The sequence below is a fragment of the Rhynchophorus ferrugineus genome, unplaced genomic scaffold (genome assembly GCF_030347505.1).
Source record: "Rhynchophorus ferrugineus isolate W39M unplaced genomic scaffold, kcgeb_rfMv2 rfM7, whole genome shotgun sequence".
NCBI lineage: Eukaryota > Metazoa > Arthropoda > Insecta > Coleoptera > Curculionidae > Rhynchophorus > Rhynchophorus ferrugineus.
This window is the reverse complement of record NW_027472586.1, coordinates 13203014-13305493: the sequence shown is the minus strand read 5'-3', so window position 1 is coordinate 13305493 and position 102480 is coordinate 13203014. Positions and strand designations below refer to the sequence as shown.

At 32.1% G+C, this 102480-nt stretch overlaps 1 protein-coding gene across 4 annotated transcripts; it reads right to left on the bottom strand.

Annotated features, from left to right (window-relative positions):
* Positions 1 to 23750: 23750 nt before the first annotated feature.
* LOC143199932 (sodium- and chloride-dependent GABA transporter 1) lies at positions 23751 to 94969 on the bottom strand. Of its 4 annotated transcripts, XM_076410091.1 has the most exons (12): positions 81260 to 81510; positions 67143 to 67194; positions 48434 to 48703; positions 45773 to 46036; positions 45619 to 45715; positions 42497 to 42632; positions 42205 to 42443; positions 34321 to 34537; positions 34103 to 34255; positions 33839 to 34042; positions 28324 to 28491; positions 23751 to 24333 (listed from the first exon to the last, which is right to left on the bottom strand). In XM_076410091.1, the coding sequence occupies exons 1-12, from the start codon at positions 81320 to 81322 to the stop codon at positions 24187 to 24189; spliced, it is 2010 nt and encodes a 669-aa protein (XP_076266206.1). In that variant the 5' UTR covers positions 81323 to 81510; the 3' UTR covers positions 23751 to 24186. The 4 variants fall into 4 exon arrangements, with proteins under 4 accessions (XP_076266206.1, XP_076266205.1, XP_076266204.1 ...); XM_076410090.1 differs by lacking the exons at positions 67143 to 67194; positions 81260 to 81510 and adding an exon at positions 94833 to 94969; XM_076410089.1 differs by lacking the exon at positions 67143 to 67194 and having other exon boundaries at positions 81260 to 81425.
* Positions 94970 to 102480: the final 7511 nt, after the last annotated feature.

The window sequence follows — 102480 nt, the reverse complement described above, 5'->3', positions numbered from 1 at the left end:
TCTTTTTCCATGAAATACATTAAACTTGCCTTTATTTCGAAATTTTCTATTACAACTTTTATTGTATTGTAACTAATTAGTAATTATTGTGAGAAATATAAAGGACCGTATCTACAAGAAAGTTGTTATAAAATTTTATTTATATATAATAAATTTTTGTATTGTATATTCAAATATGTGGTAATTTAGTAAATAGTTTATAGCATAGTTAAGGTTCATTGTTTAATACCCTCTAATTTACAATTTATAATTAATATTAAGTTTTAAAATATATAAATGAATATAATATAAAAATTTAATATTATGCTGTATTTTTCTTTTTACCTCCTCTAAAATGTTTCGTTCTTACTGTTTTTTTTTAAGTCATTTTCACTATATATACATATGTGTGGTATATATATAGCTTAATATAAAACTTATGAATATTACCCTTTATTTTAATAACTAATAGAGAGTAAAATTTAGGCCTCGAAGACACACTATGTCGATATCAGAAGTTTGGTTATAGACAGGACACAGTCCTACTCATGACGTCTCAAGCAATACTGAAAATATTCAAATATTTCTAACACTGGGGACGCGCGCGCCAGCGCACTATAGTCAGTCTACCACGATGATTTTTATACCGGTTATAATAAGAGCTATTAGAAGTCTATTAGAATCGATCCAAGATAATCATTATGTTTACTCTTAGCCATTTTGCACTTAAATAGATCCATAATCTATCATATTATTAAGAGGTATTTAATCCACATCCACATCCACCCTTACGAAATCTAGCAAGGAATAATACCCGAACAAGAACTAAAAGAAAAGCAAAAAATTTTATTACATTTTATTTCCACAAGATTGGTCTGGATTGAGATAAGAACTCGTAAATGACATCACCACCATTCAAAAATAATAGTTTTTCGTAAATTACATTACAAACATTTAATTTTCACTCTTTGATTTTATTCTAAATTTATTATGATTTCTTTTGGTATATTTTAAAGTGAATTTTATATTTACATCTCAATATAATTTGTATTTAATCATTTTTTGAGACACTTTGTAGTAAAATGGTACGACACACGAAATTCTTATTTACCCATTATTTTTAAAAGCTGTTTCATAAAATTTAAATACATATGCTAATTAGTACCATCCAGGAGCTAAAGGGGTGTATGAATATCGATATTATCCTAATGTTAGAATCAAAATTAGAATAATTCAGTAAAATGTTAGCAAAAGAGCACCATATAAGATAGAAAATGCACAATCGTTACTGTAACTACCTTTTTCAAAATACTTTTTTTTAAATTATAGGTTACATTTCCTCAAACTGTCGAAATCAACAATCATATTAATTACTTAGTCAACGAAGGTTTTCCCTCCATTTCCCAGTCTTAATGCTCGGTCTGAATTAAATTAATTGAGCAAGATGTGCAGAAATACGCGGTAATTAAAAGTAAATAACGTTTATGGGTAACTTTGGACGCAATATTTTAACGGTTTGGACTAAAATTACCGCAACGGAACGTGTATAAGGGAACATCTGCTCTGTAATTTTAATATTAATATAAATGCCTGAGATAATAATAATTAGATTTATTATAAACGGAACTATTTTAGCAAAAATAAAGGTAATTTATATTAAATTTAAAGGAAACTTGACTAACAACCTAATATAATTGTAGATATAAGTTTTATTCGAAGTAACTGGTACAAAATACCTTATTAAGAACATTGTCCATAATTAACTTTTATATTTATAAAATTATCTACGTTTCCTCATTTTTCCCGAACAAAAATAAATATCCAAGGTGCTTCAAGAATAGGCCCAATTTTTATATTCTTTGTGGGAAGGAAGAGACCTTGAGTCATCGACTTAAACAAGTGGTAGTAAGAAGTAGTGTATTACATTTTTTTAGTATATTTAGGCAATCAACCTTCAATAACCCGATCAATATATTTATTCTGTGATTAGATTAGTAAACAGAAGTAGCTAATATAGTAGATCACTTCTAGCTTATTCCTTTTAATACACAGCTTCTTATCATGAATATTCGGCTAGGCCCTTAAAGTTGATACATAACCAGGTTTACCTCTGGATTGTTGTAGTTTTCCGTCATAGTTTGGTACAACCAAACCTGCACGTGAAGAAAGAGCATTCGATGTATCTTTACTTGCCCCACACCTGTGGCATTAAGATGGTTTGAAACCGCTTACTAGGTCTCAGCCAAAATTTCAGCACACTACTCTTCAGTTTATCTCTCTCTCTATCTCTCCGTATATTCATTATCTCTCTTATTCACTCATCTTGAGCTATCCAGCAACACCTGCAAGTCAGTTTCTTAAAATTTCACTGGCCTTTCTCTCAGTTCATTGTCATTGTTGTAAAAATAGATATCTTAACATAATAAATACCTGAATGAAACATGTTAATAGCAAAAAGGTATCGTATATTGATGTAGCTTAAGGTAAAATTCTAAAGGTGAGCTATTATTACTACTCATATCGAAAATAAATCTATAGTCTATTCAAAATAACAATGAACTGACGTCATCAATATGTTTAATGTATTGCCTGTCGCAAATTGTAAATTCAATCATCCTGCAAAAGTCGTCCGGTTGTCAAACATCCGTAAAATTATTCAAAATATTAATTATAACTACAGGTTATAAACCGGCAAACGTTGTTTCAACGCTTTGCTTGTTTTGATAAATTTTAAATCACTGATTATTATTAGTATGATTAGATATGCCGAAGCCAGCAGCAATCAGTTACTTAGAAGAGGAACAAGATAATGGAGGCCCACCTTTGCTAGTAAAATTTATTAGAGAAGTAAACACTTTTTACAGTTACATATTAAGTTGCTGCGGTTTTTATTAAAAATATTTTTAGCGTGTTGCAGCTGCACTGAATATTAGTATGGATACAGCCACTCAAACATCTCAAAAAATTAAAAATATGAAGGGGAATTAACTTTAATGAATCAAGATCAGCTTGATGTTAGCTCTATCAGAGACCAAGTATATGAAATGTATAAAAACAGTGAGTAGTGTTTTCAATATGAACATAATTTAATAGAATTATTTCAGAGGAAACTGTTAATCTGAAAGGTATCCATAGAAAGTTTAGAGATATGAGGGATGTAGAGACTGTTCGATAATATAGGATTTAAATGGTGTAAGGATAAACACGACGAGGTTTAATAGAATTTCCATACATTGTTTTTAAAAGAATACACATTTTAATAGCATCAAATCAAGGAAGAAATATTAATAAAATATAGGTATTTAGATGAGATATGAATATTTCAGAATTGGACCAATATACTAAATGGTTAATCATGACAAGGTGATAATAAAAATAGTGTTAAGACAACAAAAGTTAATGGAAAAGGGTAAACGTTGGAACAACAATTAACTGAGTTTAATTAGTCATAACATTTATTGATGGTTCATTGCAGATATATTATTCTTTATGCTGGGAACAGTAATTATTAATAATCCCTTCGGTTTGGATGAACTCGATTAGGCATATTGAAGAATAAATTGACAAATGGATGGTCGAATGGCGAATAAATGTTAGATAGATTGTAAATTAACAGCTTAGTTATTCACTTGAATGGAACTTTCTGAATATGTAATTACGATTTAATACTGAAAATTTTGAGGACAGAGTGTTGGGAGTGGAAAAACTAAAGGTAAGTATATAATTAACATACGATCACTGTAGGAGTTATTACTATAGAATGTGAAAGATTTATGTGCACAAGTATGTGTTTAATTGTTCAGAATATAAGTGACTATTTAGTTAAAATGTGTGAGGAGAGAAAGTATTTACTATATATGGCACTATTTTCCATATATGGCAAAGGCATTAGGGAGAATGCAGTGATTAAATCTAGTTTTATCAATGTATACAGGTGGTGATAGAATAATCTTAATAGAAATACAGTCATATATGAATTACTTTACAAGGAAACTCTGTACCGAAGGAAATACGAACTAAGCGTTGAAGCATATATGGTCTCTAATTACAGTAAAATATATTACTTGGATGTATAATTGTTAATTAGGTGGATTAGATTTCCAGGGGACACCACTACATAAAAAATGCTTCTGGAAATCTAACTCATAGGTCGTATGGAAAAAAAATGTAAACATAATAAAACACAACCCAAACCTACAAACTATTTTAACTGTATAATTAATTGTAGTATTAAGTTATTAAGTCCTTCGATAATATGTACACTAGATACTGTAATATAACCACATTGCGACATTTTGACGTTACCAATTCAGATGACGCGTGTTCACTGTTTTATATATAATATTTATCCATGAGAACTATTTATAACATATTACACAAATGTACAATGTCATTAATAAATTAGAGAATTTGTTGGCGTAACATGCAATCTAATAAGCACTAATTAGCGTCACGCCGTCCCAATCTAAAAAGTTTATAACGGCATTTCTAATAGCCTTATAATAATTATGAAACAATATTAGTCAAACTGTAATTATATATATATATATATATATATATATATATATATATATATATATATATATATATATATTCGAACGTCGTGCAAATATTTAATATGACTACATTACATTATCAGGATTCACGTTCAAACTAAAAGCTTTCTTTTGTTTCCCAATACATCAAGGTATGCCAGTATCACGTTAAATATTAGCCGTGTCCATTACCAACCAAAGAAAAAAACTAACGATTTCGCCATTAAGCCCTAATTTCGGCTCTTTTAAAATATTTACCCCCGTCGAAAAAAGACGAAACCGAATTCCGCAGAATGAAAACGACGGCGGGAGAAAGGTAAGTCAGGCAAGCATAAAGTTCGAACGGAAAGAGGCCTAACCCACTTACGAAGGTAGGCAAAAAAACATCGGGGCCCCCTCTCTCATAGAGTACCCCTAAATTTCTAGGCGAAGACATCAAATAGGACGATAAGGGTAAAGGAAATAGAAGCTGGGGGACAATACAAAGCGATGGAAAATGTTCTTTCTTTTTCGGCGGTGGTAACGTTTCCGCAACATTGACAATAATATAACGCATAATCATAATAAAATTTGATAAAAGAAATCGTTTCCAAATATTGTATTAGTAAGTCATATTGCTTTGTAAAAGAATAAGAAAGGACAGTGTATTCAAAACAGCAGTGAACTCACGTCACCAATATGTGCCTGTCGAAAGTTGCAAATTCGTTTTACATTTTAATTAAAAAGAGATAGAATACTGTTTGATTAGTTCGAAAATGTAACCGAATGAGCCTGTAAAAGTTGTCCGTTTGTAAAACGTCAAACGCAAAAAATCGATGATTACTGGTTATGAACTAGTAAACGTTGTTTTAAGGCTTTGTTTTAATAAATTTCAAATTTCCGCGATTTTTATTCAAAATATATTTAGCGTGTTGCAACTGCACGGAATATTAGTACGGGCAAGGCCAAAAGGAAACCGTCTTTATGCGAAACGGGTGATGAAACAAGATCAGCTTGATGTTAGCTGTTCAAAGATCAAATATACGAAATGTATAAAAACAGTAAATAGTTTTTTCAATATAGTCATAATTTAATATAATTATTTCATGGTATAAAGGAATTATTCTGAATATTAAGTTGAGTAATATAGGATTTAAGAACATTAACATAAGAAAAAGATATATATAATATAAAACAGTAATATCAAAATATCAAAATGAACAGGGAAACGTTGAATCGAAGGAAACAAGAACTAAGCGTAAAAGGTAAATATGATCTCTAATAAAAATAAAATATATTACTCAGGTATATAATTGTTAATTAGGTGGATTAGACCTTCGGGGGATACCACTGCATAAAAAAACGCACCTAGAACTCTACATATACTAGTATGAAAAATGTTCAATGGAAATATAATAAAACAACTCTAACCTATAAATTATTGTGGCTGTATATTTAATTGTAATTTTAAGATCTTCGATAACAAATCCACTAGATGTACTATAATGTTAAATAATTTATATTAAATAACATTTTTGTTTAATTATTTCATTTGAATTAGTATTTTGTTATATTTTCAAGTCAAAATGTACTAAAACTCAGAGTTTATGCAGCAACAGATGAAGTGGGTTCACTGGTGTTTTGTATAGACTATAAATATATTTTTACAAGTAACTTACAGACAAAATCCTTTTTTCAACTTAAAGAGCAAATGGTAAACTTTCCAGACCGGTTTTTGGATTTCTCCGACTAAATCCCTATGGACGGGCTAATATGTAACAGAGTAGTACTGAGAATACGTGCATTAGTCATATAAATAGTGCCATAAAAGGAATCACTAAAGGAAAAGCAAGTAAAGAGCGAAATAAGATGATTTAAATGGCAAAAAGTAATTATTGCAGTTAATGGAGGACGAAAAAGCCCTGAGCTCATTGGAGAAGTAAGAGAAGTATAAATACAGAAGAAGTAACAAGGTTGTGTCATCAGTGGCGTTTATGTATGCTTCAAATTGGTTAGATCACTGTAAAAGAGTATAGAGAGAGACAATTATCGCACTCCTTAAGCATTTTGAATCCAGAGAAGCGGTGCTTCATCGATCTAAACAAGAGGTAGTCAGAAGGTAGTTTCGGTAAGTCCGACAGGTGCAGCAGAATTTCCTATTCGAACTGCAACATTGCATCTTACATATTTTTTGCAACATGTGGCTGAACATTGTCATGCAAGACTATGATTTTGCGTATCATATGCACTATTACTAGTCCTACTTTACCACACATGCCATAAAATTTGTTCCTTTAAAATCGGTAGACACCCTCGGTAACAATTTCAATCAGTTTAGCTACTCGTAATACACTACACTATACTGATCCCACCATATGCACATTAAGACTTTATGATTATGGAAATTCCGCTTCGGTATCGATGTGGGTGTTTCTCCTAGAGTAACCCACGATTTTTTGTGATAGGTATAATCGCAGTAAGTCAATTTTTGATTAACAATCACAACTCGCCAAAGAAAAATTTTCTTTCTTTGCTTAACATATTAAGCAATTTTCGGACACCACGTAACATTATATTTCTTCAATCATTTTTTATTTTTTATTTATTTATTACATCGTTTACTAGTCGTTGCCGATTGATCTATAATTTGTCTTTACGATAACCAACCGGTCCTATTTTAGTCTATAGTGTAATAATGTTCATGTAATAACACTGCCGTTTTGTCTATTAAATGCGCCTTACTACGCTAGATCAAATGTTTGTATTCTTTCAAGTATGTCTCCTATTCTAGTGTTATGCAATAGTTGCATTACTTCGATGTTAACATTAGAATGGAGTCTGTCATCATGTGTCCTTGCTATTCTATTCATTTCCTGAGTGACAGGAAATGAATAGAATAGCAATGACAGGTGAGTCGGTATCTGAAGATATCGGTGTAAGCAAAAACTCCTGTATTATCTGGGTGTACCTACAATAGTTCTCAGGACTTTGTTATGGGCAAATTCTATTGTATTTATAGTACTTTTCTCAGAACATCCCCATAATTGAATTCCGTATGTCCATATAGGTTTTAATACTTGATAATATAATAATAATTTATTACGTACTAATAATTGTGATAGTCTTCCAAATATCCAATACATTTTCCTATATTTAAACTCTAGTTCTTTCCTTTCCTTTTTTACAAATTCCTTCCAGCGAAATTTACATCAAGATTCATTCGGAGATACTTAGCGTTGTTGCTATATAGAATGATAGTAATATTTATTGTTATTGGGGCTTGTACGGTCTGATTATACGTGAACTGTCCATGCACCTATTTACTTTCGTTAATTTTTATATTTCAGGTTTGGGTAAAATTATTTATATTGTCACTTGCCTGTTGAATCGTGATATTTCCATTTGTGGTATCATATATGCAAAGTATTTAAAGAATTGACCCAATACACTTCCTTGTAGTAAACTCACCTTGGCTTCTTTTCGGTGTAGAGTAGGCTTTCTCTTATTTAACACTAAATATTCCAGCTATAATGTAGGATTTTAATAGTTGAATGTGTTGTTTCGGTAACATTATCTGTAACTTATAAACAAGGCCGTTATGGGATTATTGAAGGCTTGTGCTACATCTAAGAATATATCTGAACATACCTTAGGTATGTTAGGTATTAGACTTATTTCTCTCTATAATCAATCGGTTTTATTATATTTAACAGTTTTTAAATAACATATATATTACTGACAGCAGTGAGATAGGTCCAGAAACATTTATTTCATTTGGTGGTTTTCCAGATTTTGGGATTCAGGATAATTTATAGTCTAAATGATGCATTGATCAATTTGGTGAGTTTTCTAATACCCTTTCTTGGTAGTTTTTGCGGCAAATAATAAAATATGAAGAAAAAAACTGGCTGTTACATAACATTCGCCACTGAACATTCACGTAATTCGCTCTAAGAGACCTTCAACAAATTATGTCATATTGTTGTTGAAAATAAATGCATTTTTATAAATCCGTAATTAATACATTTCATCGGATAAATAAAATATTTTTATGATTATTGACTACTGCCCAATTATCTCTAAAAACTTCATAAAAAGAAAGTTAGTGACGTTTTTAGTAATCATTAAATACATCACATATTAATTTTTCATTTTATTTATTTTAATTTGTTATCTCCCTTTTCCGCTTGCGCTTTATATTTTAATAAACCCAGAATATGCTAGCCTGAGCTGGGTAATCTTTTGAAGCTCCGCTTATTTTATGTTTCTTTTTAATTAACGTATCATTTTTTAAATACCCTTTTATAAAGATAATTTGTGTGTGTGTATAATACTAATTGCTTGACTAATAATATAATTTAAGCTATATATTCTATAGCAATCAACATTCTAAATTACAATTAAAATTACAATCAGCACGAACTTAATAAATGAATATTAATTTTTGTGGCATTAAGCCTACCGACTGGCGAGTGACCAACTTAGAAATCGTCCCAGAAGACATCCGGTCTTACCCAGCCTAGTTACCGGCCTGACTGGGATCATTTTCCTTGTTGGATTTTACATTCTTGCCTAGGACAATCCCAAATATTAACCAATCACAAACATAAATTTACGACCATGCGCTGCAGGATTCGAACCCACGACTAGCTCAAGAGTAGGTGAACCGTCCTGTCTCCTTTACCACTGCTACAACCAAGTCGGCTAAATATTTATTTATAGAAAAAATACAGGGAATAGATAAAATAATATGAACACTTCGCATATACACATTATATATTTATTACATATATGTTTATACACACATTTAGACATTATTAATAAGTATTAACATTATAATAAGTTGCATTGTGCTAGCGCTTGCTTTTAAAGCAGTTGCAAAATTTCTCGAAATATTTTCACAGAGTGTCTGAAGAGTTTCTAACAGAGTTATTGCACCAAAACAACCGCCTAGTGCCTCAAGAATGGTGGAGATGCGACTATCTACTCCTCATACTCTCTTTCAAAAAGTCCCCATGACGTTTCAATTATGTTGATTCACGGAAGATGTTGGATGATTTTCTGATGATCATCAAACCAAAATTGAACCACAATATGCTAATTATAGTAAGAATTTCGTCATTGAGGATGTAGAGATATTAATTCTCAGAAATCTGATGAGTGGTATAAATTTGAGGACCAGCTGAATACCACGATATTGCGGCACTAATAATAATTGTCATGTTTGACTGTATGAAGCAGACGGTCCGAATGCTAAACTTTTTTTGGGGTTCTCAGATATCAACGGTCACTCAGGAATTCAAGAGAACTGCAAGAAGACATGACGACACACTCTTGGATAACACCAGAACAGGGCACAGATTCAAAAGAATCAAACCATTTCAAGTTGTGTGGTGTAGTGAGGTGCATTTAATAGAGAATAAGTAGTGCCAATACATAAATGCTATTACTCTAGAGTCTAAGATACGGCCGATGGGTCCTCCTAGATATATACCAAGATTTAAGTAATTGTAAAGTTAAATTGTAAGTTAGTCGGCAACGAATAGTAACAATGTAATAAATAAATACAAAAAAATTATATTAGAATGCTACTATACCCTAAAGCCAATATAAACTAAAAGTCAAATTTGATACGGCAACATTACAACGTCATAAATGTTGATGACGTGAGTTCGCTGTTTTACTGGATAGAATATATAATGAATGGTGTTAATATTATTTTATCTCCTATTGCCTAATATCTTCTGTATAAATAATGTATCCAAAATACTATCATACCTGATTAATAATTCTAGAGAATCTCTCTATCCTATGTTCTTATTATAAGTTCATATTTAACATGTCAATTGAAAAGTCCCCGGTCTACCACAGTAAAACACATTTTTTGGCAAAATTAGTTTTTTTCATTCAACATAATTCGCTTCAAGGGTGATACACTGATTATAGCGACTCTCCAACTTCTCGATACCATTTTTGTAGTACGATTTGTCCTTTGCTTCAAAATAGGTCTCAATTTCGGCGATCACCTCTTCAGTCGACGAAAATTTCTTCCCAGCGAGCATTCTTTTGAGATCTGAGAACAGGAAATAGTCGCTGGGGGCCAGTTCTACAGAATACGGTGGATGGATGGATATTTGCCATCGTTTTCACTAACTTGTGACACGGTGCATTGTCTTGGTGAAGCAGCACTTCCTTTTTCTTCAAATGCGGCCGTTATTCGGCGATTTCGTCCTTTAAACGGTCCAATAATGCTATGTAATAAAAGCTGTTGACGGTTCTTCCTTTTTCAAGGTCGTCAAAATACAGACGCCATAATCCTGCCAGCCGATTGTTGCGTTTTTCCACGCTTTGGAAGGATCATGTTCAAACACTGCTCCGAATCATCAACTCGTTGTTGTTTTTGATCAAAAGTGAGCTCGCTCAAAACCCACTTTGCACAAAACTTTCTCATACGCAAATATTCGTGAATGATATGATGTGCACGTTCAGTTGATATTTCATTTAATTTCAATTTACGGTAATTCAAAATCATTTTGTGGATTTTTTAAATGTTTTCGTCGGTAACAAACCCTTTTGGGCTTCCACTGCGTTCACCGTCTTGGCTGCTCATTTCACCACATCTAAACTTAGCACAGCAATCCTTGATGGTTGATTTTCCTGGGACAGTGTCCAGAAAGAAGGCATCAAGCCAAATTTTTGCTTCAACTGTATTTTTCCCTTCAAAAAGCAATAATTATTCAACAATTTTTTTCACACTAACAAAAGTTGCTTCACTCAAAAAGCTATAATTGTCAAACTAATGATCCGACAGCTGTCAAATTTATACACGCATCTTTTGACGGTTAGGGCTAACTAAAAAATATATGGATTTAATTCTAGTAGCGCTATCTATGTGTCAGGCCAGAGCTTTTCAATTGACCTGTTAGTAATTATTTGTTAGTGCCCATTATTCTCTTCAGAACTGACAAAATATACAGTCAACGAACATGAGGTTTACCTTTCCAACGAAAATAAATACCAATACAACTGATCATGTTATTTCGTTTGTTACAATGTTTCGTTCACGTTTGTTATACGTGATGTTTAAAAGCCATGCTGGCGACCCGCGCTACACGAGCATAAAACGTAATTATTCCCATTGCGGTGGCATTAACATGACAAACGGGAGAGCAAAAAAAACGGGTATTTTTGCCTTCGCTCGGCTGCCGTTTCGAAATTTACGTCTCGCCCGCGGAATAATTAAATGTGCAATTATCGTTCGCTTTTGTGCTTTATTTCTTCCGAAAAAAATCGCCCCCTTTTTATTTCTGCGTTATTATCTTGTTCATTATGTTCGTTTCCACATTTTTCCCCGTTCTGTTTTGGTAGTTTTTTAATAATTTCGCAGTACATTAACATTGGCCGGATAATCCTTTAAAACCAGTACCGGTTTATAATTATTTTTATATTTAACGGGACTTCTTTTTTCGTACGTTTAACAAAGCGGCAAGAGGTCCTCGGGCTAACTAGTAAAAAATATATTGCAGGAATATTTTTTATAAATAAAGGTGATCAATGAATCAATCACCAATTTTTTTTTATTGAAACAATGTTTAAATAAGAACAAAAAGCATCTGGATTGCTATCCAAATTTGATCATTGCCTTCTCAATAAATCTTTAATATCCCCCTCTACTATTTTCCTATGAGCACTGTATAATAATGTTATTCTAATTCTTGTTGATCCTGCTTGAAGGGCCACAATTTTAACAAATAGTGTTCTCTCGATATCGGAGGACCTCTTCAATAGGTCTCTAGTAAAACTGACAGTTCGACTTTTTGTTTATTAATAAAACTATTATTGCGCTTTATTTAGTTCATTTATATTTATTATTATTATTACTTTAAGTGGTTCAACAATCTGCCCGGTAGGCAGGGCTTTATGTAGGGGCTTTCAATAAAGGTATGTTGGTGATCAATGAATCAATGATGACCGCCGGAATAAGGTATTCGAATAGAAAATACTATATAGATATTTTTATATTAAAATACTGTTTGAATAAAAACAAAAAGCGTCTGGATTTCTAAATAATTTCTAATTTCTGGATTAATTTAATTGGGCTTCGAATTGCTTCCTCATCCACCGTATTCTCCAGATCTGCCACCCAGCGACTATTTCCTGTTCTCATATCTCAAAAGAATGCTCGCTGGGAAGAAATTTTCGTCGACTGAAGAGGTGATCGCCGAAATTGAGACCTATTTTGAAACAAAGGACAAATCGTACTGCAAAAATGGTATCGAAAAGTTGGAGGGTGGTATAATCAGTGCATCACCCTTGAAGGGAATTATATTGAATGAAAAAAAAACTAATTTTGCCAAAAATATGTTATACTATGGTAGGCCAGGGACTTTTCACTGACTTCTTTTGACCTGTTATAAACACCCAGAAAATCCTTGAGATTTTGAGCTGAGTTTTTGACCAATTTTTTGGTCTTCCAGAATGCACTTTGGTACTGACATAAAAATAACCTATATTTTAAATCATTACAGTCAAATTAGGACAAGATGGAGAAGTAACTCCATAGATATTTAAAATCTTTGGAGGGGCAATGATAGTCGATTTCTACAAATCAAACAAGAAATGTGATAAACATCTGAATAACTAAATTATATCAAATCGAAACAGTATACTTTGCACTATTTACTTTATCTGCACAAATTACAATTTAATTGAACCAAGGTAATCTTTCGTATGGGTCTTTCTAATAAGTGAGAATGAGTAATAGTATGAAAGAGGTTTAATACACCTCGGTTCGAACTATTTAAGGTGTCATGCCTACTCCCAAAATATCTAATATCCCATAGTAGCATTTGCCAATCACCTTCCCTTCTAGCCAGTGGTCAACTATAAAGGTTATTTCATAACCCAAATTAGCCAGAGGCCAGGTGGCGGTCACAAAACATGATGATGTTCTGATCGACAATATACCGGAGAGACCAAAATAAAGCTATAAACTTGCAGATATAATAAAAGCGGTATTTTGGGAAATGGCTATTAGAAATTTACATTTTTTTTATTAATATTTAATTAATACATTGTTACTAGTCGTTTCCGTCTAACTTACAATTTGTCATTATGATAACTTAAGCCTAGGTATATAAATAGGGGGACACATCGGCCCTACCTCAGTCTCTGGTGAAACAATGTTTATACATGCCACTGCTGAATTTTTTAATATATGCACCTCACTACACAACACTACACAAGATCAGATGGTTTGATTATTTTAAGTCTGTGTCCTATTCTGGTGGTATCCAAAAGTTACTATATTTCAATATTCGTATGAAAATGGAGTCTTTCCTGATGCCCCTTTGCAATTCTCTTGATTACTTGACTGACTGTGGTTATCTGAAAGTCTCGACGTAGGTAATCAGTCCTATAGTATTTAGGTGCACCCACAATACCTCTCAGGACTTTGTTCTGAAAAATTTGTATTTTATTTATGTTACTCTTTATGTTACTCGTTATGTACTGATAATTATGATTATCTTCCAATTAGCCAGTACATTTTCCTATATTTCAATTCCAGTTCTTTTCTTTTCTTCTGTATATGTTCCTTCTAGCGAAGTTTTGCATCGAGATTCATTCCGAGATATTTAGCGTTGTTGCTATATGGAATGATAGTATTATTTAATGTTATTGGTGCTTGTACGGTCTGTTTATACGTGAACTGCACATGTACAGATTTACTTTTATTAATTCTTATTTTCCAAGCTTGTGTCCAATTATTTATATTGTCTTTTGCCTGTTATAATTTTCTTGAGGTTTCTTCACTATTGTCTCCAACAGCTATAATCGCAGTATCATCAGCAAATGTAGCCATTGTAATATTTTTCATTTATGGTATATCACAAGTATAGAGTAGATAAAGCATTGGTCCCGGTACACTTCCTTATCGTACACCTGCTTTAGCTTCTTTTATTGTAGAGTAAGCTTCTTCTTGTTTGACTCTAAACATTCCGGTTGTAATGTATCATTTTAATAGTTCAGTGTGTTATTTTGGTAATATTTTCTGTAGTTTATGAACAAGGCCTTCATACCATTATCGAAGAGTTGTGTTACATCTAAGAATATAGCTGAGCATACTTTTTTACTTTCGTAGTCTTGTCAATTGTTGAATGCTTGTTAGTAAACCCAAACTGGTGTGTTGGTATTAGGTTTTTTCTCTCTATGATCTGTTTTATTCTTTTCAACGGGAGTTTTTCAAAAACCTTAGATATTACTGGCAGGAGTGATATTAATTCTCTAGGCTTTTATTTCGTTTGCTTTTACAAACATAATTTACAATTTTACTTACTCTTTTCTCTATGGTATCTTTAACAGCAGGCTCATTCGTTTACTTGTTTGAACGTATCACACAGCATTGTATCTCTTTTTAACTCGAATAAAATGAGAATGAAAATATTGTCTCCTTCTAAAACGCATAACACGTACGTCAATGACGTATGTTCACTGCTACTTTGAATAGACTATGCTTTATACTAACCAATTATTTGGTTTAATGAGAGGTTTAATTGTCTCGTCAACGATTACTTATTACATCGGCAGTATTCCGACATAAGTTTTTCTTTCATATGTACGCCATTTTTTCCTACTTTGTAAAAACGTCCAAATTGAATTGCGTGCTGCGAATGTCGAAACTGGATTATTACGAAACACTCTCAAGAAATAAACGAAGGGATGCGATAAAAACTGACTGCCAGAACTGCCCCGGGTGCCTTCCTCCCCTCTCCCGCGCCATTCGCATCATTCGACCCGACAACTTCCCTAATGGAAAATGTTGACGCTTTCTAGCCGCTTTTTTCACGCTTTCCACCAATGGGAGAGGCGGGAGGTTGGTTACCACGAGAATGCATAATCGAGTCGGCCGTGGCCCGTTCTAATTAATTTGTTTTAGAGGGCGCTCGCGCGTCGCGACGCTCCGTCCCCCGGCGTGATATATGAGCGGGGCGGTTTCGGAACCTTGCGACAGGTGGCGTGACCTGCGGCAGTTCCTCTAGCGCCGCAGGTTTTTCTTGGAATACGTGTTGATTTACCAGGAAAATAGTTACCCCGGTGATTTACGATAAATGCAGTTAGATTGCACAGTTTTTTCGTAATTCAGCTGTTCACCTTTTATTAGCGCAGGTGGTATACTGACGAGAGCCTTACCGTTTTGTCACACCGATTAAACTACTTTAAACGTCAGTTAAGGGTTTGAGGGAGAAAGAAATTGTTATTCAGGATGCCAGAAAGATAAATTAGTATAATTGTTAAATATATTTAACATACAAAATTCTTAAATTCGTTTCCCAAAATACCGTTTTTATAATATCTGCCTATTTAAAAGGTCAATTGAAAAATCCCCGGCCTAACATAGTAAAACACATTTTTTTGAGCCTCCAACTTTTCGATACCATTTTTATAATACGATTTGTCCTTCAAAATAGACCTCTGTTTCTAAAATCTGGAAGATACGGTAGATGAGAAAGCAATTCGAAACCCAATTCAAGGATATTTGCCATCGTTTTCACTGACTTGTGACACGGTGCATTGTCTTTGTGAAGCAGCACTTCCTTTTTCTTGAAATGCGGCCGTTGTTCGGCCACTTCATCATTCAAACGATCCAATAACGCTATGTAATAGTCGCTGTTGATGGTCCTTCATTTTCCAAGGTAGTCAATGAAAAGTATTCGATGCGCATCCCAAAATACAGACGCCATAACCTTGCCAGCCGACAGTTGGGTTTTCCCACGCATTGGAGCGGGTTCATCCAGTGCAATCCACTCAGATGACTGTCGATTGGAGTTAGGAGTGAAATGATGGAGTTACTTTTCATCCATTGTCACATATCGACGCAAAAACTCGGGTTTATTACGCTTGATCATCTTCAAACGCTGCTCCGAATCACTAACTGGTCGTTGTGTTTGGTCAAAAGTGAGCTCGCGCGGCACCCACTCGTTTTGTGGATTTTTAAATTTTTTTCATCGGTAACAACCTCTTTTGGGCGTCTACTATGTTCACCGTCTTCGGTGCTCATTTCACCACATCTAAACTTAGCATACCAATACTTGATGGTTGATTTTCCTGGGGCAGTGTCCGGAAACTCGACATCAAGCCAAGTTTTTGCTTAAACTGTATTTTTTCCCTTCAAAAATCAATATTTCATCAACAAGCGAAATTCCTTATTATCCATTTTTTAACAACAACAAAAGTTGCTTTACTCAAAATGCTATAATTCACAGAATAATGATCCGACAACTGTCAAATTTAGACACGCATCTTTTGAGGATTAGTGCTAACAAAGTAAGTACGACACGTACGACAATACAAGTCATAACCCATGGTATCTGTCCGACCACTTGGTTACGGCAAGTCTCTAGTTAACGTCATAGTTAAGTTTATCAAATAATATCATCCGCATGATCGATGATAGTTCGGGTATTTTATTATAAATGTAAACATAAAGTATAATATACGTAGTTAAGAAACAGTTTACTTTTATTTAAAGCAATATAGTGAATATACAGGAACTTATTGATGTCAGTTTCGTGAATAACTGATATCCTCAAGAATGACTTATTTTTTGGCCCTATTGAACCAGCGTTCCGAAAGTTATTTTATGAATTACACCAAGTAATTCAACAATGGCTTTCTTGTTACAATAGGGGCCTGTCAAACTCTCCGTTATTATAACTTTATTTCAAAGGCACTTTACTGCGTTACAAGAAAGAGGCTGAAGAAAAACAGACAAAGAATTACGGCCTTTCCTTAAGGGTTTCAATCTTCATTAATTTGTTTTTTATCTCATGTAATAACGCCACACACTTGTATGCCAATGGTAGCCTCCAGAAGTTACTTGAAATTGATCAGCGTTTACAATTTAGGGATTTTGTCATGCATGCACACTAAAATGGTATTTTTCCAGTTATACATCCTTGTAAAATTTTTAATTATATAAACATTACAACAACAAACCTTTATACAGGAGATAGATAAAATAATACGAACACTATGTAAATATAGGACTTGTTGCCTATTACATTTTTGACAATTTACCTGCCAAGTCTTATAGGTTAAGTTTCAATGAATTATACCTATAATTTAGTGTTGGTTCGTATATTTATTAAGGAAGAAAATCATCAAGATAATTTAATATTATTGGTTTTATTTCTTTACTTATAAACAAAATGTCCTATATTAGCGGATAGATGCCTACTGCGTGGGTTAGATGGCGCAACGATTTCTTGACTCGTGGAAGAGTTGCCCTGAGGAGAAAATCATGAATATTCTGAAATTCTTAAATTTAATCGATATTACCTAAATAGGAATATACAATAAATAAATAAAAATAATCCTGCCTGCTTGGTGGCACAATGGTAAAGGCGACAGGACCGTCCACCTACTGTTACGATAGTCACGGGTCCGAATCCTGCTGGGGCATCGTCGTAAATTTATGTTGGTGATTGTTTAAAATTTGTGATTGCTCTAGGCAAGAGCGCAAAACCGGACAAGGAAAATGATCCCACTCACGCCAGTAACCAGGCTAGATAAGACCGGATGTTTTTTGGGATGATTTCTAAGTTGGTCACACGCCAGTCCGTAGTGCCGAGGACCGTGGTTCGGAACCCACGTTAATCTCTAGGTCCAATTCAGATAAACCTCTAATTGGTAAAAGGAGACTTTAAAATATCAAAAAATATCATATATTTTTATAATCCAATATTTGGCGAAAGAATATTTTGATTTTTCAGATCCTATTGATCCTTTCCAGCTTCTTTATTCTTTTTTCGTTTTTTTATTGGTTTTATTGATTTTTATTTTTAATAGACATTTTTTTCAGTGCGCAATTTTAAACGTTGGCATTGGTTACAATAAACATCATACATTGGTTTACTATTAGTATTGGTTATTATACAGCAGGTTTCGTACAGCTCTATTTTTTACACATGACGTTTTGAATCCAATCTACCTTAGATTTTGTTTTCTCAAAGTCTTCGTAACTTTCTACACATTCGTCGTCCCCATTCTGGGATGAGTGTGATCTATTTAAAAGAATTTCATCTTCTTAATTGAAAACTTTGCCTATTCGTTTTATTTCCTGTGTTTTGCGAACGAGACGCTGAATTAAGTTTTGGTTATTCACATTCTTAGTTAGTTCTTAGTCTCTGTTCCTTTGTCTTTTCCATAATAATATCAGATTGGTTTTCTATTAAAGAATAATTGACGAACACTGTGTATCTTATCTCGTGTTGCAGGAAAACGAGCAGCCTCTAATATTTGAACATGTGCTACGACATATTTCTCATTGCCGAAGTTCGAAACAGTTTGATTTTCTGAAAACAAATTGATGCTGAAATAAATAAACACATAATAATCAAACAAAATGTGTTTCACAAAAAGATTTTTGTATTTAAATTTTCAAAACTTTAGGTAACTAGGTGTCAATTTTTTAAAATTTTGTTTCGCAAATCGTCTTGGAGTTCTATACGAAATAACATACCGGCGAGAAGTTTCATTAAAAGAATATATGCTCTGCAAAGAATATTAATTAATACGTTATGGGAAAAGGATTATAATTTAGATCTAATATTGACAAGAGTTCTACTGGGTTTGATTATTGATACTTCTTTTGTTCAATGTTTATTTTCGATGGGGTTAACAATACTTTCATTAATTCTTTTAACCATACTTTCTTCAATTCTTTTAAGAACATTATTTAAGTGTTATATTCAATACTTAATACTTTTAACAATGCTTATATAAACGCTTTCTTCACTCAATGCTCATTTCAGTTCTTTTAACAATACTGTCTTATTCTTATTATTTCTTTCTCAATTCTCATTTCAAGAATTCTTTGAAATAATGTTGCCTCTCGTTGTCAATGAACTGTGTTTTATCGCTGAAGCTCCTCCCTCGGGTTGGTGGTGGTGGACCAAGAAGCCCTTTTCTGTATCGCGATTCACTCAGAATATTGGAGTGGGAAATACTCTTCCAGCTAGGAACTTCCCACGCTGATAAAACATGTGCGTTTCGGACTCTTAAGGAATTTTCGAATATCTACAAATTCGAACCTTCTTGATATTTATGGTTATAGGCGCAACAAACAGTATTCTACCAGGTCTACTTCAGACCAAGTTTCGCCTAGCCTCGGTATTTAAACCCCCATTATCCGAAACACTCGACAACAAGCCGACGTGATTCCTTTTCCTTGAACACCTATGTTTTCTTTATTCGGTACCTTTTTTGGTTGACTTAGTGTCACCAGATATTCAATAATATGCGATGATATCTTTTGTCTCAAGCCATAATTCTTTTCACATGTTATAAATATTAGGAAAATGTTATAAATATTATAAACAGAAAAAATTCTACAATTAACGTTAATTTAAATTTACACGACTGCCCCAAAAAATAAAATTTCATCCCAACAAAAATATTTGCGCAAAGCAGGTGTAAAAGCTTGACGTGTATGGACTAAAGACGCTCTATTACCTACTTTTGAACGGTTGAAACAAAGCATATGATCTCTTAATGAATCACAAAGGCAACTAAAAATGGAAAAATTCTAAAGATCAATTAAATAAAGACTAACTCTGCATTACAATCACTTAAAGCATAATAAATAACAATAAAGTCCTTATATTTGTAATGGGAACGAATTTCATCCACCAATAAAACACGTCAAGATCAACAGTTTGTTTGTCGAGTCCTCAAACAGAAAAATAAGGGAAAAAAGAGCGATCGCTGTGAAGACATCTTTTGTTTCCAACGGCCACGTTTTCGGACCGAGTTCTGCGACTTTGTTTGATGTTTTGTTTTCCCCGTCCCTTCCCCCTGTATAGTAAACACAAAATCCCTATAAAACAAAGGTTTTTTTGTCCCGATGCTGTTTTGTTTCCCAAACGATAATATTTAGCGATGGAATTGGTCTCTGCGATGTTTTTCTAACGTTTCCGTTTGTTTTCTTTCATCTAAATACAATTAAAAATCTAATATATATATATATATATATATATATATATATATATATATATATATATATATATATATATATATATATATATATATATACTAGCTTTACTCTAATTCAATCGAGATAGAATGACGTCTGATATGTCCGAACATGTAACCGAATCGGTATATAAAATTAGATTTGTGTAGGTGCTGGTCGACACCATTGTCATATATCTGCAAAATTATTCAAATCTCTAAAGATAATAATTAGGGGTTATAAACCGGTAAACTGTGACTTAAAATTTGTGATAATTCTATTTAAAAATGCCAAAGCCTATTCAATTGATTCAGTTTTATTGGAAGTATATTTTAGCGTGTAAGTTTAAGTGTATGCCGACGAAGAGTTCTAATGGAAATTTAAGATATTGTTATTATTTTAACTTATTTCAACTTATCTATCTAGAGGAGACATGGCTTTTTCAAAATGAACCACTCGGCTACTCTTGGAAAAACACTAATAAAGAGTGCAAATAGAAGTTGATGGAAAAGGGTTACAGTTTCCTTCGTAGAATAGATAGAGTTTCTTTTGTCACTCGTTGAATATAAATTAAATGTTTTTGTTTTATATAACTTAAATTTTTTAGAAACAAACATGAAAAAAGATAGATATCTCCATTTTTCAGTATAGGAACAATTATCAATTTCTTCAATACTGACGGTACTCTCTCCAATCGCCAAATTTGTGTAAGCAAAATGTGAAGCCATGGAAGCAATATTTCCTCACTAGACTTCATCCTTTCTATCATCACTTAGTCGACTACAGCTATCTTACCACAGACATTGATTTTATTGCCGTTCGCAATTCTTCGACCGTTGGTTCATCAGGTTGAAATTAAGGTTTTGGAACATAAAACTGCTGGCGAAGTTACTGAATCCATGATGTCAATATAGATTTCAGTATTTGCTTATATAATAGCAAATTATTATGTACAGATAATTGTGATTTTCTTTCAGTTAGCCAGTACATTTCCCTATATTTCAATTCCAGTTCTTTTCTTTTCTTCTTTATATGTTCCTTCCAGCGAAGTTTTGCATCGAGATTCATTCCGAGATATTTACCGTTGTTGCTATATGGAATGATAGTATTATTTAATGTTATTGCTGCTCGTACGTGTGTTTATACGTGAACTGCACATGTACAGATTTACTTTTATTAATTCTTATTTTCCAAGCTTGTGTCCAATTATTTATATTGTCTTTTGATTCAGCCACTTGATTATTTTCCTCTTACAAAACTCGTATTTCTATCCTCAACATTATCCTCTTCCAACCAACCATAACAGACCCAAATCTCCATTTTTCAGTATATGAACAATTATCAATTTCTTCAATACTGACGGTACTCTCTCCAATCGCCAAATTTGTGTAAGCAAAATGTGAAGCCATGGAAGCAATATTTCGTCTAGACTTCATCCTTTCTGTTATCACTTAGTCGACTACAGCTATCTTACCACACACATTGATTTTATTGCCGATCGCAATTCTTCGACCGTTGGTTCATCAGGTTGAAATTAAGGTTTTAGAATGTTAACTGCTGGCAAAGTTGCTGAATCCATGATGTCAACCCATGTGGACCATGATTGCTGAGTTGCATGAAGCTCTCTACTTGTTGTACTTCTTATTTTCTACATACTAGGAATTGGATCTTGTACCGACATGAATCATATATTTAAAACCTAATCTCAATTTAAATATATCTTAGAACTATCTAATTAACATTATAACCAAAGATCATTACCAAAATACATTTAAATTGCGAGAACAAAACTATTACATCCTACATACAGATTTATTTGAACTTAGAACCATTCTATTTCTACATGGTGAGAATTTAATATTAATTAAATCATTAAGATTTAATTGAATAAACCTGCACAATTATCTGATAAACAAACGTAATGCATAATTGAATTAATTTTTTCATATAATTAGCATTTTTTAAACACTCTTAAATACTTTGAACAATCATAGAAATAGCCTACAAAGAACTTTTAAGGTCAATTATTTAGTTTGTTTTTGGGTTTCTAAACCTACATGTGTGTATTTGCCTTCGAATGAATTTATTCCATGCCACTGGCTTAACTTTATGAAATGGTATCAATACACTAAAACATTTTCTAGATGGTCACCACCCCAGTCGGCATTACTTACTCCTTCAAGCCCAGTATCGCCTTACATTGGTCTATGGTCTTTTGGTACCTTTTGGGTTTTCAAGTATTATTTTATCAACTTTCCATTCGCGTATCCAAACATCTTCCATCGGTGTTGCTATCATGTTGCTTTCTTCCATATTGAATTCCTCGAGTAGTTCCTCAGAGCAGCAGTTATGCGTTTTTGATGAATTTTTAATTCCTCTTCTATCTCGTTTATTTTCATTCCAAGAAAATATTATATTTATATTATGCTTAGTAAGGACATTCCGTTATGTCTGAGATTTGCTCTTCGTGTCTTTTTATAAATACATCAGCATAGAATATCACCGAATAATTACTATCTTTTATGAAATAATCATAAAATCATGCAATAGTCATGATGTGATCTCTCAAACCGTAACGTGTTCGTCACTTTATTGAATCATATCTGCCACCATATTGCGGAATATACGGCTTAGCTTAACTTGTTTAAGTAATTAGGTCGTCTGATTTCCTGATATAAATATATCTATGCTAGCTTGGTTGGCGCAGTGGTAAAGGCGGCAGGACAGTCCACCTACTATTGCTATAGTCACGGGTTCGAATCCTGCTGGGGCATGATCGTAAATGTATGTTTGTGATTGTTTAATATTTGTGATTGTCCTAGGCAAGAGTGCAAAATCCGACAATGGAAATGATCCTAGTCACGCCAGTAACCAGGCTGCGTAAGACCGGATGTCTTCTGGGATGATTTCTAAGTTGGCACTCGCCAGACGGTAGGTTTAATGCCGAGGACCGTGGTTAAGAATCCGCAGTTAAAAATACGATTATAACGTCAATTTGCTTTATTCAAGTTCTGTAACTATGTTGGACCACATGTTTCTAAAACTTCATTGGTCCTTGAGTGCTCTAGTGCGCTCCAGTGATCTTCCTACTATTCTTCCCATATATATGTATATGTATATATATATATATATATATATATATATATATATATATATATATATATATATATATATATATATATAGGAAGATTCTCTTATTTAAACATTAGACTAGGAAAAATAGTAATCTGAATGAAACTTAATAATTTATTAATTTAATATTTATTATTATTTAATTATTTAAACGCGTTTTATTATCTAAAAATCAGAATAACAATAATTTATACATAAATAAACCATTATTATAAATAATACTGCAGATCTCTTATCTACTAACATTACTATGATAAAACAATTTTGTCATGTTATTTCCATTAGTCTCAGCTCCAAGTCTGATAAATCAACGCTAACAGTCATCCAAACGACCTGTTGTAAAAGATCAAGTTGCTCAGAAATGGTACAAAGCCCGTCCAACATTCAGACATCTTATCAGATGTGAAGCTGATCTGGAATGCAATGCAGGAAGAAACATATCATAATATTCTCTAACCTCACAATGTAGACTGATACAGAAGAGGAACTAATGCTTTGTAATTATATTAAATTAAAAATACTGTCCTGAATAGGACAAAGATACTGTAACTATACAGTGGGCTTGTCATTTTGAATAAATGATGGCGCCGGCGTAATCAGTCCGACGCTACTTTGGGTTATTACTTGTCCAGTTGTTTTGTCACACATGGATATTTTTCTCTGCTTGATCAGTGGCGTTAAACCATTCCTAATATTCTGAAAAAAAAAACAATAACGATTAGTAATCAAAAATAACAACATTTTACAAAATACATAATTTTACAAAACTCATATAATCTCTGTTATGATATATAGTATATCCAAAGTAGCAGTGAACTTACATCATCAAGATACTTTACGTATTGTCTATTGCAGTCTGTAAATTGGTTTTAATACCAGACGATATTTTTCTTCTCATTTTAATCCACTTAAAAAGATAAAAGGGTGGTTCAAATATGATGGAAGCAAACACTGTAAATGGCGCGTATGTATGTTTTAAAGGTCGTGGCTTGAGTATGTGACAGTTGGGTCCATTACAAACAGAGTGGCATAGTTTTCGTCGGTAGCGCATGTTTCACACGAGTGCTACGACCAAGAATGAACGTCAAGTGCCGGGCGCCATAGCGTAACGTATTGTCATTCGTTTTTTAGTGTGGTAAGACGTTAAAAAGACCAAATTTTTTTCTGCGTTTGCGAAATTAGTTCGGTAGTGAGTGCCTGAATAGGGCTACCGACTTTAAAAGGGGCTAAATCGTTCAAGGATGGCCGCGAAACCGTCGAGAATGAACCGCATGATCGTCGACCACGAACAAGCATCACACCGGACAATATTCGCGGCGTAAAGCAACTCATTTTGGAGAAGCGTAGGATGAATTTTCGAGACATTTCGGCTGAACTAGGCATCGGTATTGGTAGTGTAGAATCTATCATCCACGAACACCTTCAATATCACAAAATAACGGGAATGGGAGGTACTGGAACACCCCCCTAACAGTCAGGATTTATAACCCTGCGATTATCATATGTTTGTACTACTGAAAGAAGCCCTCGGAGGTCAAAAAATCAACACCGACGACGAGGTAGAAGAATCGTACATGGCTGTCCGAGCTGCCCAAGGAATTCTTCGATAACGGATTTTCGACATCAAAAAACTTCCGGAAAGATGAACAAAATGCGTAACTACTGAGCGGAAATACATACAAAAACTGTACATTTTTGTAAATTTTTTCAATAGTAAATAAACATGTCAGAGTATTAGTCTCGGTCATATTTGAAACACCCTAGTATATAATGCGGTCTGATAAGTCCTAATATTTAACCGAATCAGCCTGAAAAAGTCGTTGGTTTGTCCTCAAGTCGTTGGAATTCCTCAAAACATTAGTGACAAGAGGTTATAAACAGGCAAACGTTGCTTTAGCGCTTTGGTTTTCTTGACAAATTTCAAATTGTTGCTTAATATTTTTGATTATCCTGATTGAAAATAATGATCTCTGACTTTGGACAGGACCGAGGTATTGAGGGCCTGTTTTTACCAGTAAAATAGGTTAGAGAGGTAAGTATTGATACTATTAATTATGAGGCTGATGTGGTTTTTATTGGAAATATTTTTGTTGAGTTGCAGTTGCACTGAATATTAGTATGGTTAGTATTCAGGATAAAATTTACGAGATGTATAAAAACGGTGAGTAGTTTTTTAATATAAAAATAATTTAATAAAATTATTTCACAGATAACTGTCAGCATGTATATTATCCATAGGAAACTTAAGGATATGCTCTTTGAGGGATATAAGTCATCACTTGTATACAAACATTCAAAATGAAACCATTGGCAAAACGTTAATAAAAAGCAGTATAAAAAAAAGTTAGAATAATATTTGATTTGGTTTTGTAAATCATAATATTTTTTAATATTTCATTGCAGATATATTGTAATTAAGGAATGGCTCGCAAAAAATAAATTAAGTTTTGGAGATACCATGTTAAAGGGAGAAGTATTACCAAAATGGTACTTGGTAAATATAAATGAAATGTTTAATTGTGTTATATAATTTACTTTTTTAATAATAGGCCTTCATGCTAGAAACAGGGACTGAACAATTGGATCCCACAATAGCATGCTAAAAAATGAGGTACTTCAAATTATCACTTAGTAAATGCAAATGAAATATTTAACTGTGTTTTAGGTATTTTGCATTCTTAGTCACTTTTTAGTAATAGTGGATCAGATGTCTGAATAATATGGTCACAGAGTGTAGCGTTTTCCTCCCTATCACTGCATATTCAATCAAACAGAATTGTTATGGGATGTGGCCAAGAATTACTACAGTAAATATGCAGGACGAGAAAGATATACATGGAGGAACTATTTGTATATGTGGCAAGAACTTTCTACAATAAGACCCTTCGGTTTGGATGAACTTTATCAGACGCACAGAAGAAGATATTGATAAATGGTGGCATTATGAACTACTGTTAGATTGGTAATTAACAGCTTAGCTATTGACTTGAATAGTGGCTTATAATTCGGCAGTGAGTGAAGGAAACTTTCTGCATATTATGATTCAATGCTGACAATACCAAGACATGTTGATAAGAGTGGATACAACTAAAGGTGAGTATATAATTACTATAGGATAACTTTAGAAAATCACACTGTAGGGTGTTAAAAATATATGTGCATAGTATGTAATTGTAGCATGTAATTGTTCAAAATATATATTAGCATTTGGTTAAAATGTACGATGAGGGAATAAATACTAACTGGCTTAATTTTATCAAGAAAAATATACATAGGTAGTAACTGAAGAAACTAAGGGGAAATACAGTAATATCAGAATGATTGAACAAGAAAACACAGCAACGAAGGGAACAAGAACTAAACATAAAAAGATAAATATGTTTTCGATTAAAACAAAATAAAATGAATATTAATTATATGGATTAAGCCTCCAGGAGATACCATAACTATAAACTATTGAGGCTGTTTAGTTAACTCTAGTTTAAGTTTTTCGATGTTGTATGCACTAAATATGCTTTATTGTTAAAATAAATTAAATTTTATAATATTCTTGTTTCATTATTTTATTTAACTAAGATATCAACATTCAATAATACGGCAACATTGCACCGTTTTGACCTCATAAATTGAGATGACGTGAGTTCACTGCTACTTTGGATAGACCATATGCCAATAGTTGGAATAATCGAACCATGATGTGATTTATTTAGAAACATAAATAAGTGTCGAATGCAATTGGATTTTAATTATAAGCTAACATTATTGTCAATTAAATTTATTTTTCTTCGGTGTTTAATTAGTTCTAAATATCGCGAATAAAAATTCTCTTCGTTCTTATAAAGCAGTGTGCACCAAAATTTCAACTCAATGTCACATCGTCAATTTAACGTTAAACTCTGGGACTTTTCAGGTGTACGTTTTTTATAAAGAGATGGTTCACCATTGAATAAGTATTTCCTAGAAATATAAAATAATGATGATACAAGAGCCACCACAGCGGCTCTTCTTAACATGAACAACGTCGTCGAACACAGCAAGTACAACAAACAACAACAAGTACAGTTTCTAGAAAACAGTTTCTAGAATAAATCTTTGGAATAAGTTAAGATAGAGTTTAAAATAAGTTAGAATAGTATCTAGAATAAGATTTTGATCATAAGTTCTTACAGCAGATCACCTACTCTAACGATCTTCTACATGTCAGTAGAGTTATACCGTATAACGGAAATCATATTAATACTTATTGCCCAAGGTCATATTGTTAAAGTTCTAAGAGATTAATAATAAATAAGAAAAATTCATGCACAATGCGTCGACTGTTTTCGGAAAACGCTAAATTCGCAGGAGAGAATCTACCAACCCAATCCCCCTCAGATTGATTACATCCACGAAGGTAAGGAAAACGATTTTAACTTTTAGAGACACCTTGTATGCAAAAAACGAAGTGATTGATTTCAATACTCATTGCAAATTGATTAAAAAATAACCACTGAATATACAGATATGGAAAGTAATATTAAAGTAATAAAATAATATTTATATATGCATTTTCCTTATGTTAATAAAGTTAGGATAAAATATTCCCCTTTGTTCCCAACCATATATTCGAATTTCAGATATATACCGTCAGAAATTATCTGGAGTGAATCAAATTTTGCTTAATACTGCATATAATATACTACATACCTGTATGATCGAATTTGGTTCGGTTAAGACGTAGTACAAGGCGTAAAGAGGAATCCAGATCATCGACGAAAAACTAATGCACATGCCGACGATATTGGCCCAGAGAGGGTACTTGTAGTTTCCGTAACTGAGCGTTTCGTATTCAATGACGTGGCCCACAAAGATAATCTGTAACAAGAGTAAATAATTAATTATAGTCAGTAGAATTGGTGATTGTTTGTAGTCGAAATTTTAAATAAAACAATGATTATAGTAAAGTTTTGGTAATACGAGGGAGGATCAAATACAAAAGGTAATTTTGTAAAATAAATGTATTGATCAATGATATACACAAACTAAACATTTAACATTTTTCAATGTAGGCACCGTCTCCGTGCTCTACACAACTTTTCCACCGATTTGGAGACTTTAATATTCCTTTCATAAAAAGTTTGAGGGCGAGTTACCTCCAAATGATTTGATTGGCGCAAACAAAAAATAATCACAAGGTGACAAGTCAGGTCTATAATTTATTCAATTTATTCCTTGTCAAAACTGAAAATTTCCGACTACAGGGAAAGGAGAAAATAATATGAATCCCTGGCCATCGTTTTCTTTTAAAACAGTTGCAAGTCCTGGGATAGATTCATAGATTCATCTGAAACTTCCTAAAATGGTTCAGATATGTTATGGAAACAAAACTGAACATTTTTGACTATATATTATTACTTTGGAATATGTTAGTGGGTCACTGCAATATGCTAATCATAATAAACACTTCATCTCTGAGGATGTCGACATATTAATCCGCAGTAATCCAGTCAGAGATATGAATGAGAGAGTCAATTAAATGCCACGATATTGTCTGTGTTAGTTTCTGTTACAAGCTGTCTATTTTATCCTTAATTCAACTTTAATTGAATACATTAAAAAGCAAAGTTCGACTTCACTTAAGAATATAATTAAATAAATTATTCCTTCCGCAAAAAGGACTGATTTACTGATTATTTTTATGGCGTAATTCTTGGATTATATGGACGAAATAATGGATAAAGTTCAAAGAAACTAATCGCATAATCTGAATTTATGGAACACATAATCAGTATAATAAATAAATTGACAAGTATTTTAAAATGAGATAAGCTCAAAGGCATTTATCAATTGATGCAATAGAATATCTAGTAATAACACCCTTCATCCACTAAATATCTTATCAATTGTTAGTTTAGTTATTTACTTAATAAAAACTATTATTTTAAACTAAATAATATTTAAAGTCTTCATTGTTGGAATCAATTTCATTTCATGTTGTATTTTGAACTATATATTTTAATAATAATCAGGATTTCATTCAAACACGAAAAATAATACAAAAAGTTACATTGAGAAAAAGCAGTTCAACTTCACTTAAGAATATAATTAAATAAATTATTCCTTCCGCAAAAAGGACTGATTTACTGATTATTTTTATGGCGTAATTCTTGGATTATATGGACGAAATAATGGATAAAGTTCAAAGAAACTAATCCCATAATTTGAATTTATGGAACACATAATCAATATAATAAATAAATTGATAAGTATTTTAAAATGAGATAAGCTCAAAGGCATTTATCAATTGATGCAATAGAATATCTGGTAATAAGACGCTTCATCCACTAAATATTTTATCAATTGTTAGTTTAGTTATTTACTTAATAAAAACTATTAATTTAAACTAAATAGTATTTAAAATTTTCATTGTTGGAATCAATTTCATTTCATGTTGTATTTTGAGCTGTATATTTTAAAATAATCGGGATGCGCGATGTTCGACTGTTTTTTCTTAATGTATGTTCGCCGATTTCTCCGGCACTTATGGACCGATTTTCAAAATAATTTTTTTATGTATGATGATGTGAAATTAAAGGACGCTTTCACATTTTACGCGCCTTTTTCTATAAAAATTGTTTTAGTAATGCCTTCATAGCGATAATATGTCATCAACATGTCAAAGTTTGATTATTGATTGATAATTATCGAAAAAAGCTCACCAGTTTGGATTTAGTATTACGGATATAATTGATAAGGCTTTTGAAGAGAAGGACATTTGGTTAGCCGCATTTTTAAAACTGAAACAGACAGATGAGCCAAATCCTCAAATCCTATCTTTCAATTGACATTCCAGAATAAAATACGGTAACAAATATTCATATTGTGTATGCGGTTGCGGGTGTACCACATGTTAGTGCCCTTAGACAAATATTGTATATACTCTATAAAAACATTTAATTTCGCAAGGTGAACTGACACGCAAGTGACAAAAAGCAGAATTGCTTAGTTACGGTTTCAAGAATGGAAACATCTTGACCCTAAAACACAAGCCACTATATACAAAAATGGAAATCACACGATTTTACCGTACTTCAAAAAAAAATTAAATGTGATTCTGCAATGATACCAAAGATTTACTTGATGTGGTGAATACACCATATAATAGAAATGAATGGCGTTTGTTTGTAGATGGTTCTAAGTAAAGTTCTCCATATTAGAAGTAAAAAAAAAACATCCATTCCGATTGCTCAAGCAATACAAACTAAAGAATGCTGCGACATACAATTTTTGAAGAAGTTCAAATCCAATTAGTATTAATGGAAAGTTTGTGGTGTCAGGAAAAGTTGAGAAATAAATTAATTGTACTTAATTTCGAAATATTAATTGAATTATATATATAATGGTTGGGAGACAATCTGAATTCAGGAAATTTTGCCTGCATGATGAGCGCTTTCTGTTGGACATTAATGAATGAAATAGATCGCAAGCACCATAAAATAATGAGTTCAACCTCTGTTCATTTCTAATTGGTACCTTTAAACTCAATAAATGACCGTTAATGGTTGAAAATGCTGAAATAATTAATTTATTAAATATTTCGAAAACTAAAACCAATTTCAGAAAATGTGCTTCTGATTTGGTTTCAGACCCCTTATAAATAGTCTTTGGTCGCTCGGGTCCAAAACAGTGTATACTTGTATTATTCGTAGGAAAATCTTATTAAACAAAGGAAACAAAATAATCTTGACAAAATTACGGTCAAATCTCTGTAAGACGACCACTAATGCAAATAAAATAACAACAACTAACAGCAAGACACAGGATTCGACCTTCGCTATTGCACTAGAATTCTAATAATAATACCCTAACATCCGTAATTAAAACAACAACCAAACTACTTAACAAACAATTCAACAAAAACTCAGCGTGGACCGAAATACATGTATAATTTCTAAATTCGTCCGCCTAAGGGTTTTTATATGAAAACTTTTGTGAACAAAGCTGTTTGAAACGAAATGATTAACCCAAGTATGCTGTTATTGTGCTTTATACACATTCGAAACAAACATAATAAATATTTAATAGAAAGTAAAATTCTAGACGAAACAATATACAAAAGAAAATTGTATCTAATCGGACCTGAAAGGAAAAACAAAGAAAAAAGGGTATAATTTTAAAAATATTGTATTAGGAAAATACATTATTTAAAAAAAGTTTAAGAGCAAAGATTCTTTCAGTTTCACAAAAACAAATTTAATGATCATAAAACCAATTCAAGTATTATCTGGTGATATGTAATGACGATGAAATGTATGAATGACGGTTATTCAAAAATAAAATTTAACTTCTTTTCGCAGTAAAAAGACAAGCATAAAATGTTGTGCCGTAACATTTCTGGTAGGAATTTTAATGAAATAACCAGCGGCGGCCCAACAGCCGTTATCCTGCACGAACATTGATGCAAACACTGATGATCACTATAACATCCAATTAGTGATTTTGTTGTATTATGTTCTTATAATCGAAATATGTTTAAGAGATTTTGAGAAATCCTAGAAGACTACTGCAGCACCTTACAACGTTCGATTTTGAATATAAACCATACTAAAATCATCATCAACAGACATAAAAAATTCCATCAAAATCAGTCCAACCGTTTCAGGAGCAGTTCAGAGACACACACAGGGACGGAATAATATAATATATATGATTTGAATGTACACCAATAATGAGAGTAATGAAAAAAATGTAGAAGTGAGACAATAATTAACTTCTATGAAGATTCTAACACTTGCTGTTTTAGTTATGACTTTGACTAATGGCTTAACAGTCTACGAAGAATTAGTATAACTTGTAAAGATACTTACAGGCAATTTATTTGCAACGATTTGGACATGTCTGTCCAGGCAACAATGTTTAACAAAATTCTCAGAGACTTCTGTAGCAAAATCAACCTTTTAAATGGAAAACGCAACGAGCAGTTCCAAAACTTGAACCGAAAGCAATCTAAAAATAGAGGCCTAATATTGTCCGCAGCCAGTATAGTTGCGGTTGATTGTGAACAATAACGAGATTTGGTGAAGAAAGTTCGAAATCTTACGGCAACAACAATAGCGTATTGGTTGAGGAGTAAAAACTCTCCCAGAAAGCTGACTATACCCAATCCTGATGATGATGCTGATAATAATGGATTCCAAGAAAGCTTTCTAAATTAACTAAAGAAATTAAGAATCTTTCTCGTTCATATCAACATCGCTCTTACATTCGACCTCAATTAATTATTCTTTCTTCTCTTATTTTCTTCTTATTTCGTATTTTCTTCTCTATTATATCTTACTTCTATCAATTACTTGTTCGCCTGGCTTGTTGGCTTATTGGGTTCAGTCTTTGTTTACTGTGTCTTTTATCTCGCTTATTCTGTCGGTGGGATTTCTTTTCTTACTGTTGTGAAAAGACTGTGAGCACTTTTTTTATTACTATTTAATGTCCTTTCCTTCATCTTCTTTCCTCAATTTCCTTTAATTAATTTCCTTTCCCACCTGTACACTTACTAACTGGACATTATTATCTATAATTATTACTAAACTTTCTTGTATTCACAATATTATTTCTAGTTTCTCTGTCCCTATTTTCTTAGAATTTTATTTATGTTTCTCTTAAATTGATTTTGAGACATCTTCTTTCTTCTTTTGACCATATTTCTATTGACTTCTACTTCCTATATTTATTTTTCATTATCTCTCAAATTTCCTTCGTCCAGTATAAGATTTACATAAAGAATTACATGATCTTATTTCTCGAAATCTCCATATTAAATGTCTAATATAAATACAGTACCTTTGGCATTAGTCAGAGATATCATGGATGCCTGAACGTAAAGTAAGAGGAAAACAAGAGACTAATTAGACTACTCAACAGTAATATTACTATACAATATACCTACAACATGGAACAACTATAGCTATTTCTATAAGTGAAAGCTGAATCAAACCATGAAGTTGAATCATGGAGGTTTTATCGTAATCTTACATACAAGAATAAACAAGAAAATTGGCGACTAGATTCAGAAAAATGTAAGGGTAGTTTCTAAAATTATTATATATTATAAAATTATTAATCAATTAACTAAATATAAGTTATTAATAAATTCACTAAAGACTAAATACACATTACAATAATTTAAACTTAAATTCAGATCGAAATATAATTCTCATATACTTACGACTATGATGACAGGGGCGAAATATTTCCAACAAACCCTCCAGTACACATTTGGTCTCTTTCCCATCATCTGTTCAATGCAGTCCGATAGCTTATCTACACCAAACAGCCAAGAAATCGCCACGGTTTGGAAGAAGCACACCCATAACAGTGACATACCGCTGGCCGAGTAATAGTCCATGAGCTGGAAAAGGTACATGCCACCCTAGAAGAGGAAAAGGAACATTTTAACACTGTAACAATGGTTATAAAGCTGTGGGATTACCTGCATCACCATGGGTATTCCAAGAACGAACATCACTAAGCACACGGTGGTGGTGAAGGTGACACGGTGCGGCCTTAAATATGACGACCAGTTATCCACGAATCCAGTAATAAAAGACTCCACCAAACAGAACGCACTGTCAATACCCAAAATCTGGTAAAAATTTAAAAAAAAAGATATTTTCTATTAATTCTTTACAGGATAACCAAGAAACTCACCAAGAGCATGATGAAAAAGATCGCAGCCCAGAATGGAGCGGCCGGTAACTTGGCCGTGACTTCTGGATACGTGAGGAACACCAGGCCGGGGCCGCTGTTGACTACGCTCTCGACGGTGGTGTTCTGTTCATGAGCCAAGTGCCCCAGGATTGAGAAAGTCACAACTCCAGCCAAAACGGAAGTCAACGTATTTACAATGCAGGTTATGATTGCATCTCTGCAAAAAGATAAACATGTAGTGTTCGTCAAAATAGATCGATTCGTCTTTAATATTTATAAACTTAAATGTATCTCATTAGCTGTGTAGATAAGATTCGTTCAGTAATATAGATTTGTCTGATTTATAACCTCATATCGGAATATTTGTCTAAGCGATTTTGTATAACTATATAACAGGTCAATAGAAAAATCACCAGCCTACCATAATAAAACACATTTTTGGCAATTTTTTTTTTATTCAACATAATTCCCTTCAAGGATAACACACTGATTATAGCGACCCTCCAACTTTTCGATACCATATTTGTACTACGATTTGTACGAGCATTCCTTTCAGATCTGTGCAATAGCAGACACAGAAAGATATCAACTGAATGTGTACGTCATATCGTTCATGAATATTAGCGCGAGCTCACTTTTGACCAAAAACGACGAAGAGTTGATGATTCGGAGCAGTGTTTGAAGATAATCAAGCGTAATAAACCCGAGTTTTTGCATCGATATGTGACAATGGATGAAACATGGCTCCATCATTTCACTCCGAAGTCCAATCCACAGTCATCCGAGTGGACTGCACACGATCAACCCGCTCCAAAGCATAGGAAAACGGAACAGTCGGCTAGCAAGGTTGTGGCGTCTGTATTTTGGGATGCGCATGGAATAATTTTCATTGACTACCTTGAAAAAGGAAGAACCATCAACAGCGACTATTACATAGTATTATTAGACCGTTTGAAGGACGAAATCGCCGAAAAACGGCTGCATTTGAAGAAAAAGGAAGTGCTGCTTCACCAAGACAATACACCGTATCACAAATCAGTGAAAATGTTGGCAAATATCCATTCATCCACCGTATTCTCATAGGAAATATTAAAACCATTGAATTAAACAGTATTGATGCAAATAATACTTCGCATTTCACCAGTAAATATCGCTGATAAAAACACATGCAAGCACCTAATATATCCTTTAAAAAAATCTATATTAAAAAGTGTCGCAAAACGCCTTCAAAAAAACCACTGAATTAGTACAATCTTTAAAATGGAAAAATTGTAGGAAAAATAGGTAATGGTTAAAATGGAAAAAAAGAATTACTTATATTGAGGTTGAAAGAAATTATACTGACACATAAAAGCGTCTATTTTTATTCCCCAAAAGATTTTAAAAATAAAATTTTTAATTACATGTTATTAATTGTGTTAATACTGTTTTGATTGATTTGTCCTAATCAATATGATTCTAACCGTTATTTTAGAAATACTTATTTTCGCGTTGTTTCCTTTATTTTTCGAAAACTATATTTACACTTTCTACAATCGATCAACTTCGAACTTCTATATCTACAACCGAATGGTGTGTAATAATGTGCGACTAAATTTCTAAGATCTGAGTCACTTGTACATCCTCAAAGTTATTTATGATTCGTATGTTTCTAATTAATTATTATAAATTATTGTCAGTTTCTGATAATCTAAGGACGCGTCTATAATTCTCAGAAAAATAATTTACGAGGTCTGTTACAAACTAGCAAACCGTTGCTATGTGGTTTAGATTGTAAATAGCGGAATATATGTCATTTATATTTGGACACTTATAGCCATTTGAACAGAAACATTGATGAGCAACTTTGTTACTAAATTTAAAATATATTAGAGCCGAATTTTTGCGCGTTGCAGCTGCACTGAATATTAGTATGGACACAGCTTGATGTTTCAGAAATCAAATATACGATATGTATGAAAACAGTAAGAAGTTTTTTTCAATCGAAACATAATTTAACAAACTATTTCAAATTCTTACTCGGTAAATATAAATGAAATATTTAATTTCATTTTATGTAACTTACTTTTTTAGAAATGAGCCTGAGAAAAGATACATGGTAGATCAAATTACTGAATGTTATGGCCACAGAGTTTTACGTCTTCTCACCTATCACTGCATTTTTAATCCAATTGTATTGATATGAAGTATTGCAAAGAATTATTACAATAGATATTCAGGTCGAGGAGGATATTCAAACCAGAACTGTCTGAATTTATAAAAAGAGGCATTGTAGGAAATAACGTCTTCGGTTTGTGTGAGCTCGATCAGACACATTGAAGAAGGAATTGGCAAATGGTATAATCTTGAGCAAGTTTTTAACAGATTGAAAATAAACAGTTCAGTTATTAACTTGATAAGTGTTTCTGAAAGTGACAGTGATTGAATAAAACTTTATGAATGTTGGTTTATGATTCAATGCTGCCAATTACCAAGACAGGGTGATGCAAGAGGAAACAACTAAAGGTCAGTATACAATTAATATACTTTAGTTGTAGGAAATTGTTTTATAGAGTGTGAAAGCTATATGAACATGTGTGTTATAGTTCAGAATATACATGAATATTTGGTTAAAATATATTTTAATATAGTTTTTTCAAGAAAGATGTATACAGGTAACAGGACAAACTAAGGAAAAATATAATAATATTATAATGACTTTACAAGGAAACATTGCATCGAAGGAAACAAGAACTAAGCGCAAAACATAAATATGCTCTCTAATGAAAGTAAAATACATTACTCAGATATACAATTGTTAATTAGGTGGATTAGGCCTTCGGGGGATACCATTACATAAAAAAGCGCCTAGAACTCTATCTATACTAGTGTAGAAAAAAGTTCAATGTATATATAATAAAACAACTCTAACCTATAAATTATTGTGACTGTATAATTAATTGTAGTTTAAGTTCTTCGATAATATATGCATGAGATGTATTATAATGTTAAAATAATTTATAATACATAACATTTTTGTTTGATTATTTTATTTAGATTAGAATTTTGTTATATATCAGAGCCAATATGTACTAAAACTCAGGGTTGCCGCGGCAACATTGCGACGTTTTGGCAGGTCACGTGTGTCACTACTGTTTTGAATAGGGTATAAATATCTATTTACTCGGTATCTGATGAGATACGTACGGGATAATACAGTAATTATATAATTGCATAATATAATTGATTGAATATAAAATTGAGTAAAGAAAAACTGAGTGACGAATGTCTTTTACCGAAGCTATTTAAGTTGTATTTCATACAGCTGCATGAAAACCAACCACATAGGAGCTAAAATGAATAACAAATATTGCACAGAATATTGACAGTTATAAAATAGATTCATACAATTTTAATTCCTCATTTGTTGGTGACTTGTTAGTTCCCACGCGGATCATAAGGCAAAGTAGGAAGCAATAGATAAATGTAAGTCTAGAAGACAAACTAAAACGAGCTACAAGGACGAAATCGAAGGGTGAAAAAAATTCAATAAGCAATTTAATTAAATTAAGGTGAAATAAGCAATTTAATTTTAGAATGTATGTAAAGAAATTATTGTTTTAATCAGCCTCGTGTATTTCTTGTTTATTAATATATGTTTTAGGTGAGAAATATTAAAAGATAAGGACCATATGAATACATAAATGATCCAATGAAAATATGCAGGATTTAAAATGAAACTTACTACATAATTTGCATAAATGGAATTCATCGGACAAATCAAAGAAATTATGAATTACTAACAGCACTTAAGTAACTAACACACACTAATATATGTGACTGTATGATATTTTATATTTTGAACCTTCTATCAATTATTTTGATTATTTACTTTATAGACCCAAGTTTTGGAAAATTAATAATTGATGTTGTATGTTGATGCTCTGAAGTTGTTACATTTCTGGAAATAATTATACCTACGATACTTTGTTATAAAGTTCAGTACTAGTACTAGTAATGTAAAGGAAATTAGATTTAATTAAATTCCATTTAAAAAAGGTTAATGAGTGTTAGTTCTTGAGATAGTTTTCATATATTTTAATATGTTTTAATATACAGACATTTACTATTTTCATTTTTAATATATTGTGGTCATCACATGTCGATCTCAAGTAAACAATATTACACCAGCAACTAAGATAGGACCGATGGCAAAGCTTAGTATTAATGTAATAAATAAATTAAAAACCATTCACTGTCATTAATTTTTTTATTGGGCAGTATTATTTTCATTATTCGCGTCACGTTTTTTCTATTGAGGTGTCCCCCGCCCGAGGGTCATATTAATTGAAAATTGAAAACACGAAAAAACAATTACGCTCGGTCCGATTTCCTCATAATAATCATCGAACAAATCAATTAATCCCGTCAATTGAAATTAATGACACGGCCGACGCAGAAACCGAACGTTCGTGTCCGATCTGGAAAACGATCGTTTTTCGTATTCAGCGAAACGGCAACATTAGCTTTCCAAACGAGACGTGGGCTCATCCCGGCCCATATTCAATCTTCATTTGAACCTCGGCCGCGTCAAACGGAAATACCGTCTTGAGATGGTCATTAGCAGTCCATCCGAATCAGGAGATATTAAACCTGACCATTCTTTCACTGCGGGTTTGGTAGCTGTCCGGTTTTTTTAGTAATATGTACTATATAATGAAAAAAACTGTCTTCGCTTACACACAAGGTGGAGCAAAAGTCCCGCTACCATTTCTATACCACATCATTAACGAGCAGAAAGTGTGACAATATTTATTGAAAATAATCGTTCCATTATTGCCACTCAGCGAAAATTGCGTCAATGGTAACGGAACATTTGCCACGCGTTGTATAATTCGTGAAACTTTAATTCATAAACCCGATAATTTAAAAATATAATCTGCAAAGTATATGAAAAAAAGTTTTGACTGAACCAAAAATCAACACGACATTGAGATTTTTCAGTATTTAACTCGAGTAAGTTAAACGAATTTAAGAAAATTAATATTGCATTGAATTTTTGCAGTGATAAAATAGGTTCATACAATTTTAATTCCTCATTTGTTGGTTAGTTGTTAGTTCCCACGTGGACCATAAGACAAATTAGCAGCAACAGATAAATGTAAGTCTTTTTTTTAGAATCTTCGTTATTTAAACCAAATTATAAAACTACCATATTTCCAAGTTATTCAATATTTATTTTTTTTAAAGGCATAGGCTAATTTTCACTATCCAGTAATTTTATGTACGATTTTTTACCTAAAATAATCAGATATTTGTGTATAATGTTATTGCTGAGCTTATGTGATGGAAGACAGAACTCCTCAACGGTTAGGAGTTTATAACATATTTCTTTAAATATTATAGGGACGTACAGACAACTAATTGTATACTTTGAAGTTATTTATGTAAGCTGATGACGAAAGCAGGGACCGGACCACTATACCCTTCAGGAGTTTTTAAGGAGTTTTTAGTAAGGGTTCCAAATCCACAAATCCAATTTGGTGCTCGTACCAACTTCAAACTGACCACTAAGTAGTAGTTAAAATAATATTGTAAATAGATAAATAGGTTTAGGTAGGTATTAAGCTAAATTGTGTGTATATAGTAGAATATAAAGTACGTGTAGTAACGTAGATAGGTTAATAATGGTTTTTGTTTATTTTTATTTAGTTATTATTACAACGATTATTATGTACAGATTTTATTTTAAAACGCCTTTTTGTGTTAAAAACCTAGATTTAGTTATTTTTTACTTTTTAGTGAGTTCCTTATAAATTTGTTGAAGTCGGTTCAATTTTTTTTTAAATATTTTATACGCGTGTCTTTTATCCACAAAGGTTGTTATAGCATCAATAGGCTAGATGACTATTTTAGAAAAACTACTTTACGTATTCACAATTCTACGTATTTACTTTACTCGGAGTAATAGTTATTTGTTATGCTTAAAAATTAGTTAGTGTTATTGTTAGAGTTATGCAAAAAATATATGAAAGAATAATTTAAGTTTGAAATAGCGAATATTGTGTCGAGTTACAAGTTAAAGTAAAACAGTAACTAAATGGCTGTTTTATTCGGGTATTCCCTATGCATACATATATTGCTTCAATTAATATTCTTTATATATACTTGAAAGTTTTCTTTTACAAACTAGGGGTTTATCTGGACTGGACCTACAGTTTAACTTGGACTCCGAACCACGGCCGTCAGCATTAAGCTTACCGAGTGGCGAGTAACCAACTTTAGAAATCATCCCAGACGACATCCGGTCTTACCCAGCCCGGTTACCGGCGTGACTGGAAACACTTTTCTTGTCGGATTTTATACTCTTGCCTAGACCAATCACACATTTTAAACAATCACAAATATAAATTTACGACCACGCCCCAGCAGAATTCGAACCCGCGACTCTCGCAACAGTAGGAGGACCATCCTATCGCCTTTACCACTGCGCCACCAAGCCGGCAATTAATATTGTTATTATATATAGTTTTAATACTTCACTACATAGTATAAAACAAAGTCGCCTTTTCTGTCCCTATATCCCTATGTGCGCTTAAATCTTTAAAACTACGCAACGGATTTTGATGCGGTTTTTTTCAATAGATAGAGTGATTCAAGAGGAAGGTTTACATGTATAATACATGCATAATATACTAAGGCAACATTGCTAATTTTAGAGGTTTCTAACGTGATGTCGTAAATTAACCTATTTTTTAGGCTTATTTAGCAATTAGCAAAAACGCTGCCTAACCCTACGAGTTGGATCAAATTAATGTACTACAGTATTGTACACCATAAAAAGGTCTACAAAAAAGTCCGCGATGATATATGTTTATCTTTTAGGGATAACACACATTAACCATTTTTATTGTTTTCTTTTTACGTGAGAAAATGGCTTATTTACGAAGCTATTCTAAGCAATACGGCATTAATCCTTATCGAATTAAGTACCTTAAATACAGTGTGCAATTAATATAGATCAATATGGTTCCTTACAGCATGTAAATTAAACAAATATTTTCGGAGATATTACAAATTTAAAATTTGCGTTTAAAAATGTGTAATGTAATAAAAATTGTATGAATTTAGATATTCCAAAGATAGCAGGAAATCTTCATAGTAAGTATAGGGGAAGAGGAATTGTTTTACTCCAAATTTAATGCGTGCAGGCCAAGGGCAGTAATGAATGAACCAAAAATACTGGATCGATTTTAATCATGTTTTCATTGAGTGACATAGGCATATATATTTTATGCCCGTGCAAAGTCGGAGCGGGCCGCTATGTTTTTATATACAACGTTCATATTTTTTCTGTAGTGTATTTAATTTAGTATCAGCATTGCACCCGTGCGAAACCGGGGCGGGTCGCTAGTATATATATATACAATATATATATATATATATATATATATATATATATATATATATATATATATATATATATATATATATATATTCATTCTAAAAATTTGAGGATATTTTATTATAGGAAAAAATGTATTATAATAACACTCTTTTTGAATTTATTTTCATTGTATATCGGCAGAATAATTCGCTCCTGCCCCCTTGCCTTTTCATCATTTTTCAAATCAAATAACATCTGACATATAACCGCATATGTTTCTACTCATTTCTCGGTTCTTTCCAAATATGTCAAATATAAAAAAAATTAAATCTCGCAATGAGGATCAGCGAAATGTAATGAATGTGTCTAGAGGGCATCTCAACTCAAAATACTCAAAATATAAGTAAAAATATCTGACAAATATTCGAAACAAATTTTCTTGGCACCCAATTGAATTTAGACTATTCCATCTTGGAAAAGCTGCTGCTTAAATCTATTTTTTCGATAACATTACTTACTTATAAGCATTGTGGTGGAACTTATTGTATGAACCCAATGCTGGTAAGGCACCACATCCGATGCTGTAGGCGAAGAAGATCTGAGAAGCTCCGTCCATCCAAGGGGCGGGGGTTAAGAGCATTTCCCATTTCGGGATAACATACTGGTATAAGCCTTGCCCAGCGCCCTCCAATGTCACTGCTCGGAACAACATGATGAACAAAATAACATAAGGGAATATAGCTGAGAACCAAATCAACTGAAAAGTTATATTTTGTCAGTTAATTTCGCTAACCCATTTATTTATGTTACCTTTCCACTTTGATGTAAACCTTTTCTGATTATGAAGTAAATCATGAGCCATCCCATGATCAGACAGACGAAAAGGTTCCACTGTAATCCACCCAAGTCAGTCAGGCCACCGCTAGTAATTCCCAAAACTTTGTGGCTGAAACAACGAAGATATAATGAGAAATCCGTTCACTGTTAAGGTAATTAAGACACGGCACAAAGAAAATTTCATCCCATTCAGTCTCGAGTCCTTGTCGATAAAAATACACGGAAAAATGTGCCTGGAGATACGCCATTATTTTTTATGTTACAAAATTAATTACAACGGAACAAAATAACATCATATTCAGTAATTATTATATTATTTTTAAGATTATCATAATAATATTTAATTTTATTTATTTAATTTCACATTTTTTATAGAATATGATGATGATGATGATTATTGATTGAAAGATGTCATAATATAAGTCTTTTTATTATTGCTCAAAACATGTAGAAGAAGATAGAAGTTAAAGAAAGAGTTAAAACACTAGGTAATACAAATAATATGGGTATCAATTTCACAAAATCCAGTATCAAAGACGTCAGTCACAAACTTGTATTTAATAATTGTATCTGTAAATAAATTGTAAAAAAATTTTAAAAAATTATTAACCATTCTTATTGATAATAATATAAAGTCGAATATCCAGAACTAAGACAGCCATCACAATAAATGGTGAACTAAATAAAATAGAATACGAATAGATGCTTGCAAGTCCTTCATATGATTTGGAAATTTCCTAAAGTAATAGGGTTTTTTAAAGTATTTGCATCGATTCATAATCATTGATGAAACTTGCTGAAAACGGACTGAAAGGATCCATTCTCAGAAAAACAAATATAGTTCAATCTACTTTAAATATCAAATAAGTCTCAAAAAGAGATAGAATAACATCTGAAGCGTCCGAACATGTAACCAAATCGGTTTATAAAATTGAATTTGTGTTGGTACTATTCTACGTCGTTATTGTATGTCAGCAGAAACATTAAGGATAATAATCAGAAATTATAAACTGGCAAACGTTCTTTTGGCAATTGTTGTTTAAAATATGTGATAATTTTGATTAAAAATGTCAAAGCCATTAAATAGTTAGAGTTAGGAAGTGATTGTTTCTCTACTTCGAACAGGAACGAAATAATATGAGCCACCTCTTGCCAGTAAAATGCGTTAGAGAGACAAGTGTTTATACCGTTAAGTATTAACTTGATGCAATTTTACTGAAAGTGTGTTTAACGTGTTGCAGCTGCACTTAATATTGATGTTAGCATTGATAGCGTGTAAATACAAAGAACGATGTTTTGTCCCGAAACAGGTGACGAATTAAGTTTAAAGTTATGAAACATATGAAAACAGTCAGAAGTTTTTTCCATATAAATATTATTTAATACAATTGTTTCTGAGAAATCTTAAGGATATACAACTTTTTGAGACATGTTATCCCTTCATACACTGTTAGGAAACATAGAATTTATTTTACTATTTATAATGGTTTTTAATAATTCATCACAGATATATTATCATTCATGGTGGAAACAGGCATAGCTTTATTCTTAGAGCTGAGTTAGTATTAGTTTACAAAACAACTCGCTTTGGATAAATTTCATGAGACTGACAGAAAAAGTAATTGAGAAAAGGAGAAAACCCTTAACAAGTGCTCAATAGATTAAAATTTAATGATTTGGTAATTGACTTGAACAGTGATTCTGATAGTGAAAGAGACCGAATGAAACTTTTTTGTTGTGGCCTTATGGCCCAATTCTTGCGTGCATAAATTTGACAGCTGTCGGATCATTAGTTTGTGAATTATAGCATTTTCAGTGAAACAACTTTTGTTATTGTGAAAAAAATAGATAAAAAGGAATTTCGCGTGTTGATATATATATATATATATATATATATATATATATATAATATATATATATATATATATTGCGTTTTGAAGGGAAAAATACAGTTGAAGCAAAAACTTGGCTTGATGCCGAGTCTCCGGACATTGACCCAGGAAAATCAATCATTAAGGATTGACATGCTAAGTTTAAATGTGGTGAAATGAGCATCGAAACGGTGAACACAGTGGCCGCCCAAAAGAGGCTGTTACCGACGAAAACATTTAAAAAATCCACAAAATAATTTTGAATGACAGTAAATTGAAATTGAATGAAATAGCAGACACTCTAAAGATATCAGCTGAACTTGTACATTATACCATTTACGAATATTTGGATATGAGAAAGCTCTGTGCAAAGTATGTGCCACGCCAGCTCACTTTTGACCAAAAAAAATGGCGAGTTGATTATTCGGAGCAGTGTTTAAACATGATCAAGCGTAATAAGCTCGAGTTTTGTATCGATATATGACAACGGATTAAACATGGCTCCATTATTTCACTCCGAAATCCAATCGACAGTTATCCGAGTGGACTGACTGTATTCGATAAATCCGCTCCAAAGCGTGAGAACACGCAACAGTCAGCTGGCAAGGTTATGGCTGTGTATTTTGGGATGCGCATGAAATAATTTTCATTGATTACTTTGAAATAGGAAGGATCATCTACAGCGACTATTACATAGCGTTATTGGACCAGTTGAAGGACGAAATCGCCGAAAAACGGCCGCATTTAAAAAAAAGAAAGTGCTGCTTCAACAAGACAATGAATACGATGACAAGAATCCATGAATTGGGCTTTGAATTAATTCCTCATCCACCGTATTCTCGAGATCTGGTCACCAGCGACTATTTCCTGTTCTCAAATCTCAAAATAATGCTCACTGGAAAGAAATTTTCGTCGAATGAAGAGATGATCACCGAAACTAAGGCCTATTTTGAATCAAAGGACAAATCGTACTACAAAAATGGTATCGAAAAGTTGGAGGGTCGCTATAATAAGTGTATCACCCTTAAAATAAATTATGTTGAACAAAAAAAACTAATTTGGCCAGGAAAATGTTTTTATTATGGTAGGCCGGTTACTTTTCGATTGACTTGTTATGGAATAAACCTATCTTTGTTGAAGTTATTTGAAAATATCATAATTCTGGTATAAAAGCTGTTTCTATCCACCGAACGCATTAATGTAAGTTTGGTAAATGCGACATACTCAAAGAATTCCTCAACTGGCGACGTGTGTTTCGTGCTGACGTTCATCATGGTTTTATATTCAGGGGTATAACACTTATCCGTATTCCACCAGTTATCTGGAACAATAAAACGTATAAGTGATGCCTAATTTAAAAAGAACTAAGGATACTTACCACAACTTTCCCACGGTAACAACGGAACAAACGCGATGGTCGTAATTATATAGAACAAAGTCCAGGCTATGATAATACAATAGTATATATCCAAAAGAAACACGATGGTCATTGTAGCGAATCCCACGCCTTTCAAAATAGGACATAACTGCCCAACGAAAGTCATACCTCCAGAACCCAAATATTGGCCAACTGCAATTTCCTGGAAGAATATGGGAATGCCGCAGAAGATCATGGATATCGTGTAGGTGACCAAAAAAACTCCTGAAATATTATTGTCCCTATAAGTATTTAAACTAAAGCGGTATATATATTTTGAGTAGTGTTGGGAACTATTGACCGAAATTGACTATCGAATGTTTAGTAATTGACTACTCTTTACTCTCGACTGTTTCAGTCCCTATTTTTGGTCCCACTGATTTTACCACTCTTTACCACTGTTTTATTCGACTGTTTTCAGTCGCCATTTTCGATCCAACTGATTTTGTTACTATTTACTATCGATTGTTTCAGACGGACTTTTAATTATTATTTTTGGTTCTACTAGTTTCATTCGACTGATTTTTAACTTTCTGACTCTATCGTCCTAGCCACGACTCTGACAAAAATGTACCCAATTTATGCTTACATAGATTTATATGTAATATATATAGTTTTATGATTTTTTGGTAGTTTGCTTGTAAATAACAATATATCTTATATTAATATAGCAGCATTTTGGAACGATATATTTCAAGATTGTTAATGTAATAGGGTAAAAGATTACAATTGTGATAAATAGTAAAATACTTTTGACTGTTTTTATGGCAATAATAGGTAATAATTCGATTACTCTCTCGTTAAGTAGTTAACTCTAAGTTAGTACGTGAAGGAGTGTGTACATCTCCGTCTCGCTTATACTACCATAGGAAAATACAATCATATATAAAATTAACTGCCCCAAGCAATTATCTCCGCCCTTTTCTCTCTCATAATTTTTACAGAAAAGTATGTTATTCATACATCTTCGTCTGACATCACGAATTGAAATAATAGTCGAACCGCTAGTTTTTTGACTATCGACTGTTTCGACTATTTTCAGTCGATAGTTCCCAACGCTAAATTTTAGGAATTTTCAATAAATTTTAATTAATTTATTTAATTAATAACATTAATAGATATAAATAGATGGCCAACCACTACGGAAAGTTACACTATTAACCAGCACGTCCAAGTACTTTATACCTATTTTAACAGAAAAAACCTTTACATTTTTGCAGCATTTTAATTTGGATCTCTACTTTTTATCGCGTCAATGCAGAGCACTACAGAACAATAATTGACTAAATTGAGAAATGATTTATTTTGAACGAAATGTAGTTCCAGCGAGACCTCGCTACATAATATACATCCACGATGAACACTCTGCATGAATGATTTCAATGTATCATAATATCTTTCAGAGATTAACCAATTAGTCTTCAAAATCTTGCGATTTAGCCCACTAGTGTTTTTCTTATGGAGTCAAGGATCTACGTCGATAAGCCTTAATCAACTTATTCCTAACAACATAATCTAGACCACGGGTACCATTTTTCTAAATAAATATTTAGTGAAGCCATAAACATGCCCTCAGATATTTTTGAATTCGTAATTATTGGAATAACAATAATACTAGCACCCGGACTAACACATAGAAGACTCTAGCTTTATTGCATTCACCAGTTTTTCAGTTAGTACTAACCTTCAAAGGAAAGCTGTTAAATTTTCATGATATTTTACTTATAAGTTTGTGAATTTTTATGCTAAGAGTGATATTAGTTTTGTTATTTTCAAAACAATGGATCAAAAACAACTTCGTGTTTTAATTTTACATTTCTTTCTTTATGCATCTTGGCTTGATGGCTTTATGGCTTGAAAGGTGTTATAATGACTCCGTTCTATCAGAAGAAACACAATAAAACGTTGGTTTGCTGACTTCAAACGTGGTCGTAGAGACACCGACGCAGTGGACGTCCAAATGTGGTGGTAACACCAGAAAATATCAAAGAAATCCACAAAATCGTTTTGAATGATCGTAAAGTGAAGTTTCGTGAGTTAGCTAACATCGTAGGGATATCAAGAGAGCGTGTTGGTTGTATATTGCATGAGTATTTGACTATAAGAAAGCTCTGTTCAAAGTGGGTGCCACGTTTGCTCATTATTTCCCAAAAATAAGAACGTCTTGATGATTCTGAGAAGTGTTTGGCCATATTTAAATGTAACAATGTTTACGTCGATGTGAGACAATGGATGAAACATAGATCCATCACTTCACTCCGAAATTAAAACGATCGTACTCTGAGTGGGCAGTAACTGGTGGTGGTATTGAAATGTAAGAGCGGCGCTGGAATGATTGGATGGCTCTTATCGCCAATATTCTAGCTCTTAGAGTTTTCAGCCAATCGTTATGAAATTTTATATATATGTTTATTGAAAAAATTGTGATCTCCAGAATGTGCACAAATCACCCACCTGGATGAAGACTCATAAAGATCGGCAGATTAAAACTTTTGGTAATTTGTTTATAAACTCTTAAATACATCATGTCATCTTTTTTTAATCCCTCAAAAATTATTTCTACACCTCATATGTGATATATACAAATATACACATCATTTATACTTCCAAAACAATACTTACCACCTCCATTCTTATAACACAAATACGGAAATCTCCATACGTTGCCCAAACCGACAGATAAACTGATGCAGGACATCAAGAAATCCAGTTTGTGTCCCCATCCTCCTCGGTCATCATCGTCATCACTGCTCATGACATAAGTAACACTCTTTCCAGCAGAATCCCCTTTGTTCATATTAAGTTTCTCTTCTTCCACTCGACATTTGGTTGGTTTGTCTTCATCCTCTTCATTGACCTCGGGGAAAAATATAATTTTGTTTGCCATTTTTTCTGCAACAAAAACAAATGCCATTTAATATTTTAAGTCTGAGCCTATAATGATCGTTCATGATCACGAACATTCACACGCAGAACCTTTTCTTAACAGTGGTACTAGGCAGCGTTATCAATGTTTTCATTTTGATATTTAAAGTTTTAATACGTCAATTGAAAAGTCCCCGGCCTACCACAGTAAAACACATTTTTTGGCAAAATTAGATTTTTTTATTCAACATTATTCCCTTCAAGGGTAATACACTGATTATAGCGTCAGTCTAACTTTTCGATGCCGTTATAAAAAGTGAAATGAAGTTGCCTCAGTTAGCTAACATCGTAAAAATATTAGAAGAACGTGTTGGTTTTATATTGCATGAGTATTTGGCTATAAGAAAGCTCTGTTCAAAGTGCCGCATTTGCTCAGTGTTGATAAAAATCAAGAACGTGTTGAAATATTAGAGTGATGCCGGAATGATTGTGTGGCTCTTGATGGAGACTACGTTGATGAATAAAGCCAATTTTGACCTGACTTTTCAGCCCATGTGTTAATTACAAAGTGGTTAAATAAGGTATTCTAAAAAAAAGTTAAAAGGGTCTACATTACATTAAAACAAAACATAAGTTTTTCTCGCAAAAACGCACCCTCCAACACACCCTGACCAAAAGAAAAACGCAAAAATCAGATATTGTGGAACTGTTAACAAAATCTCCATGTAATACATCTGTAAAATCTCACAGAAAATTCATTAAACGTTGGTTATATTATGTAGAAATAATAAAAGTTAAATGCATACGACTAAAAAAACAGACACAATCTAGCTAGACTGAATTATTAAAAACATGCGATCATTTCATATCGCAGTAGCACAATACTGATACAACAGATAACAGTTAAATAAAAATAGTTGGTAATGTTTGGACAGTTAATTCGATGGAATTGATTTACAATCACGCTTCATTAATTTTAGATAGGGAGACACATGTAAAACGTCAATATCGCTTTATATACAGAACATATCTCGTTTATTAAACAATTTACATGCCACAGCGGCGGGGATAGAGATAAAAAAGGTGGCTGTCAACCCTCAGGCTTTATAACTGATGGATCATCATAATAACGCCCAGATATTGAAGAAAATCAAGCTACCAGGATTTAGTATGTTTAACGTATGCTTATATTAAATGTATACTAATTTTGTAATATTATTTAGCATGTATATATTCGAAATGAAAATTGAAATAAAATGTTAGATATTATTTATAAAACACTAAACTAAAATAAAATAGAAATATTTCTCCTACCGAATATGGGAAATATCCTAGCAGGTATATTAATCATCAATATATATTGATAAATATGTAAAATATTGATGTAAACCACTGTTAAAAACCTACCTAACTGTTAAAATCCATGGTTTTGGCATTTCTTTACTTAAAATTTATATTCAGTATATACAGACGTTTTGAAAAACTACTTCAAGACAAATCCACATATTTACTTACTAACTTGACTACTTACTTAATGATTTGAAAGAAAAATTGACGTTTGAAATAGTGGAATTTGTGGAATAAATGCGCCCTAAAAGGTTCCACATCTAGCGTGACGTAGTTATTTTGGTCGCACTGAATGGTTTTACATGGGCACAGGTCTTATTCGTACATTATTTTAATAATTTTGTGTTGTAATTAAATAACCTATCGTGTATCGATGGAGTCAGGTTCCCTAATGTAATTATTCATCGCTAAAAACTCAAACAATTTGTGTATTTTCGTTCCAAGGCAGATAAACCTTGGAAGGCGGGAACTAGCCAGTGTAGTTTGAAAATAGGTAATTTACCAACAACAACAATATCATTCTAATATAGTATTTACTGTTATAAGTACCTTTAATTATGTCTAAGGTGTAATAAACGTAATATCGAGGTAAATAACATTGTTGATAACAATTGAGGTGAGGCTTCAATTGTTTTGTTTGTTGTGTATAGGAATCCCTAATAATTTTATTCTTTTTTCAGTTACCAAATAACATAGAAAAAATATTAGTATGCATGAAATCAGTATATGTCTCTACAAAATTCGAATGTGAACTAGACAGAAAAAAAAAGGGATTCTAACTGAACTCTAAACATTCACTGGTATTCACTACTAACCATATATTCTGAGAATTTAAAGAAACTAAGCCTCGAATTTACAGAAAAGTTCATTTTCATGCTCTTCAACATTGGAGTTTCATTGCTTTCCAGCTAAAAAAAAGAAAAGTTTTGACGGACAATGAAACGTGGATCTACCACAACAATTCCAAGGACAAAGTCCTGAGTTCATGGCCTAAATGGGTTTTGTTGTAATGGGATCAGCAAAATGTAGCGTGCCGGTTTGGTTGGCGCAGCAGTAAAGGCGATAGGGGAGGTCCTTCTGCTGTTGCGATAGTCGCGGGTTCGAATCCTGCTCGGGTATGGTCGTTAATTTATGTTTGTGATTGTTCTTAGGCAAGAATGTAAAATCCGACCATGAAAATGGTTCCGGTCACGCCAGTAATCAGGCTAGATAAGATCGGATGTCTTCTGGGATGATTTCTAAGTTGCTCACTCGCCAGTCGGTAGGCTTAATGCTGAGGACCGTGGTTCGAAGTCTACTTCAGTAGGTATATTCCAGTAAAACCCTCGTTGATAAAAGTAGACTCTAAAATATAACTAAAAAAGATACGGCGTATTACTAGTTGCTAAAAACCGAATCAGACTGTTACTTCAGATGTCTACAGACATTAGTTGATTAAATTAAACTGAAGAAAGACTAACAATTGTGTAAACGTAAGAAACGTAAGATCATCAATCATTACTACTTGTGAAGCAATTACTACTTTAGCAACATGGTAACGCAGTTATCTCTGTCTATTTTGGATAATGTGGATAACATGTGGTCTAAAAAAATAACTGTGCCACAACTGTGTCAAAATTAAATTACTGCATAAGACAATTATTGCTCAGGCACTCTGTCATTTCGATGATCAGAATTGTCTCTCTATGTGATTTAACCTCTCTTTATTTCATCTTATATGATTATTTTAAGTTAAAAATATGTGTAGTCAATGCTACATGAAATAGTATAAATAATGTGTCCACATTAAATCTTCAGTCGTATTTTTGTCCAGTGCATATATAATTCTATAAATTAAATTCAAATATTGCGTAACTATTGGACAGTATATTGCAGTAAAATAATATATGAAATATATAATATGAAAAAATAGATATCTCGTTATAATGTATAACTGACCTCATTTATTGCTCTATAATATAAATTATAATAGCGTTGAACAAACCCTGAAGAGATATATTGTGGATATAAAATAATATTGGGTAGGCATTAATCGTTATAAAGCTAGTTTCATACTATATAAATATAAATATCGTCATAAAGCATGATGTCATAATTCAGTTTTTTGGGGTCAAAAGGACTAATAACAAAATTGCGTGAAAAAACACCAATTTTAAACAGTTTTACTATATTATGCCTATTTCTCTACAGATATTATCGTATTATATTAAATATGAGTGTAGATTTTGATATGTAAAAATAGGTTAAATGTAGTTGGATTATGATTAACACAATACGAATTATTAACAATAATCAGTAAGATTAAACAAAAATATACAACATGGATTTAACAGATGTAGTATAAACAAATCAATTATTTTTGCATGAAAAATATTACATAGTTATACATAATATTATACAGTATTGTGGAGACTGTGCCTCTGATTCACCAGCAAGAACAACTGACAGATTTATTTTCTTCAATCCTAGGATTTGATCTGAAACTTTGCTGGCCATTTTAGTTTATTTATATTTTTGGGAATAATATGAAGTATATGTATTGTTATCATTTTTATAGGTATATTACATTTAAGTTATTTTTTTCTCTTTTGTATAATTTAAATTCCCCTTTTTACCAACTAGGTTATCTGGATTGGACAGAAGACACCCGGTCTTACCCAATCTGGTTACTGGCGAGACTGGAACCATTTTCCTTGTCGGATTTTACACTCTTGCCGAAGGCCAATCACAAACAAAAATGAACGAGCATGCCGTAGCAGGATTCGAACCCGCACCTATTACAACAGCACAAGGACCGCCAACGCTGCGCCAACCAAGCCGGCAAAATAGGAATGATTTGTTTAAGTACAAAACTGAACGAAAGTGTTGTTTTCTAACACGTAACAAGTCAATTGAAAAGTCCCAGGTCTGACACATAGATGGCGCTACTAAAATTAAATCCATATGTTTTAGTTAGCCTTAACCCTCAAAAGATGCATGTATAAATGTAACAGATCATTAGTTTCATGTGCGTCGGATCATTAGTTTATGAAATAGAGCATCTTGAATGAAGCAACTTTTGTTATTGTGAAAAAAAAAGGATAAAAAGGAATTTTGCGTGTTGATAAAATATTGCTTTTTGAAGGAAAAAATACAATATAAGGAAAAACTTGACTTAATGCCGAGTTTCCAAATACTATCCCAGGAAAATCAACCATTAAGGATTGCTATGCTAAGTTTAGACGTGTTGAAATGAGCACCGAAGACGGTGAACGCACTAGACGTCCAAAAGAGGTTGTTACCGACGAAAACACCCACAAAATGATTTTAAATGACCGTAAATTGAAATTGAATGAAATAGCAGACACTCTAAAGATATCAACTGAACGTGTATATCATTCACGAATATTTGGGTACTTGAAAGATCTGTGCAAAGTGGGTGGAGTGCTGGAGCTCACTTTTGACCAAAAACAACGACGAGTTGTTGATTCGGAGCAGTGTTTGAAGATGATCAAGCCTAATAAACCCGAGTTTTTGCGTCGACATGTGACAATGGCTCCATCATTTCACTCTGAAGTCCAATCGACAGTAATCCGAGTGGACTACACACGATATACCTGCTCCAAAGCGTGGGAAAACGCAACGGTCGGCTGGCAAGATTATGGCGTATGTATTTTGGGATGCGCATGGAATAATTTTCAAGGACCATCAACAGCGACTGTTACATAGCGTTATTGAACCCTTTGAAGGACAAAACCGCAGAAAAACAGCCGCATTTGAAGAAAAAGAAAGTGCTGCTTCACCATGTCACAAGTCACTGTAGACGATGGCCAAAATCCATGAATTGGGCTTCGAATTGCTTCCTCATCCACCGTATTCTCCATATCCGGCCCTCAGCGACTATTTCCTGTTCTCAGATCTGAAAAGGATGCTCGTTGGGAAGAAATTTTCATCGAATGAAGAGATGCCGAAACTGAGGCCTATATTGAAGCAAAGGACAAATAGTACTACAAAAATAGTATCGAAAAGTTGGAGGGTCGCTATAATCAGTGTATCACCCTTGAACGGAATTACGTTGAATAAAAAAACTAATTTTGCCAAAAAAAAATGTGTTTTGCTATGGTGGACCGGGGACTTTTCAATTGACCTCTTACACTTAATTTAATTAAAATTCTCAAGCAAACTTTATGTCGATAAATGCTATTGTTTTAAGAAAAAATTGTATATATTACGATAAAAAAATTAAAATAATAATTAAGAATTGTTTGTTTTGGATGATGAGAAAAGTCAATATAATTTAAAAGGGTCGTTTTACATATATATTCATGTTAAATATTTAAAATGGAAATGGAGAATTCTTCATTATTATTGAATGAAGAGTAGATGACTATTTATGATAAGTAAAAAACATTTCATTATATTCCCATATAAAATTACATTAATGGGCCAATAAAAATTTTCATATGGTTAAACATAATAATTGTCGAATTGGACAATGTTTTCTTGAAGTTTTAAACGTTTCATTCAAGCGTCACAACACATACAAATATCAAGTTTCTAATTTATTATAGACCAATACGACTTTTACAACATGAAATAGAATTTTTAAAGCCTTCTATTGGAAAAAAATTGATTTAGTTTCAGTAGACTTCACATAACAAAATATATATTACGGACTCATAATTAGAATTTACTTGAGAATTTTCAGAATTATTTTATAAAACTTAATAAAGCAAAAGTTCCTGTAAATTGGTACATAAATTAAAAGCCTGGAAAATGTCTGGTAGGTGGAAAATTAGAACGATTTATGTCCCTGAGCGTATTCGACGCAATTATTTCATTCTTTCAGTTTACTTCTATCAGATTATCTGTTAAAATTCTTATATAATGTGTAACTCTGTTGAAAAATCAGTGTACCACTTTTTATCTAATTTATTGAGAATTAAAAATCCTCATAGTAATCGGATATATCAGTATCATAGACATAAACATAAAAAAATGTTTTTCAAACAATTTCAACGATTAAAATGAGATTTCATTGATATTAATAGTTAACATTAAACAACAAACAACAAAAAGAAGCAAAACAATGTAAATGTCTTAACTCAACAAATATACAGAGAGCCAACGACCTGTGAGAAAACTGGTCTAAAATACAAGAACAAAAAACCAAGATAACACAATATATTACCGAATTTAATATATCGCAGGATACCCATCTTGACTTGATGATTATATCACACTGAGGCCGATAGGTTAACAGATGGGTTGTATTATAGCAGCACGTTTATTTTTAAGAGTTGGCATTCTGCAGTAATTCGTTTGGAATAATTAGATTTCTATTTATAATATTACAAATCATCTTCTGATGCATTCCAAATATTTCAGCACGATGATTGATTGTAATTATGTAATGTATAAAATGTAATAATGATAAAAATGAATGAGATAATTATTAATTTTTATTATTATATATATATATATATATATATATATATATATATATATATATATTTATTATTATCTATATATATATATATATATATATATATATATATGAATCAAGTTTGAATATATATATATATATATATATATATATATATATATATATATATATTATCTTTTCATTTATCTTTTCTAATTATTGTTGAAACGTACAATAGGATGAAACCATAAAGAATTCTATTGTACATTTCATCGATTACGAGGTCATTATATTGAGTGAGGGAATTGGCCTTGGGCGATATTGTGTTGAAGCCTTGAAAGATTTAGTCATTATAAGTGCATTACATTGTTTATCTCGGAGGGTATATTTATTACATATATTGGCTGTTTTTATCCTAAATCTATAGAAATATTGAAGGAAAATATATTATTAAGTAATTATAGATTTATTTCATTAATTACGCGCTTGCGTGCATTTTGTTTAGCCACATCTCTCGGTGAGATGTGATGTTTTACATTATTAGTTCAACAATTGATACGTTAATACTTCCGCAATAAATTCAAGAAGTAGTTGTGAAACTTAACCTAAGATTTTCGCGTAGGATTATTTAGATGTTCATGTTTGGTTTGAATCAAGTTTCAAAACAATGATTTAAATTTAGTTATATTGGAACATAGGCGATTAATAGGCTAGGTGACTATAATAAAGAATCACAAAAATATTGATTTATAATAGCTTTGGGAACTATCGACTGATAACACTCGAAATAGTCGATTGTCGCAAAACAGTCGAAACAATCGATAGTCAAAAAACCAGCGACTGAAAATAGTAATTACTATTTTCAGTGAAATGCACGATTCGACTGTTTTTTTCAATTCGTGATGTCGGACGAAGATGTACGAATCCTTTCCTGTATAAAATGTGACAGAGGAAAGGAATTTTATATGTGGTTATATTTTCCAATTGTAGTATAAGTGAGACGGAGATGTATAAATTCCTTCACGAACAAACTTAAAAACTAAAAAACTAAAAATATACAATAACCATAAATACTATATAAAAATTAAACATATACCTAATCATAGAAAAAAAAAAGCTGTAATATTGATATACAATATATTGTTATTTACAAGCAAGTTACCAAAAAAAGCATAAAATTACATATATTAAATGTAAATCGATGTAAGCATAAATATATATATATATATATATATATATATATATATATATATATATATATATATATATATATATATATATACATATATATATATTTCAGTTTCGATTCTATACATATTCTATATATACGATATATTCTATTATGTATATTTATAATGTTCAATTGGGTATTTATTTATTCTGGTTGTCCCAACTTTTCTTTTTGGTTATTATCTGCTTCTCGATCTGTCACTTCTTTATTGTTTCATCTATAAATATATTGAAACACCCCAAATCTGCGCGTGACGTAGTTGCTTTGGTAGCACTGGACGGTTTGTATCAGTACAGGTCCTATTTGTACGTTAATTTAATAATTTTGTATTATAGTCAAACATTCTAAAGTGTGTTGATGGTGTGAGGGTACCTAATGTAATTACACATCAGTAAAAACTCCAAATAAGTTGTGTATTTTCGCCCAAGGGCAGAAACATGTGATTGAGTCTTACAAGGAGGGAACCAGCCAGTATTGTTTGAACATCACTAATGTATTCATACCAATAGGATCATTCTAATGTAGGTATTTACTATTTTAAGTACCTTCAATTATGTCTAAAGTGCAATTAGCGTATTATGGAAAAATAAGTAATTAGGGAAAAATAACATTGTTGATAAGATTTGAGTTTAGGATCATGTTTATTGAGTATAAGAATCTCTAATAATGTTGTTCTTTTTTCTAATTATATTTAATATAATATGACTGGCTTTGACATACAAGTACGCAATAAGTCAGTATATGTTTCTACAAGATTCGAATGCTAACTAGACAGAAAAAAATGGGCTTCTAACTGAACTCTGAACGTTAATAACTGTTCGCTACTGAACGACAAGTGTCAATAAAATCCCATCAGGTTTAGATTACGAAAATCCAATATAAAATATCTGGTTTCTCATACATCAAAGAGTTCGATGGGCTATACTTCACCTGGTTAAGGGTAAGTGATACATATTTAATTGAATAATGTGATTTTATAAATTTGTTTCAAACATTTCGAACAGTACTTACAGACGATGTATGAACCCAAATGTTATCACTGAAGTCAAGTCATATTGATATTACAACGTGGAGCAAAAGTCCCGCTACCATTTTGATTGCCTATAATTTTGCTTAAAGAAAAGATAAGTAAGTTTAATTGGTCTTTATATTTTTTTTCGTTATGATATATGTTTCGATATTATATGGGCTAAATGATGACCGCGATTCCCTATGCAACTTTCGGCTCTTTTTAAGACATTTTTCATGACATCCTGTAACATCTGAGGCTGAATTTCTTTAATTTCGTGACGAATATTGTCTTTAAAATGTTGAATCGTTTGAGACTTCATAGAAACTTTTGATTTTAAAAAGCCCCATAAGAAAATGTATGGTGCTGTTAAATACGGAGATCTGGCTGGCCATACTAAATCGCCAGTTCGTGAAATTAGACTTCGTGGAAAAACGTCATTCAATGATTGTTGAACAAGCTGTATGTGCTGTGGCCCCATCTTGCTGAAACCACATGTCATTTAGTCCTTGCTGTTCCATTTCAGGCATGATAAAATTTCAAATCATGTCTTGGTACCGTTGAACATCACTAATGTATTCACGCCAATAGGATCATTCTAATGTAGGTAATTACTATTTTAAGTACCTTCAATTATGTCTAAAGTGCAATTAGCGTATTATAGGGAAAAATAACATTGTTGATAACATTTGAGTTTAGACAGAAACTAGACAGAAAAAAATGGGCTTCTAACTGAACTCTGAACGTTAACAACTGTTCGCTACTGAACGACAAGTGTCAATAAAATCCCATCAGGTTTAGATTACGAAAATCCAATATCAAATATCTGGTTTCTCATACATCAAAGAGTTTGATGGGCTATACTTCACCTGGTTGAGGGTAAGTGATACATATTTGATTAAATAATGTGATTTTATAAATTTGTTTCAAATATTTCGAACAGTACTTACTTACCGACGATGTATAAACCCAAATGTTATCACTGAAGTCAAGTAAAGTAAAATAAACTAGGCAGAGATCTAACTGAAGATCTGTTCAAGCATGTCAAAATACAGATTTGCAAGTAAGGTACTTGATGAAGTATTGTAGTTGCACACGCGTAAAAGATTATAAGGCTATTATTAAAATGAACCTTATAATTACAATTTGCGCATTTTATTTATCCAAATATTATAAAGTAATTTGATACAATACCGAATTCGCCTTTTCTTTCCAAAGAGCTGCTAGAAGTTTAAGAACATTCATGATTAAATGTATATAATTTAAACCTTTTTTCGTATTACAGTTAGAACTATGTAAAATAAATATTTTGGTAGCACTGTCAAATACATTTGTAACAGTATCTACAAATTATCATCATAGAATTTTTCAATAAGATTGCCATGGATAACATTTTTATCTGTCTTAGCAAATATAGGGCTCTTGATTTCATTTTATTATTCTCGCAGTTCCCAAGTGGTGACTATGCTATTAGTGGATTCTCTTTAGAATTATTACCTGATTTTATCAATTTTCATGCCAAATATATTTTTGATAATATTTTTTTCTTCTTATGTTCTTCAATGTCCTATAACATTTCATGGTTCTGGAATACACACTCAATTATGTAAAAGTTCTAATATTCTTTTTAAATTTAATATTTCATTTACGGTCACACAATACAGTCATTATCGACGAATCGATTGTGGGCAAATTTAGGTTATCTGCCTTTTTAAATCCCATTTCGATTTTTTCATTCATATTTTCTTTCCGCTGATTGCACAAAACCAATTGTTTAACTGTGAGCTATAAGATAAATAAACCAAATAAAATTTAAAAAGATTAAAGTTTAAACGTTTGAAAGCGGATATGATAAATGCGTTTAGGAAACGGTAAATAACGTCAATGTTTCGTAGAGCTTCTGGTTGGTTTTTTAACGTAACATGGCGAATTTCGAATTTTTGTGTTTTTATTTACGATAAAATGTCAGTAATCCCACTTTTAATTTTAAAATATACGTATTAGTATTATAAACTAATGTTGGGAACTGAAATTGACTATCGACTGTTTAGTAATTGACTACTTTACACTATCGACTGTTTCAGTCGCTATTTTTCGTTGAAGATTGTTAATGTAATAGGGTAAATAGGGTAAAATTATTAAAATTGTCATGGATTCGTTTTTTTTTCTATGATTAGGTATATGTTTAATTATTATATAATATTATGGTTATTGTACATTTTTAGATTTTTATTTTTTAAGTTTTTTCGTGAAGGAATTCACGAACGCGAAAATTTTAGGTTAGGTTTCACCACTACTTCTTGAATTTATTGTGGAAGTATTAACGTAACAATTGTTGAATTAATAATGTAAAACATCGCATTCTCACCGTGAGATGTGGCTAAACAAAATGCACGCAAGCGCGTAATTAATGAAATAAATCTATAATTACTTAATAAAATATTTTGCTTCAATATTTCTATAGATTTAGGATAAAAGCAGCCAATAAATATGATAAATATACCCTCCGAGATAAACAATATCATTTCATTTCCCATTGTAATGCACTTATAATGACTAAATCTTTCACGACTGCAACACAGTATCGCCCAAGCCCAATTCCCTCACTCTATATAATGGCCTCGTAATCGATGAAATGCACAATAGAATTCTTTATGGTTTCAACCTACCTTATTGTACGTTTCAACAATAATTAGAAAAGATAAATGTTTATCGACAAAGTGTTCTTCGATGCAGTAACATTAGATAATAAATTATATAGGGGATTACCGCCCCCTTCATAAAGATATAACCGATTATCACAAAATGTCGGCCACGGAAATATCGAAAAATATCGATATTTTAGGAAATTACCCTCGTGTCCAACTATCGATACTTGTTTGAGAAAATTATCAATATATCGATATAAAATATATCGATATTTGTTCAGCATCTCTACTATAAATATAATAAATACTAGAATATCCATTTTATTTTAATAGTTAAGAATTTCTACTATTTTTTATGTTTGATATAACAACGTGGAACAAAAGTCCCGCACCATTGTGATTGCCTATAATTATGCTCAAAGAAAAGATAAGTAAGTTTAATTGGTCTTTGCATTTTTTTTCGTTATGATATTATGTTTCGATATTATATGAGCTAAATGATGACCGCGATTCCCTATGCAACTTTCGGCTCTTTTTAAGACATTTTTCATGACATCCTGTAACATCTGAGGCTGAATTTCTTTAATTTCGTGACGAATATTGTCTTTAAAATGTTGAATCGTTTGAGACTTATTCATAAAAACTTTTGATTTTAAAAAGGCCCATAAGAAAATGTATGGTGCTGTTAAATACGGAGATCTGGCTGGCCATACTAAATCGCCACTACGTGAAATTAGACTTCGTGGAAAAACGTCATTCAATGATTGTTGAACAATCTGTATGTGCTGTGGCCCCATCTTGCTGAAACCACATGTCCTCTAGTCCCTGCACTTCCATTTCAAGCATGAGAAAATTTTAAATCATGTCTTGGTACCGTTCAGGGATAACATCAGTAAGTGAAACCTCTTGGTCATTTTCAAAATAATAGGGACCATGATAATGTTTCCAGCATGAGTCCTACACTATACGTAGTTGCTTTTAGTGGATACAATAATGTTTCATGAATTAATTGAGGACTCTGTGTTCCACAAAACCGACTGTTCTGTTGATTGACTTGGCTACTGATTAGAAAATGGCTTTCAGCGCTTATTAGATATTTGGACGAAACATCTTCAATTTCACCAGATAGCCTTAGGATTACATTACTGTACTCAACTCCTTTATCAGGATGGCTCGGTAACAATTTATGGAATAAATGAATTTTGTATGGGAACATTTTCAAATCAGTTTTCAAAATTCGCCTTAAACTTCGTGCAGAAATGTGTAACTGGGAACCACGTTTCCGAATTGATGTTTCTGGAGACTCTGTTTCTGTATTATAACCGATATTGCTTCAAAAAAGTATAGATGTAAAAGAAATGCTGAAAGTATTGTTGCTAATATATTGTTACTAATACAAGTTACTTATAACAGGAAATCAGAAGATTGAAGCGAACCAAACCATACGAACTTATATAAAGTTTAGACCTTTAGTGTAAACTATAGTTTAGTTTATTATAATTTTATAATTGAGGAATACATATTGATTATTTATTTATCTCGCACTCGTCTTGCTTGTAAATTAATCCTAGTACAAATAAAATGTAATGAGCATATCTAATAAAGACCTTATCAAAAAAATTGCTACAAATAAAGAACTGATATGTCACTAAAGATTTATTCGAATAAAAATAATTCTATGGCTAATTGGGCTCGAAATACCATAAAAAGCAGTTCTTATTGCTATCTTATCTAAAGCATAATAATATTTAATATTTACTCTTGGTGATCAAGAGTTCTATACAGTTCCTCCAAAGGAAGGGGCCCAAGGAAGATGAATTGTGGTTAGAATGTTATGATTAATTATGTTAAATCATTTTTAAATGTATTAGAAGATAGCCAAGAAAGTACATCAAACACTGGAATCTATAAGGACATAAGATAAACTCGGAACAAAATCACATACAAAACGAAACAATCACAAAAGAAAAAGAGTTCCTACTAACAATGCTGAAACGTACCTGAAAGGTAACGACCATCCCAGCACAAATATTCAGTCGTTAGCAAAAAGCACAGCGATCTGGAATCTTCTTCCTCAAGAAAACATCTTCAACCAATAAAACCTGCCCTTACAACAACAATTGTGTGTTCTTCTGAATCTCCAAGTATACGAAGAACTTCCAAATTTCAAGTTGACAGTTGGTGTTAATGTATTAATATTTTATTGTGAACTACTATCACACTTAAGTCAATAATGTATAAGTTTAACTTTAGGAGCCTTGTAGTACTTTGAAATTACATGAATTTTTTAGAATAATTTAGTTTTGTTAAATTAATATTATTAATAATGTTACATCTTCATCGGAAGTATACATTTTGTTTAATAATATGCTATTGGACTAATAGCTGGTCAATTACTGCTAGAAACTACCGTAGAATTGCTGTTAAAAACTATATTTTTTCATTTCAAAATGTCTCATAAATGTTTTATTACTGTCGCACCTATCTTATCTCTGTTGGCATCTTCTTTTACAAAGGTTTCTTATAATGTCTATTCATAACTTCCTTTCAAACCATTTAGATTTGGCAAGTAAACATTAAGAATGGTTTGTAAAAAATCGCCTAAAGTCTAAGTGAAAAATGTGATAGTTGAAACTGCTTCCCAAAAAAAGTGCAGAAAATTAACTTAATTTGCATATCCGTTTCATCGAACTTATTGAACCCCCTGGTATTATGCGTGAAAGCTTGGTTGTTTTAATACAGAGCGCAAATATTATACACAATGTTTGATGAGATCAGGAGGGCATATTTTGGTCGTTACTCATTTAATGATCATTGTAAAAGCTTCTCAGAAAGTAATATCAACTAAATATCCTGCCTCTTCTCGTTATTATCTATAATTTAAGTTTTAAATATGAGAAAATACAGAGCATGAAAAGCATGAGGTGTATTCATCATCACGAGAAAATCATCCAAGATTATAAACAATATCTCGGTTGAAATTAAAATTTATCTATAGATATATAAATGGATTATATACGGGTTTCAATAAGTATGATTGGGAAATACAAAATGATGTATTTATTCCGTACTCGTCTTGTTTATGTATTGGCGGCTTGCTTTGTATTGTTCTATTTAAGTACAATAGCACAATAGTAATAAATTAAAATAAGATGTTGTAAAAAATAAGCTCAGGTCGATATCGATGTTAGAATGGAATGAAAAAAGTAGTATGCTAAATTTTAACGAAATTATTTTTCTGGTTGACAACAAACACTAAATTGTAGTACACTGTACTGTACACTTGCTGTACCTCATATGAGTTAGTGTCTCTCAATATACGATAAAATTTATGACTTAGACGTCTTGTGCAAGTTGCTAAGTTTATATTGCTACATCACTAGATGAACAGGTAAAAAGTTGCCTCCAATTGTATAGGCGCAATATAGCAGCCGTAGACTTTCACCGCTGACAGTTTCTTATTGAGCAATATATGTATTCTGCTTATAGTTTATTTACAACTATAAATAAACTAAAACATAATGCATATTAGTTTATAAATTTATTATTTTATATATTTATTTATAAATGTTCCTGACACATATTAATCTTCAATGTTTGAAAAGTATTAATCTTCAAGCCGTATGTTATATAATTACAGCTATTAGTTTAAAAGACACTGGCTGTTCCAATTCAGCATTTTTTTCGAGAAAAAAAGATATCAACATTTTGTTTTAACAAAATTCAAAGTGAAGTTGCTTGAGATAGCTAGCGCCTTAAAAACTGTTGCGTGTGTAGTTGATTATGAGGTGGATACCAAGTCTGTTGACACCTAAACATAACCAGCTACACATCTACGTTTCAGAACATTCGTTAAATATATTTTAAACTCTTCTTTTGATGAACGAGACTTTATCTGGACTGGGCCTAGTTGTTTAACGTGGGCGTCGAATCACTATCCTTGACATTATCTACCGACTCGTCAGTGACCAACTTAGAGATCATCCCAGAAGACATCCGGTCTTACCCAGCCTGGTTGCTGGCGTGACTGTGATGGTTATTCTTTGTTGGAATTTCCACTGTTGCCTATAATGACATTTACAACTAGAATCATAAACGTACATCCATGCTCCAGAAGTATTCGAACCCGCGACTATCGCAACATTGGGAGGACCATCCTATCGCCTTAACCACTGTGTCAAAAAGCCGGCAGGACATTATTTGGAGCTATTCAATCAAAATATAAAATAAAAAGTATTTCTTACGGCAGTAAGGATATAATAAGTGACAGATATAGCCCTGGTTTTTCGAAAAAATATCGGTGTGTTTAGATCGGCTGTGAGATCAGTCATGAACTATTAGCATTAGGACACATTCACGCTTGGGAAAACATCCCTAATACGTGGATTTCTATCACAAGCATCAGAGTTTAAGGTATAGTGCCACCAAAAGCGATCTTTTTTTTTATTACTCTTCGTGAGTCCACAATCTGCCCTATTGGCGATAAGTATATCTTCGGTCTATATTACATATACATGGCATGTAGAAAATCACTTCATTAAGCAATCTTCTGTATAAAATATTATCTTAATTAATTAGTCTTATTCTAATGCTTATTCTAAAGTCTACATATCTCCAGTAATCAGATCAGGTGGTGTTAAACGTTTTAGTCTACGCACTTCACTATCACGTCTCATATTTAGCTGATTAGCGAGTACATTGGGATGCACTGACACTCTTTCGAAGTACTTCACACAAACACGTTGTATTACACTCGTTATAGGTTCTAGAGGAATATCGCGTTGTATCACTTTATTTGAAATATAGTACGGAGCATCAACAATGGCACGCAGCACCTTATTTTGGAACCGTTGAATGATGGATATATTAGATTTGCTAGCGGTATCCCATAGTTGAATTCCATATGTCCAAATGGGCTTGAGTATAGACTCATACAGCAATACCTTGTTATCTACTGATAACCTGGATTTGCGCTCAATGAGCCAATACATTTGATATAATTTTAGTCCCTGTTGTTTCCGTTTAGAGAGTATGTGCTTCTTCCAGGTTAGGCGTCGATCTAAATGCATACCAAGATATTTAACATGCTCTGCTTGGGGGAGTTGACGATAATTGATACTCACTGTTCTTATCTGATAGACATGTTCTTCTACGCAGGGTAAACGTTATATGCGTGGATTTTGATTCATTGGCTTTAATGCGCCATGTCTTCAACCATAATTGTATATGCTCCAGGTGGGTTTGTAGGTTTATTGATGCTGTGACTGGATCTTCATGGGATGCTAAGATTGCTGTATCGTCTGCATATGTTGCCACAGTAGTTATTTTTGTGGTGGGCAGATCAGCCGTATACAGAAGATACAGTACTGGACCCAGTATACTACCTTGCGAAACTCCTGAATATATGGGATTTAATTCGGTATGTTCATCGCCTTGATTTACAATAAAATGTCTGTCAGTGAGATACGATTTTAGTAGCTCATAGTCCGGATGAGGGAGAAGTTTCTTTAGTTTAACCTGCAAGCCCGTATGCCATACTTTGTCAAAAGCCTGAGATATGTCTAGGAAAGCAGCCGAACAATATCTTTTGGCATTTAGGTCAGCGTTTATTTTGTTTACAAGTTTATGCACTTGTTCTATAGTCCCATGCTTATTGCAAAAGCCAAACTGATGTTCTGGAATAATTTTTCTTTTTTGTATTATATATTTTAGCTTTTTTATGTATAATTTCTCGAAAACTTTCGAGATTATCGATAATAAACTTATAGGTCGGTAGGAGGTCATCTTCTGGTATTTTCCCTGGTTTAAGAATCATTAATATTTTAGCTACTTTCCAGATGCTAGGGAAGTAATTAATTCGTGGCATAGCATTAAATATAAATGTTAATAGTTTTATAACCTTTTCTGATAGTTCTTTTAAAATTTTGCCAGTAATTAAGTCATAACCAGGAGCTTTTTTAATATTAATCTCTCTCATTATTGTATGTTTAACTTTTTAGACCGTTCATTTCTCGTGCGGTAAATCCATTCGAAATGGCGAATCTAGAAAGCTAGTAATTTTATTTTCGTCATCTTTATGTAGCTGAGACTGGAAAGGTTTAAAAACGTTTTTTAAGTGTTTTGAGAAAATGTCGGCCTTCTCTTTATTGCTTCTCGCCCAATTATTTTCGCTTGTTTTAATAGGTGGGTGATGCTGCTGGTATCTCCTAAGCTTTTCTGTTGCTTTCCACAACGAATCGTCTGTAGCCTCAGTTGATGTCAAGTTTTCTAGGTATTCTTGAATGCCTTGATTTTGTTCAATTTGGATTAGATCTCTCAGCGCTTTTATGGAAAAGCGATCTAAAGTTGCTTAATCTAATTGATTTAAGAAGTCTTTTCTTAAACCTTACGACTTTCTTATAGGTATATACATAGATATATAGATACGTATATCCTATTATAACTTATATACTGAATAAAAAAAAAACAAGATGGACAACTGCAAATACATTTTACGGATTTACCAACTATCGTGAGTAACGCCCCAAGAATAGCCTCATAACAAAAAAGTGCTGTTTCATCAAGACAATACATCGCCTCACAAAATGAAAAAAAACGATAGTTATTTTAAGAAAAATAGTGACATTTTATGGAGCTCAAAAACACTCCAGGGAAAGAATGGTAATAATCTGATTCTGCGAAATAGTGAAGGATTAAAATAAATCTATCACTCTCAAGCGAGAGTATATTGATGACTGAGAAAGAGTCCGGATTTCTTGGTTAGACCAGAAACTTGTGATGTGTGAGAATGTTCAACAAATGTTATAATTTACAAAAATATTAAATACCTTTAAGTTTTGTTTTTGGCATCTTTACTCGACTCACTGATCTCACACACTTCTGTTAATAAGCTTCTGTTAATGTACTGTTGTAAATTAGGATATACATTTATATATATGTGTGTATTTACGGTCTACATCATATGATCAAATTTATTATATAGATCAAACACTATCTACCTATCTTTAACCAGTAAATGCTAGTTCGCTTTCGTTAAAAAAACTAAATCGTTCTCATATAATTATGGGAAAATGATCCGAAACCGTAAAATATATCATGTCATACCATCTACCGGTGTTTAACAGCGAAGACTCATACCATATTCTAAAAATAAATATAAGCTGCCTGAAATAAATCAACATCACCTGCGTATACAATTTATGGATGTTTAATAATAATCAAACTAAAATAAGATAAGTCTTATCGACGATTCTAAATACGCGGCGTTAAAGAAGATTACGGTAAAAATATAGAATATGTGACGAAATATTTTAATAAATGTACGTAAAGTGTTAATATTTGCTGGTTATGTTCAGTCAAGACTATAATAAATTTCCTAGACTAACTCAGACAATTTTAATTTTCGATGAAGTAATATGTGTTTATTATTATTGTACTATTGTGCTTGCATGTATTTTGATCGATTACTGAGTAAATATTTTACCTTATATATTAATCAAAATAGTTCCTATCATTTTCTAGAATTCTTTCCCAATACCCCACATCTTGGCGAAGACATATATGCATGGCAAGACTTTGTGGCCATAAATATGCTACCTCGGAGTCTAAGTAGATTGATCTTCCTGGGCTAACCCATAACTTTTTGCTTTAGGAATTAAGGATATGGATCTTTATTTAGATTTCCCGTCATTTGGATCTTTCCCATCACATGTGGACGTCTGAATATGCAACAAGTGCTAAAAATTTAAAAGTCCCCGGCTTTACCATAGTAAAACACTTGTTTTAACAAAATTAGTTTTTTTTATTCAAAATAATTCCCTTCAAGGGTGATACAATGATTATAGCGACCCTCCTTTCGATACCATTTTTGTAGTACGATGTGTCCTTTGCTTCAAAATAAGCCTCAAAATAAGCCTCAGTTTCGGCGATCATCTCTTCAGCCGACGAAAATTTCTTTAAGCGATTTGAAGCCCAGTTCATGGATTTTTGACATAGTTTTCACTGACTTGTGACACGGTGCAATGCGGCCGTTTTTCGGCGGTTTCGTCCGTCAAACGGTCCAATAACGCTATGTAATAGTCGCTGTTGATGGTCTTTCCTATTTCAAGGTAGTCAATGAAAATTATTCCATGCGCATACTAAAATACAGATGCCGTAAGCCTGCTAGCCGACTGTTGCGTTTTCCCACGCTTTGGAGCGAGTTCATCGTGTGCAGTCCACTCGGATAACTGTCAATTGGAATTCAAAGTGAAATGATGGAGATCTTTCATCCATTATCACATATCGACGCAAAAACTCGGGTTTATTATGCTTGATCATCTTCAAACACTACTTCGAAACATCAACTCGTCGTTGTTTTTGGTCAAAAGTGAGCTCGCGCGGCACCCACTTTGCAGAGAGCTTTCTCACACCCAAATATTGGTGAATGATATGATGTACACGTTCGGTTGATATCTTTAGAGTGTCTGCTATTTCATTCAGGTTCAATTTACAGTCACTCAAAAGCATTTTCTGGATTTTTTAAATGTTTTCGTCGGTAACAACCCCTTTTGGGCGTCCACTGCGTTCGCCGTCTTCAGTACTCTTTTCACCATGTCTAAACTTAGCACACCAATCCTTGATAGTTGATTTTCCTGGGGCGGTGTCCGGAAACTTTTTATCCATTTTTTTCACAATAACAAAAGTTGCTTCACTCAAAATGCTATAATTCACAAATTAATGATCCGATAGCAAAAAACGTATGGATTTAATTCCAGTAGCGCCATCTATTTGTTAGACCGGGAACTTTTCAATTGGCCTGTTATGTGCGTGGATTTAAAACATTAAAAAATCAAGATCAATGTTTTATTTAACACCATGCAATATTATCCAATGTCAATGTCGGGTTTAAGGAACAGGTTTAAGTATGTAGATATGGATTCGTATAAAGCGTACCAATGAACTTGGTCTTTAAATATTATGCAAGATTTGAATGTGGGGTTTAATAAATAATAGACCGCCTCTACAGTTTTAGTCATGAAATTCAAGGTGGTTAAGATATTTGTCGTAATAACCAGTCCATCACTGTCTCGCATCAATTCGTCTGGTTGAGGATTTGTCACGAAAGATTTTTTGAGATATAAGAATGACCAGAAGTCAGACTGATTTGAAAACGAATAAGCTGAATAAAAACAACTGCTCCTCTAAATCGCTGGTTTTAATCTAATTTTTTATGTAAATCGAGCTTCCTTCACAACATAGACATACAATTTATTTTGCATCCCAAAAAACTATGACTAGCGCTTTTTTGTCTAAAAAGCATGTCATTCATTAGTCTCTTGTTTTGAATGAAGATCAGAGTCTTAGAACCATTGTACCCATAACAACGAAAGACGCGAAATTTATGTTTGAACTATTGATAGCAAATATGACATCGTCGTGTGATTTAAGAAACAATGTTAAACACTATTGTGATAAAAAACCGAACAAAAAGTATATTATAAAAGGATAATTTAGATTAACACATTTATTTTTGTCTCGTAAAAATTAATCCTCCATTGATATAACAAATGTATGACTATATAAATGGTTTTAATCTCAATCACCTCAGCAGATCTAATCCAAACCTTTTAAGTTTAAGGAATACGATGTAGGTAAAACACAGAAATGGGACAGTTGCAGAGTGAAATAGATTGAATGTTCTAGGAAAAGTTATAAAGAATCAATATATAACGAGAAGAGGAGAGTTATATTAAATTATCTTCCTTATTGACAGTTATTAACTGCATCGAATTGTCTACTTCAACTTTATTTTCGACAAAGAACCACATAACTAGCGCTCCTCTTCTACTTTTCAGCTCGCAGTGTCTATTAATCAAATGTATATGATCGAAACTCTTGAAACAATACCTATGAATATAGCAACACGAATCAAACGTAAATCACCAAGTGGTATCTCCAGTACAGATTGACACGACTTCAAGTTTCTACATTCCGTACCTCAAAATATCGCTCTTGAAGGAATCTTGAACTCCCCAAGCTTCTTAAAAAAAACCACCAAATACATAGGAAACCTGGGGATTATTAGATTAAGACTTCATGCAAAATATCTACTCGAAAGTCCATACTGGACAAAATCCTACCCTCATATTAGGAAATCACCCAACCAAACCCCTACAAATCGCCGTCCAATCACATTAGTGTCTTTTGCCATAACACAGGCTACATCGATAAAGAAATGTACAATCTGTTCAAGCGTTTTAGAGGTTAGGTTTCGGGTAATCTCAACTGATCTACGGATTCATTAATCGCGCCATATTCCTGAACATGTATATGTGGTCGTAAACGTGGTCCACCCATGGTCTATCCAAAAAAAGCAAAAACAGAGACATTTTCTGTATCTTCTGGTCTCATTTTTTTTTCATTTTCATCTGAATTCTGTTTATTTGATTTACGTTACCGGTAATAATTGTTTCATTAATAATAAATTATTTTTGAGACTTCTTAAGAAAATATTTCTTAGGATTTTAGTGATATAATTAATGTATTAGAAAGTTACTGTTTTATAAATATAATGTTTCTTCAGGAATTACTTTTATTGTAGCTGTAGTCAAAATTATTTGTTTAATTTTAACCACAATACATTTTGATCTAAATATTATGGAAAACATATTATGATCGATGTACATATTTGAATCGAAATACATCATATCTGTTTCTGCGCAGATTTGTATAAACAATACGATTGTCTAACATCGCCTTACTTTAGCTATAAGGAAAATATTATAGAAACAAATTCTGTATTCTAACCAGCAGAAATAATTGCTTCAACTACAGCTAGGAAGCTCATCACAAACACGTTCATCACATCAAATGCCAATTTGACAGAAATTATCCGAAAATAACAAGAGAACACGGCAAATATATTAACAAGCTTTTATATCTAAAGCAACCAAACGAAAATTAAACTGAATTACGTTTATTAACTGTGTTTATGTACACATTCGTTATCACTACTCAAATGTATAGGTTAGGCGGCTTGGTTGGCGCAGTGGTAAAGGCGATAGTACGGTCTCTCGATATTTTCTTTTTCTTAAAATACAAAAAGAGCTGTACCATTCATGGAAATCATAAATCATTCGGAAGAGCTATGGTAACAGGTCAATTTAAAAGTTCCCGGCCTACCCTTCAAGGGTGATACACCGATTATAGCGACCCTCCAACTTTTCGATAACTTTTTTATAGTACGATTTGTTCTTTGATTCAAATAGGCCTCAGTTTCGGCGATCACCTCTTCATTCGACGAAAATGTCTTCCCAGCGAATATTCTTTTGAGATTTGAGAACAGGAAATAGCCGCTGGAGGCCAGATCTGGTCGAATCATCAACTCGTCGTTGTTTTTGGTCAAAAGTGAGCTCGCTCGGCACCCACTTTGCACACAGCTTTCTCATACACAAATATTAGTGAATTATATGATGTACACGTTCAGTTGATATCTTAGATTATCTGCTATTCATTCAATTTCAATTTACGGTCATTCAAAATCATTTTGTGGTTTTTTTAAATGTTTTCGTCAGTAACAACCTCTTTTGGGAGTCCACTGCGTTCACCGCCTTCGGTGTCCATTTAACCATGTCTGAACTTAGCATACCAATCCTTGATGGTTGAGTTTCCTAGGGCAGTGTCCAAAAACTCGACATCAATCCAAGTTTTTGCTTCAACTGTATTTTTCCTTCAAAAATCCATATTTTATTAACACGCGAAATTCCTTTTTATTAATTTTTTTCACAATAACAAAAGTTGCTTCACTCGAAATGCTATAATTCACAAACTAATGATGCGACAGCTGTAAAATTTATATACGCATATTTTGAGGGTTAGGGCTAACTAAAAAAAATATGGATTTAATTCTAGTAGCGCCATCTATGTGTCAGACCGAGAACATTTCAATTGACCTGATACGATTCCGTCTGATATTTCGATATTTTAAAACTTTTTTAAATTTTAGATAATTTATGTTTCAGATGGTTTGAACGATAATGTAAGGTAAACTAGGCGGCATTGCCGATTCTTTTTGCCTTTTCGATTTGTCGTCTTTGCGAATATCTAGCAATAGAAACAATTGCCATGGATGACAAAATTATTAATAATTTTGTGGACCGCTATTACCAGATCTGATATCTTAACAGTTTCCAAGAGACGTTAGACTTCATAAGAGTTAATTTGTGAAGACGCGACGCTATTTTATGTATTTCATTTATTATTTGCTATTTATTTATTTATTTATCTATTTATCCATTTATATTTATCTACTATATTTTAAAATTTATAACTAAAGCCAAAAACTGATGCCTAAAGTGCCTAAAGTAATTGTTGTGTAGTTAGAATTTATTAATAATCTGAAGTATACATAAAGGCCACCGAAAATGGTCCCTGCCGGCTCTTGGTGGAGCGTATCTAGCATATTTGCCATTGGCTATTTCCGTTGTACGCATTTTACGTTCACCATAATCGGAGAAACGAATGCACAACAGCAAGAGCATAACATATTTATTTATTTGAAATTTGGCTTTACCCTAGAGAAGTACGTAGAAGAAGTATATAGAAGCCGGTACGTCGCGTGTTACTTTCCCTTCGTACCGTGTGCATATATCATCATCCATCCAAGCACAATTGCTATAAATTATCTCTATTATCCATTGTATTTTATTTGTTGTCTATTATGATTGTCCATCATTGTTAACGCCCTGGGTTTAAAATTAGCCCTATACTTATAAAGTAGCTTTACCATACGTTATGTTAAAGGCTAGCCACAAAAAATATCAAAATAGGAAATAGATTTTCACTTAAAATATTTCACTATCTTGGCCTATATTAATATTATTAATATAGTAATGTAGTTCGCGCTCTCTAGTGTTTAAGAAGGCCGAAACATGATTCAATTTATATATTTAAAGATTCAAACATAAATTCCTATCCAACGTTGTAGTGTTATCAAAGTGTAAATAACAACAAAGTAAAGATGAACACTTGACATAACCTGAAAAAAACATCAATCGTAAGAAAACGTGACTGGCTAAGCAGATTATATATATTACGAAAGATAAATTTAAAAAATTTAGGTAGGGTAAGAAGTAGTTTCCGTTTTCACTAATACTTTGCTTTAAAGTCGCATATATCTGATAATAGTTATTCACTGAAGCCATACCATGGAGCGTTTGAAAAGTCAGTCCATAAAATAGTCCATAAAAGTTCCTAGATATAACGGTAATGTCACTATTCGTCAAAAACTGATTGCTCTTTGAAAACGATGAAATAGTTTTCGGAATATCATTTTCGTGATATCTTTTTTTTGATCCCGCATATGAAAAAATACAGTGCAGGTCCATCAAAAGTTTTGTGGTATTTATGATGCATGCTTAAGTGAACGCTAGTATCCAAATTGGTTTGTTAATTTTCGTTCTAAAAATTTCAATGTTAAACATGTATAACTGCCCATCATGAGTTGGAATAACAACACAATACAATTGGCCGGAAATTATCAATAAGTTAGCCTGACTTCAACAGTATCTTAAACTACACTAGATACATTTGTTTGCTCAAACCCAATTCCAAATTGATATTCCAATTGGAAATGTATATAAACACTTCGCTTAAGAAAAAATATTTAAAAATTGAAATTGCCTTTTCTCCAACCATGTATTTAATCAACATTTTTCAGAAATGTATTTTGTAACGGGAATTTTTGACGCTGATGATAATAGAAAAATATCCCGAAACTTTTACTTTACATTTTAATTCGTTGACAATTACCGGCGGCAATATTAATCGATTTTTACTGTTCGGTCAGAATCGAAATGGCTGCGAAAAAATCCGCGAACTTTTTAGGTCAAAATTCTAATAGAAAGTATCTCGTTGGAACGGAACAATAGTCGGCCAGCCCGCTCGCCGTTTTCTGATGCAATAGCGTCGACGTTTTACAGCCGCTAACGTCATTGTCAGCTACGGAACATATTGTACGATAAGGAATCCGCTTATTCGTCACTAATTTTACTACGATTCGTGTGCTGTTGCTATTCCCATATATTATGCAAATCTATTTCTGATTAAAACTTGACCTTCGAATATCGAAAATGAAAAGGTTGTAGGTCAACATGGAATATGCATGTAAAATAAAATGATGAAAGTATATTTAACAAAAAGATTAAACCGAATTCAAAAAATAAATAAGGAACTCACTAAAAAGTAAAACATAATCAAACATAGATCTTTAACTAAAAAAAAACACGTTTTAATACAAAAAAAGTATAACATATATCTAACAGGTCAATTGAAAAGTCCTCAGCCTGACACATAGATGGCACTACTAGAATTAAAAACATATGATTTTTAGTTAGCCCTAACCCTCAAAAGATGCGTGTATCAATTTGACAGCTGTCGGATCATTAGTTTGTGAATTACAGCATTTTGAGTGAAGCAACTTTTGTTATTGTGAAAAAAATTGATAAAAAGGAATTTCGCGTGTTGATAAAATATTGTTTTTTGAAGGGAAAACATACAGTTGAAGCAAAAACTTGTTGATGCCGAGTTTCCGGACACTGCCCCAGGAAAATCCACCATCAAGGATTGGTATGCTAAGTTTAGACGTGATGAAATGAGCACCGAAGACGGTGAATGCAGTGGACGTCCAAAACGGACGGATCGTAAATTGAAATTGTATGAAATAGCAGACACTCTAAAGATATCAACTGAACGTGTACATCATATCACTCACGAATATTTGGGTAGGATAAAGCTCTGTGCAAAGTCCGTTCTGCACGAGCTCACTTTTGACCAAAAACAACGACGAGTTGATGATTCGGAGCAGTGTTTGATGACGATCAAGCGTAATAAACCCGAGTTTTTTCTAATCTCTTTCTAGTTCGGATCAAAATTGTAGTGTTCGAATTCATCGTATTCAAATTCACTACAGTTGCTGTAACAATTTCAATACAGTAAAGCAAATTATAATCCATGTTAAAAACAATTATTAGGAATTATTAATTAGTCACAGTTACCACACCGAATCATACTTGGTCACTCAATATTTTAAATGTTTTCGTTCATTCTAAAGAAGATACATCCAGATAAAATTGGTTTGGACTAATATTATACACCGAACTGGCAAAAGAAAGTCTAGAAGTAAAATGCCATGGATAAATTTAGAATTACTAAAACAGACTCGAGAGGTTTCTTAGAATATATAAAATATCCTCTAAATTGAATAGACTGTTTTAGTTCCTTGACTTTCTTCAAATAGTTTATGAAACCCATGCAAAAAAAAAATAGTTTAATGGTTTTAATAGCTAATATAACTAATATTGTCGATGCAAAAACGACCACGAAAGCTGACACATGAAAATATCAGATTCCTTGTAATGAAATATTTTCCAATTTAATTAAAAATGTTTATTTCGATGTTATTATTATTATTTAATTTCATGTCCTTAGTTCGTAGGAACATGCTTTCAGTGGCATGTTTTGCAAGATTGTATCCTTATTCTACTTCTAAAAGCAAAAGAAAATTCAGCCTCATTTTCGTAAAATTAACCACAGAAAATATCAACAAAATAGTGAATATACATACGCAAGAAACAACAATTTGCAGATTTGCGATACTATGCATCATGTCAATGCACTTTATGTTGTAATAAAAAATTACATTAATAATATAACTGGTATTAAAATATAAGTGGTAGATAAGTAATCTGTTAAACTAAACTATTATTCATCAGCACACTATATATTATCATATTAATTTTTTATTAAAAAAGTTATAGAGTAATAATGATAAAAATTTATTAAAATTAAGTTCTAAATTTTAATAAAAGTTTAAAATTGTCTTTCTATATTGAAATTATTTTATTTCTATAGCAAGCAATAAAAATTAATTTAAAAACGATTAAAATTATCATCGCCAACACACAACGCAAATATACAATGTTGCAATAAACACACTGTGAACTATAGTGTAAATATCAAAAATAAATATGAATTTACACCTCATCAGTTATCTAAATATCTAAAGCACTAGCAAACATTTTTACACATATTTTTAGTAATAATAATCGTAGACCATTAGTAGGGAAATATAATAATAATAATGAAAAACCACTTGAATGTAAGATGTAAAAATATTGTTTTCAAAATACCGACTATATATAACACAAATTTTAAAAAAGTATGCATTCCGACAAAACATATATAAATTCTTCAATAAAACCTGAAATATCATTATTTTCATTATATATTCCTTTAATATTATCTAAAGAAAATTTCATTTCATACAAGACATGAATGTTCACAATTTTTCGAATTGTAGACCTACCACAACTAATTTTATTTTATTAATCATTTCAAAACATGTTATTTAAAAAGAGATCTTGAAGAAAAGAAGGGACCTAAAGTTTCAAAACACATGGAAATATCAGATTGCTTGTAATCCAACAATTATGTTTAATTAAAAACATATTTGCCGGCTTCGTTGGCGCAATATTCAAGGCGACAGGACGGTCCACCTACTGTTGCGATAGTTGCGGTTACGAATACTGCTGGGGCATGTTTAAACTTATGGAATAACTATCCCAGTCACGCCAGTAACCAGGCTGGATAAGATCGGATGTCTTCTGGGATGGTCTCTAAGTTGGTCACTGGCCAGTCAGCCAACATTAAACTGTAAGTCCAGTCCAGATAAACCCTTGTTGGTAAAAAAGGGACTTTCGACATTATTGTTAGTGTATTGAATGCACTTCTAAAAGCAACATCATGCAATATAGTACATCTTGTTGCATGTTGGCAACACTGCTTGCGTTTAACGCCGTCAGAAAGGTTCAGTCTTGGTTTGAGAAGCATCAGAATAGAAACAGACATCTTCCCTAGCCAGCACAATCGCCAAATATAATAGAACCGTTAAGGAAAAATTTTGGAGCAGATAGTGAAAAGCAGATTTCCATCTTATACATCATTGAAGCAATAGGCGGATATTTTCGTAGAGAATGGGACATTCCATTGGAAACTATTTAGACACTCTGTGAATCTATTCCACGAAGAGTCATAGCTGTTTTATAAGATAAAATTAAGATAATAAAGATATTGTTGTCTATATGTCAGGTGTTCATATTATTTTGTCCAGTAACTATATAACAGGTCAATTGAAAAATCGAGGCCTACCTAACAACACTAACAACACATAACTACCTATAACACATTTTTTTGGCAAAATTATTTTCTTTTTATTCAACATAATTCCCTTCAAGGGTGATACACTGATTATACCGACCCTCCAACTTTTCGATGCCATTTTTGTAGTACCTCCTGTGGGCGTCCACTGCGTTCACCGTTTTCGGTGCTCATTTCATCACGTCTAAACTTAGCATACCAATCCTTGATGGTTGATTTTCCTGGGGTAGTGTCCGGAAACTCGGCATCAAGCCAAGCTTTTGCTTCAACTGTATGTTTTCCCTTCAAAAAGCAATATTTTATCAACACACGAAATTCCTTTTATCCATTTTTTTCACAATTACAGAAGTACTTCACTCAAAATGCTGTAATTCACAAACTAATGATCATACAGCTGTAAAATGTATATACGCATCTTTTGAGGGTTAGGGCTAACTAAAAATCAAATGGATTTAATTTTAGTAGTGCCATCTATGTGTCAGGGATTTTTCAATTGATCTGTTATTACTGGTTAACATTCGAAACTTATATAAATACATTATTTTCGAAAAACATGAAAAATTACGTTGATCAAAGATTTGACTGTATAAATTCGAATCAATGGTATAACCACATTCAAAGCTCATCATGAACAATTTCTGTCAAATCTCACGAACACTTATCATCTTCCTTGGCATCAATGCGGTCTCTGCAGCGGTTTATGAAGCTTCTCCGCGCTTTGACTACAATTTTTTGACCACTGGAAACTCGATCCACTAAATGTTTCAATGACAATTCGTGTAGAACGCACGAATAGTTTCCATTGTTATGAAGTTTTCTTTAGCATCGGAATTTCCGAAACAAAAACGAGAGCAAACTAATTCTGACGATAACGTTCGTTTAAGAACTCATCAAATAATCACACAATTTTTGATAAGCCTGTACTGTATTTTTTGCTTTTCGGAAATAAAAACGCAAACTATTTGAAGAATGGACCTTTGGAATTTAGCTTTATATCTAGTTACCTAAACTATTATATGGGGTGTTACCTGTTAAACTCCCCATAGTATGGCTTCATTTATGTTCAAAAATATATAATAAAAGGCGAGGTTACGTTTTCCACAGCCTTATATTAAACAAAACATAATTTACCAACAAATTTCAACCCTGAAGAGATCAACGGGACAAGCTCGAAATTAGTAAAGATTTGAGCTATGATAGCAAAAAAAAATGAAACGTGAACAAAAAGAAATGCCAGTTGGAATAATAGAACAAGATTTATATGCAAGAATGTGCTAATCCTTTCCTTTTTAAATGACCTTGAAAATATACGACCGCTATTACAGTGGTTAATAGCGTGAACTAGTGCCACAAACATTGATCTACACACGATCAAATCTTACCTAATCTAGAACACGTTCATTCACACATACATACACATATCAATATTTAAATATTTAAATAATCCAACCTGATATTGACATTATTTGGCATGATACTTAAATAAATAAGTCTAAGCAATGAACTGTAAAATCGTCCAGATTTTTTTTTAAATCGAAAACAGACCTTGCCTCATTCGAATTGGCCAATTGCATATGTTGGCGTCAACAGAACATAATTAAAATCCACGTAAAAATGCAACCCAATGAATAATATTGGTTTCTAGAGCGATATTAAATGTTTAAAAAATCATCTTAGAAGATCATATAGATTTACAATAACAATACAAAAGGATATTTCAGCAAAAGATAATTTAACAATAAGAGTTAATTTGTAGAAAAATATAATATAGTCGACTGTATTTTTGGCTATAATAGCTTTTTAATTATCTAAAACAAGACCTTGAAGACTATTTGCCCATCGCTATCAATTCACTTTATATTTTAACTAAAAAATTATGATTTAAAAAAGTGTGTTATCTATTTGTTTCGAGTCTTGCGACGCACCTTATTATTATATAACTTTTATATTGCAGAAATTGAACAGTAATAACAGTAATAATGCAAGAAACAAAACTAAAATTGTGTTCTAAAGTATAATTAAAATAAAAAATCTATTTTTATTTGATAATAATAATACTGAACTTAAATTATTTTAACGTGCAAGTGTTTTTTATTTAAAAAAGTTAATGACAAAATTGCCTCTTATATTTCGGGATAATTCTACAATTGTATTGCTATATTGACATTTGTTCATAATATTTAACCTTTAGTAGTTCGCGTGCTGAGAATATGTTGCTATATGATATATATTTACTGTGTTACTGCATTTATTGTATTCACACCCAATAAAAAGTAATCTAAGAACGATTAAAGATAATTACCACCAACACAAGACACAATCACGCAGTGTTGAAATAAACACGCCGTGAAGTATATATACACGGCATAGTGCAGATATTAATTTACACTTATGTAGTTGCTAAATATCTGAATCATTGGCAGGAATTCTCATACACTCTTTTTAGTATTAATAATCGTAGACCATTAATAAAGGCTAATAAGATAGTAATGAAAAACCACTTAAACTGTTAAATAAGAATTAATCAACAATATATATGCTTTCAAAATATTGATTACCATACCAAATTTAAATTAAATTGCTAATTTTCATTATTTAGTATATTTCATTAATGTTATCTAAATAAAGTTCCATTTAGTGCTAAACATAATTATTAACATTTAATTATTTAGCAAATTTATACAACTATAATAATTTTAAAACATGGACTTCAGTTAATAATTACCCCTTAAGAATCAACGAAAAATGAATGTATTTGTCTTATATGGAATTTTATTTAACAACTATAGTTTTCTTCGTATTTTAACTTACTCAGTCTGCTATTATGAACAAACAAAATGACTATAATACAGCAACTTTTTTATTAGGCGTAATATTACCATTTAACTTGAATATTTAAAAAATATATATAACCTTTTTTACTCCACAAACAACAACTTCTTACTTAATAATACTAGCAATCAATGATAAATACCACAGCAGAAAACTCAAAAATATTTAAACAAATATTAAAAATACTGCTAGATAAAAAACCCAAGCAATAAAATGTTTCAAATACATTTACAGCTGCAAAATTGTCATCAGGATTGTAGGAGACAATAGTGTTACACATTTTTTGATGTTATAGTTTCACAATGATTTCAATAAATCAGTTATATCTTAATAATAATTAAATTATTAGTTTGGTTATAAAAACAATAACATATAGTTCAACAACTAGTAACGAAAATTATATAGCGGTGTTTACAAAGCAATATTGCTGTAAAAAACGCTAAAATACAGTGTAAACATAATAAAATTAATATTAATTTACAACATGATTTATGTATTACTTGTTAATTATATTTTGTGAATCAGGGAGCAGTTTTTTTTAATATACTATACTAGGGGAATAATTAATATAATACTACTAATTCGTAAGAAAATATGAGTTTGGCAAATTATATTATATTCTCGTATTGCAAAACATTATTTTTTATTTCAAAATATCATGATTTTTAACGAACATTACAACGATAATATCTCTTTAGTTGCTTCCTAAAGCTCCCATGTGTAGTATAACATCGGCTAAAAGTTGCATCAGCCAAATATATTCGGTAGACATCACTCGTGAATTTTATTTTTACGTTATGCCTTGAATTATTTTTAATTTTCTGTGTTAAAAACGTGCTCTCGCGAAAACAACCACGTTATTACGTCGAAACTGAGGCCTACGACGATCGAAAAGAGAAAAGAAATTTGCACTAACCTTTATTTTATCGGAAACCGGTACTGATAGCGACTGCTGGAACGGCGATATCCTCTCAGACATACCACGTGCACAAACGGGTCTCGTGCTTAGAATGGTCTTCGGTCGGCCAAGTGTGTGGAGTTTCGTTCGGCACACCGTACCCAAAATAGAATGTGGTTGGCGTAACGGATCGCGAACGCATCGAAATTTATACAATTTCTTCGTCCATCGGGGCCCGTCGAACGAGCCCGATTTAGGTTCCCGTGATCTCGTCGATTAATTGTTTGAATAAATAAATATTGCGAATTCGGAGACTGCCAAGCCACTGGTCTATCATCAGTATGAAAATAAGGATGTACAAGTGAATATAAGAGCAAGTTTTATTTGTTTAACAGGTTAATTGAAAAGTCCCCGACCTGATTCATAGATGGCGCTATTAGAATTAAATCTACATGTTTTTAGTTAGCCCTAACCCTCAAAAGATGCGTGTACAAATTTGACAGCTGTCGGAAAGAAACTTTTGTTAATGTGAAAAAAATGGATAAAAAGGAATTTCGCGTGTTGATAAAATACAGCTTTTTGAAGGGAAAAATAGAGTTGAAGCAAAAACTTGTATGCTAAGTTTAGACGTGGTGAAATCAGTACCGAAGACGGTGAACGTAATGGACGCCCAAAAATGGTTGTTACCGACGAAAGCATTAATAAAAACCAGGAAATGATTTTGAATGGCCGTAAATTGATATTGAATGAAATAGCAGACACTTTAAAGATATCAACTGAACGTGTACATCATATCATTCACGAATATTTGGGTATGAGACAGCTCTGTGCAAAGTGGGTGCCGCGCGAGCTTACTTTTGACCAAAAACAACGACGAGTTGATGATTCGGAGCAGTGTTTGAAGATGATCAAGCGTAATAAACCCGAGTTTTTGCGTCGATATTTGACAATGAATGAAACATGGCTCCATCATTTCATTCCGAAGTCCAATCGACAGTCATCCGAGTGGACTGCACACGAATAACCCGCTCCAAAAAGTGGCAAGGTTATGGCGTCTATATTTTGGGATGCGCATGGAATAATTTTCATTTTCTACCTTAAAAAGGGAAGGACCATCAATAGCCACTATTACATATCGTTATTGGACCGTTTGAAGGACGAAATCACCGAAAAACGGCCGCATTTGAAGAAAAAGAAAGTGCTGCTTCGCCAAGATAATGCACCGTGTCACAAGTCAGTGAAAACGAGGGCAAAAATCCATGAATTACGAATTGCTTCCTCATTCACCGTACTCTCCAGATCTGGCCCCCACCCACTATTTTCTGTTCTCAGATCTCAAAAGAATGCTCACTGGGAAAAAATGTTCGTCGAATGAAGAGGTGATCACCGAAACTGAGGCCTATGTTGAAGCAAAGGACAAATGGTACTACAAAAATGGTATCGAAAAGTTGGAGGGTCGCTATAATCAGTGTATCACCCTTAAAGGGAATTATTTTGAATTAAAAAAAATTGTCAAAAAAGTGTTTTACTATGGTAGGCCGGGGACTTTTAAATTGACCTATTATATTTTCTCAGTATTTTTTTCTTATCACACAGACAAAAACATGTATTATTTATTATAAACTAACTTGACATATTTCACAACCACACATAGTTTTTCAATAGTTATGGTTAGGAAGTAATTTTTAGGCTAATTTTATGTTTACAAAATTTTGTTGAGATAATATAATAATTAAAATATTTTTAAAAAAAATTGAACCTACTTCAAAAAATAAGTAAGGAACTAACCAAAATGTAAAAAATAATCAAACTTAGACTTTTAACACACAAAAAAAAACGTTTTAAAATAAAATATCTGCCTAATAATCGTTGTAATAACTAAATAAAAATCATTTTAAAGTTGATACCGTGCCCACTTATATTAAATCAGATTTGTTTTGTTCCTTTTTAATTATGTATTTATGACATACATTTATATTATTATTTTTGTATTGTTTGCAGAGTGGGCTTAAGAGTAGTTATAGTGGTTATATTTTACATTTTAGCGAGTTTTTTGAAGCCGGTACAATTTTTTTTGTAAAAATGTTTTATTTTTCTCTTTTTAGTGTTAGATACTTACACAACAAATTATGCAGTTAATTTATTAAGTATTACAGTGGATAGCTCAAGTAAAAGTACAGCCCGTATGAGAAAAAATAGGAATAAAGAAAGAATAACTGAAAATAAGAATGTTCCAGAAACCGCTACCTAGTCTAAGTGATTTGACAAATGTTCCAACCAAACTAGAAAAAAGAAAGTTGCTGCTCTGTTGGGAATCAAACACGCGATCTCCGCGTGTGAGCTTAACGTTCTAACTATAGAAAGAAACCATAGAAACAGTTGCCTACCATGTTTCTACGACTTCTTCTATGATATGGTTAGTGCTTGAAAAGCAAATTGAATGGCTTTTACACTAAGCTCTTTCGGATTTTTCGTCACATCAGTTCAGCAATAACATTATACACAAATATCTGATTATTTTAGATAGAAAAAATATGTCAAAACATTATACATGCCTTTGAAATTTGAGGTTTTCCTTCGATTAAACTAACAACCCCCCCCCCCTTCACACCTAATCACAACTTAACTAAAACAGCACTTTTTAGAATAATTTTTTTTTGAAAATCTGTCCATAATTGACGGAGAAATCAGCGAGTATACATTAAAAAAAATACAGCAGAATATAGAACCTCCTTTTTTGAAGACGTTATAATTTTGTAACACTAATTTTGTAAATTGTCATGAAACAAGGGTATATTTTGACGTTAAACAATATGAAAACAGAACATATTTGAATATTATAGTAAAAATGAGAAGGTCATATTTGTATAGGTTTTTGTTTATATGTTATTAAACTTATAACTCTCTAATCTTACAGATATTTCAAAAGCTCAATAAAAGCTAAATGTTTAAATGAAATCTCATATATTTTCAGGATAATGTAAATATAAGATATAGTTATTAGAAAGTGGGTGGAATAAATTGATAACATAACATTTGAAGCTTTGTGATTTATTATTTCTTTTGGTTTACTCAAAACAAAGAAAAAGTAATCTAAGCAATACTCGGTCAGACACACACATGCAAAGCATAAAATAAAATATTAAAAGATAGAATAGAATCAATAATAGTCTTCTTTTGACCTTGTATGTAATCCATTTTTTATAAAAGGGAAAAACTGTACCCAAAAAAACAGCAGGTTGTTGGATTTTATACGTCCTTATTATATTTAGAGTGAACGCTTTCCCACACCACCTATGTGATTTAGCCCTAATACACCTTTTCTAAGTTTTAATTAATAGTACTGACTGATTTTTACGCCTAAAAGTGAAAACAATGACGTAATATATTGCGCTCTGGAGAATACTGTTGTGTTTCCATCTTTTTTTTCCTTTCGAATCACCTTTTTGTTGAATCTCTGAACCTTTACCTCTGTGCTCTTGAGTATTTCGTTGTTTGTTGATCTATTTTTTGTCTTTTTTCTATATTAAGTCTCATTTTACAAACTAGGGGTTAATCTGGACTGGACCTACAGTTTAACGTGGGCTCCGAACCACGGTCCTCGACTTTAAGCCTATCGACTGGCTAGTGACCAACTTAGGAATCATCCCAGAAGACGTCCGTCTTACCCAGCCTGTTTACTGGCGTGACTGGGATTATGTTCCTTATCGGATTTTACACTCTTGCCTAAGGACAATCACAAATATTAAACAAACAATTTTAGACTATGCCCCAGCAGGATTCGAACCCGCGACTATCGCAACAGTAGGTAGACCATCCTGTGGCCTTTACCACTACGCCAACCAAGCCGGCTGTTGATCAATTGATGTCAAAGCTTTAAATATACTGACTACTCTGTTACCAATATTGTTCTCCTTATTTCGTTCTTCCGCTATTCCCGGTGTATACTTTCCTTGTAAGATTCTTCTAATTTCTTTTTTGCCTTGTGATTTAATGCACTGCCTTCTCTCCTACTACTCGTGCATATATACCAAATGCACATACTTACACAGAGTACTCTTTATCGTATACTCTACTTAGCTACGGAAATACCTATTCACACAAATCAATCTTACACACTCTACAATATAATACATTTAATTTAACAACACAACATTAAACATTGTTGTTTGTAAAATCTCCAGTAGCACTAATTTAAAAGATAATAAAATAGATATCATTGATGGGTCATTAAAAAATGTTGACATCATTAACATTGAAAAAATCAATGACAGAGTTTTCTGTTTTATTCCGGGACCATTCTAAGTTTCTATTTTGTTGTTTTATTGGAATTTCTTCGTAGACTCTAACCTTTCTAACTGTTTACTCGCTGAGAATATGTTGACATATGAAATATATTTACATCGCTTATCATAGTCCATTATAAATATTAGCATTATTTTTAACAATTTTACCAACCATAATAGCTTCCAATAATATTTATTTATAAGGTGAATAAAATTAATATAGTAGAATGAAAAAAGTCAATGGCACATTTACTTCTTATATTTCAGTACTATTTTAAATGACTGTTGGCAATTTCTAATAGTTAAAAAATAACTCTTAAAAAATATTTATTAGGTGCTTTCATCGTTTTTCTACTTTAAACGGGCATTTATTGGAAACAATTGATACAATTATATTTCCTACAACTTTTTCCTTATCCCTACATCTATTAGGCATCATTAAGCATCACCAGACATTGGGTTAGCAGCGGTCCAGTGATTTCGATGTTATCTGTCAGCCAACTCATGTTGTATCGACGCAGGAGATCAGGAGATGCTTTGTCTGGTGAAAAGCCGGATACAACAGAACTTCGAATTACAAAACTGTATCCTTGAAAACTCTCGAAAATTACGACTGACTCGCTATAGCTGGACTTTTTTTAAATTTTAAAGGGTTTAAAACATGAAACAAATAAATATCGGTGATTCATATAACACCATACAATATTACCCAATGTCATTATCAGGTGGGAACAAGTTTATGTATGTAAATATGGATTCGTATAAAGCGTACCAATGAACCTGGGCTTTAAATGTTATGCAAGATTTGAATGTGGTGTTTAATAAATAAAGGACAGCTTTAGTCATAAAATTCAAGGTGGCTAACATATTTCTGGTAAGAGCCAGTCCATCACTATCTCGCTCTTTCGCTTATCACTATCTTTCGTTTATCTTATGTAATATTTATCAATTAACATCGATATTCATGGCTTTCTACTGGCCAATGATGGTTATTGGGTATGTTTGTGTTATTTTATATTTTTATGTGCCATAATAGGTTGGTAGGTGTTCAATAAGTAAAAACGGCTTATAAAGCTACAACTATTTCCTATCTTCCTGGCAATATACCGCGTTGAAAAAACGACATTAGTATGCCAGCAATATTTGCAATACACAAATCATTTCACAAATATTTCAACGCGTGACCAGCCAAATGGTTTTTCAACAATAAAATTATCAATTTGTTCAATTGATATCGGTAGACATCTGCAGTAACAGTTTTATTCAAAAGAATTACCTGTGAAGCCAATACTATTCTAAATTATTCCTGCCAACTTGTATGCATAATAACTAATCTTCTAGAAATTTTGCCTTTTCGAGGGTGATGTGGGTTTTTAGTGGTTTTTTAAACACAATAGCTTTATAATCAGATATCTGAAAAAGATATGGAATATTTTTTGAACAATTGTTAATCAGTTTAAATATATTATCACAATCACAAGTTTTAAACAGTCACAAACATAAATTTACGACCATGCCCTAGCAGGATACAAATCCACGACTATCGCAACAGTAGGAGAGCCGTCCTATCGCCTTTACTGTATGTCTGATAACTTACACAATTATTTCAATAACAGTGGCTGTTTGATACTAATTTGAGACGATTTATGTAACAGTACTTTTATTAGTTAAATATATTCTAATGTATATAGTTGAATGATTTTAAATAAGTGTTTATTGCTTATAGACTAAAATGGAGCTTACATTATCTCAAAATGTTCCAAATATTTCGAACAATCGAATTTTTAAATATATAGTTTATATAGTTATTATGTTAGCAATACAAATTATGTCAGTTAACTCGGTTATTTATGTTGCTTACAATAAATTAATCTAGAGTGTTGAAAAGTACTAACTTTATTTATACCTAAAGATAATTAAATATTCTGATTATTTTTCTGAAAAATATAGAGTTTTTTAAAAATTATATTTTAATTATTTTTCTTATTTAATATTGTTTTATTCCTGTCTGGTAATTTATAGAATTTTTGCGACAAATTATGCTATTTGTTTTTTTAATATTTGTGAGTTTTTTGTGTAAAGATATTTTTGTATAGTGAAATATTTTTAAGAATATATTTTAAAGTCTCCTTTTACCAACTAGGGGTTTATCTGGACTGAACCTACAGTTTAACGTGGACTCCGAACCACGGTCCTCAGCATGGCGAGTGACCAACTTTACAAATCATCCCAGAAGACATCTGGTCTTAACCAGCCTAGTTACTGGCGTGACTTGGATCATTTTTCTTGTCGGATTTTGCACTCTTGCCTAAGAACAATCACAAACATAAATTTTCGACCATGCCCTAGCAGGATTCAAACCCGTGACTATTGCAACAGTAGGAGGACCGTCCTGTCCAATTGTCCAAACAAAAATCCAATTTTTAAATATATATTTTTATAGTTATTATGTTAGCAATACAAATTATGTCAGTTAACTCGGTTATTTATGTTGCTTACACTAAATCAATGTGGAGTGTTGAAAAGCACTAACTTTATTTATAACTAAAGATAATTGAATATTTTGATAATTTTTCTGAAAAATATAGAAAGATTTTTGAAAATTTTATTTTAATTATTTCTCTTATTTAATGTTATTTTTTTACTGGCTGGTAATTTACAGAATTTTTTCGACAATTTATGCTATTTGTTTTTTTTATATTTGTGTGTTTTTTGGGTAAAGATATTTTTGTATAGTGAAATATTTTTTTTAATATATTTTAAAATCTCCTTTTACCAACTAGGGGTTTATCTGGACTGGACCTACAGTTTAACGTGGGCTCTGAACCACGGTCCTCATCATTAAGCCTGGCGAGCGACCAACTTTAGAAATCACCCAGAAGACATCCGGTTTTACCCAGCCTGGTTACTGGCGTGACTGGGATCAATTTCTTTGTCGGATTTTGCACTCTTGCCTAGAACATTCACAAAGTTTCAACAATCACAAACATAAAGTTTACGACGATGCCCCAGCAGGATTCGAACCCGCGGCTATCGCAACAGTAGGAGGACCGTCCCATCGCCTTTACCACTGCGCCACCAAGCCGACTTGAAATATTTTTTGATATTTGTAGCTTGGCGATTTTAAATAAGTAGTTATTGCTCGTGGATTAAAATAGAGCACACATCATATATCTAAAAAACTTCTAGATATTTCTGATGGATCATTTGTTTAATGGATATTTTTTTATCATTACGCTTAATTAGTTTAAGCAGTTTCCAAAAAACTATAATGACTGACAGTGACAACTAATTTCGGTAGTTTTAGAAAAATACTTTTCATTCTATTATTGGCTGTGCTGAATATGTCAAATGCTGTGTTAACTAAACGGTATTTACGGAAGGTTTGAATTTTCGGCTTTGATTTAATTGATTTAAGAATAGATGGAATTCGGGAAATAGAACACATTGATTAATATTTTTATTCGTCTCAAATAAAGGTTTTTCTGACCAAACGTCATCCAGTTTATTTGTAGCAGCTCGTTGGTTAAGGCAGTTTACCTCACCAATTTTTCACTATTTTACTTTGTTATAATTTTGGTTGCTAAAACCTGGAATGCGTCTAAAACGACTGGTTCTCGTTAAGGATTTGCCTTGTTACGAATACATTCTTCAACGGTTAAGAACATAATAAAAATCAAGAATATTGCACCCAATAACTACTATCCAACCAGAGGAAATAGTAATTTGTGATAGTATAGGATTTTTTTTGTAGCAGCTCGTTGATTAAGGCAGTTTACCTCACTAATTTTGCACTATTTTACTTTGTTATAATTTTGTTTGCTAAATCCTGGAATGCGTCTAAAACCACTGGTTCATTAAGGATTTGCCTTGTTACGAATAAATTCTTCAACGATTAAGAACATAAACAAATCAAGAATATTGCCCCCGATAACTACTATCCAACCAGAAGAAATAATAATTTGTGATAGTATAGGATTTTTTTTGTAGTAGCTCGTTGATTAAGGCAGTTTACCTCACTAATTTTGCACTATTTTACTTTGTTATAATTTTGGTTGCTAAAACCTGGAATGCGTCTAAAACGACTGGTTCTCGTTAAGGATTTGCCTTGTTATGAAGACATTCTTCAACGGTTAAGAACATAATAAAAATCAAGAATATTGTACCCAATAACTACTATCCAACCAGAGGAAATAGTAATTTGTGATAGTATAGGATTTTTTTTGTAGCAGCTCGTTGATTAAGGCAGTTTACCTCACTAATTTTGCACTATTTTACTTTGTTATAATTTTGTTTGCTAAATCCTGGAATGCGTCTAAAACCACTGGTTCATTAAGGATTTACCTTGTTACGAATAAATTCTTCAACGATTAAGAACATAAACAAATCAAGAATATTGCCCCCGATAACTACTATCCAACCAGAGGAAATAGTAATTTGTGATAGTATAGGATTTTTTTAATTAGAACGGATCAACACCTGTATCGGCCATATTGTTTTGATCTTGTGTAGGGTAGTAGGTTTTTGTAATATTTATAACATGGGAAAAGAAGTATGGCTTGAGATAATATACAATATCGCATTGTATCGAATGTCTGGTGAAGCTAGGTCAAGATAAGGAAGGCACCGATCAAACAGAAAACACGTATCTAGCCAAAGGCGTGTCCCATCGGCTCATTGTCGAGTGTTCTAGAAAATGGGGGCTCAGATACCGAGGTTAGACGAAGCGTATCAGATATTAGACCTGGTAGAGGATCCCTTATGGTGGCTATAGCCATAAACCTCAAGAAGGCCCGGTCTAATTTGAAGAGTCATTCCCTCGCCGAAATTCTCAAGGAATCGGGATGCAGAAAAGGGCTTCTTGAGCCAAACTTCTCAGCCACCACCAAGAACTTGAGGGAGGAGCTTCGACGATAAAACACGATGCATCGACAACGAAAATCATAATTAGCAATATAATTAGGAAGAATTAATGAGCTAAGAACAGAACATCACAATTTGCCACAGAATTAGAATTAAATAGTTACAAAACCAACAAAGGTAGCAATAAAATGTCAAATGAAATGAATATACGTTTCCAACATAAATATTTTACAGTTAAAAACAAATTATTTTCCATAGCAATACAAGCACAAACAAATCGTCTGAAATAAGTGATTTATTGGCACACAAAATGTTAAATTAGTGCATCATCCACAGTATAATCCTGGCTTGACATCCAACGATGTCATTGAATGCTAATATAGAAATACATCTAATATTTAAATTGGTTTAAACGCAAAAATTGATCCAAGCTACTTAAAACAACTAAATCAATAAACTTTCAATACTACATTCAAATGTATATTATTCTGTTCTTTACGATATAAATCCACCCAATCTAATTAAGATAAGGTGGTTAACTAGAACAAGCCTTATTTAGCAGTGAATGAAACATTGCTTATAATACAATAGCATTATAAGTCAGAAAAGTTCAAATAAAAACGTACCACACTAATGAATCACCAAACATGTAATAGATCGCTAAATATAAATGTTAAACAATCCTAAATAAATATACAGTTAGAACTTAAATTTATTAATACAGACGAAAGTATTTATACTATTTAATTTTAGATAATATTTCTTATGTCTAACTTATGTTTTTTCAATCTTTAATTTGGGTTATGATAAATATTTATTAAATCAAACACATTCTATGATTTTTTTTAGTTTAATTATTACATTGTTACTAGTCGTTTCCGACTAACCTGCAATTTGTCTTTATGATAACTTAAATCTAGGTATATAACTAGGAGGACCCAGGGCCGATAGGTCTGGTGAAGTAATATTTATACATGTCACTTCTGTATTTTTTATTACATGCACCTCACTACACAATTAGCTCCTTTGAGTCAGTGTCCTGCTCTGGTGGTATCCAAAAGTTGCAATACTTCTACATATACAAGAGAATGGACTCTTTTGCTCGTGCCTCTTTGCAATTCTCTTGATTTCTTGAGTGACTGTGGGTATCTCAAGGTCTGGATGTAGGTAATCAATCCTATAGTATTTGGGTGCACAATACTTCCCAGGACTTTTTTCTGAAAAATTTGTATTTTGTTTATGTTGCTCTTTGCAGAACATCCCCATAATTGAACTCCGTATATCCATATGGGTTTTAGTATTTTTTTATATAATAGCAATTTATTATGTACTGATAATTGTGATTTTATTCCAATTAACCATGTACTTCCTATATTTCAATTACAGACCGTACAAGCTACTGTACGCTTGGTGCTTGTACAGTATGATTGTAGGTGAACTGCACATACACAGTTTTACTTTTGTTAATGTTTATTTTCCAAGCTTGTGTCCAATTATTTATATTGTCACTTGCCTATTGTAAATTTCGTGTGGCTTCTTCACTATTGTCTCCGGTAGCAGTAATCGCAGTATCATCAGCAAATGTAGCCATCGTAATATTCTCCATTTGTGGTACATCCCCAAGTGTAGATAAGTAGATAAAGCATTGGCCCCAGTACACTAGAGTAATCTTCTTCTTCTAACTCCAAACACTCTGGCTGTATGTAACATTTTAGTAGATCGGCATGTTGTTTTGGTAACATTTTCTTTTCTTTTTTACTTTCGTAGGGTTTTCAATAACATCTGTTATTCTGTGGGCCTACTCAATTGTTGAGTGGTTGTTAATAAACCCAAACTGGTGTGCTGGTATTTTTTTTTCACTCTATGATCGGTTTTATTCTTTTCAACGGGAGTTTTTCAAAAACCTTAGATATTACTGGCAGCAGCGATGTAGTTTGGTGACATTCCAAGTTTTAGGATCATTATAATTTCCGCCATCTTTCAAATGCCTGAGACATGTTTTAATCTAAATGCTGTATTCAACAGGTTGGTGAGTTTTATAATTCCGTTTCTTGGTAGTTTTTGCAGTAATTCTCCTGTTATAGATGTTGTAGCCTGGTGATTTCCTGGGATTAATGTCAGTTTTAATAACTTTAGTTAGCTCTTTCGGCGTGGCTAATTCAATCAACACATTTTCAGCTTTTATGTCCAGCAAATTATATTCAATATTAGTTTCGTTTGGTTTGAAAGTTTTTCCTAGATATTCAGCAAATGCTTCTGCTTTTTGGTGATCGTCACGTGCCCAATTCCCATATAGGTCTCTTATAAGTGGACTGTGTAGACATGAGCGCTTTAGATATTTCGTGGCATTTCAGAGCGAATAGTCAGTCTCTTTATCATCTATTAAAGTTCTCAGATAATCATTTATGAATTTGTTTTTAATTTCCAGTATTTCCCTTTTCAGTATTTATTGTTTAAACTATTTTTATTTTCAGGTGTTCTGTTTTGTTGCCTATTTTTTCGTAATTTTTTTCATTTTTCAGCTACCATTTCTTTCACTTCTTTTGGATAATTAATTTCTTTAGTTGTACTCTTAATTTTTGGAGTATTATTCCAAGCAGCTTGTTGAATATCTGCTACGAATTTTTCTGCTTCAAAATTTAATTGTTCAGTTGTCTTGAGGAGTACATTTTGTTGAATTTGTTTGTGCAAATCCTTCCCAGTCTGGTCTCTTGTTTATTAACGTAGGGTTTCTTTCTTTTCTTATTTTATTTTCGCTCAACGTCAGAATCACTGGCATATGATCTTAACTTAGTTCAAAATTTTCTTCGACCTTTATATTGTTGGATGTTATGTTTTTTACTGTGAAAAAATCTAAAACGTCTGGAGATTTCTTTTGATCAATTGACTTGTAGCTACATCTTAGTTCATTAGCTGCTATATTCAGTTCATTACCTTTAGTTGTCATTCTGGATCCCCATCTTGTATTTTTTGCATTGAAATCACCTCTAATTATAAATTTTTCTCCCAGTTTACTTAGGACATTCAAATTTTCCTTTTTTCTTGTGATTTTATCTTGGAGGACAATAAATTGCGGCTATTGTAACCCTGTATCCATTTGATTTAACAATTACTGCTGTTACCTGATTTTATGTTATACTAAGCTCGGGTTCTTGATAGTGACAAATGCTCTTTTTTATTTTTATTGCACTTCCTCCTCTTGTGGTGTTAGCTGGATATATGGTATGATAAAACTTATATCCTCTAAATTTTAGTTTAATACCCGATCAACAGACTACAGTAGCTGTTGTTAAAAAAACAAAAAAGCATATTAAACAAAATCATACAAAATGTTAAAAAGATTTTCCAGTTAACAGTGTTATCAGAGGTCATTTAATGAAGATGAAAAGTAATGTCTTCAGCTAGCAGAGTGTTTTCGTGTCTTTGGTGGTCGAACAAATAGATGAAAAAGCAGTTGGATATTTTTATGTGGTGCGTTGATGAACATTAAAATACCTTCCAAGATTTTCTCGAATTTTCTCAGCTGGAAATTACAACCCAAAGAAAAAGCATATTTTTAAACATTAAATAATTCATTGAAAAGAATGAAAATTATAAATATCTGCACTACTAATACAGCTCCAATGATTCAAAAAGGTAATAGTTGCGTAGATTTGTTACAGAAGTTATACCGGTCGAACACGGTGTTCTTGTATCATAACGTCATCCACCAGGAGCGTAATTTATGTGCAAAGGGCATGAACTTAGATGATATTATACAACTAGTGCTACGATGTATAAATTACATACGCGCAAGGGCTCTTAAGAAGCATGACCCGAAAGTTGACTTTCAAGAAGAAATATGTTAAAACTTTTTGCAACTTGAGAGAACAGGTGTTGGAACTTTTGGAGGAAAAATGCCGTTGCCTTTGGAGAGCAATTTACTGAAGAATATATCCTAGTTGAGTGATCTTTTACTTCAATATCTTGAAACTCAAATTTAAGACAAACATTGTTACCTACCAACTCGTCTTGCTTGTACATTGTTGCAAGTATAACAAGATAATAGTAATAAATTAATTTTAAAATTAGTACAATCTTAATTTTAAACTTATCAGATGTAATGTGTAAATTAAAAAAAAGTGTTTGGGTAAATTAAAAGCCCGATCACAGACCTGGACTTCTGGATGCAAATGAAGTTCTAACTACATTCCGTTGGTCACAAAACTTAAGTTTAAGTCTAATTGAATTAACATATTCTTATGTAATAAATACCAACAACACGTACGTATTAAAAAAATCGTTTTCTTGACACTTTGACATAGACATTTAATAGTAAATCGCATAGTAATAATTTATTTTAATTTGCATAGATTAATCGACGTCCATTGAACATAAATTCTAAATTCTTTACGTTACAAACAACAAATATAAATCGACGTTTATCGTTAAGCGACACTTACCACCGTCCAAATTCAATGGGCGATCAATTTATCGATTAGCGGCTCGATCACGACAATCTTCGGTGGTGCACAACTGGCCCAAACTAAATACGTCGCTCATAGTAATCCGCCACATCCAGGCTAATTCGCGCGCCATATGTTCGCTTAATTGGATTGTAGGAAATTCAAAGCTTTTTTCCTAGAGCGAGCAATTCCACTTATCGATCGGCTTCCCATTGGCTTATTAATCGGCCCATCGGATAATCACGATGGGAAATAATATTTTCCCGATGGCCTAGCTATCAATAATTCAGTGTAATTTATTTATTTATTAGCTGACTGGGCGAACTTCGTACCGCTTAACAGTCAATGAATGTCATTTTACTTATTAGCTGAACCAAATTTATGATTTTATGGAAGTAATACAATGAATATTACATAAATATTAATTTCAGTACTTTATTGAGCTAATAACACAAAAAATATAAAAAAAATTTGAGTGATTTCTTTGAGTTAATTTGAGGGATCTCTCCGTTCACCATGATCACAAAATATTGAGAATTTAGGATATCTTAAATGGGCGCATGCGATACAGCGTTTTAGTTTGCTAATTTGCCGCTCGGTGGCTTGAGGTATAAATTTGGTATCAAAGCTGAAATTTTACACTTTCTGCTTTCAGAAGGTTATTCCAGGGGTGTGCAACTCCAATGGTAAGTAGTGGAGAAAAGTTTTGCTTAGTTCAGTCATTGGCGGCGCTGACAACGTAAACTAACCAATCAAGTTACTTTAAAATAGTTATGTAGAAACCTGTAAGGAAAATACTTTGCTTTGATTAGTCGGCCATTTCGCCTGATTATTTTGTGACGTCACCTTTATTGGCCAATAGTATTTAAATGAAAATCAAATTTAATTTTTAAAATTAATTTATTAAAATAAAATCTTATTCAAATATACATAAGTGTAAATAATATAAATATATATAAACAAAATGCAAAAAAACATAATTATGAACTCTATTCTAGGCAAAATTAACATATCTATAATTCTTCTATAACGCCTTGCCATATTTGTTTAGTGCCATCAATTTTATGGGATCTACTAGAGTTCTAATTTATCTTGATATATTGAAGGTAAACTTTAAACCCTTCCCTGTTGATATTGCATCAACTTCATTAAACCAAAAATACAATCACACTTCATAATAACTTAAAATTTGGCCTTGAAATTCATTAAGGATTGGATAGTTGAAACATTAAAAATTTATGTTTTCTAAAGATATTTAGATTTTAAAGTATTTAATCTGTGGAACTACTTAATATAGAATGTAGACAAATATTGCATGTTGTCTCTTTTTCGGAAGTTTTGTTAAATAAGACAAAAATACAATATTAGACTCTTGTTTTTCTCAGAGCAAAGTTCACTGGAACTGAAAATATAGATTCAACTGGTGATTTAACAATCTCAAGTGGTACCAGATCTCCCATTAAAAAAGAAGATAAGTTGTTCGTCTTCTTTACAATTTTCTCCGGGAGAATGATGTGAAAAAAATTGAAGTGATGATGTGCCCTTTTAAAGATTTCTCGAACATACTAGGTGAAGGATGCTGTTTTTACCTCCATGACCTCTAATAGAGCCAACAAAATTCTTTAAGCAATCTTGGTTAAGATTTGTTAAACAAATGTTGCTATTTGTAAATTTAGACAAAATAGATTTCTTTAAGGTAATAAATTCCCTAAAAGTAGCAATTAAATGTTTAATTGATGGTACCGTAACAAATATTTTCTTCAAGGCAATCAAATTTAAATATACAATAGCTCTACAATAAAATTATTGAACACTGATTGTTCTAAAAAGCTAAAGTATTACAAATATTTTAGAGATATTTTACAATTAAAAGTAGTATTTATTACTACTAATTATCTAGTTATATTAATTATTACCTTCTTGTAAGACTTCTTTATGTAGACACATCACACTGAAAGCATACGAACAACTTGGTAGATTAATTGAATTTTATTACTACTAGCATCTTCATAAGTAGGCTTTGATTTTCTGTAAACAAACAATATATGAACAGACATGTAGTAGATAGATAATTTTATATGTACCTGATGAAAACAATGTTGGATATGCATTTACCCTAATACCTGTTCGTGAAGGAAGGGTAATTTTAAATTTTTCACTAAAATTTTCGTGACAGACACAATGACGTTGATATAATTTCATTATGGTTTATCCAGGTAGCTTACTACTATTTACTTGATCAGCCCATTTTTGGAAAGGAGCGAGATCATTCTTTGGGAAACGATGTCTAATTTCCGTTGTAGATTTTTATCCCGGTACACTACATCTTTTACTACACTGACGCATTGTCATCAGTTTTTATATTATTACTCCATAATAATTAATGTAAAACAGAAAATATGCACAACGTAAAACGAAAATTTCTTGATCTGAACAAAAACCAAAACCTACAAACAACAAACTTAAAAATGGACGCCCATAGAAAATGCTGACTTCACACAATTTGATCGACCAATCACGTTTCATGTTAGTGGCGGCACCAGGAATTTAAACTAGCCAATCACAATTTGCGATCGCAGCGCTACCTTTGATTGAACTAAACAAAACATTTCCCCAATGTCGCCTATACCGTGAAATTTCTATTTTTTCTATGGGCGATTCTAAAAATATGAAGGCATAGTGTACGTGTGTTTATATTTGGTGGAAATAATCATAAAGTTACTGGATAGTTTGGACTTTTTTTGTAATTCTATGCTTCTTATAGAAACAATTTGATTTCAGTTCAATGCTTTTTCGACAAAGCTTTTGTTGCCTTTCGAATGTCTCTTTCGAATTGGAGCATTTTTTAACATGGCTGATAAAGCAAACTTAAAAAACTTATAAACTTACGTGTTAAATATTCTTATTTTGTTAAGTGTGTTTTTATGCTTCTTTTTTAGTTAAAATGATTTGTTTAAATTTTAAAACATCTCAGAGGTTGCGTCTCTGGATGTAGTATCATTTCAAATAGAATACCCATCTTTCCTAGAGATCCTGCTCTATATTAGATATTACTTTAGCAACAAATAATGAAAAACTGATGGGAATCTCTTGTAAGGTCTTAAATTAGAGGAAAATTTTTGTTATGTATATTTTACACAGGATAACTATAAACCGAAATGTAGAAGAGCATTGCTTAACAGGGATACAGTTTCCAGTTGTTATTTTTATTGTATTGTATTGTATTGTATGTATGTAAAGAATTCTCCTCTGAAATAATATTTGCAATGTAAATTTTACATATATTTAAATAAAATGTATTTTTAAACTCTCATTACCTTTTTATTTTTACTATTTTTATTACTTATTATGATATTATTATTAATAAAATGTTTTAAATTTCCCGCTACGCATATTGTTAGTCGCGCCCTCTGGTGGCTCTAATTCCTCTGTGTTTTGTGACCGTGATCGAAATCAATTCGTGGCGCGTTCGGTTCCTCTCGAAAAGTTTCGGTCTCCAAAAAACATTGACGATTTTCATCGTTTGATTCCGAAACGTTTGGCGCGTATTCTTTCGCCATGCCAAAATAAAATGTCTTGTAAATCATTTTTCGACAGTACGTTAATGTTCTTTTCCCAAAAAGCAATATTTATTGCTAAAATAAATGTACCGTTTAAGAGTTTTTAAAAGAGTATCGTTGGTCAAATAATAAACAAAGTTATGATAAGAAAATACGAATGATATTGAAATTCAACTCGTATGAAGATTATGGTGACAATATGTCAAAAAAATGAAGGGATTTCAAACATTTACAATTCTGTTACGATTACAAAATAATCCAAAATTACCAGAAGATATATTCAGTCCCAAGAGAAAAGAATACATATGTGGATATTTCACTGTGAGATAGGCATAATAAAACATTAAATTAACAACATTACCTTTATTTGGTGACACAAAATATATAAATGGAATCATCAGGTAATTCATTCGTCAATAATAGAGACAAGAATTATATAAACAGGTACGAATTTGTATTTATTTCATGGTGTATGATTATATTCTAGAAATTTTATTATTATTTTGAAGGTTAAATATTTGTTAATTGTGTTTAAATTATTTCAGACACAACGGCTAATTCGTATGAAAAAATAAAAGCTGCCAAGTACAAGATGATTTGGATTGAAGAGCCACAGTCCGTATAAGGGGATATTATGCTAGTATCTTTTCAAACTATAAAGTATAACATAAACTTGCTAACAAGCACATATGAGACATCTTGGATAAAACGAAGGAGTAACGCCTTGAAACCGCAGTGATATATCTGCTGTCTGAAGAATAACATAAGATAGGTAAGTAACTGATTTCTAATATCACTGTGTCTAATGAGTTTTACTTTATATTTTAGGTCGAAAGTATGATAGTCATTTTGGAAAGAAACTAAAAACCGATTGTTCAGTATATTGCGATTAATGAATGGTTAATTTTACATATTGATGTCTTGATTACATTTTAAAATGTTTGCATTGTTCTATAAATTAGATAAAATTTGTATTAATATGACATTATTGTATTTTTTCAACCTTTTTTCAATTGCTATTTCTATTATTTACACAACTTTACATTAATATATCGAAAAATAATATTCCAACAACCCTTGACAAACTTAATATTTTTATGTTGTTAATAATTATTAATAATTAATAATTATTTAACATGATTAATTAATTAATAATTATTAAACATCTTTTCTCGCGCCATTTGTGAAATACCTTTTCCGTATTATTTGACACGTTTTCTACCATGGAGAGTATCAATAAATGTAATTCCTTTCGATGAAAAATGAAAAAATAACTCTGTAAAATTTAATAAAATTTTTATGACACATTTTTTTTAAATACTATTTACAGAATAGTAATCAAAGTTAAATAATACTTCAGATTTCATAACAAGTTTCCTGCAAGTAGAATATAAAATATTTTAATTATTCATGTTTTTTTATGTGAGATTTTTATATAATTATATGTATTATTATTAATAATTAAAAGATATTTAAATACATATTTATCATTCAAAAATATCTCCCAAAACTTTGGAAACCATTCCACACAGGTTATGCCATAGACATTTGGGTAGAAATAGTGCCATTGAAAGATCTCCAAAAGCAAATTGGAAGACAAAGAAACACACATATATATATATATATATATATATATATATATATATATATTGTATTCAATTCTTATTACAATTCTAATTACAATATTCTCCATATATTGTATTCAAAATCAACGTTTTTCTAGTCTCGAAGCTGTTTTTTTTTTAATTTGATTCTTAAATTTGTCTTTAAGCGTTTCCTTTAGTTCGACAATTAGCCAGAAACAGAGTCAGGTTAGTATAATTGAGATATTAAGAGCAAATGGTATGACTAGAACTCTTAACGAAAAAGCTACCAAGAACCAATGTTATGTAAATGTTGTTATCATTAACATATATCATAGCATATCGCATTTATACAGTCAAACGCGATTGCATTTTTCTAGTAAATTCCAATCAAATTCTATTTTTTACTCTTTCGAAAAGGGAAAAATACTGTGTATACTCATCGAAAATTGTATAGTATTTACAGAGATGAGTGTTTAAGTGAACGCCAATGTCAGAATTGGTTTGGTCGTTTTCGTTTCGCAAATGTTGACGTTAAAGATAACACTCCCCATGGCCAGCCAATCATTGAGAAAATCGATTGAGAGAACTCCTGAAAATATCGAGATAGACCGATATTTCCAACCCCCACCCACCCATTAACTAATAATAATTATAACATTAAATCCAATTTTACATGTTATTATTAATCCATCAAAAATAATATTTTTGATAAAGTAAGTAATAAAAATAATAAAATAGCAAAAGAGGAAAATCAAGAAAATAATGAGAAAGTATGAAATATATTTTCTGGCGCTTGTACTAATTATCTGTCAACAAATATCTTAACTACGATAGTAAATTGAAGCAAATTACACTCATTAATGAATGTTAATTATTACTAATAAAGATCTATGAACATGTTAAATAAGAAATATTCCCATTATATCTAAAAACATATATTTAATTTATTTAATTCAATTTTGTATAGCAAAATAGTCATCAATTAAATGTTTACATCAAACAGATTTATCCAATCATGTATTGTTAAGTTGTAGTAATAAAAGATGGACTAGAACGACGTAAAACTTGATTATAAATAATTTATGAAATTTTATATTACTATCTTAAATATATTAAATTGTCAAATTGAGTAAATATTGGTAAAATTAATATTAACAATTCTTGTTCCCTATTACATCAGGGATATTCATCCACATTTAAACAAAATGGTCGAGAATAAATTCCGATAAAGGACTGAGTATGTGCCAGCAAGCCAATGGAGTCAATTTACTGGATATTTTATTCCATACACCTTGTATAATTATTGTATTGTAATTGGAAAAATAATTTAAAAAATGATTGTTCTCTATTTTATTAAAATTTTCGATACATTTTGGAACATCGTATATTTATTTTAAACAATATTTGTCATTATTAATTATTTTACAAAGTACTTGAATTTTTATTTTACTGTATATTTTTTCCTTCAGAATTTCATATAATGATAACTTCATAGTACAACATTGATCACATTAAATGATAGCTCGAGCAGATTTTAATGTTGTGGTCCAGCGTTGTAAAGTTGCCAAATCTTTCTCGGATAGTTACTTGACTCAAGCATCACTTAAGCACTCGATAGCAACCTCATGTTTTCAATCAATTAATATCATCTGCCATACATATATAAGTGAAGATAAGATTAAAATATTTTTTTATTTTACTGAAAGGTGTGTCCACTGTTGAAGGACAATTAAAAAACAAACCACTGTATCTAGACGTATTTCAATAGCACTATTTCTACCCAAATGTCTATGGCACGACCTGTGTGGAATGGTTTCCAAAGTTTTGGTGATTGCAAATTTCAGTAAACTGCAACTGAGAAACTGAGCTATTGCAATCCACCTTTGGTGAACGTATACACTGAACTGCAAGAATGTATACAAATTATAATAGACTATGTTAGTTCGCAGCAACTTCAGTAGGTTTTGATGGCCTTACTCCCTGGACTGTGATGCTTGTGTCGGGAATCCAAGAACTATTATAGATGTGCTCTAAAGGAAAGGAATATATTTTTACTATCGACTGTTTCAGTCAACTACTTTCAATCGACTTTTTAATATAGTAATTTTCAATTACTATTTTTGGAAACTACTAGTTTCATTCAACTGATTGTTAACGTTCTAGCTTTGCCGGCCTAGCCGCGACTGAAAATAATATGAAGAATTTTTTCTTACATAAATTTATAAGAGGTCAATTGAAAAGTCCCCGGCCTGACACATAGATGGCGCTACTAGAATTCAATTCATATGTTTTTTAGTTAACCCGAACTCCCAAAAGATGCGTGTACAAATTTGACAGCTGTCGAATCATTAGTTTGTGAATAGCATTCTGGATGAAACAACTTTTGTTATTGTGAAAAAAAAGGATAAAAAGGAATCTCGCGTGTTGATAATATATTGCTCTTTGAAGGGAAAAGTTGTTAGTTACAGTTGAAGCAAAAACTTGGCTTGATGCCGAGTT

Bases quoted from the DNA above. Each gene is read 5' to 3' on its own strand.
- LOC143199932 (XM_076410091.1), bottom strand. From the start codon at position 81,322: ATGTCTGAGAGGATATCGCCGTTCCAGCAGTCGCTATCAGTACCGGTT. The intron at 46,037-48,433 runs GTAAGTATTGTT...ATAATATTTCAG, and splicing joins GTGTTATAAGAATGGAGGTG to GAGTTTTTTTGGTCACCTAC. The intron at 34,043-34,102 runs GTAATCCCACAG...TTCCTCTTCTAG, and splicing joins GAATACCCATGGTGATGCAG to GGTGGCATGTACCTTTTCCA.